Source organism: Mauremys mutica, chromosome 1 (genome assembly GCF_020497125.1).
Source record: "Mauremys mutica isolate MM-2020 ecotype Southern chromosome 1, ASM2049712v1, whole genome shotgun sequence".
NCBI lineage: Eukaryota > Metazoa > Chordata > Testudines > Geoemydidae > Mauremys > Mauremys mutica.
The window spans coordinates 142020602-142164780 of NC_059072.1; the positions used below are offsets into that span (position 1 = coordinate 142020602).

A 144179-nucleotide genomic window follows, 5' to 3' on the forward strand; every position below is an offset into this window, starting at 1 on the left:
ACTTGTTGTAGCTTTATTGTTTCAGTGGTAATCCAGACTCTGATTAACCTTCCCCTTGTCACTATTGTCTATAAAGTATTTATTATCCTAGCAATAATTATTCTTCCTTTGTATTTAATCACTAATGGGGAATTCTTTTCTCCATTTGTTTAATTTCAGGTGTGAATTACCCAGGGGGAATTTACCCATGTAATCTCCTTGGAGTCTATGAATGTTTCAAATCTGAAATTTGCTTTAGGAACAACCATGTTGCTCACTGCCAGAATGTTCTCTTGCGTGGGTGTCTCACTTTTACCACATGCCAGTGTAAACCACCCCACCCGCTTCAAATAGCTTGCCATAACACAGAGGTGGTCCACCCTTGTCTCTTGGGTTGATCATTCTCAAGCCTCCTCCCATGGAAACTGCACAAGTCATCTGGCAAGAAAAACTTTCACTGTGGGAAAGACTTTCAGAAATGATTTAATAAGAAAAAGGCACAAATTGAACCTGAAGAAATTACAGGGATAAAAAAGCAGGAAACGTCCAGCCTGGTCAATCAATGGAAGTTACACAGAGGAAATCTCTGAACGTTTTCCGCAATCACACTTGTAATTCCTGCTACGTTCACACAAACCCAAAATAAAAAAAAATAAAAAGAAACATCTGCTTTGTCTATCTACCTAGCAGGGACTGTCTCTGGGCATCAGGCCAGAGGGAGCATTTCTGAGAGAAAGAGGGAAAGCTTTTACATTATCCCAAGGTTAGTGGTCCAATTGCATTTCTCTGATACTGATTCCCACCGAGTCACCATGTCCCACATCATCATAACTTGTGTCCTTCCAGGAGGCAGGAACAGGGTTTCTTTCTCTGTCGCAGAGACACCTTCATTCCTTAGAGAGTGCAGACTCCAGCCTAAAATACAAAGAGAGACACATACAGTCAGTGGACTACATTATATGGCTACATACAAATGGTGGAGGGCACTCTCTGAGATGGGTTAGAAAATGTTCCCTCTTCGTTCTTCTCATTGGGTCCATGACTAATTTTAATCCATCATCTCTGTACATATGCTGGAAGTAAAATCCTTGGTTTCCAGACCATTTGCAGTTGCCAAGTGAGAACTTAGAGTATTCACCTGTCACCGAATGTACAAAACCCAATCACTTTCAGGAAGTAGCTCTTACTTAAAGGCATTGTATAATTCACTCTGCGCTAACACATAAGCATGTTATTCTTATCAAGTACTAAGTAATGCACATTTGATTGCAACTCTTTCTATTCCTCTGAGGTGGCTGGTGGTGTCTCTGCCTCATGACTCAATGGGGAAGGGAGGGGAAGGGAGAGGAGATGATGGCCAAGGATAATGGGCAAAAGCCTGACTTTTTATCAGGAAGTATCTCTAACTCTAACACTAACATGCACATTAGTAACAGGACTTTGGTTTATAAGAGTCATGTCCAAAAGATACACACAACAGTAAAAAAAACTGGTCGAATCCAGTAATCCAGGGTGTGGCAGCCACACAAGGATTTGAACCTAGAGATTGAGGGATTTTGCTGCGTTTCCCCATCCCACACTGCAAGCGACTGAAGCCGCTGCTTTTGAGGGAAAGAAGTAAGAGAGAAAGAGAGGTTTTTTGTTTTCCACAGGCGTTGGGTTGGCCAGGTTTGTTCCTTTGTGGTATAATGCACATTTACACCCAGCCCATTCGGTAGAGACACTGTGAAGTGCAAACTCACCTTGGGTCCCCTGTGTAAAAATCCCTGTTCCTGTCCCCCGCACAAGTGCCTTTCTCATCATTCTGCCCCAAACCAGGGTCCATCTTCAGGCTCAGACACTTCTCTGGCATCATCATAACCATCCCCTGGGAAATCTCCAGGCAGGGCAGGGCCATCTGACATGAAGATGTGAAGTAATTAAGAGAATATTCACAGTGAGGACAGAAGTAAACTACATGCTGCAGATGCACCAGCCTTACTGGACCCTGGGGAATCTCTCAGCACGTCCACCCTCAGGGTGGTAAGCCCTCTCTGGAATGCTCAGATTGAAGGGATTTTCAGATCACATTGATTTGATACATTTCAATAGTTGGTTGAGAGGAATCCTAGAGCTCCCAGATGACAAGGGGGATGGGGAGTTTGTAGAAAGATGTGACTGGATTCTAGTACTGAGGGATCGCTCCACAAGGCATTTGGTTACTATAATTACAAATGTAAATGTCTTGGAATTCTTCAGAGTTTGTTCCTGGCTTCCTAAACTTGATAATATTTTAAAATGTCTTTTCAATGCGTTCTCCTGAGAAGGTTTACCCCATAAACTGCCAGCATTCTCCAATGCACTGATACCACTGGGAGCTGAGCCAGCTAATAAGGGTCAGAAATGGGACTTTGGGTGTAAAATCTCTATGTCCCCCTCTCTTCCCCCTGTCAAAGCATGTCTTGACACAGATGTATATAAACTGCCATAGGCTGCAAGTCATAATAGGCTGGCAGGGAACATTGCTCCTATGTGAAGGTCTCTCCTTCGATATTACCTCTTTACAACTAGTGAGTAACCCTAGTGCTCATGGCATTGTGGGTCAAAGGTCAGTGATCTGAGCCAAGTACACGCGTGGGCAGCTCATGAAGCATACTGCTCCTTCAATCCCTGCAATGGGCCTCTGTCATGACCTGAGGACATCACACGCTTCCCTAGCCCCTGGAACTCCACACAGCTCTTGTAATGCACCTGGTCAGCACCCCCAGTGTTACGCCAATAGACAAGACTGGTGGGTGAACTTTTGTGGTTTTCTTAACCTACCATTATTGTTTCCTACTGGGAAATACAGTTCGTTATTTTTGTCCAAGGTGAGGTTTCGCTTCCAGGAGGCGGATTCACTTCTCACCTTGCCATCTGGAGTCCGGGGAGACGTCGTACATAGGCAGGCTCCTCCCCATTATCATAATCCAACTGGAGACCCCCCTGGGGAAGACTCCCTCTGAAACAGCAAATGCCACAGTCAGCCCCTGGCACCAGCACCTCTCTTCAGTGCAAGTGGCCCTTATAACTAGAGCTGTTTATCATGGCACGTCAGAGGAATCACAGGCCCATGTGAGAAGGACACAAGTCAGAGAACGACAGTAAAACAGAGTCCCCCAAATAACTAGGGGCCAATCCTCTCCCTGCAGAATCCCACAGCAGCTCTTGTATGTGTTTTTCAAGTGGGAGCAGGATCTGGGCTTGTGCTGAGATAACAGGTTGGGACACGGCGGCTGCCAGGCCAGAAGCCCGCCTGTGTGAATCCCAGCTGATCTCGGCAGGTTTGAATTTTCCGGTTTCCCTGGGGAGAGAGGTGGGAAAAAAAAAAAAAAAAAAAAACCTCACCTCCTGCAACGATTTAAAGCTCTCACTGGGAGGTTGCTGTTCTGATCTTTTGTGAGCTCCTCCTCTCCACTAGCCTCTCAGGCAGCCTCGGGCTCAGCTTGGGCAGCGCTCCAGCTTCTCAGCAGAACTGGCTCAGCTGCTCAGTGTCTCCTCCCCCAGCCACAGGCTAAACTCCCAAAGGGCCCAAATTCATGGACACCCTTGAGAGCAGCTGGGATAGAAAATTCACCACTGTTTATACTTAGAGATGGGCCCAGGCCAGAACGTGCAGATCCAGGGTTTTGCTTCAGCTTGTTATAGCAACAGGTGTCAGCTGCAAAACTGACATCTTGTGCTGGGGCAGACAAAAAATCGGCAAATCCCCCGTCCCCCAAAGTTCTGGTGGGTTCGGATCTGTGAGATTGGCTGAGCCCATCTGTAATTTATAACACAAGACAATCTTCCCTCGCTCTAACATAGGCCAATATTCCTCTTCTCAGGAGTGAGAGACGAGCCCTGCGCACTGCCGCCTCCTCCACCCAAAGAGACTGACCCGTCTCCTCCAGCTCCTCACACTGGAAGGGTCACTGCAAATCACTCCCAGGGGTGTGTGCTCAGAGATGGTCACATTTTCCCATCCTGAGATGCTTGCAGAAATCCTGTTCAATGGGATTAGACCCAACAGTGTAAAAATGTACTCATGTGAGGGGAAATGGCTGCAATGTGCAGAAGTGTCATAGAAATTCTGTTCTCTGCCTATATTTGGGTCTCTCGGCCTGAGTCTAACCCCTCCCTGCATTACCTTGTTCTGATCCAGGAATCATTTTCCCCCTCACTGTCCCCGGTGTAACATACTGCAGCTTCCATCACTGAGTCATCTGAGATAGGAGACTGGATAGACGAGAACCAGAAATTCATCACAGTGAGAACAGCAAAACTGTGGGACTGGAAACACACCCGGGCCAGGAGCAGGATTTCCAGTTCCAGTCTATTCCCTTCTTTTATAGGAGATGGTGACTCAACAGCGACTCTAGTGGTTCAGAGGCTGACACAGACGCGCAAGAGAAATCTCCAGGGTATTGTGGTAAATGTGACTGAGGGGATGCTACAGTCTGACCTGAAGATAGACTGGGGTGAGTGAAGGGCACATCTTTGGCTGCTGGTCCAGGGAAGTTCCACAATGGTCCTGGCCTCCTCAGCCACATAGGGGTTCTCCTCCTTCTTAAGGGTAAATACCCACCTCCCCCATGAATCCAGTCGAATCAGCACTCCATGGTGTTTCCAGATTAGGCAAAGACAGGCCCAGAGCGAAATCAGTGATTCCCTGTAACCATTTTAGCAGTGTTGCTGGGAAATGCCCTGAGCATGTTCCCTGAGCCCCACCACAGCACAGCCCTTGGGCAGGATGTTCCCATCCAGACATTGAGACAAAAATGGCACAAAGGATAACAGGGCTGTGACACAAAGTCATGAGGCTCGTCTCTGGGCTGATCCTCTGTGCTCCGCAGGACTAGCCCACAACATTTTGGCACCTGAGGCAGAGAGCTCATATGATGCCCCCATACCCCCTCGCTTGGGCCAAAACTTTGAAAGGTCTCAATTCTGCCTTCTTCCTGGTTTCTACTCCTGTCATGGTACTGGCTCTGCTACCTACCCCAATAAGAAAGAACTAACAACTTAAAATGCCTTGTTCAAATAATTTTAAGTAACACTTAACGTTCAAACGCCTAAAGCAGCAAATGTAACTTTTCTTGTCTGCATAGTAAACACTGGCATTTTTATCTGTTTGAATAATCAAAGTGGAGCTTTTCTTGTGCCCTTCGTGTTCGCAAAGATTTATGAACTGCTTCCTGCTGAAGGTCCACAGTCTTGGCCAGCTCATGCTCTATTGAGATGGTTGCAAGGCTGACCAACTCTCCTGTGTCATTGTGGAGCATAGGTGTATTTTAATTAACGTCAGCTTTGAGAAGTTTCGTTTTTCTCCACTGCAAACTGTTAACAGGAAGTGTTAGAAGTATGCGGCAGAGCAACAAAAGTATTTGGAATAGAGTGAGGCCATCTTATTTGTGCACATATAAGTCCAGAACAGCCTTTGGATTTGATTCAGCTGAACATGTATCTTGAAAGGGCTTTCAGTTTGTCACCTAAATATCTCGCATCAATATTGCGCATCGCCGTCATGTGTCAACACTGTCCTCTGGTGCTCTGCATTACTGTGGTAGGTCTTCTTCAGGCATAGTGAGGAGTTTTGGAATATCATACAACATCCCGAATATACTGCTGTGTTCCTTGAGCGGCATGAAATGTTCTTCAACCTGACAGTATTGCATAATCTAACACCTGGTTAAAAAAATTCAACTTTGAATTGTTTCTTTGGGGTCTCTTATGGATTTATCCGGTGCCTCGTAATCAAAATATCTTCTTCTTCGGTGATTCTTGTATTCTTGAATGGATGAGAAAATAGCTTCAGTGTGAAGTTCCTCTGCCAACTTCTGTGCACTCTTCAGAACATTTTGAAATCCCTCCCACCCGGGTTTGTAAATAAAACTTAGACCCCCCCCCCCCCCCCGGGGGGTTGAACCCCCACCCCACACCACCCCCACCACACAATGATGTCACTATGTAATAATGGAGGTATGACTTTGCTGTGGGCACATGGTCCATTGCTCCAGATATAGCAAGGTCAACTCCTTGGAGTCTCTTGTTTACAATATTTTTTTCAAACAGTATGGCCTGCCACAACACAAAGCCACACAGAGAATTAGAAGTTTATGTATGTTTCTGGGGATTCCAGTTCCCTCTGCCACTGTTCTCCCACAGTCCTGTCATAAGCAATTATCCTGCCATAATTGGCAACTATATGGCATCATCTATCTCTTTAAAAAGTTCTTAATTGGAGATATACCAACTCCTAAGCTGGAAGGTCCTTGAAAGGTCATCTAGTCCAGCCCCCTGCCTCACTAGCAGACAAGTTTTGCCCAGATCCCTAAGGCCTCCTCAAGGATTGAACTTACACCCTGGTTTAGCAACCAATCGCTCAAACCACGGAGCTATCCATGCCCCCCTCCTGTCCCAATTTGGTGTTTGATAGGGTTTAAAGCCTCCAGTCGCCTTTCCCATCTTGTGGTACTCAGTGGTTTCAGTGTCAGAGAGAATGTTCCCAGATGTTGCCTCAAAATTTGCAATCGATGTGTTGAGATGCAGAGAAAAATACATAGATGCTTTGAATTACATTTAAAAAATTCAGCAGCCTCACTAGAAGCGGATGCTGCATCCAATGATCACCAAGTTCAATGTATGGGACATTGAATTGTATGGTACAAAAAGAGCTTCAATGGTTTAACTCTCGGATCTGTGTACTGCACTCCTCTATTTCTTTCCTCTCATGTGGCACCCTTATCGTTAGAACCTGACCTCTCATGTCAGTTATCGGCAATTCCTGTATCTTCCAGCTTTTTAAGCAAATTTGTTATACTCGCTCCTAGTAGTATCATCAATGTCAATAATTTTTAGGTTGCATCCGTTGAAGTGGATATTCAACCCATGAAAGCTCATGCTAGCAAAACGTCTGTTAGTCTATAAGGTGCCTCAGGATTCTTTGGCTGCTTTTAATAAAATTCTAGAAAAATGTTCTCTGACAGTCACGCATTGCAGGTACATTTTCACTAGGTGCTTGTTGGTTAACAAAAAACACCATAAAGTCATTTGTTCAGTAAGGGCTGATGTCAGGTGTGCAGTCCAGAATAACAGAGCTAATATCTTTAAAAAGCGACAAACGAGGTCCTGTGGCACCCTTATAGACTAACCAGAAGTATTGGAGCATAAGTTTTCGTGGCAATACCCGTGGCGAATACCCCTTTGTCCATAGTAATATCTTGTTTGACTTCAGATGTGCCACAAATCTTATGTTTTGACTTTTTGTTGCCAGTAACTGATATGATCTCATTTTAGAATTGTTTTTCCAAGGAAGTGGTGTGTGTACAATTCTTGGGATGGTGACTCTCTTCTTAGATGCCTCCTGGTGTACAGGCATCAAACTCAGCCATCAACTGAGTCGCCCAATTTTAAGGACGTTTCCATTGTTTGGCAGCATACAACTGATCTGAAGTGGCCCACACAGTGCTAGGTTTTGGGTACAAGAATTCTCACACTGGCAATGAGCCTTTTTAGGAACCTTTTGCCAGTAAAGGAGACTCTGCTGCAAATCTTGTCTTGATGCTGATCATCTATGGTGGCCTTTAACCTTAGTCTCATCTCAAAAGCTCTTTCCACCCTCATGGAATGCTCTTCTGGTGATTTGCTGCGCTTCCCATGCATGCCACCATTTCTAGTCCAGATTTTTTCCAGTTCTTTGTTCCTGTAGAACCCAATGTGTCTGGAACATTAGACTGGAAGAGTCTGCAACAAAAACAGTATGCAGCATTCTGGGTTTTTGAGTACATAAGCCATGGCCTCTCCACTTTGTCACCATTGGGGATTTCACACCAGTAATGTGTTAGATGGAAACTTCTATTTTCATTGTCTTTGGGGAACATGAAGTTTTTCACTTGCTGGTGCCCATGCAGTACAAGGAAGTCCCTCAGACAACTGCTCAAGTCGCTCCATAGTCCTGGATCATCTAGACTTAAGGACCTAATCAGCAGCAGCTGTTTCTAGCACCTCCACCACCCTCTTCTCTGATCTACACTTTTCTTCACGAATGAGCATGGTTACATCCATTTGAGATGGAGATATGGATGCTGCAGAAGCTGCCAGGTCACCTGCACTCTGACTAACTGGAAGATCTGGCATCTCCTCACCACTCACATACTCACTGGGGCTGGAAGTCTATGTATCTCAGGAGAGCTCCTTCCTGCTTAGCTAGAAAAGCTTCCTTTGCTTTCTTTCTTTTTCTGAATGCTGCCCCAGAGGAGGCGTTTTCTTCTTTCACTCTTGACTGCTGTTTCTGTGCCAGCTAGAGTGGCTCTCAACACTCAATGGAAGGGGACAAATAAGAAGGCTGGTAGCAGGGCCTGAGTGAGGGAAGATATCAGCATCTTAAGGGCCTAACTGGCTCCTACTTCAGTTGACTGCCTGTTCTCCTCAAGTGGGTTCAGGGAAGCAGCAGGAAACAGGAAGCTCCCTGAGAAGTCCCAGCCCTGGGGGTGCTCGAGAGGTACATAAGAGGCTCCTCCTCCTTTCTCTCCCTGCAGCTCCTGCTGCTTTCATTTATTCCCTCTCACCATTTCTCCTGCCTGCCTGTTATGTCTCTTGTGCCCCCCTTCCTCCAGCACAGCACTCCACCATCTCTGTGCGTCTAGAGCAGAGAGATACATATGCACCAGCAGCAGACACAATTTTCTACACTCTGGGTCCTAGTGGCAACCCCCCATAGTCTGGCACCTGAGGTGGCCGCCTGATTTCACCTCATAGTAAGGACAACCCTGCTGCTCAGGGGGCAGGAGGGAGGGAGCTCAATAGACCAGTGACTGCGGTGGGAGGGGGGCACAGAACATCCCCTGCTCCAATGCTCCAGAGCAGTTTTCAAATGATAGTTTAGCCTGGCCCCAGACAGTCGCTTTCCTGACCCCTCACTGGTTACACTCCAAGGCTGCAGGATGGGCAGATAGGACATTAACTGTCCCTAGAATTGGGACTCACAGTGTATGTTGGGAAGGAATTCCATCTCCCTCAGTCTACAAGAGTAACTGCTGGTCTCAACACAGAACCAGCTACCAGAGCTACAGCTTGGCAAATAAATAAATAAATAAATAAATAAAAATAGATGGTTTGGTTCTCTGGCCATTGGGGAAGAAAAGCAAAATAACTCGAAGATTGTTTTGAGTTGATCCAAAAATGACTTTTTGGGGAAATTTTTGGCAAATGAAAAAGTAAAAAAAAAGTTTAATGTTGACTGAAATCATTTGGACATTAGTTAATATTTGTTTGTTTATTTGTTTTTTATAGATAAAATTAAAGGAAATTTCTAATGGAAAAGTAATTTAAAACTGAAAAAAACCAAAATGTTTTCTTTAGAAAGTGTTGAAATGAAATGAATTGTTCTGTGTGTATTTGGAACAATTGGGTGGAATTGTCAGGAATTTGTGAAATGTTTCAGTGTCTCTGAATCTGCATTTTTCACCAAAACATTTTGCAATGGAGACTTGTGCCCAGTCCCAATGACAAGCTCACAGGACTGAAGATGCAATGATATAACTCTGGGTCAGGGCCTCAGATCAGTGGCGTAGCCAGGTTCTAAGTGCAGGGGGAGGAAACATAAAAAAGGCACCCCCCCTTGGCTCCTCCTCTGGCCGCTGTGCGTCCCCCCCCATTGGCTGGCTCCTTTGGCCATGCCGCACCGCCCCCCGGCTCCTTCGGCCACGCTGTGCTGCGGCCATGCTGCGCCACCGGTCTGGTGCGCAGTGCGGCCCGGCCTGGCCGAGGAAGCTTTTAGGAGGGGAGGGCAGAAGAGGCGAGAAAGTTTCACGTGCCCCCAGGCGGGACTCACAGCTGCCGAGCGACCTCGGAGGAAGCCATGACACCGCGCTGGGCAGCCGCCACGGCAGTGGGAAGGGAGAAGCGCGCAGGAAGCTCCAGGTGGTTGGAATGTAACCAGCAGCTAGAGGGTCCATGCAGAGGTGCGGGGCCAAGCAAACGGGCGGGGAGGGGCATGGTGCAGGGGGGTGGGGTCACGGGAGCAACCTGAAGGGCGTGGATGCGCAGTAACCGCTTCACACCCCTGCCCCGGGCAATCCCCGCAGGTGGCGGCCTGGAGTCTTGGACGTGACATAAGCAGGGAGTGGATGGTCGGTCCCTACCCTACCCCCCATCCCGCACATGGGCCGCAAGCCGCTGCCGTGAGATGCTGCTGCTGTCACATTAGCAAGGGGCAGGAAGCACTCAGCCGCCGAGCCCTGAGCCACCGCAGGAGGCGGCCGCGGCGATGTTGGGGCTGCGCTGAGCATGGGGCATGATGGCCAAGGAGCTGGCCCCCTCACTCCTCCGGCTGCACCTACCACACCCCCCCCATGGCTCCTCTGGCTGTGCTGCCCCCCCTTGCCTGCAGGAGCCCAGTGCCGGCCCCGCAGGCCAAGCTTCAGAGCTGAGCATGGGCCCCGCCTCCTGGCACCATGGTAACCCCTAACTATGGCGCCGCTTTTGGAAAATGTGCTGAGGGGAAGCGGCTGCTTCCCCTGCACCCGCCCTAGCTACACTACTGCCTCAGTTCAAAAGGCAGGGCCAGCTCCAGACCCCAGCGCGCCAAGCGCGCGCTTGGGGCGGCATTTTGCCGGCAGGGCAGCAGGCGGCTCCGGAGGACCTTCCGTAGTCATGCCTGCGGGAGGTCCACCGGAGCCGCGGGACAGGTGGACCTGCCGCAGGCTGCGAAGGGTCTGCTGCTGCCGCGGCTCCGGTGGACCTCCAGCAGGCATGACTTCGGAGGGTCCGCTGGTCCCACACCTCCGGTGGACCTCTGCTCCACCAGAGGCATGGGACCAGCGGACCCTCCGCAGTCATGCCTGCTGGAGGTCCCCCGGAGCCACGGCAGCAGCGGATCCTCCGCAGCCTGCGGCAGGTCCACCTGTCCCGCGGCTCTGGTGGACCTCCCGCAGGCATGACCTCTGCTCCACCGGAGCTGCAGGACCAGCGGACCCTCCGCAGGCATGTCTGCAAGAGGTCCCCGGAGCCGCGGGACCAGCGTGATTGGGGCGGCCAAATTCCTAGAGCCGCCCCTGTCAAAAGGGCATTAGATAGCTGCTCCCTGTTAAGAGAGAGACACACAGACCTGAGCGACTGAACATCTCCTGCTTCTCTCTCATCAGGTTATAATCAATCTCCTCATACACGGCCTCAGAGAAGGGATCCAAGGGTCTTCTGGAACCTGAAAACAAAGGGCAGGGTTTGCACAGGGTCACTGAAACCAGAGATGGGAAACACTATGGGATCATTCAGTCCCTCCCCCCGGGGCCCAATGTGATCCTACAACACATTCCCAGTGCTGGAATTGAAATGAGCCAGGGGACAGGGTTTCTTTCCACAACAGCCCTTTGATAATGGTTCTCAGGGGTAGTTCGCTGTCAGGAAGCTTCCTCACATTCATCTTAAATGTCCCCTTTTTAATCTCATCCCATTATTCTGGGCTATTCCCCTTTGGAGCAGCTTAAATAATGCTTCTCCCATGATGCTGTTTATCGGCAAAATGGTGATAACACCTTTTTTTTTTAAATTGAGTTTAAGGCCAGAAGGGACCATTAAAATATCTAGTCTGACCTCCTGTATAACACAGGCCACTGCATTTCACCCAGATACCCCTAGGTTTGATCCCAAAGATGCATTTAGACTAAAGCATTTCAGTCCTCGGCAGAATAAGCTCTTGTGTGCCACAGGCAGAAAGCAGGAACGACAAAGGTACCACCAATGCCCAAGGCCCCTGCAATGGCAGGGAACTGACTAGGTGAGAGAAGCCTAGATAATCCTGGCAGGTGATCCATGCTCCATGCTTCAGAGGAAGAGGAAAATCCTCCAGGGTCCCTTTTTGCCAATCTTCCCTGGGGGGAAATTTCTTCCTGACCCCAAATCTGACAATCAGTTTGAACCTGGGCATGTGGAAAAGACACCAGCCACATATCTTAGCAAGAAGTTTCTCTGAACCACCTCAAAGGACTGGTCCAGCCCATCCAGCATCCCAGCTCCCTCTGTAGCTAATGTCTGATGCTTCAGAAGAGGGCAAGAAACAAAACAAAGCAAAACAAAGCACAAATATGGGGGCTTCCCAGAATTCTTTCCTGACCCCGGCAGGTAACTGGCTGAAGCCCTGAAGCATGAAGTCTGATTATAGTCAGAGGTGAAAGTAAGCCGGTCCAGTCCGGTGTACCAGCAAGAGCCAGTACGCTGTGCTGGACCGCACCGGCTTCTGCGGCGGAGATTTCAAGGGCTCTGGGCTCCTCGCAGAGTCCTTTAAATCTCACCCACAGCTCGGCGCCCAGGCTGTGGCTGTGATTTAAAGGGCTCAGAGCTCCTGTGGCTGTGGGGAGCTCAGAGCCCTTTTAATTCCGCCCTGCAGCTTTGGCAGCCGGGCTGGGGCTGGGATTTAAAGGGCTCAGAGCTCCCCACCGCTGCGGGGAGCCCAGAGTCCTTTAAATCCCCCCCGCAGCTCTGGCGGCTGGGCTGGGGCTGGGATTTAAAGGGTCCGGAGATCTGCGGTAGCTGGAGCCCCGGGCCCTTTAATTTGCCCCTGAGCCCCAGGGGCTCCCAGCCACCTCTGCAGCTGGGAGCCCCAGGTTGATTTAAAGGCCCTGGGGCTCCCAGCCACAGCCAGTGCCCCAGGGCCTTTAAATCTTGAGATGCCCCGCCTCTTCCAGTTGAGGCCACGCCTCTTCCAGATGAGGCCTCACACCCCTCAGGACTCCGGCAGTACCGGTAAGTCCTGTAAGTTACTTTCACCCCTGATTATAGTCATTGTCTTACTGCAAAGTTGTGAATGTTACGTGTATGTTGATGGCCACCCCGTTCTCCATTTTCTTTCCAATGAGCTGTTATCTATATGTTTGTACAGTGTTTTATAGAAGTAAAATCCCCTACAAGTGCCAGCTTTCAGTACAATACAGTATAATGCTCCTTTCCCACACATCTCCTTCCTAAGATTGTCTTTTCTACTGGATCACTCTCTTCAAAACTATTTACCACAGCTCGATTTTAAGACACGTTTTTTCCCCCGACAATATTTCCAATTTCTCTAGGTTCTTTTTCCATGATGTCTCTCCTCATGATATTCAGAACCCCTCCCTGTGACAGATACTGCAACCCCAGGTAGTATCTTTGGGAATCACTGTATTAAATCTATGAATAGTTTAAGTTCTACTGCATTTGGGAGGGTTACCACAGCTCCTTCGGGAAGAAAAAACAGGGTGGGTGAGGCGTGATTAAGGTGAATCACTGAGATTGTAAACAACTCCAGAAAGGTAACAGCCTTCAAGGTGGTTTATACAGACTGGTTCAAACTGGGTTACCAGAGTCAAGAGACAAAGAAAACTTCTGGTATGAAAGGCTGTTTAAACAGACTCAGGGCCTTCATTTTCATTTATCAAATGGGCAGGACCTTCTGACCACGGGGATCCCAACACTGAATCATTGGACGGACGGTGGTCTACCAGGCTGCTGAGAGAAAGCTGGCTCGTAACTTGTGACTGCTGGCAATGCACTGCTCAGAGCCTTTGGGGAGAATGCACAGCATTGGGGCTGGCCTGTAGGCAGACTGGTTTGTTGGGGGTATCACAGTGGAAGGCAGGGGGCTGTGCAGCATTAAAAACCCCTGGCCACAAGGAGGTGGGACAGGGGGTTCCCACCCAGAGACAGGTGATGGCTGGAGACCTGAGTAGGAACTCCTGGAGTGGATCACTGGAGGGTTGGGGGGGATAGAGATGCAGCTTCTCTGAAGCTGTCCCTAGCTAGTATCATCTCCAGATTTCATGACTGGACTGTTCAATTTCCAAACAGTTAATAAAGTAGTAAATGAGAGAGGAGTTACCAGGCACCCCGTCCACCCTACCCAGCCTGGTACCACCCCTCACCCTGACACCCTGCAGCCCCCCTGCTCTTGCAGAGGCATTTCACACAGTGACATCAATCAGCACCCACCTCTGTGCTGTGCCCTGGCACTTCGCACCTGCGCCCCCAGGATGATTAAGACCAGGCAGAGCAGGGCCCCCAGGATAATGCAGACGACCACGGGCACCGTGACTCTCCCACTGTCAGTGGGAGGACGGCGCGGGGGAGCTGGATGGAAATGAACATGCAAAAGGGAGAGATTATCGTGTGAGAGTCGGGGGCGGGGGCAGGGAGCTCCCCAGTCACTCATTGCATGGCCCAGGACAGCAGGGTAATGGGCTGAGACACAGTCTGTGAACCATGAGGGCAGCTCACAGGCTGCTGTTTAAATCATAGGCCCTGCCTGGTTAGCTGGAGCCAGCAAACAGGAACCACCCTGCTCAGCAGGGCCTGCAGCTCCCACCCGGGTGTCATTCACCCTCAGATTTCCCAGGCCATGGAAAGGAGCTCCTTCCCTCAGGCTGCAGCTTGCAGCTCCTCCTCTGTGACCCAGCACCAGGGAAAGTAACCCTTGTTGGGAGGAGGGGGATGCTTTACCTGGGGTATTTGGAGAATCTGTCCTCTCTGTCACACCTGCAAAGGGAAAGGGAAGAGAGTTGGAGCCTGGAGCAAGGGCAAGGTGACGTGTTGGTTCCTGGGGGGAACCTCACCACTGAGAGTCCCTGGTTGTCTCCAGCTGTCACCTCCACAAACTCCCTCACAGCAGCACAGGGCCTGTTTGTTAGTGATGTAGGGCCCAAGTTCCTTGTGCTCTGTGCAGCAATGAGCACTCTAGTAACAAACCAGCACACTGGGGCCTGCGATGGATGCAGGGGTTATGTGGGCTGATGCCTGAGCCAATCTGACCCCACAAAGGTCCCACCTCACAGCATCCATGATGCTCCTGCACACAGGAGATGGGAAGGCCTAGTCTGGGACCAAGGGGGGGTGGGGGGAGGGAGGGCTGATCCATCCTCTTCCCTGAAAATTACAGCATGTAGCAGAAACATCTCCTGTCACTCACCTGAGCAATTCACAGCAGCATCTTCCTTATGACCACAGTTGCTCTCACCCCAGGGCTTGGCAGGACAGTCCCAGAGAGATGACTCTGTCCCTCTGCAATTCAATGTCTCCACCCAGATGGGACCAGTCCCCTCGCCGAATGCAGCCTTGTCCGGGGCAGATAAAGCAGATCCACAGCCCAGTAGTTTACACACAACGTTAGCATCTGCCATGTCCCAGGAGTCATCACAAACTGTCCCCCAGGAACCATGGTACCAAACCTCCACTCTCCCCTCGCATCTGTCCTTTCCTCCCACGACACGTAACTTCTCCTGGTCTGGAAATGTAGAAACCTCACATGTTACTGGGGCAGCTGGGAAAGTCCTTAGGGACCAAGAGTGAGATAGTAAGAAGCAGAGATACCTGTGCAGCTTGGAGAGTTCGGGCACTCGGTGAACGGGTTTCGATTTGGTTTTGCTTTTTTTCCTATGAAGAGAAAAAGCCGAGGTAAATGCACTGGGTTGTGCGTATGACGTGGAAATAGAATTTATCTGTATTTTAACCCCCTAATTTCAGCACTGTATAAACTGAAATGTGAACTCGGGATCATTTAATACCTAATGAATTTGCTACTCAGATGCTACTGAGACACAGTGGGGGATTCCAGTCTTGAGCCAAACTGCACGGCCCGGGCCCATCTCTGATTGTTCATCCCAAAAGGATTAATAACCACAGAGCTGCCTAATGATGGTCTCTAGGGAGAGGCTTTGCTTTGCTCTCACGCTACCTTATCTCACTGTATAACACTGGTCTCTTTTATAATTAACTGATTAACTTCCATGTTTGTTGTTAATCAGAGAAATGCTTATTCATATTCTTATTCATTCATACTCCTCCCACAGTATTCTTGCCAGCAAGTTAAAGAAGTCTGGGCTGGATGAATGGATGGTAAATTGGATAGAAAACTGGCTAGATGGTTGGGCTCAACGGGTAGTGATAAATGGTTCCATGTCTAGTTGGCAGACGGTATCAAGTGGAGTGCCCCAAGGGTCGGTGCTGGGGCCGGTTTTGTTCAATATCTTCATTAACGATCTGGAGGATGGTGTGGACTGCACCCTTAGCAAGTTTGCAGATGACACTAAACTGGGAGGAGTGGTTGATACGCTGGAGGGTAGGGCTAGGATACAGAGGGACCTAGACAAATTAGAGGATTGGGCCAAAAGAAATATGATGAGGTTCAACAAGGACAAGTGCAGAGTCCTGCATTTAGGACGGAAGAATCCCATGCACTGCTATAGACTAAGGACCAAATGGCTGGGCAGCAGTTCTGCAGAAAAGGACCTAGGGGTTACGGTGGACGAAAAGCTGAATATGAGTCAACAGTGTGCCCTTGTTGCCAAGAAGGCTAATGGCATTTTGGGTTGTATAAGTAGGGGCATTTCCAGCAGATCGAGGGATGTGATCATTCCCCTCTATTCAGCACTGGTAAGGCCTCATTTGGAGTACTGTGTCCAGTTTTGGGCCCCACACTACAAGAAGGATGTGGATAAATTGGAGAGAGTCCAGCGGAGGGCAACAAAAATGATTAGGGGACTGGAGCACATGACTTATGAGGAGAGGCTGAGGGAACTGGGATTGTTTAGCCTGCAGAAGAGAAGAATGAGGGGGGATTTGATAGCTGCTTTCAACTACCTGAAAGGGGGTTCCAAAGAGGACGGATCTAGACTGTTCTCAGTGGTAGAAGATGACAGAACAAGGAGTAATGGTCTCAAGTTGCAGAGGGGGAGGTTTAGGTTGGACATTAGGAAAAACTTTTTCACTAGTAGGGTGGTGAAGCACTGGAATGGGTTACCGAGGGAGGTGGTAGAATCTCCTTCCTTAGAGGTTTTTAAGGCCAGGCTTGACAAAGCCCTGGTTGGGATGATTTAGTTGGGTTTGGTCCTGCTTTGAGCAGGGGGTTGGACAAGATGACCTCCTGAGGTCCCTTCCAACCCTGAGATTCTATGATTCTATGATTCTATATAAAAGGCTGTGAAAATATGTTTGTATCTTGTGTTAAGAATTTACATCGGCTTACACTGAGATGTGAACTACAACAAGTTCTATCCTTACACTTCAATTAATTGAGCACATTGCGTACATGTGTGTATCCACATGCACATGCAGGTAGTTTCAGAATTACCAGTGCAAGAAATATGGGTCTCTTCTGCTCGGTTTTCACACGACTTTGGATTCCAGGGCACTGATGGGCACTGCCAGAGGGAGCTGTGCTGCTCACTGCATCTAACGTTGTCCAGCCATGTGGGACCCTTTCCGTATTCTGAGACTTCTGCAATATACCCTCCGTCCCCACAGTTCAGCTGTTTGCAGACAATTGTTGCGGTGACTTCAGACATCCCATTGGAGCAAACACTGCCCCACGTCCCATTGTAGAAAACCTCCAGCCGCCCAGCACAGTCACTGTCGCTCACCAGCCTCAGATCTGTGAACTCTAGAAGGAAATGCACAAAAGGGAATTTAAATAATCTGATTCTGAAATGAACTGGAGTGTGAAGAGTGAAATCGCAGCGATTGCTAATGATCCTGCACATCATTCTGCAGGAGCAACTGCTAGAGAACCACTCAAGAATGAGAGACTCTTTTAGACACCACAGGCCCCTTAGAAATACAGTGGGCATCTCTGGAAGGCCACCAGTTGCCAGCAACTACATACAGATTGTAACAGGCCTGGAAAGATTGTGACATTGGCAGACCAGATGCCAGCTCTTGCCCAGGCTGCAGGCATTAGCTAAGACCTGACAATCTCATATCTGGAGACCAGGCCAGGTCACCTGTGTGTTACTTTTGCTCAAAACAGGTATTAGTCTTGTAAGAATATATTTAGTGTTTAGACTCTGTGAAATGGTGGTTAGTTGCTACAAGCATTAATCTCACTTGTAATGTAAAAAGGCAACTAAAATGATTAAGGGCTTGGAGAGGGTCCCATATGAGGAAATATTAAAGAGGCTAGGACTCTTCAGCTTGGAAAAGAGGAGACTAAGGGGGGATATGATAGAGGTATATAAAATCATGAGTGATGTTGAGAAAGTGGATAAGGAAAAGTTATTTACGTATTCCCATAATACAAGAACTAGGGGTCACCAAATGAAATTAATAGGCAGCAGATTTAAAACAAATAAAAGGAAGTTCTTCTTCACGCAGTGCACAGTCAACTTGTGGAACTCCTTACCTGAGGAGGTTGTGAATGCTAGGACTATAACAGCGTTTAAAAGAGAACGGGATAAATTCATGGTGGTGAAGTCCATAAATGGCTATTAGCCAGGATGGGTAAGGAATGGTGTCCCTAGTCTCTGTTTGTCAGAGGATGGAGATGGATGGCAGGAGAGAGATCACTTGATCATTACCTCTTAGGTTCACTCCCTCTGGGACACCTGACATTGGCCATTGTCGGTAGACAGATACTGGGCTAGACGGACCTTTGGTCTCACCCGGTATGGCTGTTCTAATGTCTGTGGTCCATGCTACAAGAAAATATGTAAGTTTTGCTTTATAACTGAAAATGTTGGCTCTGAACTTGTGAGCTCAGGCACGGGAATCATCTTCCTCCCCTCCTCCATGCCCAAGGACTTTCAAAATCAGATGGGCCATCAAGGATTGGTTAATGGCCTTATCACACCCAGGGAGCACCACATGCAGAAGGCCTCCTCCCATCGCTTTGAAGGCTGGAAGAAGGAGCTAAAAATAGTAGATGTGAAGATTTTTCATCCTTTTGGCTATTTGAAGTATGACAAGGCTAGAGGCACCAAACTGAAGCCAGAGACCCCAAGGGGTTACCCTTGAGTCAGGGCTGAGGGACATTTGGAATTGACTGATCACTACAACTCTGTCACTCCTAGGATTTAAATGGTAACTAATTTGTGTGTAGATGTTTGCTTGCTTTAACCTGTATTTCTTTTTTTATTCTTTTTATTTCTTTTTTCCTAGTCAATAAACCTGCATATAGTTAATTACGATTGGCTACAGGCATTGTCTTTGGTGTAAGATCTAGGTTACCAACTGACCTGGGGTAAGTGACTGGTCTCTTGGGACTGGAAACAACCTGAATGTCAAGTGATTTTTGGGGTGTAAGTCCAGTTTGTGTGTGGGTGGCCAGATAGACTGGAGAGTCTAAGGCAACTGTCTATGACTCCATGGTAAGCTTGATATAGTGATCCTGGAGTTCACATCTGTTACTGACTTGGTGAAATCTAATAGAATATACCACCAGTTTGGGGAGTTGCCCTGTTCTTCACATTTTGCCCGGAGGTGAGCACTCAGAGCTGTGAGCTACCCCAGACAGCATGGCAGGGATCAAACAGTCTGACCTTCTGTAAAACAGCTTAATAGAGCCTAATAAGTTGAGTCTGACTTAAGCAGAGCTTCTAGAAAGGCATCCATTTTAGACACCAAGACTTCAAGAGATGCAGAATGCACCATTTCCCTGGCAGTTTGTTCTGATGGTTAATCACCCTCCCTGTTAAAAACCTGCGCCTTATTTCTGAGGCAAATTTGTCTGGTTTCAGCTTCCAGCCATCGACTCTTGTTCTGCCTTTCTCCATTAGATTAAAGAGCCCTTTAGTAAGTGCTATGTTCTCCTTGTGACCGTCATCAAGTTTCCTCTTCGTCTTTCTGTTAAGCTGAACAGATTCAGCATCTTAAATCTCTCACCGTAAGGCTTTTATTCAAGCCCTCAGATCACTTTTGTGGCTCTTCTCTGCTCCCTCTCCAATTTTTGTGGACATCAGACCTGGACACAGTATTCCAGTATCTGTCTCACCAGTGCCATATACAACAGTAACATTTAGTCCTCCCTCCTACTCTCTGCTCCCCTGTGTATACATCCAAGGTTCGCATTAGCCCATTTTGATACACACAGCACTGGGAGCTCATGTTCAGTTATTTCTCCACTAGGACCCTACATCCTTTTCAGTCACTGCTTTCCATGATACAGTCTCCTTCAGACTCCTGAGATGCAGTATTCTAACATTAGGGAAATCTTCCAATAGCTCCAGTATCTCTGGGTGGGAGCTGAAGACTTTCTAATGGTGACTCTGGTAGGTAGTTACACAGGGGAAAGAGAGGCAGAGACTGTCAGGGAAAGTATCATTATCACCAATATCCTTAAACATCTGCCCCCTCCATTCAATCCCCTGGTAACACGGCTCACCAGAGCATTCCCAGAACAGACCTGAGCAGAGAACTCCGGCGTCCTCTTTGTGTCTGCAGTTGTGCTGGCCCCAGCCCCTGGAAGGACACGACCAGAGATCGGATTCATTCCCAGAGCAGTTCACGTCATCCAGCCAGATCTGCCCGGATCCTTCCCCATAATGAGCAGAGACAGTTGCACTGATGGCGTGTCCACATCCCAGTTGTTTGCAGACAACATTGGAGTCCAGTAGGTCCCAGAAATCATCACAGACTGTCCCCCAGCTGCCATTGTAATAAATCTCCACTCTCCCAGCACAGCGACCTGCCCCATTCACCAGTCTGATCCGCCTGCTTCCTGCAGGGATAGATCCCAGCTGTTAATATGTATTTTCCTACTGAACAGAGAATGCTTGTGAGATTTGGAAATGAATCACCTGAACAAACGACACCCACGTCCTCAGCAATTCCTGCCTGGGCTGTCTCAGATGTGGAGTTGTCACAGAGAGTCAGACGAGTCTCATTTCCTGCACACTGGACCCTTCTCAGCCCCACGGGGCCTGTTCCTCGCTCAGACTTAGGGGGGTTATAAGCTTTCTCAGCGACTCCACACCGGAGCTGCCAGCACACCACGCTGGCATCATTCATGTCCCACTGATCATCCAGCACTCTGCCCCACACACCATGGAGGGAAATCTCAACTCTTCCATCACACCGGCTCTCTCCATTCAGCAGTCTGAGTGATTCAGAGTGACCTGAGATCAGGAGAGAGGGGAAATACACTGAATAACACTCCCTGTTATACACTAGAAATAGTACAGAGTGTGCATGAAATTATGGACTGTTTCTCAATAAGAAGATATAAGCCAGTGATCAGAGTGTGTCACAGTGTTAAAGGGAACAGCCTCTGTCAGAAGACACTTATTCTTTTGAATCTATAAGTGGAAGGTGCTATAAGGATTGTAACACTCTGAGCTTGACAGAAGGGCTTGCTAGCAGCCTCTGTAAATGAGTGAGCGAGGGAATTCCTGCAGGATACTGATTGGGAAAATAGTCTCTGTGTGTGGTGGTAGAATGGCTGCTGAGGTTTGTAGTCACTTTATCCAGGCTTAAATGCCTGGAAACCAGTGAGTGGTGTCTGCACAAGCACTTAGCAGATGGGTCATGAATGATATAGGCAAGTTTGCCTTGAGGGAGTTTGGCCAATGGAAGAGCAGGGCTCACGGTGGTCAGGAACAGATTATTGTTGGTAAAATTCCTTATTTCCCTCTGATCTTTGCTCAGTCGGTGGCAACTTTCTTGGTTCACCTGGGTCCAGTGCAGAAGCTCCCAGTGTGAGATAGTTCCCGGCACTGGTGGTTCTGACTGGAGCTGTCCCCTGAAGTGTGGTGTCATCTCTGAGCCCAACGTGAGATTCCAGCTGATCAATTCACACCACACTAAGCAGGTTGTGTGTGGGGCGGGGAACGGGATGTTCTCTGTTGGTGAATATTGTGACTCCAACGTCAGTCTTTGCGTGTGTCTCAGAATCAGTGAGTCCTACAGCAAGGTGGTAAGTTCGGAATTACTCACCGAGTTCAGACCCAGCTGCAGCCAGGAGAGACTGACAATGGTAAAAGACAACAGCAGAGTCAGTGCAGGGCGCACTCACTGGCTGTGTCAGGTACAGCATGTACTAGTATGGCAACCTGACAGATGCAGTGTGTGTGCACTGGATCCAAACAGCTCAAGGATCTTGGTGCCAAATAACATTTCAAGGCTAAGAGTGAAATCCTGGCCCCATGGAAGGCAATGCTAAAACCGCCATTGACTTCAATGCAGCCTGGAGTTTGCCCTAAGACTGGAGCAGGAGAATGCCTGTGTGCAGCTAGTGTAGTGCAGGGGTGTAGCCATGGGTGGGCCATGGCCCATCCAGTTAGCATCCAGGCCCACCCAAATTAGGGGCAGAGCCCCCCAAATCTTATATAGGCACCTATTACCTCCCACCACCTGTCCAATTTTTTTACATTTGCTGTCTGGTTACCTAGGCACACCCTGCAGCCGGTGTGCCCCGGGCAGCCCCAGCTTTGGGTGCCTGCTGAGCGGAAAAGGCTGGCTGGAAGGGGTGGAGGGAAGAGATCCCCCCTCCTGCCCCCTCACCAGGGCACTGGATCCCTCCTGCACACTTCCCTCTACCCCTTCCATCATTGTCCACTCCCCAAAATTCAGGACCCCTGTTTGAAATGGGCCATCCTGATTATCACTACAAAAGTTTTTTTTTCTCCTGCTGATAATAGCCCACCTTAATCGATTGGTCTGTCAACCCCCATTTTTTCATGTTCTCTGTATATATCATCTATATCTATATCTCTCTTCCTACTGTATTTTCCACTCCATGCATCTAATGAAGTGGGCTTTAGCCCATGAAAGCTTATGCCCAAATAAATGTGTTAGTCTCCAAGGTGCCACAAGTATTCCTCGTTCGTTCTGCTTATACAGACTAACACGGCTACCACTCTGAAACCCGTCCTAGCTATGGTACTAGTGTAGTGTGAGGGTAGAGAGTAGATTTGGGGCTTTCCCAGGGCCAGCTTCAGGTTTTCTGCCACCCCAAGCAGTGGAAAAAAAAAAAGCCTATCGGCGGCAGCTCAGTCGTGCCACTCCATTCTTCGGCGGCAGTTTGGCGACATGTCCTTCGTTCCCTCTCTTCATCTTTGGCAGCACTTTGGAGGCAGGTCAAAGAGAAAGAGAGAGACTGAGGGACTCGCCACTGAATTCCGGCAGAAGACCCAGAGGGGCCGCGCCAATAGCGGACGGACTGCCGCCCTTTTGTATTGGCTGCCCCAAGCACCAGCTTCCTTAGCAGGTGCCTGGAGCTGGCCCTGGGCTCTCTGAGGAGCTATAACTGGGTACCAGAGCCCCTCAGGAAGGCCATGTGGGATCATGCCAGAAAGAGATCCTACGGAAGGGACCAGGTGTTTTTCCTTAGAAGGGATTCTCCTTCCAGTAGCTGTAGGGAGAAATCAGCATTTTCATGTGCTGAGGAGTTCCCTCCGAGAACCAGGGCATGGGCTGGGTAGCTAGTTAGGAGAGGCAGGGCAGGGCTGTGGGGAATTCAGTTAGGAATGCAGGTAGCAGCCTCTGTGAGAAGCAGGAGAACTGGGAGGTGATTTGCCCCCAAGGTACAAAGGTATCGGCTGTAAAGAGGAGAGTAGACGTCTGTTGTGAGTGCTGGGCAAGACCCTATAGGCTTAGTCATGGTGTGTAACAGCACCAGTGACTCTGGGCTCTGTGGGAGACAGTCCTGGAAGCTACGTGTCCATTATTAGGAAGAAGGTTGAAATCCAAGGCTTCTGCAGTAGGTTTCTCTGTAAGGACCCCAGTTCCAGCCAGGCAAGAAGCCCTGTGGAGACTTTGTACATGGCTGAGAAGATGGGGCAGAGAGGGGAGCTGCAACTTCTTAAGCAGGAGGGATCCCTTTGGTGAGGGGAGAAGCAGATGATCACAGTGGCTTCTTTGGGTCTTAAAACTCTACAAATCTATAAACCCATAAGACGGGCTCCATTTAGTCACAAGGGAACCAGATTGGCTGGCCAATAAAAATAAGTTTTCTAGTGAATTATTTTTCCTGCAGGGCTCTGGCCACTTTCAGTGCCCAGGATGGATAAATCGGGGTTGTACAGCATCAGGCTGTTGCCTGTACGACCCCTGCCTCATTCACTTTAGAAACTAGAAGGCCTGTAGAGAAGGAGCAGGGGAGCACAGGAAAAACTAGGATGATCTTGTTAAGAGCAGTGACCAGTATTCAGTAGAGCTCAGTTCTGTTCCTGCCTCTGTTGCAGACTTCACAGGTGATGCTGAGCAGGTCTCTTAAGCCAGTTTTCATGGGGTGTGATCTGCAGAAGTACTGAGCACTCACAACTGCCGCTAGGGTCAAGACAAGCTGTGGCTGCTCAGCCCTTCTGCAGTCAGGCAGTGTGGTCGGGTGGAACTAGCACAGGGCTGCAAGTCAAAATATTCAGTTTTATCCTGGTTCCACTGCTGACTCACTGGGTGGCCTTGGGCAAGTCACTTTGTTTTCTCTCTCAGTTTCACCAGCTGTAAAATGGAGCTAATAATAATACTTATCCACCTGCTTACCTGGAGTTCTGTGAGGGTTTATTAAAGTTTTTGCAGTACTTTGAACACATAAAGATCTACAGAAATGGTGAGTACACTGAAGAATCAGGCCCCGAGGGTCTCAGGTTGGTGCCCAATCATCCCAAATAAGTAGCGAGTTTGGAAGTTTGGCTTTAATCATTGTTTGTAAAAATTTTAAAAGCAACTAAATGATGTAGGAGCCTACGTGCCATTTTCAGAAATGATTTAGGCTACAAGAAGGTGAAGTCTTCAGGGTTCTTGGGCTCCTTCATTACTGGAGAAAATGGGATTAAAGTCCCTAAATCAAGTCACTTAAGCTTATTTTGTCATTTTGAAAATGTTATTCTTGGGCTTCTAAGTGCCTAAGTCACATTTGAAATAGCAGATTCTTATGATGCCTATCTCCCAGGGGTGTTTTGAAGACAAATTCATTAATGTTTGCGGTGCACTCTGATACTACTGTTATGAGCACCATAGAAAAGCCCATGAAGAAATTAATAATTCTGTATTTAGGGCAGTGTTTGTACGGTATGTAGAGTGAATAAGGCCCTAGGTCACAGGTTGAATTATGAGGATAAAAAGAAATATTCTACAGCTCCTTCAGCCCCTGATCACCATCCTCCCAGTGCACTAAAGGAGGCAGGAGCTAGTGGGATGGAGGGGAATAATAGGACATATACATGAAATTAGATTGTGTCATAATGTATATGCAGAAGGGAGGGTGGGAGGTCTGAATTAATATTGCGTGGATAACCTTAACTCTGATATTTCCTAATTCTTGCGCATTTGGCTTTGACTAATAAGACTGTTTAATTTTGTAATGTTTTTATGGAAGGTAAATATTAGAGCTGTTAACAACCCAGCATTTTTCTTGTTAAGTACTGTATGATAATGCAGTATTCAACTTTTAAACACATCAAAGAGATTGCAATGTGAAAATGGAATGAGAATTTTTGTTTCGATTCTAACTAAAATGTTGATTCATTTAAACTTTTTGAAAATGAAAAAATCTATTTTCCTTTTCATATTTGGGTTTACAAGTTTTCCCCATCTCCCCCTTTCTATTTTTTCATCTTTTCTTCCACTGTAAAAAGTTTGAAAAAATTTAAAAAAATGTAAGAAATTGCGGGGGGTGGGGGAGGAGGGAATCTTTCTGAGTTTTTTTTTTCAACTGGAAAGGTGTGAAAAAGAGTTAGAAAAAACCAAAGTGAGATAAAGTGCTACTTTCTCTGTGACGTGCTACCAAAAATATCCTCAGGAACTCAAGTGAGAGAGGGGAAATGTTTATTTTCAGCAGTTTATAATTCAAGCAAACCTGGAAGGGATTTCCCTGCACTAGGGGAAGGCACTTCCCTGGCCCCAACATTACCCTTTCCCAAATTGCAAAGGCTGCTGCAAACAGTGAAGGCATAAAAGCTTCTCAAGAAGGTGTTGAGAGTATTTTATAATAGAAAGTGTGAAGCAACCTCCATATTGGGAATTGCTAGTAGCTCCCCCTCTAATTACTATAGCAGTGATTTCAAGAAGGATGGGGATAGTGAATTGGTGACATTTATGAAACCCGAAGGACAAAGTGCTGCCTCTGCTCCATTGCCCTGCGGAAGGACAGAATTGTTAATGTTTTTACTGGAGAATCCAGGGCATTCCTGGGTCATCACTATTCTTTTTGTGATGATATTTATTTTAATTTTATTTTTAATACGTTTACCATTATTATAGTGGGTTAGGATCTAGCTCCCCCTCCCCTTGCTGTGCCCTGAGGTTCCCCTGCTTTAGAGTCTAAGGGGCAAGTGTCATTAATCCAACATTACACTTACCTGAGCAAACCACACTGGCATCATTGTCGTGGGAGCACTGAGAGGCCCCCAGGGCAGTAACAGGGCAATACCCTAAATGAGGTTCAGTTCCTTTACAGTGAAATGTGTCAGTCCGGACAGAGACAGTTCCCCTCCCAAAATACCCTCCTCCTGGGGCTGATATAGCGAGTCCACAGTCGAGCTGTCGACAGAGAACGTTGGCATCTGGTAAATCCCAGCGTGAGTCACAGAGGGTTCCCCAGGCACCAAGAACCTGGATCTCCACCCTCCCTGAGCATGTTGTGCTGCCGTTTACCAGCCGGAGCCCTGTGTGCCCTGGGGAGAAGAGAGAAGGAGTTTAGAGAGGGATCCTTGGAGCTATTTTATATCATATAGTTAAAGAAAGGAAAGTCAGGGGGGATTTGATGCAATTGTAGTTATCTTGGATCATTGTGTTTTATGAGAAGCTGGTGCCATCCTATTACCCCAGCTCTCTGCACAGTGATATCAGTATATTGCTTCACCCTAATCTAAAATTCACATCACTCAGATTTTAAAGACTTTGCACTGAATTCTTACCTGAGCATATGGCTCCAGCATCATTTGCGTGTGAGCATGTCTGACTGATGTTCGATATCCTGGGACAGAACGCATGGTGAGACTCATTCCCCACACACTGGAACGCTTCAGTCCAGATTGGTCCATGTCCTTCTCCGAAGTGAGCTCCTCCTAGGATGGACAGAGCTGTTCCACATTGTAGTTCATTACAGATAACGTTGGCAGCTTTGAGATCAAAGTGGGCATCACAGACTGTGGTCCATGTTTCTCCATCTCTTATTTCCACACGTCCCGAACAGCCACTATGCCCTCCAACCAGCCGGGGCTTAATGTGCCCTAGAAATTCAATGAAGGCAAGAATTTACAAGGGAGTCTCAGGGAGTTAGATGCTCAATGGCCATACATTTTTGGCTGAACACCAATCATGGCTCAGTGGAAAAGTGCAAGCAGCAGTTAGAAATAAAAAAAACCATATATAACAAATGGAAAACAGTAGTATTATATAACAATCAATATACATTAGATGTTAAGATGTGTAGAAAATTGATAAGGGAGGCTAATGATATTAGGGAAAAAATCATGGGTTGCTGTGCTAAGGAGACTCGTAAGGCATTTTTTAAGTATACCAGGAACAAACAAAAAATCAGTGGTGGAGTTCCACTGCAAATCAAGATGTTTAAACTGTTAATAATGATGACAAAAAGGCAGAAGTATTCAATAAACATTTCTGATTTTGTATTGAAACAGGATGTATCATATTATGTGAAAAGGATGAACTACTTATCAGTCCATTTGTAACTCAGGAGGAAATTAAACAGTCTTTACTATTTTTATATCAGCAAGCCTCAATAGCTGATAAAACCGCAGAATAAGAGAAATGTAGGGTTGGAAGGAATCTCAAGAGGTCCATCTCCAAGGGAGGTTTAAGTATACCTAGGCCACCCTGACAGATGTTTGTGTAACTTCTTGTGCAAAGTCACTGATGATGGGGATTACACAACCTCCCTATGTACCCTTTCCAGTACTTAATTATCCCTATAGTTAGAAAGTTTTTTCTAATATCTAATCTGAATCTCATTTGCTACAATCTAAAATGATTGTCTAGTCCTACCCTTGGTGGATATGGATAACAATTGACAAACTATCTTTCAGTTATTTGAAGACTGGTATCAGTTCACCTCTCAGTCTTCTCTTCTCTCAACTAAAAATGTCCAATTCTTTCAACATTTCCTCATAGATCATGATTTCGAAATCTCTTACTCTGTTGCCCTCCTCTGGACATTCTTCAATTTGTCTTTATCTTTCTTAAACAGTGATGAGCAAAACTGGACACAGTATTCCAGCTGAGGCCACACCAGTGCGAAGTAGAGTGGGACAATTACCTCCTGTGTCTTACATATAACATTCTTGTTAATACAATTCAGAATGGCATTTCCCTTTTCCACAACAGCATCACAACTTTTCAGATTGTGATCCACTATAACCCCAAGATCATTTTCTGCAGAACTGCTGCCTAGTCAGCTATTCTCAATTTTGGGGGGTTTCTTTGCATTTGATTTGTCCTTTGTAAGTCTAATGCTTTGCACTTGTCTTTATTGAATTTCACTTTACTGATTTCAGACCAATTCTCCAGTTTATCAAGATCGTTTTGAATTTTAACCCTGCCTTCCAAAGAGCTTGCGACCCCCTCAGCTTCATGTCATCCACAAATTGTGTAAGTGTATCGCTACTCCATCACCCAAGTCATTTACGAAACTATTGAATAGTACCAGCCCAGGACAGTGTTATTCTGTATTTATCCATAGGGACACAGCAATCACAGAGAAAAAAATAAAGCAACTGAAGGCCCACAGGGCTATGTCTTACCGAAAGCTCAGCTTTCCCCTCAAAATCTGGGCTGACTCAGCATATCCCAGGAACCCCTGCTTCTGGGGATTGTGTTACAGTCTCCTTCCCTGCAGACCTTGCCTCACCCACTCTGTTCATCAGGGCTCCCTTGTTAACAATTCCCAAGCTCGCATTTTAAGATTGTCCACCTCAGGGGCCCTCCCAAGGAAGGGGGCTTGTGCTCAGCTTGGCCAGATGGAAAAGTTCAAAACCCCTGACACCTGTTTTGTCAGTTACGTACCAGTAACTGGGTTCTATGAAACCACTGTCTGCCGTCCTGGCACATGTATGGAGCTCAGACGGGGGTTACCCTTTGAACCCTGGTAGGAAATGTGAAAATAGCAGTAAAAGGGACTGAAGTGCACATAATAGACACAGAAATACAGATATAGCCCATGTTCTTTGCAGGGTTATAGTAGACAAAGAACTGAACATGAGCTCCCAGTGTGATGCTGCTGCAAAAACTGCTAAGATGATCCCTGGATGTATAAATAGGGGAGCAATGAGTGCAGCTGGCTGAAACGCAGGGTTTCCAGTGTACAGGAAATTTCACTCTTTTAAAATTTCCTGTGAATTGGAAATCCAGCTAAAATTTTGTTTTGGAAACTCCAGCCCATGGTGTATCCAACATGAAATTTGCTCCCAGGAACCCCGACAGATGCGGAGTGACACTGACATCCTTGTCAGTTTCACCACTGTTAGTATCAGGACAATCATGTCAATTTCTCACAGCCACTGCTGGGGCTCTGGGGCAGCCTCATCATGTGGCCTGCCCTGGACCGGAGACCCCCGGGCTCCCAGACTCCTTGGCCAGCTGGCAGCCTAAATAGGCAAATAGCCCAGTCCGGGACATTCTGCAAGGCAGGGCTGCCCCAGAGCCACAGACCCTGGGACACCAGAACCCATCCCAGGACTTCCAGAATCCCTGATGTAGACCCTGGAGCTGAGCCTTGGTTAGAGCTGGGGCTCCCAGGGCTTCCTATCCCATGGCAAAGAGCCTGAAAGCATTGGCAGGGCTGCCCTGGACGTACAGACCCTAGAAAGCCCAGGGTCTCCAATTCTGAGGCAATCTATATGGTGAGGCTGCCTCAGAGCTGCAGATCCTAGAAGACTGGGGTACCCAGCCCTGGGACAAGCTGCATGGCAGGACTAACAGGAGCAACCAGGAACCTGGCAGGGAACCATGGACATTTCCACCAGACCCTGCTTGTGGTTTCAAGAAAGTTCTTTGAACCTGATTCATTTTCATGACAAGTACTGAATTCAACAAACTGGCATTTTCCATTTAAACTCTTGTTTGCCAAATAATTTCCAACCAGCTCTAGTAGGATGTTGATTTTTCCTGTGTGTGCAGCACTGGGGAGACAAATACTGAATCTGCTTTTAGCATCCACATTGTAAGAAGGATGTTAAAAAATTGGAAAGGGCACTGAGAAGATCCACAATAATGATTCCAGAGCTTGAAAATGTGCCCTGTAGTGAGTGATTTAAGGAGGCCAATCTGTTTAGCTTGTCAAAAAGATGACCTAGACGTGCCTCGATTTCAGTGTATAAATACCTTCCCATGGACAAAATGCTGCATATTAAAGGCCTTCTTAATCTAGTGGGGAAGGCATAACAAGAACCAATGGATGGAAGTTAAAGCCAGATAAGTTCCTATTAGAGGTAAGACAGACATAATACTGATGAAACACTGGAACAAACTACCAAGGGAAGCAGAAGATTCTCTACCTCCTGAAGTATTCAGAACAAAATTGGATGCCTTTCAGGAAGATATGCTTTAGCCAAACGCAAGTTCAGATGAAGTAGAGGAGTAATTGGTTTAAATTCTTTAATCTTTGTTACCCAGGAGGTCAGACTAGATCTAAAGCTCCCTTCTGGCCCTAAAATCTATAAAGCTATGAATCAAAAATAAATTTAAGGTTTCAAAGAGAAGCATTCAAACATTCAGAATGCCAGACTTGTACCTGCCTGTGAAACCTTCATTAGTCCCTTTGTGACTATGGGTGCAGGTTCATTGTCCAGAACATGAACCTGGAAAAAGCGTGGTTGGTGTTGAAAAACACAGACACTCATGAGAAGTGCTAGGCATTGACACGTGCATAAACACATTCCAGAAGGGTAATACCAGACCACCCTGATACAGGGTTATGGTGTAAACACACTTCCCAATGATGATACAGGGACACACTAACCCCTCCTAATGGTCAGGTCAGGATGACAAGGTGATGGATAGAGATGTTTTGATCCAACCAAAATGTACCAGGTAAAGGGTGGTAATTAACCACATCTGAGGGGCAAGACATAACTGATTCCTATCAGAGTATAAAAGACAAGTTGCAGAGGGAGTCTTCTGGCCTCGGAGTCGGGAGGTGGGGATGGAAAGTCTCACCACTCACTGAGCCAAGTTCATTGTATGAGGCATAGAGGTGCCAGTGTAACTGTAGACATTGATCCGGGGAGCTAGTACCGTGCTTTGTCAGCAATAAATCTGATGAGCGCCTTCACCACTGAACCAAGACTGTGGTCTTCTTGGGCAGTGTGATTGAGGCCTGCTGCGTTAGCTATCTGCGCAGAGCTGAAAACACACACAGAGAGAAAACACACACAGCCAACACCTGACAACACCTGGGAGGTAGGGCAGTGTTGTTATCTCCATTTTACACATGGAGAACCGAAGCCCAGAGACACTGTGGCCAAAATTATCAAAAGCATCCACTGATTTTAGGTGCTCAACTTGAGATACCCAAGTCCTGGCTTTTGAGAGTACTTCGGCTTGTGCAGCACAGCTCCCACTGACTTCAGTTTAGAGCTGTGAGTGCTCAGCACTTCTGCAAATCAGACACTCACAGTCTCAAGGGGGTGTGACAAAGTTCCTCGTCTACCTTGGTGGGTCCTGCGCTTCTTGGCGGATTTGCTCACCTCAGTGATCTTCTCCTCTGGTGGAACCCACAGTCTGGGTCAACTCCTCCTGTGTCTGATCAGGAGTTGGGAGGTTTAGGGGGAACCCAGGCCCACCCTCTACTCCGGGTTCCAGCCCAGGGCCCTGTGGATTGCAGCTGTCTATAGTGCCTCTTGTAACAGCTGCATGACAGCTACAACTCCCTGGGCTACTTCCCCATGGCCTCCTCCAAACACCTTCTTTATCCTCACCACAGGTTCTTCCTTCTGGTGTCTGATAATGCTTGTATTCCTCAATCCCCTAGCAGCACACCCTCTCACTCTCAGCTCCTTGTGCCTCTTGCTCCCAGCTCCTCACACACACACTTCTCTCCTCTGGCTCCTCCCCCCTAGACTGGAGTGAGCTCCCCTTTTTATTCCAGGTGCCTTGATTAGCCTGTCCTGATTGGCTGCAGGTGCTCCAATCAATGTAGCTCTTTCCGGTGCCTTCTAGAAAGTTCTTAATTGGCCCCAGGTGCCTTGATTAGCCTGGAGCAACTGCCATTTTGGTTCCCATGGTACTAGGGATTTGCTTAGCCTGGAGCTAACATACCTGCTCCTCAATACTTTCCTGTAGCCATCCGGCCTTGCTTCATCACAGGGGCCACCCATAAAATGAGGAACACACAATTAATGACCACCTGTGAAACATCTGGTTTCAGCGACTTGCCAAGCATCACATAGGAACTCTGTGGCAGAGGCAGGAATAGACCCTAATTCCCCAGGGACCCTAATTCCCAACTGCCTTAACAAGAGACCCTGCTTTCTCTTTCTGCAATTCCCAGCCTGATACACTGCACACTTCACAATTCCTGCAACAAATGAGGCAGGGATCCTACAGACAACCACCTCCTTCACTCCACAGCCCTGATTCAGAGCACTGTCAATTCCGTGTGCTGCATAAAGCAGGGGTCCTGTGGAGAAAATAGCAAGTTATCATGTAATGAAAGGCTGTATCTTAATGCATATGTAAAGACGGTCCAAAATAGAGTTGCAAGGTTTATTTTTTATGGCTCAACTTTGCAAATTTAATGTTCCTTAAAAGTAAAGTTTTGTGCATAATTTCCTACGTTTTTAAAAAAGCAAACTGAAAAAATAGATGTTCCAGAATGTGGAATCATGTTGCCACCCCCATGGGTCATCAGCAGCTTTTCAGCCTTTAGATTCACCACACAAACCTCTGCCACTGGAGCTAATGGAGTAACTGACAGCAGTAGTAGGTTGTCATCCTCTTTGTGGACCAGCACTAGAAGAGGATCAGAAGATTTGGCTGGAGGGTTTGACAGATATTTCCTGACAGCAGGGGAATGGCAAAACTCAGGGATACTGCGTTCCATTCCAGGCTCTAGACAGATGTGTGTTCTAGCCAGAGCTGCCCAGAGGATTCCAGGGGTCTGGGGTCTTCGGCGGCGGGGGCGGGGGGGGCTCTGCTTCGGCGGTAATTCGGCGGTGGGGGATCCTTCCACTCCGGGAGCAGCTGCCAAAGTGCCCCGAAGACCCGCAGCGGGGGCCCCCCGCCGCCGAATTACCGCCGAAGCGGGACTCGCCGCCGAAGCGCAGCCGGGTCTTCGGGACACTTCGGCAGCAGGTCCCGGAACGGAAGGACCCCCCGCCGCCGAATTACCGCCAAAGACCCGGCTGCCATCCCACTTCGGCGGTAATTCGGCAGTGGGGGGTCCTTCCGCCCCGGAGTGGAAGGACCCCCCGCCAGTGAAGACTGGGAGAGGAAGAAGCTCCAAGGGCCCTGAAAAACTCTCGTGGGGGCCCCTGCAGGGCCCCGGGGCCTGGGGCAGATAGCAGTAGAAGAGGATCAGAAGATTTGGCTGGAGGGTTTGACAGATATTTCCTGACAGCAGGGGAATGGCAAAACTCAGGGATACTGAGTTCCATTTCAGGCTCTAGAGAGATGTGGAGATGTGTGTTCTAGCCAGAGCTGCCCAGAGGATTCCAGGGGTCTGGGGTCTTCAGCGGCAGGGGGAGGGCTCTGCTTCGGCGGTAATTCGGCGGTGGGGGGTCCTTCCACTCCAGGACCAGCCGCCGAAGTGCCCTGAAGACCCGCAGTCTGGGCCCCCCGCCGCCGAATTACCGCCGAAGCGGGACCCACCGCCGAAGCGCAGCCGGGTCTTCGGGACACTTCGGCAGCAGGTCCCGGAACGGAAGGACCCCCCGCCGCCGAATTACCGCCAAAGACCCGGCTGCCATCCCACTTCTGCGGTAATTCGACAGTGGGGGGTCCTTCCGCCCCAGAGTGGAAGGACCCCCCGCCAGTGAAGACTGGGAGAGGAAGAAGCTCCAGGGGCCCTGAAAAACTCTCGTGGGGGCCCCTGCAGGGCCCCGGGGCCTGGGGCAAATTGCCCCACTTGCCCCCCCCGGGTGGCCCTGGTTCTAGCAGTCACAGACCCTTCTTCCCATGTTCCTCCTTCAGCCCCCTCCCCTCCAACCTGTCCCTGTCCCAGTTCTGTCTCTTCCCCATTCCTTGCTCTACATCCCAGTCTCATTCTCCTTGTCTACCAATTTCCAGTCTCCACTCCTCAAGCTTCTCATCCCCAGACCCAATCTCCTTGCCAAGCCAGTCCTAGAATTCACCTCTGGCTTCCCCAGCCAAGTGCTAGTTTCCCTCCCTGTTCTCTGCGCTGCCCCTCCCCTTTGGGGCCCTCATCTGATCTGTTTCTCACTCCCACACTTGCGCTGGGTTCTCCTGTCTGCCTCAGCCCCCAGTTTCCCTCCCTGGATGCCTCATCCAATCTCAAGGCTTCTCTACATGAACACGTAGTTTGTGGCTAAATTTAACCCGCACTGGGCTGCTGCACAGTGAGTGTCTGTGTGGAACCTGCTGCTGCGCACTAACATTCCCCTAGTGCTTTGAAACAGGACTAGATCTGTTCCCTAGGGAGCTGTTAGGGCTTGTCTCCCCTCCCGCGCTGTATCAGTGCCAGTGCATCGATGTAATGGTGCCGATTTAGCACGTCTGATGAAGATGCATTACATGGGTGGAAGAACGTTTTAAATCGATGTAACTTACGTTCTGGGCCGGAGGGAGTCACACCCCTGAGTGACATAATTTACATCAACTTAAGCGCTAGTGTAGACAAGGCCTCGGAGCATGGCAGCACAGTCCACACAGACACTGGGTGACTGTCAGGACAGTGCAAGGTAGATTGACACCCCAGCTTGCCACACGCTAAATGTTCGTGTGGATCTGCTCTCAGTCTCCCCCACCTCACCCTGGCTGCTTATTCCAGTCTCGTTGCCCTGTTAGTCTTAGACTCCCCCGACACCCTGGTTCCTCACCCACCTCCAGTTCCTCCCCACTGGTTCCCAGTCCCACTCTCCTCACCCAGTCAGTCCCAATCTCACCAGCTCCCAATCTCCTCGCTCAGCAAGTCACAGTCTCTCCTCACCCACTCCCTCTCCTAATCACCCTGCTTAGCCAGTCCTAGTCTCTTTCCCTCTCCTCCGAGTCCCATTCTCCTTGCTCTGCCAGTCCCCATCTCCCACTTTCTCTCCCAGTCCCAGTTTCTCTCCATCCACCAGACTCCAGGCTCAGAATATTCCCCCTGCATCCTTGTCCTCATCTACTTTCCCCTCTCACCCTGTGTTCAATTCCGGTAGCTTCCTCCCCACACTGCCTCGGTCCAATAGGTGGAAACAGTCTCCCTCATCTCAGTTATAGTGCCTGGTGCCTCGCCGACCCATAGCAGCCAGGAGTATAATTTCAGCATAATTGTATTGGTTACACATCTTGCCACTGCTGCAACCCATCACCTTGTGATGAAGGGGCTTGTGTGCTCCAATGATCCTCAGAGCTATGCTATCGGGAGCTTCGTTTTTCTTCACATTTGGTATAATGAGAAGATTCCAGAAGACTTGAGAAATGCCAACATTGTTACCATCTTTAAAAAAGGAGATAAGTTGGAGTGTGGAAATTATCGTGGCATTGCCTTACTATCTACAGCAGGGGAAACTCTCGCCCGTATCCTCTTAAACCGATTACTTCCCATTGCTGAGGAAATATTGCCAGAATCTCAGTGTGGTTTTAGACCATCTTGAGAGACAACCAACATGATCTTCGTTGCCCACCAAATCCAGGAAAAGTCTTGGGAGCAAAATCAGGACCTGTACATGGCCTTCATCTATTTGACAAAGGCCTTTGACTCTGTCAATCACAAAGCCCTGTGGAAGATGCTGCCCAGATTTGGCTGCCCTCCAAAATTTATTCAGTACAGAAAGGATGGGCGGCTTATTAATCTTTGACATTTCTGCTTTAAGTCTAAGGTCCTCAGGGCGTCCATTACTGACCTTCAGTACGCTGATGACTGTGTCATTGTCACACACAATGAGAGTGCCCCTCAGTCCACACTGCATTTTTTTGCACAAGCTTACCGACACCTATGACTCTCACTCAATATCAAGAAAACTAAACTAAAGTGCTCCATCAGCCTGATTCAGGCCTTGCACATCACCCACCAGAAATCACCATCAAGGGACAGACCTTAGAGAGAGTTGAGGACTTCTGTTACCTCAGTAGCCAACTTTCTCAAAATACAGAAATTCACAGTGAGATCCAGCACAGGATCCATTGTGCAAGTGCTTCCTTTGGGAAACTGCTCTGGAGTGGTTTCACAGCCCGTGTCCTACGGAAGGACACCAAGATCCAGGTCTATGAGACAATTGTTATTCTACACTTCTTTATAGATGCAAAACCCGGGTGACCTATCAACAGCACCTCAAGAGTCTGGAGAGGTACCACCAATGATGCCTCCAGAAGATCCTTTACACCAAGTGGGAAGATTGCTGCACTAACACCAGCATCCTCATTGAAGCCAATGCCACCAACATTGAAGCAATGATCCACACTCACCAACTCCGTTGGCCTGGACATTGTGTGCAGATGCCAGACTCTCACCTCCCAAAACAAGACCTCTACTCTTAGCTCACCCATGGTCAGAGATCCTGTGGTAGTCAGAGGAAATCCTACAAAGACACACTGAAAGTGTATCTCAAGAAAACTCATGTGGACATCACAAGCTGGGAGGAGCAAGGAACCAACTGATGTCAATGAGGCCACATTCTCCACCAGGCAGTGGCCTGCTTTGTGAAGAAGTGCCTTGCCTTTGAAGTTGAAAAGAGAGAGAGAAGAAAGGAAAGAAAAAGAACTTTCTCCCAGCAGGCAGCTGACCCGTCAGGAAACGTCTGTACCTACTGCGGGCAGATCTATGGTTCCAGAATCAGACTCTGAGTTGTCTCAGGACCCATATGTAAATTTGTGGTAGAGATTATCCTCGAATGGAGGGATCACCAATGATGGTGATGCTGCTGCTGCAACCAATGAGGCTGGGGCCTACAGACAAAAGCCTCTTTCACTGTGCATCCCTGATTCACTCCCTGGGCACCGTCCAGCCAGTGCAATGACTGAGTTGGAACCTTGGCGGAGGAGAAAGTTTTGGCGAAGTTTGGTATGAATCCAACCAGAAATGAGAAGTGAAAGCTGGACGAGAAGGGATTGAGAGAGTCAAAGTTGCTGAGGTAATATCTTTTATTGGACCAACTCCTGTTGGTGAGAGAGACAAGCTTCTGAGCTTGCACACAGCTCTTCTCTGTCAGATCAAAAGTTTGTCTCTCTCCAGCAGAAATGGGCCCAATAAAGGACATTACCTCACCCACCCTGTCTCTCTCATATCCTGGAACTAACACGGCTACAACAACACTGCATATAAGAAGGTGACTGTCACTTTTTGGAAAGTTTTCTAGTATTCTGTCAGGACAGCATCTCTCAAAAATCACTTGGTGCAGAAATATCACAGCTCCCGTATGTGTTTGTTCTCAGTGATATCTAGTGCACAGAACAGTTTGTAGATGACTGGGTGGTTATTTCTGGAATAATTCTGAATGGGCCCAATCCTGAGTCCTTTATCCTGCTTCTAACTCAGTCTGTACAAACCAAACTCACATGACAGTCAATAGCTGCCTGCCTGAGTAAGGAACCCTGGGTTTGGCCTTAGGAGCTGGCCCTGAACCTCTATCCAGGGAAGATGGGGATTAGTGACAAGAATGAACATAACTATAAGGGCCATGAAAAGACTCATCCTCCTCTCCAACCATGTGGAACTACCCTGCCAGCACTGCAGGGTTTAAAGGAGCCTTTGGGCCCAGCTAGCCCCACCCTTCTGTACCTGCAGCCAATGCCAGGCCTGGGGGTGAGAAAAGGAGAGAGCCTGGCTCAGTTGAAGGCTGACTGGCGAAGAGGCAGGAGTATCCGCCTCCCTACCTGAGGGGAAAGGTCACTAGCCTGCCAGCCGAGGCAGCCACCAGGGAATAAGTGCTGTCTCCCCAGCCAAGGGGGACTGTGGAGGAGACTAGTAGCCTCCAGCAACTGAGGTAACTGGGTCTCTAAAGCCCAGAGACATTGTGGGGTTCAGTCTCACCAAACTTACAGCTGCCCCACCTGAAGGAGGCTGGGACAAGAGGGCGCTATGGGGTACAATCCACCCAGTGAACGGTACTAGAGGGGCCATGCCCCAAACAAAAGGGACAGTGGTAGGAAGTAGCCCAGTGCAGGGGATTTAGACTCCCTGCTGGGAGGCCTCCCCTATTCAGGGGTAGATGCAGGCAGGACCCTGGTCTGGGACATGGTAGAGAGCAAGGGCCTGGGTTTCCCTACCCCACTGCCTAAAAGACTGAGGCAAATTGACCTTGAAAACAAGGGGCTGGAGGTCAGGGGAACCAATCACTAGGCAGCCCGGCCCTTCAAACGCCCTATTACAAACTCAAACTTTATTTCCACTGCAAATGTGCAGCTCCAGCTGAGATGTGGGCACAGTTTTACAGAAAGGTGCACAGAAGGGACTTTTGCTCTGATACCCCTTTGTTTGTGTGCAGCTCCCTCCTCCTGGTGAGGCTCAGAGGAGAGGGACTCCCTGCTGTGCACTTGCTAGGTGGGCAGCACAAGGCATTGCAGTTGTTATTACCACATTAGGGAATTTACATTGGCGAAGGTCGACCTGTTTTCTGCAGGGTTTCAAAGTCCTGACAATGAAGCTCATTTTTGTAAAGTTCCTGCCCAACCCATCTTTTTATTTTGTAAAAATACTAGGAAATTGCAGATAGAAGCACGGTCTGAATGAGTTCTCCCCTGACAGCTAGCTGGGAATGGGAAATACTTCAGGAGCAAACTGTATTTACATGAACACACCTCCTCTGCCTAGATATCCAGCAGATAGAGCGGGATGTAAATTACTGGGGTGTAAATTTATCTCACACTAGCCTGCTGCACACTGAGTGTCTGTGTGGACCCTGCTGCTGCACACTAACATTTTCCTAGTGCTGTAAAACAGGAGTAAATCAAAGCACACTAGGGAACTGTTAGTGCCCGCCAGCATGGACCACATGGACACTCGGTGCATGGCAGAACAGTGCAGGGTAGATTTGCACCCCAGCTTGCCACATACTAAATGTTCATGTAGATCTGCCCTCAGTCTCTCCAACCCCACCCTGACTGCTTATTCCAGTCTCGTTGCCCAGTTAGTTTTAGACTCTCCCCACACTCTGGTCCCTGATTCAGTCTGTCCTCACCCACCGCCAGATAAATTGCTTAAACAGGGCAGTTACATACCAAGGCTGGGGTTTTTCCACCTCTAAGGCAAACCAAACCAGGCAGACAAAGAGGACTTTGGTCTCACCCCATTGGTTAACCACAAGTCACACAAGCAATTACCTTAGACACTCCAGTTTCCCAGTATCACCACCAGTGCCACTCGTCCTGGGGATGAATGGTTATGAAAACCAACACCCCAATAAAAGAAAAAGGTTCTCTCGATCCCAAAGAATCAAGCCCCAGACCAAGGTCAATATATAAATCACAAATCACGCTGTTGCTAATCCTTTAGAATCTAAAATCTAAAGGTTTATTCATAAAAGGAAAAAGATATAGATGAGAGCTAGAATTGGTTAAATGGAATCAATCACATACAGTAATGGCAAAGTTCTTAGTTCAGGCTTGTAGCAGTGATGGAGTAAACTGCAGGTTCAAATCAAGGTCTCTGGAGTACATCCCCTCTGGGATGGGTCATCAGTCCTTTGTTCAGAGCTTCAGTTTGTAGCAAAGTACCTCTAAGGGTAAGAAGCAGGATTGAAGACCAGATGGAGATGAGGCATCAGCCGTTTATAATCTTTTCCAGGTGTAAGAACACCCCTTTGTCCTTACTGTGGAAAATTACAGCAAAATGGAGTCTGGAGTCACATGGGCAAGTTCCTGCATACTTTGCTGAGTTACAAGGCGTATCTGCCTTCTCTCAATGGGTCAATTGTATAGCTGATGGTCCTTAATGGGCCATCAAGCAGGCTAGGCAGAGCTAACACCAACTTGTCTGGGATGTCACCCAGAAGTAGAGCATAAGTTTGAAGTACAAACAATACAGAGCCAATATTCATAACTTCAACTAAAAAATGACACATGCATACAGACAGCATAATCATAACCAGCAACCCATAACCTGGTCTTAGACACTTATATGACCCCCTTTACATACGATTTGGTGCCACTACAGGACCTTGGTTGCAACCATGTTCTATATGGTCCCAGATTATATCAATAACGTCACAGGTGGTTATGGGTAAATGTCGTCAGTCAATCCTTCCTCCATGAAAGCAATGGCAGACAATCATTTCGCACCCTTTTCCCTGGATTGCCTGGGCAGACGCCATAGCATGGCAACCATGGAGCCCATTCAACCTTTTTTCACTGTCACCATATGTCTACTGGATGCTGCTGACAGACGCAGTACTGCAATGCTACACAGCAGCATCCCCTTTCCTTTGCAAGTTAGCAAAGACGGTTAGCAGCCCTACTGTACCGTCTGCTGCTTTGCAAGTTGACAAAGACGATTACCAGTCATACTGTACCGTCTGCTGCTCTCAGGGTGCTCCTGGCCGGCCTCGGTGAGGTCGATCAGAGGCGCCTGGACAAAAATGGAAATCACTCCCCAGGTTATTCTCTTCTTTAAGTTTTGTCTAATGGAGAGTCAATCCTGCCTAGAATATCAGGCAAGCCTACTAAAGAACCAGAGAGGCAAATGGCTGCTCTGGATCAGAGGCCCAGACATCCCGCAGAAATGATGAACTGCATGCCATTCTAGGGGATGCCCCTGCAACAACCCCACCCCTTGCTTCCCTCCTCCCACACCCCTACTGGGCTACCTTGGCAGTTATCCCCCCATTTGTGTGATGAAGTTTCTCATTCATGCATTCTTTATTACAACACTGACTTTATTGCCTCTGCAAGCAGAGATCACAGAGGGGAAGGGAGGGCGGTTGGCTTACAGCGAAGTAGAGCGAACCACCATTCTGCACTTGCTCAGCCTATAGCTGAAAATGGGAATCTGTGATAAGCAGTAGGATAGAAAAACAGGCAGGACTGAATGTCCATTTGTGTGTGGGCTTTTGGTTGACACTGGTAAAATACAAAATGTCCCAGGTTATGTATGTTGGGAGACAGTTGTAAATGGCAGCTTAATTTTTTTATTTGCAGCAAAACATAGAGGTCTAAGTATCTGATTGTGAGCCCTAGTAGCAAGGGGTAGGCTGGGGTAGGCACAACTGCACAATGCTGCTGACTGGGAGGGCAGCCTGAGGCAGAAGCCTACAACTGGCATGGTATTCCAGGCAGGACTGAATCCCTATTAGACAAAATTTAAAGAAGAGAATGACCTGGAGTCATTCCCATTTTTGCCCAGGAGCCTTTGGCAGACCTCACCGAGGCCAGCCAGGAGCACCCATGGGACGATGACGACAGATACCAGTCCTACTGTACTGTCTGCTGTCCGCAAGGCAAGGGGATGCTGCTGTGTAGCGCTGCAGCACGGCGTCTGCCAGGAGCATCCAGTAGACATATGATGACATTGAAAAAAGGTGAGAAACAATTTTTTTCCCTTTGCTTTCATGGAGGTGGGTGAGGGGCTGACGACATATACCTTGAACCACCCGCGGCAATGTTTTTGACCCTTCAGGCTTTGGGAGCTCAGCCCAGAATTCAAATGGTTTTCAGAGAGTGCGGGAACTGTGGGATAGCTACCGTCACCAGTTGCCCCTCCCACCATGAGCATCCATTTGATTCTTTGGCTTTCTGGTATACTTATCTCAGCTCCTTAAGTTTTTCGCAGCACTGTGTTGAGTCCCTGTTGTGGCTTCTGTCCATCATGGCCTTGGAGATTTTTTCAAATATTTTGGCATTTCGTCTTTTGGAATGGAGTTCTGATAGAACAGAGTCATCTCCCAATACAGAGATAAGACTCAGTATCTCCTGTACGGTCCATGCTGGAGCTCTTTTTTGATTCTGGGACTGCATGGACAACTGTGCTCATCAGCGCTCCATGCTGGGAAAACAGGAAATAAAATTCAAAAGTTCACGGGGCTTTTCTTGTCTACCTGACCAGTGCATCCAAGTTCAGATTGCTGTCCAGAGCATGGTGCACTGTGGGATAGCTCCCGGAGGTCAATAGCATCGAATTGTGGCCACACTAACCCTAATTTGAAATGGCAATGTCGATTTCAGCGCTACTCCCCTCACCAGGGAGGAGTACAGAAATCAATTTTAAGAGCCCTTTATATCGAAGTAAAGGGCTTCATTGTGTGGATGGGTACAGGGTTAATTTGATTTAACACTGCAAAATTCGAGATAAACTCGTAGTGTAGACCAGACCTAAGAGAACCAGGCAGAGGAAAAGACGGGCTAGTGAAGGAGAAATAGTGCTCAGGAACAGGTTTGCTGAGTTGGAAAATGAAGAAGGGGCACAGCAGGTTGTCGATGAAGGTGAGAGGGCAAGGAAGAAAGTCCTTGCTAATCCTATAGGAAGAGGGGAAGAGTCAATGGAGATAACAACAACAAATATGAGCCCCAGGAGGGTATGAGATGGGTTGCAGGGGATTGCAAGGGTGAATCGGAATCCTGAGGACTTGCAGCCAGAGGGAACAGGGAATAGACTGGAGAATCGCACCATCACTAGGAAAAGGCAGGTCTACGTGACTGGGGACTCCTTACTGAGAAGAATAGACAGGCCTGTAAGCAGAGCTGATCCAGAGAACAGAAGGGTGTGCTGTCTGCCGGGTGCTAAGATATGGGATGTGGACTTGAGGCTGAAGAGGATCCTATATGGGAGCGGGAAAGAATCCGCTGGTTGTCCTTCATGTGGGAACGAATGCTATGGCTAGATTCTCACTGGAACATATCAAGGGAGACTATGCCAGGCTGGGGAAGATGCTTAAGGAAATTGAGGCTCAGGTGATCTTCAGTGGGATTCTGCCTGTTCCTAGAGAAGGGCAACAAAGGTGTGACAAGAATATGATGATCAACAGATAGCTCAGGCAGTGGTGCTATAAGGAGGGCTTTGGGATGTACGGCCACTGGGAGGCATTCATGGAGAGAGGACTGTTCTCTCGCGATGGACTTCACCTGAGTAGGGAGGGAAATAGACTTCTAGGATGGAGGCTGGCACAACTGATTAAAAGAGCTCTAAACTAGGAATTGGGGGGAGATGGTTGGGAGATGTCCAGGTAATCTCCACGCTGCATTTTAATGTGGGGAGGGAAGAAAACGAAGAAAGAAAGGATACAGCCGTGGGTAGGAGAATGGACATAAGGAGGAAGGGTAGTGTAGATACCAGTCTAATAGGTGATACTGGGGGCAGAATGTCTGGGCCTAATCAGGTAAAGAATGTGAGCAAAGCCAAAGAGCAAAAATTAAGGTGTTTATACACCAATGCGAGGAGCCTAGGTAACAAAATGGAGGAATTAGAGTTACTGGTGCAGGAAGTGAAACCAGATATTACAGGGATAACAGAAACATGGTGGAATAGTAGTCATGACTGGAGTACAGGCATTGAAGGGTATGTGCAGTTTAGGAAAGACAGAAATAAAGGCAAAGGTGGTGGAGGAGCACTGTATGTCAATGATGAGGTAGACTGAAAAGAAATAAAAAGGGAAGGAATGGATAAGAAAGAGTCTGTTTGGGCAAAAATCACATTGGGGAAGAAAGCTACTAGAGCCTTCCCTGAGATAGTGCTCGGGGTGTGCTACAGACCGCCGGGATCTGATTTGGATATGGATAGAGACCTTTTTAATGTTTGTAATGAAGTAAACACTAACGGGAATTGTGTGATCATGGGAGACTTTAACTTCCCAGATATAGACTGGAGGACAAGTGCTAGTAATAATAATAGAGCTCAGATTTTCCTGGATGCAATAGCTGATGGATTCCTTCACTAAGTAGTTGCTGCACCAAAAGAGGGGATGCCATTTTTTATTTGGTTTTGGTGAGTAATGAGGACCTCATAGAAGAAATGATTGTAGGCGACAACCTTGGTTTGAGCGATCATGAGCTAATTCAGTTTAAACTAAATGGAAGGTTAAACAAAAATAGATCTGGGACTAGGGTTTTTTATTTCAAAAGGACTAACTTTAAAGAATTAAGGAAATTAGTTAGGGAAGTGGATTGGACTGAAGAACTTGTGGATCTAAAGGTGGAGGAGGCCTGGAATGACTTCAAGTCAAAGTTGCAGAAACTATCAGAAGCCTGCATCCCAAGAAAGGGGGAAAAATCATAGGCAGGAGTTGTAGACCAAGCTGGATGAGCAAGCATCTCAGAGAGGTGATTAAGAAAAAGCACAAAGCCTACAAGGAGTGGAAGATGGGAGTGATCAGCAAGGAAAGCTACCTTATTGAGATCAGAACATGTAGGGATAACGTGAGAAAGGCCAAAAGCCATTTAGAGTTGCAAAGGGAATTAAAACCAGTAGTAAAAGGTTCTATAGCCATATAAATAAGAAAAAAACAAACAAAGAGGAAGTGGGACCGCTAAACACTGAGGATGGAGTGGATGTTAAGGATAATCTAGGCATGGCCCAATATCTAAACAAATACTTTGCCTCAGTCTTTAATGAGGCTAATGAGGAGGTTAGGGATAATGGTAGGATAACAAATGGGAATATGGATATGGAGGTAGATATAACCACATCTGAGGTAGAAGCCAACTTGAACAGCTTAATGGGACTAAATCAGGAGGCCCAGATAATCTTCATCCAAGAATACTAAAGGAACTGGCACATGAAATTGCAAGCTCATTAGCAAGAATTTTTAATGAATCTGTAAACTCAGGGGTTGTACCGTACGACTGGAGAATTGCTAACATAGTTCCTATCTTTAAGAAAGGGGAAAAAAGTGATCCAGGTAACTACAGGCCTGTTAGTTTGACATCTGCAGTATGCAAGGTCTTGGAAAAAAGGTTGAAGGAGAAAGTAGTTAAGGACATTGAGGTCAACGGTAATTGGGACAAAATACAACATGGTTTTACAAAAGCTAAATCATGCCAAACCAACCTGATCTCCTCCTTCTTTGAGAAGGTAACATATTTTTTAGACAAAGGAAATGCGGTGGATCTAATTTACATCGATTTCAGTAAGGCATTTGATACGGTCCCACATGGGGAATTATTAGATAAATTGGAAAAGATGGGAATCAATATGAAAACTAAAAGGTGGAGAAGGAACTGGTTAAAGGGGAGACTACAACGGGTTGTACTGAAAGGTGAACTGTCAGGCTGGAGGGAGGTTACTAGTGGAGTTCCTCAGGGATCAGTTTTGAGAACAATCTTATTTAATATTTTTATTACTGACCTTGGCACAAAAAGTGGGAATGTGCTAATAAAGTTTGTGGATGACACAAAGCTGGGAGGTATTGCCAATACAGAAAAGGACCAGGATATCATACAGGAAGATCTGGATGACCTTGTAAACTGGAGTAATAGTACTAGGATGAAATTTAATAGTGAAAAGTGCAAGGTCATGCATTTACGGATTAATAACAAGAATTTTGGTTATAAATTGGGGACATATCAGTTGGAAGTAACAGAGGAAGAGAAGGACCTTGGAGTATTGGTTGATCACAGGATGACTATGAGCTGCCAATGTGATATGGCCGTGAAAAAAGCTAATGCAGTCTTGGGATGCATCAGGCAAGGTATTTCCAGTAGCGATAAGGAGGTGTTAGTACCATTATACAAGGCACTGATGAAACCTCATCTGGAATACTGTGTGCAGTTCTGGTCTCCCATGTTTAAAAAGGATGAATTCAAACTGGAGCAGGTACAGAGAAGGGCTATTAGGATGATCCGAGGAATGGAAAACCTGTTTTATGAAAGGGGACTCAAAGAGCTTGGCTTGTTTAGCCTAACCAAAAGAAGACTGAGGGGATAAATATAAATATATCAGAGGGATATATACCAGGGAGGGAGTGGAATTATTTGAATTCAGTACCAATGTGGACACAAGAACAAATGGATATAAACTGGCCATCAGGAAGTTAAGATTTGAAATTATATGATGATTTCTAACCATCAGAGGAGTGAAGTTCTGGAACAGCCTTCCAAAGGGAGTAGTGGGGGCAAAAGACATATCTGGCTTCATGACTAAGCTTGATAAGTTTATGGAGGGTATGGTATGATGGGATAGCCTAATTTTGGCAATTAATTGGTGTTTGACCATTAGCAGTAGATATGCTCAATGGCTGGTGATGTGATGTTAGATGGGGTGGGATCTGAGTTACCACAGAGAATTCTTTCCTGGGTGTCTGGCTGGTGAGTCTTGACCAGATGCTCAGAGTTTAGCTGATCGCCATATTTGCGGTCGGGAAGGAATTTTCCTCCAAGGCAGATTGGCAGAAGCCCTGGGGAGTTTTTGCCTTCCTCTGCAACATGGGGCACAGGTCACGGGTCTCTTGCTGGAAGATTCTCTGCACCTTGAATGACTATGATTTTTTAATCTTTAAACCATGATTTGAGGACTTCAATGACTCAGACACAGGTTTGATACAGGAGTGGGTGGGTGAGATTCTGTGGCCTGTGTTGTGCAGGAGGTCAGACTAGATGATCATAATGGTCCCTTCTGACCTTAAAGTCTATGAGTCTATGATTCTATGAAAAACGCCTGAATGACCAGGAGCCTAAGTCCCTTTTGAAAATGGAACCTAGGCAAAGAGATGCTGAAGTCTCCATGGTACTGGGCCTCCTAAATTACTTATGAAAATGGAAGTTAAGTCTGACCTGACTCTCCCTTGCTGCAGTCTAAGTGGATTACTTCTTGTCCTACTCATCGTAGAGAGAGAGCCCAAAACTGGACACAGTGCTCCAGCTGAGGCCTCACTAGTGTTGTGTACAGTGGGACAATTCCCTCCTCTGTCTTATATTTGACATTCCTGTTAATACAACCAAGAATGACATTTTCTGTTTTCAGAAGAGCATCACCCATTTCAATCTGTGATCCAGTATAACCCCAGAACATTTTCTGCAGAAATGCTGCCTAGTCAGTTATTCCCCATTTTGGATTTTTTTACATTTGATTTTTTCTTCCTAAGTCTAGTACTTTGTACTTGTCTTTATTGAATCTTAACTTATTGATTTCAAACCAATTTGCAATGTATCAAGGTCATTATGAATTCTAAAACTCTCATCCAAAGAGTTTGTGACCCCTCCCAGGTTTGTGTCATCCACATAACTGAAGGAACTGAGGGCCAACAGGGATATGTCTTACCTAATCCTCAGCATTTCCCTCAAAACCTGGGCTGGCCCAACCTATCCCAGGTACCCCTGCGTCTGGGGACTGGGTTTCAATCTCCTTCCCCGGAGACTCTGCATCTCCCTCTCTGTTCATCAGGGCTCCCTTTTGATAGTTCCCAAGCTCTTTGTTTAATTTTCCTACTTAAAGGGCCACTCCCTTCGTCCAAACTAGTGTGATTGTGCCCAGCTTGGTCAGAGGCAAAAGTTGAAAGGCCTTGACCCCTCTATTGTCTGTTAAGTACCAGTGACTGGGATCTCTGTAGCCATTGTCTGCCTTGCTGCGACATGTGGGGAGCTCCAGCAGGAGTTACTCTTTGCACTCTGGTAGGAAATGGCAGAACAGCAATAACAAAACAGAGGTAACACATAATATACATAAACCTACAGATCTCCCCCATGGTCTTCACAGGGGTCATAGTGGACAAGCAACTGAACTAGAGCTCCCAGGGAGATGCTCTGAACAGGCTGAGGTGATCCTTGGAGGGTTAAACAGGGGGGCAGTGAGAGGAGCTGGCTGAAACGCAGGATTTCCAGCTCACAGGAAATTTCGCTATTTCAAAACTTCCTGTGAACCAGAAACCCCTCAACAATTTGTTCTGGAAACACCAACACATGGAGTGTCCAACATGAAATTTGCTCCCGGAGACACCAGCAGATGCTGAGTGACACTGACATTCTTGTCAGTTTCAGCAGTGCTAAGAGAAAAACAAAAATGTCAATTTCTCTCAGCTGCTGTTGGGGCTCCCAGGGTTTGTGGCTCTTGGGCAGCCTGGCCATGCAGACTGTCTTGGACTGGGGACCCCTGGGCTTCCAGACTCCTGGGCCAGCTCGTGTCCCAAATAGCCCACTGGCCTGGGAGTCTCAAAGCTCTGGGGTCCCCAGTCTGAGGCAGTCTGCAATGCAGGGCTGTCTCACAGCTGCAGACCCTGGGAATCGGGATCCCATCCCAGGATTTCTAAATTCCCTGCTGTGGAGCTGGGAGCTGAGCCCTGGTTAAAGCTGGGACTCCCTTCTCCGTGGCAACGTTGCCCTGGAGCTGCAGACTATAGAACACCAGGGTCTCTGGTGCTGGAGCAGTCTACATGGTGCAGCTATCCCAGAGCAGCTGACCTGAGAAGACTGAGGTACCTGGCCCCAAGGCAGTCTGCATGGCAGGGCACATAGGAACTCCGTGGCAGAGGCAGGGATAGAATCCAATTCCCCAGGGCAGAATTCAACTGTGTTAACAAGAGACCCTCCTTTCTCTTTCTGCAATCCCCTTCACAGTTTCTGCAACCAATAAGGCAGGGGTCCTAGATAGAACAGCATCCCTCATGCCACAACCCTGATTCAGAGCAGTGCTGTCTAGCATAGGCGTAGTTTGACTGCTATGTTTGGGGCAGAGGGGGATAGAGAGTATGTGCGTACACACACACACACACGCATGCTGAATGGATATTTCTCCTCCTCCCTGGAGTGGTCCCTGGGCTGCCGGTGTTGGAGGGGACAGGATGGCTTAATGGGTGTGCCCCAGCTGCTGCTGTCTACTGCAACGACCTGAGTTTGGGAGTTACAGCCACTCCGGCACCAGCTGTTGCAGAAATGTTGCTGGTCTGGTGCCTCCCTGGGCTGTTGCAGCCGCCTCACTGCTGGGGCAGCTGCTGCCAAGGTGACACCACATGCTGGGCTTCTGCTCCCCCCTCTCATTTCTGGATCTCCTTCTCTTCCCCATCTCATCCCCCTTCACCTGCCCCATGCCCCTTCCCATCCCCCATCCTCTCCTCACTGTCTCCTGCCCCATCCCTGTCTCCTACTGTCCCTTGCACCCCTGCAGGCACTCACCATTCTACCGGAAATGGTCATGCATTAGGACCCAGGAAGAAGTGTCCAGCTGCAGAGGTAGCAACCCAGAGCAGCTACTCTCAGCCTCAGGAGAAGTGACTCCATCCTGCCCCTCTTCTCCCTGCACCGATCTTGCATGCCCCACTCATGCCTTGCCTCTGCCAGTGCCTCCCTGCATCCTCCCAAACTATGCCCATCCTGTCTATCCTGTGCACTGAATGAGGCAGGGGTCTCATGGAGAAAATACCTTGTTGTCATGTAATTAAAGATGGCATCTTAATGCATACATACAAGTGGGTCAAATAAAGTTGCAAAGACAACTTTAATTCTGCCATTTCCTTGTTTTTTACTGCTCAACTTTGCAAAGCTAATGTGCCTTACAAGTAAAGCTTTGTGCATAATTTCCTAGGTTTTTAAAAAAGCAAACTGAAAAAAACAGAAGATGCAGAATCATGTTGCCACCCTCCAGATGCCACCCATCTTGATTTTACCTGGACAATCCAGTCTTTGGCTTCTGTGTCCGGGTGCCATTTAGGGTTGCCAGGTGCCTGGTTTTCTACAGGAAAGTCCAGCCAAAAAGGGACCTAAATGGCACCTGGACCAAAAGTCTGGTTTCCATGGAGTGCGGGGAGGCACCAGGTCATTAATCTGTGCCAGCCCCTGCTCAGACAGGGTGGCTTCATACCTGCAGGCAGGCTCCTTGAGACGATCCAGTTAGTGACGAGGGGAGAGGAGGAGTGACTGATGGAGGCAGGGCCTTGAGAGGAAGAGGCAGAGATGGGGATGGGCCTCGAAGAAAGAAGTGGAGCAGGAGCAGGGCCTTGGTGGAAGAGGTGGAGAAGGGTGTGGCCTTGGGAGGAAGAGGCAGGGAAGGGGGTAGAGCCTCGATGATCCGATTACCAGCCATTAGAAAGATGGCAATCCTATGACACCCACATGGGTCATCAGCAGGGTTGGAACCTTTAGATCCACCACAGAAACCGCTGCCACTTGAGCTAATGGAGTAAGTGACAGTAGTAGTAGGTTGTCATCCTCTTTGTGGACCAGCTCTAGATGGGGATCCAAACATTTTGTTGGGAGGGTTGACAGATATTTGCTAACAGCAGGGGAATGGCAAAACTCGGGGATACTGGGTTCCATTCCAGGCTCTGGAGAGGTGTGTGTTCTGGTAGTGACAGACCCTTCTTCCTCTGTTCCCCCAAACCTAACCCATTCTGCCTCATCCCCTCCAAGCTGTCCCTGTCCCAGTCCTGTCTCTTCTCCATCCCTTGCTCTGTGTCGCATTCCCATTCTTCTTGTCTACCCAGTTCCCATCTCCACTCCTCAAGCGTCTCATCCCCAGTCCCAGTCTCCTTGCCAAGCCAGTCCTAGACTTCACCTCTGGCTTCCCCAGCCAAGTCCGAGTTCCCCCCTGTTCTCTGTGCTGTCCCTCCCCTCTGGGGTCCTCAGCTGATCTGTTTCTCACACTTACCTTTGCCTTGAGTTGTCCTGTCTGTCCCAAGCCCCAGTTTCCCTCCCTAGAGGCCTCATCCAGTCTCAGGGTTTCTCTCTACACACACTTAGTTTTTGGCAAACTAGGGTGTAAATTTACCTTGCAGTAGCCTTCTGCACACTGAGTGTCCGAGTGGAGCCTGCTGCTGTGCACTAACATTTCCCTAGTGCTTGGAAATGGGACATATCAAAACACACAAAGGAACTGTTAGGCTTCTCTTTGCTACCACACTAAATCAATGCCACTGTATGATGCAGTGGCGCTGAATTAACGTGTCTAGTGAAGATGCAAGACGTTGATGGGAGAGCGCTCTCCTGTCTGCATAATTAGTCATAGAATCACAGAATATTAGGGTTGGAAGAGATCTCAGGAGGTCATGTAGTTCAACCCCCTGCTCAAAGCAGGACCAACACCAACTAAATCATCCCAGCCAGGGCTTTGTCAAGCGAGGCCTTAAAAACCTCTAAAGATGGAGATTCTACCACCTCCCTAGGTAACCCATTCCAGTGCTTCACCACCCTCCTATTGAAATAGTGTTTCTTAATATCCAACCTGGACCTCCTCCACTGCAACTTGAGACCATTGCTCCTTGTTCTGTCATCTGCCACCACTGAGAACAGCCGAGCTCCATCCTCTTTGGAACCCCCATTCAGGTGAAGACACATGACGTCGATGGGAGAGAGATCTCCTGTCTACATAATTAGTCCACCTCATCGAGAGGCAGAAGCTCTGCTGGTGGGAGAGCGTCTCCCGCTGACATAGTGCGATGCAGACACTGGTTTAAGTCGATATAAGTTACATTGCTCGGAGTTGCGGGAGATGTTTTCACAGCCCTGAGCAACTTAACTTACATCAACTTAAGCAGTAGTGTAGACAAGGCCTAAGTGCGCAGCCACACTGTCCTCATGGGCACTCGGTGCCTGGCAGGACAGTGCAGGGAAGATTTACACCCCAACTCCTAATCTCCTTGCTCAGCAAATCACAATGTCTCCCCACCCACTCCCTGTCCTAATCACCCTGCCTAGCCAGTCCTAGTTTCTTTCCCCCCTCTTCTCAGTCCCAGTCTCCTTGTCCAGTCAGTCCCCATCTCCCTCTTTCTCTCCCAGTCCCAGTTTGTCTCCATCCACCAGTCTCTAGGCTCAGAATATTTCTCCTGCATCCTTATCCTGATCCACTTTCCCCTCTCACCCTGGTCTGAATTCAATTCAGGTAGCTTCCTCCCCACACTGCCCTTCCCTCATCTCAGTGCTAGTGCCTGGTACTACTCTGGCCCACAGCAGACAGGAGCATAATTTCAGCGTAATTGTACTGGTTACATGTCTTACTACTGCTGCAACCCCTCTTCTGGGACAGTCACCTTGTTGCGGTGAAGGAGCTTGTGTGCTCCAATGATCGTTAGAGCTATACTGTCGGGAGCGTCATTTTTCTTCAAATTTGGTATAATGAGAAGATTCCGGAAGACTTGAGAAACGCCAACATTGTTACCATCTTTAAGAAAGGAGATAAGTCGGAGAGTGGAAATTATTGTGGCATTGCCTTGCTATCTACAGCAGGGAAAATTCTCACCCGTATCCTCTGAAACCGATTACTTCCCCTTGCTGAGGAAATATTGCCAGAATCTCAGTGTGGTTTAAGACTGTCCCGCAGGACAACCAACATGATCTTTGTTGACCACCAAATCCAGGAAAAGTCTTGGGAGCAAAATCAGGACCTGTACATGACCTTCATCTATTTGACAAAGGCCTTCAACACTGTCAATCGTGAAGCCCTCTGGAAGGTACTGGCCAGATTTGGCTGCCCTCCAAAATTATTAAGGGCCTAAAGTTTCTTCATGATGAGATGACTACCACTGGTCTCTGTAATGACCTGGAGATGGATCCTTTTGGCATCAAAACTGGGGTTAAGCAAGGATGTGTTATTGCCACAACCCTGTTCTCCATGTATTTAGCAGTCATTTTGGTCCTCGTTAAAGACTGCTTCCCCACTGGAGTCGACATTCAATACAGAATGGATGGGCGGCTTATTAATCTTTGATGTTTCCACTGAAAATCTAAACTCCTCAGAGCGTCCATTACTGACCTTCAGTACTCTGATGACTTTGCTATCCTTGCGCACACTGAGAATGACCTTCAGTCCACACTGGAATTTTTTGCACAAATTTACCGAAGCCTATGACTCTCACTCAGTGTCAAGAAAACTAATGTGCTCCATCAGTCTGCTTCAGGCCTTCCACATGAGCCGCCACAAATCACCATTGAGGGGCAGACTTTGGAGAGTTTTGGGACTTCTGTTACCTCAGTAGCCAACTTTCTCAAAATGCAAACATTGTCACTGAGATCCAGCACAGGATCCATTGCCCAGGTGCTTCCTTTGGGAAACTGCTCTGGTGCATTTTGACAGACCGTGACCTACAGCAGGACACCAAGATCCAGGTCTATAAGGTAATTGTTATTCCTACACTCTTTTATAGATGCGAAACCTGGGTGACCTATAAACAGCACCTCAAGAGTCTGGAGCTGTATCACCAACGATGTCTCTGGAAATCCTTTCCATCAAGTGGGAAGATCACTGCACTAACGCCAGCATCCTCATTGAAGCTAATGTCACCAGCATTGAAGCAATGATCCTCACTCACCAACTCTGCTGGGCTGGACATTGTGTGCAGATTTCAGCCTCTTGCCGCCCAAAACAAGCCCTCTACTCTCAGCTCACTCTTGGTCAGCGATCCTGTGGTAGTCAGAGGAATCCCTACAAAGACACACTGAAAGTGTAACTCAAGAAAAGTCATGTAGACAGCCCAAGCTGGGAGGAGCAAGCAACCAACCGATCTCAATGATGCTTCATCCTCCATCAGGCAGTGGCCTACTTCAAAGGGAAGTGCCTTGACCTCGAAGTTGAAAAGAGAGAGAGAAGGAAAGAAAGAAAGAAAGAAAAATAACTTTCTCCCAGCAGGCAGCTGACCTGTCAGGAAACGTCTGTACCTACTATGGGCAGATCTATGGTTCCAGGATCGGACTCCTGAGTCGTCTCAGGACCCATATGTAAATCTGTAGTAGAGATCATCCTCAAATGGAGGGATCGCAGATGATGGCGATGCTGCTGCTGCAACCAATGAAGCTGTGGGCCTACAGACAGCAGCCTCTTTCACTGTGCATCCCTGATTCTTTTCCTGGCCACCATCCAGCCTGTGCACTGATTGAGGCAGGAACCTTGGCAGAGGACAATGTTTTGGCGAAGTTTGGTATTAATCCAACCAGAAATGAAATCTGAAAGCTGGACGAGAAGGGGTTGAGAGACACAAGGTGGCTGAGGTAATATCTTTTATTGGACCAACTCCTGTTGGTGAGAGAGACGAGCTTCTGAGCTTACACACAGTTTGTCTCTGTAGGATCAAAAGTTTGTCTCTCTCTAACGGAAATGGATCCAATAAAAGATATTACCTCACCCACCCTGTGTCGCTAATATCCTGGGACTAACACAGCTACAACAACATTGCAGATAAGAAGACGACTGTCAGTTTCTGGAAAGTTTTCTAGTATTCTGTCAGGATAGAGTCTCTTAAAAATTGCTTGGTGCAGAAACATCACAGCTCCTGTATAAAGAACAGGAGTACTTGTGGCACCTTAGAGACTAACAAATTTATTTGAGCATAAGCTTTCATGGGCTACAGCCCACTTCTTCGGATGCATAGAATGGAACACACAGAAAGAAGATATTTATACATACAGAGAACATGAAAAGGTGGAAATAGCCATACCAACTGTAAGAGTCCAATCAATTGAGATGAGTTATCATCTGCAGGAGAAAAAAAAACACCTTTGAAGTGATGACCCAGAGAACGTGTGAGGCCACACAAAAGTTGTAACCCACAAAAGCTTATGCTCAAATAAATTTGTTAGTCTCTAAGGACTAGTCCACACTTACCGTCCGGGTCGACGCGGTGAGTTCGACTTCTCGGAGTTCGAACTATCGCGTCTGATCTAGACGTGATAGTTCGAACTCCGGAAGCGCCGCAGTCGACTCCGGTACTCCACCACTGCAAATGGCGGTGGTGGAGTCGACGGGGGAGCCGCGGAGTTCGACCCCGCCATGTCTAGACGGGTGAGTAGTTCGAATTCCCGTAGCTGAATTTGTGTACCCTAATTCAAACCCCCTTTTTAGTGTAGACCAGGCCTAAGGTGCCACAAGTACTCCTGTTCTTTTTGCTGATACAGATTAACACGGCTGCTACTCTGAAACCTGTATGTGTTTGTTCTCAGTGATATCTAGTGCACAGGGCAGTTTGTAGATGGCTGAGTGGTTATTTCTGGAATGGGCCCAATCCTGAATCCTTTATTCTGTTTCTACTCAGTCTGTACAAACCAAACTCACATTACAGTCAATAGCTGACTGCCTGAGTAAGGCCTTGCACCTCTATCTGGGGAAGACGTGGATTAGTGACAAGAATGGACATAACTATCAGGGCCATGGAAAGACTCGTCCTCCTCTCCAACCTTCAGCACAGGCATGTGGAACTACCCTGCCAGCACTGTGGGGGTTAAAGGAGCCTTTGGGCCCAGCTTGCCCCACCCCACTATATCTTCAGCCAATGCCAGGCCTGGGGGTGAGAAAAGGAGAGAGCCTGGCTCAGTTGAGGGCTGTCTGGTGAAGAGGCAGGAGCGATCCACCTCCCTACATGAGGGAAAGGGTCACTAGCCTGCCAGCTGAGGCAGTCACCAGGGAGTAAGCACTGTCTCCCCAGCCAAGGGGTACTGTGGAGGAGACCTAGGAGCCTCCAGCAACTGAGGTAACTGGGTCCCTGAAGCTCAGAGACATTGTGGGGCTCAGCCTCACCAAACTTACAGCTGCCCTACCTGAAGGAGGGCATTATGGGATACAAGCCGCCAGTGAATGGGACTAAAGAGGTAACAAAAGGGACAGTGGTAGGAAGTAGCCCAGGGCAGGGGATTTAGATCCCTGCTGGGAGGCCTCCCCTATTCAGGGGTAGATGCAGGCAGGTCCCTGTGCTGGGACCCGGTGGAGAGGGAGGGCCTGGGTTTCCCTTCCCCACTGCCTAAAATACTGAGGCAACTTAACCTGGAAAACAAGGGGCTGGAGGTCAGACACAGCAACCAGTAGGTCACCCACTCCTTCAAGTGCCCTGTTACAAACCTGAACTATTTTCCCACTGCAAACGTGCAGCTCCAGCTGAGATGCAGCGGCAGTTTTACAGAAAGATGCACATAAAGGACTTTTGCTCTGATACCCCTTTGTTTGTGTGCAGCTCCCTCCTTCTGGTGAGGTTCAGAGGAGAGGGACTCCCTGCTGTGCACGTGCTAGGTGTGCAGCACAAGGCATTGCAGTTGTTATTACCAGGTTAGGGAATTTACATTGGTGAAGGTCAATCTGTTTTCTGCAGAATTTCAAAGTCCTGACAATGATGCTCATTTTTGTAAATTTCCTGCCCAACCCATCTTTTTATTTTGTATTAATACTAGGAAATTGCAGATGTAAGCAGTGTCTGAATGTGTTCTCCCCTGACAGCTAGCTGGGAGGGGAGACTTCAGGAGCAAACTGTATTTACACAAACACACCTACTCTGCCTAGATATCCAGCTGTGTTGCTCAAAGTGATCAGCTTGTCTGGTTTGGGGTTTCAAATCACTTTAGTACTGAATGCAGGGATAGTGAAATATTGTTATCAGTGTTGTTGTCTTTATTGTATTAGTAAAGGGGAGCAGAACTGTGCTTAGCCTGTCCCAAATGAGGGGGTCACCATCAGCGGAAAGGCATTCATAAAGCTCGCAGCTTGAATGCCAGAGCCCTGTGAGAGTAAGAAGGGTGGGGACAAGTGTTCTAGCCAGAAGGTGTGCACTCTCCCTAAGGGTTCCTGGTCTGGTTAGGAATCTTTTGTTATGTTAAGTGCTCACTAGAGCCAAGAACACTTGTGGTGAGGCAGCATTTCTGCCCAGCCTGCTTCACTGAGAACTGACAATCACTAGAAGTTGGGTGGGCTCTCAGGACACTGACATGCAGAGGTCACAGCAGAGAGGCAGGTGGCAGAAGGTGATGGCCAAGCAGAATGGCGGCTGGCAGGGCAGCCAGCTGGTGAGGAGCAGCGGCTTCTAGGGAGGCCAGAAGAGAGGAACAGTGGCTGGTGAGGCAGCCAGGCAGACCAAGTGCTCAGATGGCAGATCAAGCAAAGTGCCTTCTTCCCTGGGTAGGAGGTGAACTCACACAGATGCACCTCTGATCCCTGGGTCCTTACTGACCAAGGACAACCACTGTGAGTGGGGTGTGGTGAGGAAGCAGAGATGGGCATGGTAAAAGAACTTTTGGCTGTAGCACTCAAGAACATGAGGCAGAAGACTGCTCCACGCACACTGGGGTGGGTGCCTTACTCACAGTTTTATGATTATGAATCTTGCTTGTGGAATTTTCCCTAATTAATTTTGGGTGACTTGCCTCCTTTCATTAAAAGTTTCTTTTCTACACACAGACTCTGCTTACAAGTGGGGAAGTATTGCCTCTCAGAGGTGACCAGGGGTGTAATCTTCCCAGATTACTGGGTGGGGGCTTGAACCGGTTCTATGTCATATTGTTGAAAATTAACACCTTGCTACTAAATACGGCTCTTGTTGCTGCTGGCACCACCTGGCAGAAGGGTTACATATGCAACCCCTACCCTCTGCCCCTGCTACCCATGTGAAGAGAATGTTGAGGTTTGTCACTGAAACTTTCAAAATCCAGGAAAAGGCTAAGATTAAACACTGCCTGAGCTCCCATTGCCAGGGGGAGCTGCAAAAACTTTTGGAACTATAGGAAAATATTCTACTTACTCTTCCTTGTGCTGTGTCAGAGGAAGATATTATTCCTACTAAATGTAAGAAGAGAGAAATTTAAAATAAAGCTTATAATGTGTCGGTAGTTGTAATGTTAACTATTGAGTCACAACAAATGCCTCTTAATGGTCCAAAATGTGAGAAGTAACAGAGCAGAGGAGGGAGTGCTCTTGGCTAAATCTAGTTCTGGCCAACCTGGGAGAATCTGCCCATTCCTTGGCCACCCTATAAGGGGCTACATAAATGCCCCACCCTCTGCACCTCAGTTGTTTGGTGTCTGGGTCTGGATTTTGGCATGAGTGTAACATTTTCAAAAGTTCCTCAGAGACTTAGGAGCCTAAGTGACATTTTCCTTTTCCATTTTCTCTCCTATCTGCAATTTAGATCCATTCAAAGGGAAAGGAAAGTCGTGGCACGGAAACAATTGGAGATGAGATAATAAAAACACTCCACAGTCACACAGGGGGCTCCTCAGTGGCTGGAGACATGGACAGTAGAGCTCAGTAATAACAATAATGACAGTACTTGCTCTGTTTTTTGTTAATTTTTCATTAGGGTCACAGGCACACGATGCCCTCTGGGTTCAAGCCCTTTTGTCTCAGGGGATTTGCCTTTCGGGACTGAGCTGGCTGATTCTTACCTGAACAGGTCACTCCAGCATCCTCTCCATGACTGCAGTCACTCTTACCCCATCCCCCGTTCCTGCAGTGCCAGAGAGCAGACTCGGTACCACCACAGGCAACTTCATCCAGCCAAATTGTTCCAGAACCTGGTCCAAACAGAGCCAAGGAAGGGGCATTGACAGCAGCGCCACATCCCAACTGCTTACAAACCACCTCAGCATCTTCCATGTCCCAGTTGTCATCACACACCGTCCCCCACTGATCCTGGTGTTTAACCTCCACTCTCCCGGCACAGGGGCTACCTCCATTCACCAGCCTCAGCTCATCAGCACCTGCAAAAAGAGATACAGAGCAGGGTCAGAGCGAGCAGGGAGCCCCTTCCCCAGCGTTATCACAGCAGAGTCTGTGCTCGGCAGCAGAGGATCCGAGCCCAGAGCTGCTTTATGGCTCTACCTGATCCCGTCTCAGGACCTCACACTCGGGGCTGTCAGTGCTGCAGCTCTCGCCATTGTATCCCCACTCTGGTGGTTTGGGGTGTTTTTACCTGTCTCGTGAGAACACAATGAAAGGTGCCAACTCACGGAGTTTCCCATATTCCAAATGGCGCCATCTCCTGCCGCTGTCACTGGGGCTGATGCCAGAAAGATGCCGCCATCTTTCTACAGTCTGTCAGCATGTGGGCATGTGGCCGCCCTGAGTAAAGTTGGCATTAGGCCAATTCAACCAATTCCCCTGAACAGGGACGGCTCTAGTAATCCGGCTGCCCCAAGCAGGGCGGCATGCCACAGGGGGCGCGCTGCCGGGCGCCGGTCCCGCGGCTCCGGGGGACGTGCCTGCGGAGGGTCCGCTGGTCCCACGGCCAGCAGGGACCAGCAGACCCTCTGCAGTCATGCCTGCGGGAGGTCCGCTGGTCCGGCGGCTCCGGTGGACCTCCCGCAGGCATGACTGCGGAAGGTCCTCCGGAGCCGCCTGCCGCCCTGCCGGGAAAATGCCGCCCCACGCGCGCGCTTGGCGCGCTGGGGTCTAGAGCCGGCCCTGCCACTGAATTGGGCCCCGCCCCTAAGAGGGCCCTGCACCCAAGCCCCAATATGGCATACTGGCAAGAGCCGGTGTGCTGTACCAGGGCGGCCTGGCTTCCCCAGGGGGCAATTTAAAGGGCCTGGGGCTCCCAGCAGGGGCTGGAGCCCCAGGCCCTTTAAATTGCCACCACAGTCCCACTGCTGGAGCCCTGGGGTAGGGCTGCAGGGCTCTGGGGGCTATTTAAAAAGTCTGGGGTTCCTGTTGCTTCTACCGCCCCGGCCTCTTAAATAGCCACCGGAGCCACACCACTTCCCCAGGGCTCTTGCGGCTATTTACAGGGCCAGGGCGGTGGAAGCAGGGGAGCCCCAGGCCCTTTAAATAGCCCCCGAGCCCCAGGCTGCTGCTGCTACCCTGGTGGGGGAGGAGGGGGCACTCACCATATAGGGTGGGCTGTACCCGCAGCCAGCCCCTGCTGCACCCCTGCTCGCACCAGCCTTGCACCCCCTGCTGTACCTGGACCAGCCCCTGTCTGCAGTCAGCCCTACACCCCCTGCCCTGTCCGCACCAGCCCGTCTCCAGCCCCGCAGCCCCTGCCCGCACCAGCCCCTGCCTGCAGCCAGCCCTGCAGCCAGCCCATCTCCAGCCAGCCCCGCATGCCCTGCCCTGCCTCCAGCCCCGCACCCCCTGCCCTGTCTGCACCAGCCCGTCTCCAGCCAGCCCTGCACCCCCTGCCCTGGGACCCATACAGGTGTACACCTTAGGGTGACCAGACAGCAAGTGTAAAAAATCAGGACGGGGGTGGGGGGTAATAGGATCCTATATAAGAAAAAGACTCAAAAATCAGGACTTTGCCTATAAAATCGGGACATCTGGTCACCCTAGCAAGTTGCAGAGGGGGAAGTTTAGGTTGGACATTAGGAAAAACTTTTTCACTAGGAGGGTGGTGAAGCACTGGAATGGGTTACCTAGGGAGGTGGTGGAATCTCCTTCCTTAGAGGTTTTTAAGGTCAGGCTTGACAAAGCCCTGGCTGGGATGATTTAGTTGGGTTTGGTCCTGCTTTGAGCAGGGGGTTGGACTAGATGACCTCCTGAGGTCCCTTCCAACCCTGAGATTCTAAGATTCTATGAGTTGGCCGGAGGGAGGGGTGGGGAGGGGATTCTGGATCAAGGAGAAGAAAGAGGGTGGTGAAGGGAGAGTGTCTGTAGCAGGGGGCAGGAAGGACAGAGGGGAGGAGGGTCTGGAAAGGGCTGTAGGAAATGGAAGGAGTGAGTAGGTGGGTCTGGTTTGGGGGACAGAAAGGAGGTCGGAAGGGGAGCAGAAGAGAGAAGTGAGGAGAAGAGGGGTCTGCAGTGGAATAACAGGGAAGCAGGAGAGAGAGTAAGAAGGGAGGGGAGGGGAGGGAACAGGGATCTGAAATTGGGGCAGGAGGGAGGAGTGGAGATGGAGCACAGGATGGTCTGGACCGGGGAGCAAGGTGCATGGGGCTGGAGGGGGTTATTGAGCAGGGGACAGGAGGGAGGGGAGGAGAAGGGGGTTTAGAGAAGGGGGTCTGCATGGAGAGGTGGAGATAGGAGGGGGTCCGGAGTGGGGGACAGGAGTGAGACGTGAGGAGGGGGTGAGGAATCAGGCAGGAGGGAGAGAGGGGAAGGGGGAGGAAGTGGGGAGAGGCAGAAGGAGGTATTGGGGAGAAGAGGGGGCTCTAAAAAGGGGGAAGGAGGAGGTAGGGGTGGGGAAGGGTGATCTTATGTCGGGGCAGGAGGGAGGGGGTCTGAAGCAGGGCAGCAAGAGGGTGAGGAGGGGAGGGGTGTGGCGCAGAGGATGGGAGTGAGAGGAGGTAACCTGGAGCACAGGGAGATGGGGGAGAATGGAGGATTTGGAATGAAGTCAGGGGGTCTGATGGCGGTGGACAGGAGGTGGGGGGTTGTGGCAGGGAGACAGGAGGGAGTATTGGGGAGGGGAATGAAGTCTGGAGTAGGCAGGGGATGGGGTCAGGAGTGGGAGGGGGCAGGAGTGAAAGAGAAATGGGGAGGAGAGGGGAGGGGGCTCTACAATGGGGCCAGTGCTTCCCAGCCTCAGGCAGAGAAGCTGTGGGAGTGGGGGGGGGGGAAACCAGGGAAGTGTTGCTGTTTGCAAATGGCTAAATCAATACCTTTGCGTTTCGGTGACATTACAGTTGATGTTAATGGTTGATGTCAGTGTGAAGTTGAAGGTCCAATATCTGTAACTCACCCCTGACCAGTAACAGAAGTTCTGTGTGCGAGTGGGAACCACGCTGCATTAATTAGCTCAGTGGGTCTCAAACTATATCCCAGCCAGTCCTTCCTCTGTCAGAGAAACTGAACAAGGAGATGAGAGCGAAGGCAGTGCTGGGCAATGGACCACAGTTCCTGTTTGAGGGGTGAGGGGAGGGAAGCGCAGTCTCCAGATGAGCAGCCAGTGCAGTTTGGGTGCACTAAAGAGTGACTTTTCAGCCTGCGATTCTCACCCCCACTCTGGAGTAGAGGGAGGGTTTTAAAGTCCAAAGACAGATAGAAAAACTAGACTGGATTTTTTTTTAACCTCACAATTTTTGTTCTGTGGCACTTGGCATTACAGCCTTGTGCTTCCTTCCGGAGCTTCCTCTCCCTCCTGCCCCACACATTTCCCTCTTCCACTGGTCTCCTCCCACCCTCCTCCCCTGGGTGCTTCCCCTTCCTTTTCTCCCCTTTCTACCTGTCCTCTCTGCCCTGCATGTACAGGCTGCTCCTTCTCCAGATGAGCAGCAGACTCTGCCCCCACTCCCTGCCATTGACTTTTCTCCCAGTCGCTCTGAGTTCCACCCCCTGCCCCCAATTGTCTCTACAGCTGTTTGCATTTCTGGGGGTTGTGGAGAGGCAAAGCTGGCTGCTGGGAGGGAGGCAGTAAACAGGGACTGTGAGGATGGGCCACCTTCTGCCATGCAGTCCTGGGATATTGCCTGGGATAACTGGCCCCCAGGACAGGGTTTGAGGATCCAGGACTGTCTCTGAGACTGTGAGCAAGTATGGGCATCATTAGTATGCCTAGGAGCTACGGCTACATGCAGAGTTCCCCTGTGACCCCTGGAACAGGCTGGTTGCATCAGTGGATGGCTGAGCCGAGGACACAATGTTTAAGGAGCCTCCATGGAGCTTAGAGAACAGTGCAGTTCACACAAGTACATGGCCAGACCATCCTGCTCCTTTAATGCCAAGCAAATACAAAGTGGTCCCTTTGCTGCAATCCATAGGGAAGGTTATTTAGGTGCTACTCTGTTCAGTCCAGTCCCAAAGGAAACCCCCTGGGCCTGATCTGTACTAGGAAAAAAGGGGATTTTCTCAGCCAAGTTAACTCAGTGACATTTACTTATGGTAGGACCCAAGGCTAAGTGCCCACACAGTCCTGTTTCCCTGCACACAGTTAACCTAACAACAGCCGGCAGTTTCAATGCTCAGAAGTCCCCAGCCTGCCCCTCCAGCAAGCGCCAACAAGCTTCCTTGCTCCCTTCTAGGATCCTGGTCACAACTCCTTCTACTGGCTTCTCCCTCCAACAGACACAGTCCAACACCAATATCCTGGCCCCTGCACTGGCAACAAGGGAAACCCCTGGCTAGCTCTGCCCTGACCATGTGGCCAGTGCCTTGGGCAATAGCCTCCACTGACTGCAGATGTTTTTACTACATAAAGGATTTTGATGGTTCTGTCTATTGAGCCTAATAGAGTGTGCTTGGTCCAGCCATTGGCTTTCTTGAGGTCTGTGATTCGCTTTCAATCCAAGTCCCCGTGATGACAGCCATTACCACCTTTCAGGACAACAATCACATTTGCATACTGCACCTATTATATGCTGGTTCCACTTCTGTGGACCAACTTAGAATAATGACCCCACCCAGCACTCTGAATGTTGGGGAAATTCAGATCCAGGTCTGGGAGTGAAACCTGCAGTTTTGGTCCATCCCTGATATTTTCTCATTTGTTTGCCTGGAGCTCACATAATTGTATTATGTTTGCCTGGAGACCAAATGTTTGTTTTCCCACACAATTTAAAGAAGTCAATAATTGTGAAACGCTATTGTGACGGGTTCCCCCTGGGGTGCAACCTGGAACTGGGGTACCTCTAAGCCCTTCAGCCTGCACTTTCACCAGCATTCACACAGGTAGGGACACACCCAGCTGCAGTTACATACAGGCTCTCTAACCACCAGCTTCCCAGCCTCGGACCCCAGAGAAGTACTGTCCTGTCCTGGTCAAATCTGGCCAGAATATTGGTTTAAAACCTGGTCCACCTCTCCCTCAATGTGAAGAGAACAATGTACACTTGTAGTAACCAAGTAGAGATTTTACCCACCACTCCAGTCAAAGTTTAGATTAAAACAAAAACAAGTTTGTTAACTACAAAAGATAGATTTTAAGTGATTATAAGTGATAGCAAACAGATCAAAGCAGATTACCTAGCAAATAAACAAAAATGCAATCTAAGCTTAATATACTAGATAGATTGGATATGAATAGCAGATTTTCACCCTAACTGATGGTACAGGAAGACTTGCAGATTCTTAAGGCATAAGATACACTTGTTTTGCAGCTTGGAATCCACAGGTGTTTCATACACAGGCTAGAAATCCCTTTAGTCTGTGTCCAGAACTTCCCCCTTTCAGTCTTTGGTCCTCAGGTGTTTCCAGGAGTCTTCTTGTGTGGTGAGTGAAGACCCCAGATGAAATCACTCCATGCCTTTACATAGCTTTTGCCTATGGCAGGAACCCTTGTTTAAAAGCTTGGAACACAACTGAGCCACTTGAGCTAATGTAACTGACAGCAGTAGTAGGTTGTCATCCTCTTTGTTAACCAGCACTAGATGAGGATCAGAAGATTTTTTTGGAGGGTTTGACAAATATTTTCTGACAGCAGGGGAATGGCAAAACTCAGGGATACTGGGTTCCATTCCAGGCTCTGGAGAGGTGTGTTCTCTAGTGGTCACAGACCTGTCTTCCCCTTTTCTAACAAGCCTAACTCCTTGTGTACCCACCCCTACAACCTGTCTCTTCCCCATCCCTTGCTCTGTGTCCCAGTATCATTCTTCTTGTCTATCAAGTTCCAGTCTCCACTTCTCAAGCTTCTCATCCCCAATCCCAGTCTCCTGGACAAGGCAATTCTAGACTTCACCTCTGGGTTCCCCAGCCAAGTCCCAGATTCCCCCCTGTTCTCTGTGCTGCCCCTCCCCTCTGGGGTCCTCAGCTGATCTGCATCTCCTGCTGACAGTGTGATGCAGACACTGCTTTAAGTCAATGTAAGTTATATTGTTTGGGTGGGAGGTCTTTCCACATGCCTGAGTGACATAACTTACATCAACCTTAAGCAGTAGTGTAGACAGGGCCTCAGTGCGGAGCCACACCGTCCTCATGGACACTTGGTGCATGGCAGGACAGTGCAGGGTAGATTTAAACCCCTGCTCATAGGTGTCAACACTATGGGTGCCCCAGCTTCCCACAGACTAAATGTTCATGTAGATCTGCTCTCAGTATCCCCCACCCCACCCTGGCTGCTTATTCCAGTCTCATTGCCCAGTGAGTCTTAGACTCCCCTGATACCCCAGTTCCTGATCTGATCTGTTTTTCCTCATCCACCCCATTCCTCCCCACTGGGCTTTCCAGTCTCAGACTCCTCACCCAATCTCCTTGATCAAGTTACAGTCTCTCCCCACCCACTCCCTGTCCTAATCACCCTGCCTAGCCAATCCTAGTCTCTTTCCCCCTCCTCCAAGTCCCAGTCTCCTTGCCCAGCCAGTCCCCATCTCCCACTTTCTCTCCCAGTCCCAGTTTCTCTCCATCCACCAGCCTCCAGGCTCAGATATTCCCCCTGCATCCTTATCCTCATCTACTTTCCCTTGTCACCCCCTGCATTCAATTCAGGTGGCTTCCTCCTCATATTGTCTGGGCCCAATAGGTGGAAACAGTCACTCTCATCGCAGTTCTAGTGCCTGATGCCACATAGCAGCCAGGAGCATATTTTCAGCATAATGTTATTGTTTACAGATCTTGCCACTGCTTCAACCACTCTTTGGGGTCTGTCACCTTGTTGTGGTGAAGGGGCTTGTGTGCTCCAATATTCCTCAGAGCTATGCTCTCTGGAGCTTCATTTATCTTCAACTTTGGTATAACGAGAAGATTTCAGAAGACTTGAGAAATACTAACATTGTAACAATCTTTAAAAATGGAGATAAGTTGGAGTGTGGAAATTTTCGTGTCATTGCCTTGTTATCTACAGTAGGGGAAATTCTTGCACATATCCTCTTAAACTAATTACTTTCCTTTGCTGAGGAAATATTGCCAGAATCTCAGTGTGGTTTTAGACAATCCTGCAGGACAACCGACATGATCTTCATTGCCCACCAAATCCAGGAAAAGTCTCAGGAGCAAAATCAGGACCTGTACATGTCCTTCATCGATTTGACAAAGGCCTTCGACTCTGTCAATTGCAAAGCCCTGTGAAAGGTGCTAGCCAGATTTGGCAGCCCTCCACAATTTATTCAGGGCCTAAGGCTTCTTCATGATGACTGCCACTATTCTCTGTCATGGCCTTGAGAGGGGTCCTTTTCTCATCAAAACTGGGGTTAAGCAAGGATGTATTATTGCTGCAACCCTGTTATCCATTTATTTAGCAGTCATTTTGGTCATTCTTAAAGACTGCCTCCACACTGGAGTTGACATTCAATATAGAATGGATAGGCAGCTTATTAATCTTTGACTTTTCTGCTCAAAGTCTAAAGTCCTCAGGGCGTCCATTACTGATCTTCAGTATGCTGATGACTGTGTCATCGTCATACACACTGAGAATGACCTTCAGTCCTCACTGGATTTTTTTGCACAAGCTTACCGAAGCCTATGACTCTCACTCAAATATCAAGAAAACTAAAGTGCTCCATCAGTCTGCTTCAGGCCTTGCACATGAGCCACCACAAATCACCATAGAGGGACAGACTTTGGAGAGAGTTGAGGACTTCTGTTACCTCGGTAGCCAACTTTCTCAAAATGCAAAAACTGACAGTGAGATCCAGTACGGAATCCATTGCACAAGTCCTTCCATGAGGAATCTGCTCTGGTGCATTTTCACAGACTGTGACCTACAGCAGGACCCCAAAATCAGGTCTGTGAGATAATTGTTATTCCTACACTCCTTTATAGATGTGAAACCTGGGTGACCTATCAACAGCACCTCAAGAGTCTGGAGAGGTACCACCAAAGCTGCCTCTGAGAGATCCTTTGCATCAAGTGGGAAGATTGCTGCACTAACATCAGGATCCGCAATCACCAATTCCACTGGGCTGGATATTCTATGCTTATGCCAGACTCTCGCCTCCCAAAACAAGCCCTTTACTCTCAGCTCATCGATGGTCAGAGATCATGTGGTAGTCAGAGGAAACTCTACAAAGAAACACTGAAAGTGTATCTGAAGAAAACTCATGTGGACATCACAAGCTGGGAGGAGCAAGGAACCAACTGATCTCAATGGCACCACATACTCCACCAGGCAGTGGCCTGCTTTGAGGAGAAGTGCCTTGCTCTTGAAGTTGAAAAGAGAAAGAGAAGGAAGGAAAGAAAAAGAACTTTCTCCCAGCAGGCAGCTGACCCATCAGGAAACGTCTGTACCTACTGCGGGCAGATCTATGGTTCCAGGATTGGACTCCTGTCCCATATGTAAATCGATGATGGCAATGCTGATGCTGCAACCAATGAGGCAGTCATAGGTTTCACCCCCACTTAGAGCTGTTGGGTTCCAAAATGGGGACCTGCATGGACTCCCCTAAACTAAAATCCTAGTTTAGATCTGGTAAAAGCTGCCACCACCCAATAATGTACGTGTATTGGGACACAGTCCTTCCCCAAAATCCTTGGGGATCCCAAGAGCCCCAAATCCATGGAGTTCTTACACCTAGGAGAAAAAAACCATTCCCCCCTGCTTCCTCCCCCCTCCCTTTTCCTAGGAGAGATACCGGGATCCAGCTACAGAGGGATGCCCTCCTCCTCCCTCCTCCCCTTTCCCTGAGAATTCACCCAAGGAAAGATCAACCAAGTCCTTTACAGAAAAGATTTATTAAAGAATAAAAAGAAAGTAACTGTCTCTGTAATACCAAGATGGAACAATACACAGGGTCTAAACTTATCAATCTTTGGAGAGAATCCCCCCTCCTTTCTTTCTTAGTAAAAGCAATAACAGTACAGAATTAAAGAAATTCTATAGCAAAACACACAATTGCAAATGTAGAAATCAAATTATAAGACTAATCCGCCTTTCTAATTAATACTCACTATTGAATAGTAGGAACTACTCCAGGAGAACTTGGAGACATGTCTGGCCTCTCTTAGATCCAAAGAGAGCACAGAGCCAGCAAGGAACACAGACAAAGGCTTCCCTCCACAGAGATTTGAAATTATCCTGTCCCTTGATTGGTCCTCTGGTCAGGTGTTTCTCAGGTTACTGAGCTTGTTAACCCTTTCCAGGTAAAAGAAACCTTAACCCTGATCTGTTTATTTATGACACGCCCCCCAAATCGCAGACAGTGGGGGAACCACACTGGCGGTGATTTCCTTCTAGAACTTTAAAATAAACAGATTAACAAAACACATGCACTATTACATATACTACTAAGTATGTAAACAACAAGATATTTGACATTCAAGAACACTTTTTAACCATTTGACCGGACATACTTGGCAACGTCCTTGCCCATCCCCTCCCAGAGGAAGGACTTTCCCAAGCTGTCCTTGGTTCTGTTCACCCCAGAATGACCACTGGGATGTCATGGCCCAAGCTTAAGAGCTTGTCCCGGTACTTAGTTGGAACTGCCAACTGTTTTTGAGGATGCTGGCCTTTCTGGTGTCCACCAGAAAGAATCTTCTTATATAAAAGTCCTTGTTCTACAACAAACTGGGATTGATTAGAAGAGCTGAGAGGCAGTGGGTTGCTCCATGCCGCCGCCCAAGCTTTTTTAAGGCTGGCATCGGCTTCCTGCTCAGTCTGGAACTGTTCCCTTGAGGCTGGAGACACCAGTTCCTCCTTAGACTGTGGACTTGGGCTTGGTCCCTCTGGAAGCGATGTAGGTGATGAGGTTGTTTCCGTTGACTGTGGACCGCTCTCCGCTGGTGCACAAGGTGATATTTCAGGCTCTGGCTGAGCCTCTTGGGTAGAGTTGTCTGCTGCTTCTGCCAGTTCAGGCCCGCTGGCGCCCTCTGGCGATGAGGTTGGTGACGGGTTTGCAAGCGCTGGCGTCAGTGCTGGCAATGGTTCTGCCGCTGGTTGCTCTTCCAGTTCTGGTTCTGGGACTGGATGTACTATGGCTGCTGTAGTTGTTGGCATGAGATCCGGTTCCACCACCTTTGTCTGGGTCTCTGGTAACACAGACGGGGCCCTGGTGGACGGCTCAGGAACAGGGATGGGAGTGGAAGCTTGTTTGCCCTGACTGCGGGTGACCACTCCCCCCCTCTTGGCCAGCTTCACATGGTTGGCCAAGTCTTCCCCCAGTAGCATGGGGATGGAATAATTGTCATAGACAGGAAAAGTCCACTTTCCTGACCAGTCCTTGTACTGGTCTTCAGGGATGCTGTACCCATGGCAGGTCCTTTTAACATTTTTTAAGAAGGCCTCAGTGTCCTCACCTGCCATGTAGGTGGGAAATTTCTTGGGATGGGGAACAGTGCCTGGAGAAGGATTGTTAGGGTTGGCTGGAACATTTGGGTTAGCTCCTGCTAATTCCAGGGCTTGCTGGTGGGCCTCCCTCTGGAGCTCCAACGCCCTCCTGTGGTCAGCCTCTTGCTTCTTCATTTCTCTCCTGTGGTCAGCCTCTGCCCTGGCCATTTCTGCCTTAAGTAGCTTCATCTGTTTTTGATGTGCTTTCTCCTTTCCATCTGCTTGCGCCTGGCCAGTTGCAGTTTAACTGTTTTACTGGTACTCATGTTTGTGCTTTCTGGTGCTGGCCACACCCCTCTGCAGTCAGTGAATTTTTTGTGTGGCTTGCTGGTGTTGCTTTCTGGTGCTGGCCACACCCCTCTGCAGTCAGTGAACTGGTTCCCCCAATTCCTACCCCTTTCTATTCCCGGATAGACTGAATAGAAAAGAAACAAAAACTCTGTATTTGCATTTGGTGTTATGCTGATGTAGCTGGTTCACAGCTACCAACTGTGCTTTAGACTGAGAAAGAGAAAAAAAATGTCCCCCTCCTCCTCACAGCACTAAACAAACCGGTTTTGCAACTGTCTCTTGCAAATTGCTAAGTACCCTCTCAGTAGGTGTCCCTTCTAACAAAAGCCTTGTTAGAAAACCCTACACCTCCTTTTCCTCAAGCTGCCTGTCCAAGCAACCAGAAAGAAAAACTGCTTTAAACCCCCTTTGGTAGAAAAGCCTTGCCTCTGTATGTCTCTCAGGTTTGTCACCGCTGCCAACCATGTCATAGGTTACACCCCCACTTAGAACTGTTGGGTTCCAAAATGGGGACCTGCATGGACTCCCCTAAACTAAAATCCTAGTTTAGATCTGGTAAAAGCTGCCACCACCCAATAATGTACGTGTATTGGGACACAGTCCTTCCCCAAAATCCTTGGGGATCCCAAGAGCCCCAAATCCATGGAGTTCTTACACCTTGGAGAAATAAACCATTCCCCCCTGCTTCCTTCCCCCTCCCTTTTCCTAGGAGAGATACCGGGATCCAACTACAGAGGGATGCCCTCCTCCTCCCTCCTCCCCTTTCCCTGAGAATTCACCCAAGGAAAGATCAACCAAGTCCTTAACAGAAAAGATTTATTAAAGAATAAAAAGAAAGTAACTGTCTCTGTAATACCAAGATGAAACAATACACAGGGTCTAAACTTATCAATCTTGGGAGAGAATCCCCCCTCCTTTCTTTCTTAGTAAAAGCAATAACAGTACAGAATTAAAGAAATTCTATAGCAAAACACACAATTGCAAATGTAGAAATCAAATTATAAGACTAATCCGCCTTTCTAATTAATACTCACTATTGAATAGTAGGAACTACTCCAGGAGAACTTGGAGACATGTCTGGCCTCTCTTAGATCCAAAGAGAGCACAGAGCCAACAAGGAACACAGACAAAGGCTTCCCTCCACAGAGATTTGAAATTATCCTGTCCCTTGATTGGTCCTCTGGTCAGGTGTTTCTCAGGTTACTGAGCTTGTTAACCCTTTCCAGGTAAAAGAGACCTTAACCCTGATCTGTTTATTTATGACAGAGGCTGTGGGTCTACATACAACAGGCTCTTTCACTGTGCATCCCTGATTCACTCCCAGGGCACCGTCCAGCCTGTGCACTGACTGAGGCAGAGATCTTGGTAGAGGAGAATGTTTTGGCAAAGTCTGGTATTAATCCAACCAGAAATGAGAAGTGAAAGCTGGACGAGAAGAGGTTGAGAGCGTCAAAGTTGCTGAGGTAATGTCTTTTATTGGACCAACTCTTGTTGGTGAAAGAGACAAGCTTCTGAGCTTACACATAGCTCGTCTCTGTAGGATCAAAAGTTTGTCTCTCTCCAACAGAAATGAGTCCAATAGAAGATATTACCTATCTGCCTCCCTACCTGAGGGGAAGGGTCACTAGCTTGCCAGCCAAGGCAGCCACCAGGGAGTAAGTGCTGGCTCCCTGGCCAAGGGGGACTGTGGAGGAGACCTAGGAGCCTCCTGCAATGAGGTAACTGGGTCCCTGAAGCTCAGAGACATTGTGGGGTTCAGTATCACCAAACTTGCAGCTGCCCCATGTGAAGGAGCCAGGGACCGCAGCACGAGGCCACCCAAGATCCACGAGAGGGTGCTATGGGGTACAAGCCACCAGTGAATGGGACTAGAGGGGCCATGCCCCAAACAAAAGGGACAGTGGTAGGAAGTAGCCCAGGGCAGGGGATTTAGATCCCTGCTGGGAGGCCTCCCCTATTCAGGGGTAGATGCATGCAGGACCCTGGGCTGGGACCTGGTAGAGAGGGAGGGCCTGGGTTTTCCTACCCCACTGCCTAAAAGACTGAGGCAACTTAACCTGGAAAACAAGGGGCTGGAGGTCAGATGCATCAACCAGTAGGTTGCCCGCCCCTTCAAGCGCCCTGTTACAAACCCAAACTTTATTCCCACTGCAAATGTGCAGCTCCCTCTGAGATGCAGGCGCAACATTACAGAAAGGTGTACAGAAGGGACTTTTGCTCTGATACCCTTTGATTCTTGTGCAGCTCCCTCCTCCTGGTGAGGTTCAGAGGAGAGAGACTCTCTGCTGTGCACTTGCTAGGTGTGCAGCACAAGGCATTGCAATTGTTATTACCAGGTTGGGGAATTTACATTGGTGAAGGTCAATCTGTTTTCTGCAGAGCTTCAAACTCCTGGCAATTAATTTCTGTAAAGTTAACACCCATCCCGGCTTTTTTATTTAAAAAAAAATACTAAGAAATTGCATAAAACCCCTGTCTCCCCTCACCCCCCGCCCCCCGATTGTGAAGAGTGTATCCATGTTTGTCATTGAAACATTCAAAATCCAGGAAAGACTTGAGATTAAACACTTCCCTGAGCTCCCATTGCCAGGGGGAGCAGCTAAAACTTTTGGAACTAAGGGAAAATATTCTACTCTTCCTTGTGCTATACTTACCGGAAGATATTATTCCTACCAAATGTTAAGAAGAGAGAAGTTAAAAATAAAACGTGTAATGGGTCTGTAGCTGTAATGTTAACTACTGAGTCACAACAAATGCCTCCATAATATGATATTCCTGTGCTGTGTAGGGTTGAGGTATATTTTTGGCTGAGCTCTCTGTGCTATGCCAGATCCACAGGGTATCAGAGGTTTTGAAATTTTCTATTACTGGTTAGTCCAAAATGTGAGAAGTAACAGAGCAGACCAGGGAGTGCTCTCAGCTAAATCTAATTCTGGCCAGTCTGGGAGAATCTGCCCATTCGTCAGTCACTTTATGAGGATGGCAAAGGGGCTACATAAATACCCCACCCTCTGTACCTCTGTGGTTGGGTGTTTGGGCCTGTTTTTTGGCAGGAGTGTAACATTTTCAAAAGTGCCTCAGTGACTTAGGATCCTAAGTGACATTTTCCTTTTCCATTTTCTCTCGTATCTGCATTTTTAGACCCATTCAGAGGAGAAGGGAAAGGGAAAATGTGGCACTGAAACAACTGGAGATGAGATAATGAAAACGCTTCACAGTCACACAGGGGGCTCCTAAGTGGCCAGAGACATGAACAGTAATAAGTACAGCTCAGTAATAGCAATAATGACAGGACTTGCTCTGGTTTTTGTTCATTTCTCATTAGGGTCACAGGCACAACATGGTGCAATCTGGGTTCAAGCCCTTTTGTCTCAGGGAATTTGCCTTTCAGGACTGAGCTGGCTGATTCTTACCTGAACAAGTCACTCCAGCATCCTCTCCATGACCACAGTCACTCTGATCCCATCCCCTGTTCCTGCAGTGCCAGAGCGCAGACTCGGTACCATCACAGGCAACGTCATCCAGCCAAATTGGTCCAGGTCCTGCTCCAAAATGAGCACTAAGATGGACACTGACAGCAGCTCCACATCCCAACTGCTTACAGACAACTCCAGCATCTGCCATGTCCCAGCCATCATCACACACCGTCCCCCACTGATCCTGGTGCTTAACCTCCACTCTTCCGGCACAGGGGCTGCCTCCATCCACCAACCTCAGCTCCTCAGCACCTGCAAAGAGAGACACAGAGAAGGGTCAGAGCGAGCAGGGAGCCCCCTCTCCAGTGTTATCACAGCAGAGTTTGCACCTGGCAGCAGAGGATCCGCGCCCAGAGCCAGGAGAATGGGACATGCCCAGAGCTACCTCATGACGCCACCTTCTCACATCTCAGGGCCTCACACTTGGGGCTGTCAGTGCTGCAGCTCTCACCATTTTATCCCCACTCTGGCAATTTTTGGTGTTTTTACCTGTCTCATGAGAACACGATGAAAGACACCAACTCACTGACTTTCCCTTATTCCAAATGGTGCCATCTCCTGTCACTGTCACTGGGGCTGAAGCCAGTGAGATGCCGCCATCTCCCTACAGTCTGTCGCCATGTGAAGCCGCCTTGAGTAAAGCTGGCTGCTATCTACCACTAAAGCCCACAGGGAACAGGGCTGTCTCTGTGTGGCTGAGGGGGCTGGGGAGGACCCAGGGACCATGATGTGCAGCAGAGACCCTGTGAAAGGAGTATGGGGAGAGTGAGGGGAGCAGGGTACTGGGGGGACAGGAGGCAGATTCAAGGGTTGCAAGGGAATGGGGTAAAGATGATGAGTCATCCAGAGGGAGGGGTGGGGAGGGGGTTCTGGAGCAATGGGAGGAAAGAGGGTGGGGAAGGGAGAGAGAGTTTGTAGCAGGGGGGAGGAGGGTCTGGAAAGGGGGGTTGGAAGAGGCAGGAGTGAGGAGGTGGGTCTGGAGTGGGGGTAGGAAGGAGGTCAGAAAATGGGGGCAGGAGGGAGAAGTGGGGAGAGGAGGGTGTCTGCAATGGGGGTTAACAGGGAAGCAGATAAGAAGGTCAGAAGGGAGGGGAGGGGACAGGGATCTGAAATTGAGGCAGGAGGGAGGAGTGGAGATGGAGCACAGGGTGGTCTGGAGAGAGAGCAGGAAGCATGGGACTGGAGGGAGTTACTGAGCAGGGGGTAGGAGGGAGGGGAGGTGATAGGAGTTTGAAGAAGGGGGTCTGCATGGAGAAGTGGAAAGAGGAGGTGGTCTGGAGTGGGGGAGAGGAGTGAGAAGTGAGGAGGGGGTGAGGAATCGGGCAGGAGGGAGAGGGGGAAAGGAGAGAGCGGGGGGCAGAAGGAGGCATGGGGAGAAGAGGGGGCTCTAAAATGGGGGAAGGAGGAGGTGGGGGGAAGGGTGATCATGTGTAGAGTGAGGAGGGAGGGGGTCTGAAACAGGGCAGCAAGAGGTTGAGGAGGGGAGGGGTGTGGAGCAGAGGATGGGAGGGAGGGGAAGTAGCCTGGAACAGGGGCACATGAGGGAGCATTGGGCAGGATGGTGGAGTCAGGATGGAGTGGGGGGGATGGTCTGGTGCCGGTGGACAGGAGGTAGGGGAGCGGTTCTGGAACAGAGGATAGGAGGGAGTATTGGGGAGGGGAATGGAGTCTGGAGTAGGCAGGGGATGGGGGCAGGAGTGGGAGGGAGAAAGAGCAAAGGAGAGATGCAGATGACAGGGAGGGGGCTCTACAATGGGGGCAGTGCTTCCCAGTCCCAGGCAGAGAAGTTGCGGGGCTGGGGTGGGGGGAGCCTGGGAAGTGTTGCTATCTGCAAATGGCTAAATTAATCCCGTCGTGTTCCGGTGACATTATAGCTGATGTGAATGGTTGATGTCAGTGTGAAGGTCTCCATTATCTGTAACTCCCCCCGAACAGTAATAGAAGTTCTGTGTGTCAGTGTGAACCTCATAATTATTGTTCTGTGGAGCTTGGCATTACAGCTTGTGCTTCCCACAGGAGCTTCCTGTCCCCACCTGCCCCACACATTTCCCTCCTCCCCTGGGCTCTTCCCCCTCCTCTTCTCCCCTTTCTACCTGGCTTCTCTGCCCTGCATGTACAGGCTGCTCCTTCCCCAGATGAGCAGCAAACTCTGCCCCCACTCCCTGCCGTTGGCTTTTCTCCCAGTAGCTCTGAGTTCCACCCTCTGCCCCCAGTTGTCTCTAGAGTTTTTTGTATCTCTGGGGGTTGTGGAGAGGCAAAGCTGGCTGCTGGGAGGAAGACAGTTAACAGGGAATGTGAGGAGAGGCCACTGCCTGCCACACAGTCCTGGGATATTGGCTGGGAGAACTGGTCCGCATGACAGGGTGTGAAGACACAGGACTGTCCCTGGTTCTAGGAGCAAGTACAGTACTGGCATCATTACAATGCCCATGAGTTATGGCTACATGCAGAGTGCCACTGTGACCACAGGAACATACGGGCTGCAGCAGTGGCATCCTGCTCCTTTAATGCCAAGCAAATACAAAATGCTCACTTTGCTGCAATCCACAGGGGCGTTTATTCAGGTATGAATCCACAGCGGGACTGCGCTGGTGAGTATCTGAGTGTCTGTTGGGGGGGGGGCAGTTTGGCAGTTTGACTGTGTGCTTGATTGTTTGATTGCTTGTTTGACCAGTGTGATCTGGGAGTGCTTTGTTCCAGCTGGGTCTGACTGTTATAAAAAGGCAGTCAGCTGCAAATCAGCTGAGCAGCGAACAGCAGAGAGGCAAACAGAAGGAGTTTGCCTGGGAGTTCGCCCGGAGAGAGCCTACTGAGGCCCCCCCTCGCAGGTGTCTCTGAGTAGCTTCTGCCACAAGTAAGGAAGCTCTTAGAAGGAAGAGACTATGGATACTGAGCGATCCGCTGTTGTGACCTGCACAGGATGCGCCATGTTCGTCTTCCTTCCACAGGATAGAAGCAACTTTGTCTGTACAAAGTGCAAGCTGATCTCCATGTTGGAAGAGAAGATTCAAGGTCTGGAGAAACGAATATCAACCCTGCATTCCATAAAAGAAAATGAGGATTTCCTGGATAGACGTCAGGATCAGCTTCAGCAGGCACAATGTTCTGAAGATTCAGAGCAGGCTACGCAGTGGGGACAGAAGGCCAGCGAGGATAATTGGCGGCATGTGACTTCCAGAAAAGGAAAGAGTACCAGAAATGTCCATGTACCAGAAACACAGATGCAGGTGAGCAACCGTTTCATGTTCTCTCCGCAGGTACTAGTGCAGAGAGTGGAGTGGATGATACATCTTAGGGAACAGAGCAGAAGGAGACTCCACAGATTGGAAGGCATGAGATGCACCGTCCTAGGGATGGGGGTTCCATGACCACCACTCCCAACAGGAGGAGGAGGAGGGTGGTGGTGGTCGGGGACTCTCTCCTCAGGGGGACTGAGTCATCTATCTGCCGCCCTGACTGGGAAAACAGACAGGTGTGCTGCTTGCCAGGGGCTAGGATTCATGATGTGACGGAGAGACTGCCGAGACTCATCAAGCCCTCGGATCGCTACCTCTTCCTTCTTCTCCATGTGGGCACCAATGATACTGCCAAGAATGACCTTGAGCATATCATTGCAGACTACATGGCTCTGGGAAGAAGGATAAAGGAGTTTGAGGCGCAAGTGGTGTTCTCGTCTATCCTCCCTGTGGCAAGAAAAGGCCAGGGTAGAGACCGTCGAATCGTGGAAATCAACGAATGGCTACGCAGATGGTGTCGGAGAAAAGGGTTTGGATTCTTTGACCATAGGATGGTCTTCCAAGAAGAAGGATTGTTAGGCAGAGACGGGCTCCACCTCACGAAGAGAGGGAAGAGCATCTTTGCAAGCAGGCTGGCTAACCTAGTGAGGAGGGCTTTAAACTAGGTTCACCGGGGGAAGGAGACCAAAGCCCCGAGGTAAGTGGGGAAGTGGGATATCGGGAGAAAGCACAAGTAGGTGAGTGCAAGAGGGGAGGGCTCCTGACCCATACTGGGACAGCAGGACGATCAGTGAGTTATCTTACATGCCTATTGTGATGGAGCAAGGACGGATGGCTACAGGAAAGTACTCAGGAACAGGTATGTTAGCCCCAGGCTAAGCAAATCCCTAGTACCATGGGAACCAAAATGGCAGTTGCTCCAGGGTAATTAAGGCACCTGGGGCCAATTAAAAACTTTCTAGAAGGCACCGGAGAGAGCTACATTGATTGGAGCACCTGCAGCCAATCAGGGCAGGCTAATCAGGGCACCTGGTATAAAAAGGGGAGCTCACTCCAGTCAAGGGGGAGGAGCCAGAGGAAGGAATGGCGTATGAGGAGCTGGGAGCCAGAGACACAAGGAACTAAGAACTGAGAGGGTGTACTACTGGAGGATTGAGGAAAACACCATACAATCAAGCAGTATCAGATACCAGGAGGATCCTATGGTGAGGATAAGAAAGGTGTTTGAAGGAGGCTATGGGGAAGTAGCCCAGGGAGCTGTAGCGGTCAAGCAGCGGTTACAAGTAGCACTATAGAGACTGCTGCAATTCACAGGGCCCTGGGCTGGAACCCGGAGTAGAGGGCGGGCCCGGGTTCCCCCCAAGCCTCGCTACTCCTAATCAGACATAGGAGGAGGTAATCCAGACTGTGGGTTTCATCCAAGGGGAAGACCACTGAGGGGAGGAAATCCGCCAATAAGCGCAGGACCTACTAGAGGAGAGGAGGAACTTTGCCACACTATACACAAATGCAAGAAGCCTGGGGAACAAGCAGGGAGAACTAGAAGTCCTGGCACAGTCAAGGAATTATGATGTAATTGGAATAACAGAGACTTGGTGGGATGACTCACATGATTGGAGTACTGTCATGGATGGATATAAACTGTTCAGGATGGATAGGCAGGGCAGAAAAGGTGGGGAAGTTGCGTTATATGTAAGAGAGCAGTATGACTGCTCAGGGCTCCAGTATGAAACTGCAGAAAAACCTGAGAGTCTCTGGATTAAATTTAGAAGTATGACCAACAAGGGTAATGTCGTGGTGGGAGTCTGCTACAGACCACCAGACCAGGGGGATGAGGTGGACGAGGCTTTCTTCCAGCAACTAACAGAAGTTGCTAGATCACAGGCCCTAGTTCTCATGGGTGACTTTAATCACCCCGATATCTGCTGAGAGAGCAATACAGCGGTGCACAGACAATCCAGGAAGTTTCTGGAAAGTGTAGGGGACAATTTCCTGGTGCAAGTGCTGGAGGAACCAACTAGGGGAAAAGCTCTTCTTGACCTGCTGCTCACAAACAGGGAAGAAATAGCAGAAGAAGCAATAGTGGATGGGAACCTGGGAGGCAGTGACCATGAGATGGTCGAGTTCAGGATCCTGACACAAGGAAAAAAGGAAAGCAGTAGAACAGAGACCTTGGACTTCAGAAAAGCAGACTTCGACTCCCTCAGGGAACTGATGGGCAAGGTCCCCTGGGAGAATAACATGGCAAGGAAAGGAGTCGAGGAAAGCTGGCTGTATTTTAAAGAAACTTTATTGAGGTTGCAGGAACAAACCATCCCGATGTGTAGGACGAAAAGTAAATATGGCAGGCGACCAGCTTGGCTTAACAGTGAAATCCTTACTTATCTTAAACACAAAAAAAACACTTACAAGAAGTGGAAGATTGGACAAATAACCAGGGAGGAATATAAAAGTATTGTTCAGGCATGCAGGAGTGAAATTAGGAAGGCCAAATCACACTTGGAGTTGCAGCTAGCCGGAGATGTTAGGAGTAAGAAGAAGGGTTTCTTCAGGTATGTTAGCAACAAGAAGAAAGTCAAGGAAAGTGTGGGCCCCTTGCTGAATGAGGGAGGGAACCTAGTGACAGAGGATGTGGAGAAAGCTAGTGTACTCAATGCTTTTTTTGCCTCTGTCTTCACAGACAAGGTCAGCTCCCAGACAGCTGCACTCTGCAGCACGGTATGGGGAGGTGGTGACCAGCTCTCTGTGGAGGAAGAAGTAGTTCGGGACTATTTAGAAAAGCTGGACGAGCACAAGTCCATGGAGCCGGATGCGCTGCATCCGAGGGTGCTAAAGGAGTTGGCTGATGAGATTGCAGAGCCATTGGCCATTATCTTTGAAAAATCATGGCGATTGGGAGAGGTCCCGGATGACTGGAAAAAAGCTAATGAAGTGCCCATCTTTAAAAAAGGGAAGAAGGAAGATCCAGGGAGCTACAGGCCAGTCAGTCTCACCTCAGTCCCTGGAAAAATCATGGAACAGGTCCTCAAGGAATCAATTCTGAACCACTTAAAGGAGGGAAAAGTGATCAGGAACAGTCAGCATGGATTCACCAAGGGCAAATGATGCCTGACTAACCTAATTGCCTTCTATGATGAGATAACTGGCTCTGTGGATGAGGGGAAAGCAGTGGATGTGCTATTTCTGGACTTTAGCAAAGCTTTTGATACAGTCTCCCACAGTATTCTTGCCAGCAAGTTAAAGAAGTCTGGGCTGGATGAATGGACGGTAAGGTGGATAGAAAACTGGCTACATGGTCGGGCTCAACGGGTAGTGATCAATGGTTCCATGTCTAGTTGGCAGCCAGTATCAAATGGAGTGCCCCAAGGGTCGGTGCTGGGGCCGGTTTTGTTTAATATCTTCATTAAAGATCTGGAGGATCATAGAATCATAGAATCTCAGGGTTGGAAGGGACCCCAGGAGGTCATCCAGTCCAACCCCCTGCTCAAAGCAGGACCAAACCCAACTAAATGTGTGGACTGCACCCTTAGCAAGTTTGCAGATGACACTAAACTGGGAGGAGTGGTTGATACGCTGGAGGGTAGGGATAGGATACAGAGGGACCTAGACAAATTAGAGGATTGGGCCAAAAGAAATATGATGAGATTCAACAAGGACAAGTGCAGAGTCCTGCACTTAGGACGGAAGAATCCCATGCACTGCTATAGACTAGGGACCGAATGGCTGGGCAGCAGTTCTGCAGAAAAGGACCTAGGGGTTACGGTGGACGAAAAGCTGAATATGAGTCAACAGTGTGCCCTTGTTGCCAAGAAGGCTAATGGCATTTTGGGTTGTATAAATAGGGGCATTTCCAGCAGATCGAGGGATGTGATCATTCCCCTCTACTCAGCACTGGGGAGGCCTCATTTGGAGTACTGTGTCCAGTTTTGGGCCCCACACTACAAGAAGGATGTGGATAAATTGGAGAGAGTCCAGCGGAGGGCAACAAAAATGATTAGGGGACTGGAGCACATGACTTATGAGGAGAGGCTGAGGGAACTGGGATTGTTTAGCCTGCAAAAGAGAAGAATGAGGGGGGATTTGATAGCTGCTTTCAACTACCTGAAAGCGGGTTCCAAAGAGGACGGATCTAGACTGTTCTCAGTGGTGGCAGATGACAGAACAAGGAGTAATGGTCTCAAGTTGCAGAGGGAGAGGTTTAGGTTGGACATTAGGAAAAAAATTTTCACTAGTAGGGTGGTGAAGCACTGGAATGGGTTACCTAGGGAGGTGGTGGAATCTCCTTCCTTAGAGGTTTTTAAGGTCAGGCTTGACAAAGCCCTGGCTGGGATGATTTAGTTGGGTTTGGTCCTGCTTTGAGCAGGGGGTTGGACTAGATGACCTCCTGAGGTCCCTTCGAACCCTGAGATTCTATGATTCTATGACTCACTTCAGTGCAGTCCCGCAGGAAACCCATGGGGCCTGATCTGCACTAAGGAAAAAGGGGCTTTTTTTCAATAGAGTTAACTCAGCGATGTTCACTTGTGGCAGGACCCAAGGCTGTAACACTGCTCTAGCTAAGTGCACACACAGTTCTGTTTCCCTGCACACAGTAGAAACTAAGAACAGCCTGCAGTTTCCTTGGTCAGAAATCCCCCAACCTGCCCCTCCAGAGAGCGCCAACAGGCTTTGTTTCTTTGCTCCCTTCCAGGAGCCTGGTCACAGCTCCTTCTACTGGCTTCTCCCTCCAACAGACACAATCTGATGCCAGTATCCTTGCCCCTGCACTGGCAACAAGGGAAACCCCTGGCTTAGCTCTGCCCTGACCATGTGCCAAGTGCCTTTGGCAATAGCTCCCACTGTCTGCAGCTGTTTTCACTATATAAAGGATCTTGATTGCTCCATCTCTTGAGCCTATGTCTCTATCAAATCCTGGCTCCACTTCTGTGGCCCAACTTGTAATAATGACCCCACCCAGCACTCTGAATGTTGGAGAAGTTCAGATCTGGGTCTGGGAGTGAAACCTGCGGGTTTGGTTCATCACTGATATTTTTTCATTTGTTTGCCTGGACCACACATCATTTTACATATTTGTTTTCTTGCACAAGGTAAATAGATCAATGATTTTGAAACACGATCTTCTGGCAAAGACTGACCTGGCCTCTACTCAGGGCTCAGGGAGGAGAATTGGAGCACTGAGGGAAAGGGAAAAGTAGCTACATGGGGTGATTTCCCCTATATTGTAAACTCCCCCATGTCACTGTGCCAGCGTCATGTAAATCAAACTCAAATTTCCCATAGAAAATACAAAATATCAAAGGGATGATGCACATTTCCTCATCATCCCAACAAAAATACATTGAGCTGAGTATGTGCTTGGCATCACTATATGACACTATCCCACAAATAACTGGAGAGTATTTTATGCTCCCCCATGTCACTGTGTCTGCATCATGTGAAGCAGTCAAATTTCCCATAGAAAATAAAAAATATTCAGGGGATGAAAAACATTTTCTCATAAATCCAACAAAAATACACTGAGCTGAACATGTGCTTGGCATCGCTATATGAAACTATCTCACAATTGTGCAGTAATTTATCCCTCACCCGGTAATAATTGTCCATCCCCTGCAATGTCAGTCTGATCACCAGGAATCATCACAGAATTCCCTGCTTTTCAGTCATGCAAAGCTGTGTAATGGGGTCACATTATATATGAACTTCTTGGAAATTTGAAATATAAACTCCAAGTAACCTGCTAGACGGTTTGGTTTGCTCAGGATTTTCTGTGTACCAACCCCCTAATCACTGCACAGTCACCGAGCTGTCTGTAAAATATACATTAGGGCAGGTTTTTCTCTAAGACAATAATTTAGACTGACATTTCTGATTACCAACTTCAGAGTCAGTTTCTCAGGCTGGGGCAGCAGCACATCAGGGTCCCATGAAGAAGCTACTGCTATGGAGTTCACTGCCCTGCCAATCACGTGGATCATTCTTGTGCTGTTAACACCAACCCAAGAGGTTCCAATCACTGTATTATTTGAACTGTATCTGGGTCCCACATTCGATTTTAATCCTATTGCTAATCAGTTTTGGAATCTTTGGGCCAGTTTCACTTCCTAAAATGCACCAGCACATGTTGATGTACCCCATGGTCTGCCTCTCCTCCCCACCCCACACCACTGCTGTTAAGTCTGCCTGGAGCTGGGACACTGCATGGCAAGGAGCCTGCAGCCCCCTCTGTGCTGGAGGAATGAGAGCAGCTCTGAAACTGGGCAGGGGCAGCCTTGAGGGTATGAAACCAGTGTGGCCATGAGAGGCACTGATATAGCACCTCTTTCATGCAGAGTTTGGGCTTCTCTAGCCTACAACTAGGATTCAGAGCTTTTCTGCTCCAGCAGAAACCTTGCGGGAGGGAGGCAGGGCTCATGCAGGATAAATCTTCCTGCTGGCAGAGCTTCCGGTATCCTCATGGGCACAGGGCATTGCACACTGCATCCCAACACATGCACACACCCTTTCTGTGGGAGGAATCAGCTCTGGGTTTATTTGGATGAATCCTGCTCACTTCAAAATTACAAAACCTCTACTGGCTTCAGTGAGTGAATGGGGGAGTGAGGAGCCAGGACTTGGCTCTTGGAGCCATTGGATTCTGGACCAAAAAGACATTTCTGTTGGATCCCAAATTACTGACATATTTATTGGGATTTAAAACACTAAAGCAATGCCCAGCCAAGACTGTTGGCACCCGGATGGCATTGATAACACACTCAAATCCCTGCAGCATGAAGTGACCATTTCAACAGGAACTCAGCCAGCCACCTACAGAAACTCCTTCCCCCCCATTTCTCATTATATGATGCACCACCTGGGTCGTTCCCACTGCCAAACAAGTGTCTTTTGCAGTGTGCCCAGAAGATCACCAAATTTGGGCTATTTTGGCCCAAAACGGACAAGAAGTTTCAGAGTCCCAGGGGCCTCACAGAGAACACCCTGACAGCCAACCCCTCCTTTGTAAAAAGGGGGAACCAGCTCAGGTGCCCCTGCTGACCACAGCTGTGGCAGTACGACCCGGGGAGAGAGGTGATCCCTCAGGGAGGCCAGTCCAAGGCCATTTAGGTCTTTATAAATCCTACCCGACACCTTAACCTCCACCCAGAGCTGGGCAGTCAGTGCAGATCCTGCAGCACGGCTGTAACATGCTTCCAGCAAGATGCGCTGCTCAGTGAGTCACTGCCATTTGTACCAACTTCGTTCTCCAAATGGTTCTAAGGTGCAGCCCCACGTTAGGGTCATTTGAATACTCCAATCTTAAGGTAACAGAAGCCTCCGTAACAGTGGCAAGGTCCAATTCCGAAAGGAAAAGCGACAACTTCCAAGCCAGACGTGGATAATAAAAAGCTGACTGTAGAAGTTACCACCCTAGTTCCAGTTAACCCAGCTCCCCTGGTGAAACACAGAGGAGACTTACCTGCTATGTCCTGAATTGCGAGGAGAAGAAGCCACAGGACCAGAGTGGAGAGATGTCCCTTCATTGCCAGCCTGACTTGCTGTCCCCCCTCTCTCACTGCACTGGCTGCACCTAAACACCTGCCAGGGCTCCTCTGTGTCTGACAAGTGATAACAAAGCAGTGGAAGGGAAATATATAGATTCAGAGGCTGGCATCAGCTGCGGGAAGGAACCAATAGCAAACCCATCTGCCTTTTTAGTTATTATCAGTGGTTTTATCTGTGACTTTATGCAGCTAAAACATCCAATAAAACTTGAAAGCAACTAACATCACCATATATGAGTGATGAGCCCCCTCCTGATGTCAGGTTTACCACAGCCTCAGATCATCTCATAACCCCCAATCCCCAGAGCCGGAAGGAAAAGTTCTGTACAAACTGTATCCGTGCTGTTTCTCACCCTGATAGATTCTATATCATATTAAACATGAATTGGGAGGTATTAGAAGCTGGTTATTTTATAAACTATGAAATAAATCCCCTGTGCCAAAGGTGATTATTACAAGACAAACTCCCAGTATAGGACATGCCCAATTGTAGACAAGGACAACTAACTAGACCCAGGTTGTGTCACTCAGATCAGCTTTATAGAAGAAGAATCATGCAGCAGCATCTGAAATATTGACAGTTCTTCTACTAATAGACCTTGGGGCAGGGGTGAAAGTGGGCCGGTACGACGTACTGGTAAAAAGTGGCTGCCGATACCAGCCTGTATGCAGCCGATGTTAAAGCGCTTCCATGGCAGCACTTTAACATCATTGCTCCTTTACCTCCACCCCCGCAGGTCACCCACATGGGGTGGGGGGCAAAAGGGGCAGCTGCCCTGGGGCTGGTGATTTAAAATTTAAAATTAAATGGCCACCGGAGCCCTGGGCGGCGCAGGCCAGGCAGCGCAGATGGGCTGGCTGGGAGAGGCTGACCCCCAGCCCCGCCCCTTCCGCCCAAGGCCCCGCCCCTTCCAGGGGCCCAGAGTCGGGCCCCTGTACCGGTAAGTGCTTAATGTTACTTTCACTCCGGGCTTGGGGTTTCCTGCCTAGACCATGATTCTTCGTAGTAGAGGCAGAGCTCAGGGCTTCCTGAGTAGGCCATGACCCTCTCTTGCAGTAGCAGGATGCCCTGCACACACCATGCCCATCAGTGCTGTCAGCAGGAGGAGGGCTCATGGGAAACAAGTTTACTTGATTCATGGGACACAGACAATTCAAGGAACAAGCACAAGGCAAGGGGCATATAGCACAGAACAATGACTGGCTGGCACCATACCTACCTCCTGCTCTTCCTCAAGAGAACTGTTACAAATACTTGGATTAAGTCTTTAACTCTTCACCTTTGCATTTTCTCCCATGCTGCCCTTTCTGCATGGAGAAAACTCCCGGAGAAAATCTGTGCAACCAACACCTGATCCTCCTTCAAATCCCTCCTTGAGACTCTGTTCTGTTGTGATTCTGGAAAAACACTTGACAGTGAGTGACTAGCTTGGCAGGGGAGGAGGTGTGGCTGTGCCTCTTCCCCTTCCTTCCCTCTCCTTATTTATACCAAACTCCCCACCCCAATCCTGCCATTCCCCCTCACTCTCCCCTCCCACTACTTAAACAAACAGTAATGACAAAACAGGAAATTGCACCAAAATAGTGTAAGGCATCTACTGTCAATCAAACGTTAGCCCCGCTCCTTTGCCCCTGCCCACCTGTCAAGTGAAGTCCCGCCCCAGGGTTAAGCTGGACACATGACCAGAGGCAAGGTGTGTCATGTGACCCCTCTAAGAACTCCTCCCACTGACCTCTACTAATCCATATGGGTTTTGCCCCCTTAGGACCACCCTGAGACGCGGTTTGACCAATAGGAGGGAGTTCCGGGGGGGAGGGTAAGCCATCTAGATGTGGGTCATGTGACCCCTCTTAGAACTCCTAGCACCACCTTCTACGAATCAGGAGGGGTTTCAGCTGCTGGGGACCACTGCCAAGAGGATATTTGACCAATCGGGGGATTTCTGGGGTGGGGTGACCCATCTGAAAGTGGTTCGTGTGACCCCTCTAAGAACTCACCCCAATGCCCTCTACCAACTGGGATGGGTTTCGGCCACAGAGGACTGCCCTGAGCAGAGATTTGACCAAAATAGAGCAGATTCTCAGGTGGGATGAACCTCCCAAAGAGGGTCATGTGGCCTCTCTAAGAACTCCTCCCACCACCCTCTCCCAATTAGAGCACAGCACCACTACCCCATAAGTCCCAGCTCCATGCAGAAGAGGCCATCTCTTACCAAGAATGCATGTTTTAGAACTCATGGAAATGCTGAGACGAAACGTAGACTCCTTCACCACCCCTGTGAAAACTTCACACGTTGTTTTAGCCCAGAGGGCCTTCAACCATCCCCAGAGAAAGCTCTACATCAGTGACAGTTCTGAGGATGTTCATGAGACACCCCAATGAGTGTGCTGGCCTCTCATCGTCCACCCCTGTAGAGGAGGAAGGAGAATGCAGAGCGGAGGAGTCACCAGCGGACAAAATGAACAGAAAAGAGGTCGCTCAGGTAAATGGACAATTTAGAAGTAACATTAAATGTGTGTGTGTGTGTGTGTGTGATGCCTTACTAGTGGACCCAGAGGCCCTGGATATTATTGCATCAAACAGTGAAGACGAACAGTGCCTGCCTTGTTTTTGCTCAATGCTGATACAAATTGTTGAAGAGGACTCCAAGGATGACGGGATGAGGAGTTTAGGAGGAGGTTTGGCATGTAACTAACTGAGCCAGTGCCGCACTGTGAGCATAAAAAAGTCATGCAGACGATTGTACGCGTTGCTGTTTATGCTGTCCTTAAACACTGTCCTAGGGAAAAGCTTTTTGAAGATTGTGAGAGCTGTGTCATATATGCACCAGGCCAGTGGCACCATGACTGTGTGACTTAGACTTCAGTGGATCATCTGGGTTTGTTTTCAATGAGCTGTATTTCTTTTAAATAAAAAAAAATAGTTTGTGAGAACCTCACTCTTGTGTCTTTGTGTAAAAGAGACCCATTTACAGCAAAAAGCTGAAATGTATCTTGTAGAATCTTGGGTGAGTGGAAATCCTAAAAATGTGTTTACAACTTTAAAAAAAACAACACGGATGGTTCAAACATGTGTTTGAGTACATTAGAACTGACCCACCCTGTTGAACTGAATAGTTTTAACCACACCCCCACTGAATAGCCAGGGTGACTGAGATTACCCACCCTTGTTGCCATCAGGGTTAATCGTATTCATGATTAGTAATTAAATTTGACGGTTGTACACCCACAGTAAGGGAGGTGGGTGGGTGAGGATGGTGAGCTCCGGTTAACATGAAATGAAATAAAACCTCAGGAGTTCACAGACACTATTGGACAGTTTAAATATAATCCAGGAGTTGGTTGAACGCTATGGGTCACTCTATCTAGCAACTCAAAGTCATTAAAATAATATAGTTACAAAAATAAACAAGGGTCTAACCCAAAACTGAAATGTTTTAAGGATTCACAAACCTCCACCATACTTTAGAACAAGCATTTGCTCTAAAGACAATCAAAAATTTAAAAGCTCTGGGTATTTGTAGGGTGCTTACTATGGTTGTGACACACCCATTTTATTTCAAAACCAACCCCCATACTTTAAGCATGAAAGAAACATGTTTAAAAAACAAACAAACATGCCCTAAGACATTCATTGATATCTGCAAGGGGCCCCCCACTTGAGAATGGGGGTACAGGAACATTAAGGATTCCCCCATCCCAGCTCACAAAAGGCAATGTTAGGGGAGAGGTGCCTAAAGTCCTTAAGTATCTATTCATTCAGAGTTGTGGTGATTGAATCAACCAGCTAACTACAGACTTCTGAAGTCTGTTTGAAACTCAGGTTACGTCTACACTTCCAAAGTTGCAGCTTGAAACAAAGAGTTAGGATGGTATAAAAGCCTCAGGTTTTTGGACACAATCCACTTTCAAGAGAAACTATCTTGAATTGAATTGCTGCTGGACTGCAAAAGGAGATATGCTCCCTGTTTTTGACTCTGAAAATACGTATTATATAATGTCACTCTTTGGCCATGCTGTCCTTACTAAATAATGTTACCTCTCTTCCTTGCAGTGTGATCTATTTAGCATGGAACCAGTAACTTAAAGCTGCATTTCACCACCAGGCCAAGTTAAAAACTGAAACCCTTTTTTAACTATAGTTCTGCTTAATAGTCTTACAATAAAAAAAAAAGTCAGATATTACACAGATGCATTTAGAGAATAATACCAACTAATTTTTTTTGCTTGTTCTTGAACCCAAAGGCCCAAACACACATGGGGAGACAGAACAGCCATGTGCTAGCAACCCTTTATCCCAGGCCTGCACAACTCGTAAAGCGCAAGGGCCACATTACTCCAAAGAAAACAGCTGAGGGACGAAATCCCCCGGCCCCGCGGAACCGCCCCCCGCCCCCGGTCCCGCGAAAACACCCCGCTCCAGCACCGCCCAGCCCTGCAGAAACAAACCCTCCTTCCCCAGCGCCGCCCCACCAAAACACCTGTGGGCCAAAAAGGAAGGTTGGGGGTGGGGAGGTGATACCTGATTTTAAATCAACCAGGGGCTCCCAGCTGAAGAGGTAGCTGGGAGCCCTCAGAGGCAAATTAAAGGGCCCGGGGCTCCAGTGGCTGGGGCAACCTGGAGCTTTCCGGGGCTGGGGCAGGGATTTAAAGGGCCCAAAGCTCCTGCCGCTGAGGGGAGCCTGAGCCCTTTAAATCCCAGCCCCAGCCCATCCACTGGAGCCGCGGCCGGGATTCAAAGGGCTCTGGGTTGCCCGCAGCGGCGGGGAGCCCTGAGCCCTTTAAATCTCAGCCGCGGCCGGGAATCTCTGTGGGCAGCCCAGAGCCCTTTGAATCCCGGCCGCCAGGGCCGGCTTTAGGTCAATTCAACCAATTCCGCTGAATCGGGCCCCGCCCCTAAGAGGGCCCAAGCCCCAATACGGTGTACTGGCAAGAGCCGGTGCGCTGTACCGGGGTGGCCCGGCTTCCCTGGGGGCAATTTAAAGGGCCTGAGGATCCCAACAGGGACTGGAGCCCCAGGCCCTTTAAATTGTCACCAGAGCCACAGTGCTGGAGCCCTGGGGTAGGGCTGCAGGGCTCTGGGGCTATTTTAAAAGGCCGGGGCTCCCGTTGCTTCTACCGCCCCGGCCCTTTAAATAGACACCAAAGCCACACCGCTTCCCCAGGGCTCCTGCGGCTACTTAAAGGACCGGGGCAGTAGAAGCAGGGGAGCCCCAGGCCCTTTAAATAGCCCCCGAGCCCCAGGCTGCTGCTGTTACCCTGGTGGGGAAGGGAGGAGGAGGGGTCACTCACTGTACAGGGTGGGCTGTACCCCCTGTACCTTCACCCCCTGCCCGCAGCCAGCCCCTGCTGCACCCCCTGCCCTCACCAGCCCCGCACTCCTTGCCTTGCCTGCACCAGCTCCTGTCTGCAGCCAGCCCCGCACCCCCTGCTCACAGCCAGCCGGTCTCCAGCCAGCCCCTGCCACACCCCCTGTCCTGCCTGCACAAGCCCCGCACCCCCTGCCCTGTCTCCAGCCAACCCCTGCCGCACCCCCCTGCCTGAAGCCAGCCAGTCCCGCACTCCTCTGTCTCCAGCCCTGCCAACCCCTGCCACACACCCCTGAGGCCCTGCCTGAAGCCAGCCAGCCCACTCCACACACCCCTGTCTCCAGCCAGCACCACACCCCTTGCCCTGCCTGCAGCCAGACCCTACCTCCAGTCAGCCCCTGCCCTGCCTCCAGCCAGCCCCATGTCCACTGGTGCCCTGCAGTTTCCAGGGCAGTAACTCTGCACACTTGCTTCAATGAGAGGGGCAGAGAGCAGCTGGGACCCACACATGTGCACACCGTAGGGTGACCAGACAGCAAATGTGAAAAATCGGGACAGGGGCTGGGGGATAATAGGTGCCTATATAAGAAAAAGACCCAAAAATCGGGACTGGCCCTATAAAATCGGGACATCTGGTCATCCTAGCACACCCCCAGGGAGTGGCGGGGACCCACACATGTGAAACAGAGCTCATTTCTAGTTCAGGCCCATCTTTTTGAAAAAGAACTTTAGGTAGAGTTAACATATATTTGTATTTTCCCGGACATGTCAGGCTTTTTGGTTCTTAAATTGCCATCCGGGAAGAAAATACGGACGTATGGTAACCCTATTGGTACAAAAAATACATACCGTGGTACATCCCTTAAATCAGAACTTTTTAATAGGGAACCAGTTGCTAAGAAATGAAAGGCTTTTTTTTTACATGGTGTTTTTTTTTTTTACTCATCTCTGCCGGGCCCTGCCAAAAATGTTTGAATTGGGCCCGCACTTCTTAAAGCTGGCCCTACTGGCCGCGGCTGAGATTTAAAGGGCTCAGGGCTCCCCGCGGCTGCGGGCAGCGCAGAGCCCTTTGATTCCCGGCCGCGGCTGCGATTTAAACGGGTCTGGGCTCCCTGCCACTGCGGGCAGCCCAGAGCCCTTTGATTCCTGGCCGCGGCTGAGATTTAAAGGGCTCTGGGCTCCTCACCGCTGTGGGCTGAGATTTAAAGGGCTCCCCGCTGCTGCGGGCAGCCCAGAGCCCTTTGATTCCCGGCCATGGCCAGGACTCAAAGGGCTCTGGGCTGCCTGCAGAGAGCCGTGTGGGGGGGATTTAGAATCCCCCGGCGAGCCACACACTGAGGCCGTATGTTGTGCAGGCCTGCCATAGAGTTTAAGGCCAGAAGGGACCATTAGAACATCTCGTCTGACCTCCTGTATAACATGGGCCACTGCATTTCACCCAGATACCCCTAGGCTTGAGCCCAAAGATGCACTTAGACTAAAGCATTTCAGTCCTCAGCAGAATAAACTATTGTGTCCAACAGGTGGAAAGAAGGAGCGACTAAGGTACCACCAATGTCCCAGGCCCCTGCAGTGACAGGGAACTGACTAGGTCAGAGATGCCTAGATAATCCTGGCAGGTGATTCATGCTCCATGGTTCAGAGGAAGAGGAAAATCCTCCAGGTTCCCTTTTTGCCAATCTGACCTGGGGGAAAATTCCTTCCTGACCCCAGATCTGACAATTGGTTTGACCTTGACCATGTGGAAAAGACAAACCAGCCAGATGTCTTAGAAAGCGGAATCTCTGTACCACGTCAGAGGACTGGTCCAGCCCATCTAGTGTCACATCTCCATCTGTAGCTAATGTCTGATGCTTCAGAAGAGGGCAAGAAACGAAACAAGGCAAAACAAAACACAAATATGGGGGCTTCTCAGAATTCCTTCCTGACCCCTGCGGGCAACTGGCTGAAGCCCTGAACCATGAGATCTGATTATAGTCATTGTCTTACTGCAAAGTTGTGAATGTTACCCGTATGTTGTATAATGCTCCTTTCCCGCACTTCTTCTTAAGATCGTCTTTTCTACTGGATCACTCTCTTCACAACTATGTACCACAGCTCTATTTTTATACACCTTTTTTCCCCTGACAATATTTCCAATTTCTCTAGGTCCCTTTTCCATGATGTGTCTCCTCGTGATATTCAAAACCACTCCTTGTGACAGATACTGCAACCCCAGGCAGTATCACTGGGAATCACAATATTAAATCTGTGAATGGTTTATGTTATACTGCATGTGGGAGGGTGGAGGGTTACCACAGCTCCTTCAGGAAGAAAAAGCAGTGTGAGTGTGTGTGTATGTGTGTGGGTGATTAAGGTGAAACACTGAGATTGTAAACAACTCCAGAAAGGTAACAGCCTTCAGGGTGGTTTACACAGACTGGTTCAAACTGGGTTATCAGAGATCAAGAGACAAAGAAAGATTTCTGATATCAAAGGCTGAGTTTAAACAGACTCGGGGCCTTCATTTTGATTCAGCAAATGGGCAGGACCATCTGTCCACGGGGATCCCAACACTGAATCGTTACAGGGACGTTGGTCTACCTGGCTGCCCATGAGGAAAATGGGTGATTTCTGACATGTTCAACAAGTGTGGAGGAATTTTTATTGTTTTTAATGTTTTCATTTTGATGCTTTTATCCTACTAACAAGGTGCAGTCTGCTGAGAGAGAGCTGGGTGGTGACTTGTGACTGCTGGCAATTCACTGCTCATAGCCCTTGGGGAGAACGCACAGCATGGGGGCTGGCCTGTAGGCAGACTGGTTTGCTGTGGGTATCACAATGGAAGGCTGTGGGCTGTGCAACATTAAAAATCCCTGGCCACAAGGAGGTGGGACAGGGGGTTCCTACCCAGAGACAGGTGACGGCTAGAGGCCTAAGTAAGTGTAACAGGATCAAACCTGGGACCTCTGGAGCTTAGTGCATGAGCCTCTACGGCATGAGATAAAAGCCAACTGGCTGTTAGCTAAGGCTGTAGAGCAGACTCAATTAACTCTCTCTCTCTAAGTGGTCTCGGTTCTACTAGATGGGACAGAACACCACACCCAGGGCGTGTGTGGGTTACATAGGCACTCCTGTAGTGGACACTGGAGGGGGGGATACAGATGCAGCTTATCTGAAACTGTAAAGTTCCCTAGCTAGTATCATCTCCAGATTCCATGGCTGGGCTGTTCCACTGCCGGATAGTTAAGAAATATTAAACGAGAGAGGAGTTACCAGGCACCCGTGGCCACCCCACCCAGCCCAGTATCGCCCCTCACCCTGACATCTTGCAGCCCACTGCTATTGCAGAAGCATTTCACACAGTGACACCAATCAGCACCCACCTCTGCGCTGTGCCCTGGCACTTTGTACCTGAGCCCCCAGGACGATTAAGACCAGGCAGAGCAGGGCCCCCAGGATAATGCAGACGACCACGGGCACTGTGATTCTCCCACTGTCGGTCGGAGGGCGTTGTGGGGGAGCTGGATGGAAATGAACATGCGACAGGGAGAGATTAATCTGTGACAGTCGGGGGAACCCTAGGGAGCTCCCCAGTCACTCATTGCACGGCCCAGAACAGCAGAGTAACGGGCTGGGACACAGTCTGTGTGCCACGGGGGCAGGTCACAGGCGGCTGTTTAAATCATGGGCCCTGCCCTGTCAGATGGAGCCAGAAGACAGGAATTGTCTTGCTCAGTAAGGCATGCAGCTCCCACCCAGGTGTCATTCGCCCCTAGATTTCACAGGCCATGGAACAGAGCTCCTTCCCTCAGGCTGCAGCTTGCAGCTCGTCCGTTGTGACCCAGCACCAGGGAAATTTAACCCTTGATGGGAGGAGAGGGATGCTTTACCTGAAGTATTCAGAGAATCTGTCCTCTCTGCCAGTCCTGCAAAGGGAAAGGGAGGAGAGTTGGAGCTTGGGGCAAGGGGGAGGTGATGTGTTTGTTCCCAGGGGGAACCTCACCACTGAGAGTCCCTGGTTGTCTCCAGCTGTCACCTCCACAAACTCCCTCACAGCAGCACAGGGCCTGTTTGTTAGCGATTTAGGGCCCAAGTCTCGTCTGCTCTGTGCAGCAATGAGGACTCTAGTAACAAACCAGCACACTGGGTCCTGTGATGGATGCAGGGGCTGTGTGGGCTGATGCCTGAGCCAATCTGTCCCCACAAATGTCCCTCCCAACAGCATCCATGATGCTACTTCACACAGGAGATGGGAGGGCCTGGTCTGTGACCAAATGGGGGTGGGCATTCAGCAAACGGGGTCTGAGGTGATTTTGCTTTTTTTCCTATACAGAGACAATGTTGAGGTGAATGCACTGCGCTGTGTGTGCGATGTGGGAGTAGAATTTATCTGTATCTTGACCCAGAATTGTGGGGGATTCCAGTCTTGACCCAAACTGCACAGCCTGGGCCCATCTCTGATTGTTCATCCCAAAAGCAGTAAAGAATCCTGTGGCACCTTATAGACTAACAGACGTTTTGGAGCATGAGCTTTCATGGGTGAATACCCACTTCGTTGGATGCATCCCAAAAGGTTAATAACCACAGAGCTGCCTAATGACAGTCTCTAGGGAGAGGCTTTTCTTCCCTCTCACACTGCCTTATCGCACTATGTAACACTGATCTCTTTTATAATTAATTGATTAACTTGCATATTTACTGTTAATCAGACAAATGCTTATACCTATAAAACAGCATGAAAATACTATTATATCTTGTGTTGAGAATTTACATCTGCCTACGCTGAGTTGTGAACAACAACAAGTTCTATCCTAACCTTTCAATTAATTGAACACATCACGTACATGTGTGTGTGCACGCGTGAATGCAGGTAGTTTCAGAATTACCAGTGCAAAAAATATGGGTCTCTTCTGCTCAATTATCACATGACTTTGGATCCCAGGGCTTTGATGGGCGCTGCCAGATGGAGCTGTGCTGCTCACTGCATGCAACGTGGTCCAGCCACGTGGACCAGAACCTGCTCCATATTCAAAGTCTCTTGCAATCTGCCCTCCATCCCCACAGTTCAGCTGTTTGCAGACAATTGCTGCGGTGACTCCAGACATCTGATTGGAGAAAACACTGCCCCATGTCCCATTGTAGAAAACCTCCAGCCGCCCAGCACAGTCACTGTAGCTCACCAGCCTCAGATCTGTGAATTCTAGAAGGAAATGCACAAAAAGGGAATTTAAATCGTCTGATTCTGAAATAAACTGGGGTGTGAAGAGTGAAATCCCAGCGATTGCTAACGATCCTGTGCATCATTCTGCAGGAGCAACCGCTAGAGAACCACTCCAAGAATGAGAGACTCTTTTAGACACCACAGGCCCCTTAGAAATACAGTGGACATCTCTGGAAGGCCACAATTTACAAGCAACTACCTACAGACTGCAATAGATTAAGACCGAAAAGGATTGTGACATTAGCAGGCCATATGCCAGCTCTTGCCCAGGCTGTAGGCATTAGCTAAGAACTGAGGATCTCATAGCTGGAGACCAGGCCAGGTCACCTGTGTGTTAGTTTTGCTCAAAACAGGTATTAGCCTTGCAAAAATGTATTTAATGTTTAGACTCTATGAAATGGTTGTTAGTTGCTGCAGGCATTAATCTCGCTTGTAATGTCTGTGGTCCATGCTACCAGAAAATATGTAAGTTTTGCTTTGTAACTGAAAATGTTTGCTCTGAACTTGTGAACTCAGGCACAGGAATCATCACTCATCTCCATCCCCAAGAACTATCAAAATCAGATGGGCCATCAAGGATCATCATAATATACAGGATTGGTTAATGGCCTTATCACACCCATGGAGCAGCACATGCAGAAGGCCTCATCCAATCGCTTTGAAGGCTGGAGGAGGGAAATAAAAATCGTAGATGTGAAGATTTTTCATCTTTTTGGCTATTTGAACTACGATAGGACTAGAGACACCAAACTGAAGCCAGAGACCCCAAGGGGTTACCCCTGAGTCAGCGCTGAAGGACATTTGGAATTGACAGATCACTACAATTCTGTCCCTCCTAGGATATAAATGGTAACTCATTTGTGTGTAGATGATTGCTTGCTTTAACCTGTAAAATAACCCTTTTATTTCTTTTTCCTAGCTAATAAACCCGTGTACAGTTTACTCCAACTCTCTGCCCTAGCCCTGAGCCCCCTCCTATACCCTGAGCCCCTCATCTCTGGCCCCACCCCAGAGCCCACACTCCCAGCCAGAGCCCTCACCCCATGCACTGCCACCCTCTGCCCCAGCCCTGAGCTGCCTCCCACACTCCAAACCCCTCAGCCCCAACCCCACCACACATCACCTCTATAGTTTGTTCAAGCTCTCAGATCACATTTGTGGCTCTTCTCTGCTCCCTCTCCAATTTTTCTGGACATCAGAACTGAACAAAGTATTCCAGTATCTGTCTCACCAGGGCCATATACAACAGTAAAATTGAGTCCCCACTCCTACTCACTACTCTCCTCTTCATATTTCCAAGGTTCGCATTAGCCCGTTTTGCCACAACATGGCACTGGGAGCTCATGTCCAGTTATTTCTTCACTGGGACCCTACGTCCTCTTCAGTCACTGGTTTCCATGATACAGTCTCCTTCAGACACCTGAGATGCAGCATTCTAACATTAGGGAAATCTTGCAATATCTCCAATATCTCTGGGTGGGAGCTGAAGACTTTCTAATGGTCACCCTGGTAGGTAGTTACACAAGGGAAAGGGAGGCAGAGACAGTCAGGGAAAGTATAATTCTCAGCAAGCTCCTTAAACATCTGCCCCCTCTATTAAATCCCCTGGTAACACAGCTCACAAGAGCATTCCCAGAACAGACCTGAGCAGAGAACTCCAGCGTCCTCTTTGTGTCTGCAGTTGTGCTGGCCCCAGCCCCTGGAAGGACATGCTCAGATATCGGATTCATTCCCAGAGCAGTTCACATCATCCAGCCAGATCTGCCCAGATCCTTGCCCATAATGAGCAGAGACAGTTGCATTGATGGCGTGTCCACATCCCAGTTGTTTGCAAATGACACTGGAGTCTGACAGATCCCAGGAAGCATCACAGACTGTCCCCCAGCTGCCATGGTAATAAATCTCCACTCTCCCAGCACAGCGACCTGCCCCATTCACCAGTCTGATCCGCCTGCTCCCTGCAGGGATAGATCTCAGCTGTTAACACGTATTTTCCTACTGAACAGAAAATGTTTTTTGAGATTTGGAAATGAATCACCTGAACAAACGACACCGACATCCTCAGCAATTCCTGTCTGGGTTGTCTCAGACGTGGAGTTGTCACAGTGAGTCAGATGAGTCTCATTTCCTGCACACTGGACACTTCTCAGCCCCACGGGGCCTATTTGTTGCTCAGACTTAGGGGGGTTATAAGCTTTCTCAGCGACTCCGCACTGGAGCTGCCTGCACACCACACTGGCATCGTTCATGTCCCACTGGTCATCCAGCACTCTGCTCCACACACCATGGAGGGAAATCTCGACTCTCCCATCACACCAGCTCTCTGCATTCAGCAGTCTGAGTGATTCAGAGAGACCTGGGATCAGGAGAGATGGGAAATACTCTGAATAACACTCCTTGTTATGCACTAGAAATAATACAGAGTGTGCATGAAATTATGGACTGTTTCTCAATAAGAAGGTATAAGCCAGTGATCAGAGTGTGTCACAGTGTTAAAAGGAACAGCCTTTGTCAGAAGACACTTATTCTTTTGAATCTATAAGTGGAAGGTGCTATAAGGATTGTAACACTCTGAGATTGACAGAAAGGCTTGCTAGCAGCCCCTGTAAATGAGTGAGTAAGGGAATTCTTGCAGGTTACTGATTGGGAAAATAGTCTCTGTTTGAGGGGGTGGAATGGCTGCTGAGGTTTGTAGTCACTTTATCCAGGCTTAAATGCCTGGAGCCAATGAATGGTGTCTGCAAAAGCACTTAGCAGGTGGGTCGTGAATGATTTAGGCAAGTTTGCCTTGAGGGAGTTTGGCCAATGGAAGAGCAGGGCTCATGGTGGGCAGGAACAGGTTATTGTTAGTAAATTCCCTTAGTTCCCTATGATCTTTGCTCAATAGGTTGCAACTTTTTTGACTCACTTTGCTCCAGTGCAGGAGCTCCTAGTGTGAGATAGTTCCCGGCACTGATGGTTCTGACTGGAGCTGTCCCCTGAAGTGTGGTGTCATCTCTGAGTCCAACGTAAGATTCCAGCTGATCAATTCACACCACACTAAGCAGGTTGTTTGTGGGGCAGGTAAGGGGACGTGCTCTGTTGGTGAATATTGTGACTTCCTTGGGATGTGAATCTCAGTCTTTGCATGTGTCTCAGAATCAGTGAGTCCTACAGCAAGGTGGTAAGTTCGGAATTACTCACTGAGTTCAGACACAGGTGGAGCCAGAAGAGACTGACAATGTTAAAAGAAAAGCAGCACAGTCAGTGCAGGGGACACCCACTATCTGTGTCAGGTACAGTATGTGCTAATATTGCAACCTGACGGGTGCAGTGTGTGTGCACTGGTAGCCAAAAAACATTTCAAGGCTAAGAGTGAAATCTTGGCCCCACTGAAGTCAATGGTAAAACTTCCATTGACTTCAACAGATCCAGGAGTTTGCCCTAAGACTGGAACAGGAGAATGCCTGCATGCAGCTACTGTAGTGCAGGGGTATAGCCACAGGTGGGCCGTGGCCCACCCAGTTAGCATCCAGGGCCACGCAAACCAGGGCCAAAGCCTTCAAAATCCACAGGCTGGGACTCCCAACCCCGGCTTGGTGTCTGTTAGCCTGGCCGCATCTCTCTCCTCCCTGCACCGTGCGCTGCTTCCCTCATCTCTGACCCAAATGCTAGCCCCGTGGGGGGGTGTGCCTTGTGGGAGCAGAGTTGGTTGAAATCCAAGGCTAGTACTGGGGCTGGAGACCAGGGCAGCAGCTCCTGCCGTATGCAAGAAAGGGACGTGGCTGGGCTGACAGACACCGAGTCAGGGTCGGGAAGGGTGGGTGGAGCTCGAGCCCCAGCAGGACCTCCCTTCTCCAAAAGGGTGCACTTAGGGTGACCAGATGTCCTGATCTTATAGGGATAGTCCTTATACTTGGGGCTTTTTCTTATATAGGTGCCTATTACCTCCCACAATCTGTACAATATTTTACATTTGCTATCTGGTTACCCTAGGCATGTCCCGCAGCCTGTGTACCCTGGGCAGCTTCAGCTTTGGGTGCCTGGTGAGTGGTAAGAGCTGGCTGGAAGGAGTGGAGGGAGGCAATCTGCCCTCCCTCCTGCTCCCTCCCCAAGGCACTGGATCTCTCCTGCACCCTGCCCTCTGCCCCTCCCATCACTACCCACCCTCCGAAAGTTGAGGCCCACCCAAGTTTCCTGTCCTAGCTATGGCACTAGTGTAGTGTGAGGGTACAGAGTAGATTTGGGGTTTTCTGAGGAGGCTCAAGGATATAATTGGGTACCACAGCCCCTCAGGAAGGCCAGATGGGATCACAGCAGATGGAGCTCGTGTGGAAGGGACCAGGAGTTTTTCCTTAGAAGGGATTCTCCTTCCAGCAACTGTACGGAGAAATCAGCATCCCCATGTGCTGAGGAGTTCCCTCAGAGAACCAGGGTATGGGCTGGGTAGGTAATTAGGAGAGGCCGGGCAGGGCTGCAGGGAAATCAGTTAGGAATGCAGGTAGCAGCCTCTGTGAGAAGCAGGAGAACTGGGAGGTGAATTGCCCCCAAGGTACAAAGGTATCAGCTGTAAAGAGGAGAGTAGAGGTCTGTTGTGAGTGCTGGGCAGGGCCCTATAGGCTTAGTCATGGTGTGTAATGGCACCAGTGACTCTGGGCTCTGTGGGAGACAGTCCTGGAAGCTACGTGTCCATTATTAGGAAGAAGGTTGAAATCCAGGGCTTCTGCAGTAGGTTTCTCTGTAAGGACCCCAGTTCCAGCCAGGCAATAAGCCCTGTGGAGACTCTGTACATGGATGAGAAGATGGGGCAGAGAGGGGAGCTGCAACTTCATTCAGCAGGAGGGGTCCTTTGGTGAGGGGAGAAGCAGATGATCCCAATGGCCTCTTTGGGTCTTAAAACTCTGCAGATCTATAGAGCCAGAAGACAGGCTCCATTTGGTCACAAGGGAACCAGATTGTCTGGCCACTAAAATTAAGTTTTCTAGGGAATTATTTTTCCCACTGGGTCCTGGCCATTTTCAGTGCCCAGGCTGGATAAATTGGGTTGTGCAGCCTCAGGCTGTTTCCTGTACGACCTCTGCCTCATTCACTTTAGACACTGGAAGGCCTGTAGAGAAGGAGCAGGGGAGCACAGGAAGAACTAGGATGATCTTGTTAAGAGCAGTGACCCTCATTCAGTAGAGCTCAGTTCTGTTCCTGCCTCTGCTGCAGACTTCACAGGTGATGCTGAACAGGTCTCTGTAGGCAATTTTTATGGGGTCTGATTAGCAGAAGTACTGAGCACTCACAACTGTCGCTAGGGTGAAGACAAGATGTGGCTGCTCAGATCTTCTGCAGTCAGGCAGTGTGGTCAGGGGGAACCAGCACAGGGCTGCAAGTGAAAACACTTTGTTTTATCCTGTCTCTGCTGCTGACTCACTGGGTGGCCTTGGGCAAGTCACTTTGCTTTTCTCTCTCAGTTTCACCATCTGTAAAATGGAGCTAATAATAATACATGTAATGTACTTACCCACCTGCTTCCCTGGAGTTTGGTGAGGGTTTATTAATGTCTGGACAGTACTTTGAACACACAAAGCTCTGCAGAAACGGTGAGTACTCTGAAGAATCAGGCCCTGAGAGTCTCAGGTTGCTGCCCACTCAATCCAAATTTGGAATTTTGGCTTTAATCATTGCATGTAAAATTTTGAAAAGCAGCTAAATGATGTAGGAACCTATGTGCCATTTTCAGAAGTGACTTAGGCAGCAAGAGGGAGAAATCTGCATGCTTCTTGGGCGACTACGTTGTTGGAGAAAATGGGATTTAAGTCTCTAAGTCACTTAGGCACTTTTGAAAATGTTATTCTTGGGCTTCTAAGTGCCTAAGAGTCACTTTTGAAATGGGCATCATAACAGTCTGCTATCTCTTGGAGTGTAATGAAGACAAATTCATTAATGTTTGTGATGATTCTCATACTATGGTGATGAGCACCATAGAAAAGCCCATGAGGAAATTAATAATTCTGTATTTAGGGCAGTGTCTGTATGGTATGTAGAATGAATAAGGCCCTGGATCACATGTTGAATGATAAGGATAAAAAGACATATTCAACAGCTCCTCCATCCCCTGGGCACCATCCTCCCAGAGCACTGAAGGACGCAGGAGTTGGGGGTAGGTGAGAATAATAGTATGTGTGTATGCAATTAGAGTGTATCATAATGTATATGCAGAAGGAAGGGTGAGGGGCCGAATTAACATCACATAGGTAACCTTAGCTCTGGTATTTTCTAATTCTTGTGCCTTTGGCTTTGACTAAATAAACTAAATAATGCGGTTTAATATTTTATTTTTTTAAATAAAATGTAAATATTAGAGCGGGTCAAGAACACAATTTTTTTCCTGTAATGTATATCAAATGCAGTATTTCAGTTTTTAAACACATCTGTGATTCTGGAAAATGAAACATTCATTTCCCTTTCCAGTTTTTGGATTTACAGGTTTGCCACTTACTCTTTGCTTCTATTTTTTCATCTTTTCTTCCACTGTAAAAAGATAAAAAAAAAGTAAGAATGCAGGGAGGAAAAGTCTTTTGAGTTTTTTCAATTGGAAAGGCATGGAAAAAGTAAAAAAAAAAAAAAAGCTTAGTGAGTGAAAGCACTACTTTCTCTGTGGTGTGCTACCAAAAATACCTGCAGGAACTCACATGAGAAAAAGGAAATGGTGATTTTCAGCAGTTTATAATCAGCCACATCTGGAAGGAATCTCACTGCACTAAAAGAGGGCACCTCCCTGGCCCCAGCACTGACCCCTTCCCAAATTGCAAAGGCTGCAGCAATCAAGGAAGGTGCTAGAGCTTCTCAAGAAGGTGCAGAGAATATTTTATAATAGAAAGTGTGAAGCAACCTCCATATTGGGAGTCACTACCAGCTCCCCCTCTAATTACTATTGGAGAAGGCTGAGGACAATCAGTTGGTGACATTTATGTAACCCAAAGGTACCAATCACTGTATTATTTGGAATCTTTGGGCCAGATTCACTCCCTAAGATGCACCAGCACATGCTGATGTACCCCATGGTCCGCCCCCCCCCAAAATTGCTGTTAAGTCTGCCTGGAGCTGGGACAGTGCATGGCAAGGAGCCTGCAGCCCCCTCTGTGCTGGAGGAATAAGAACAGCCCTGAAACTGGGCAGCGGGGGCCTTGTGGGAATGAAACCAGTGTGGCCATGAGAGGCACTGATACAGCACCGCTGCCATGCATCTTATGCTGGTCGGGCTTCTCTGTGCACCAATTAGTTTTCAAAGCTTCTCTGCTCCAGCAGAAACCCTGGGGGAGGGCGGCAGGGCTCCTGCAGGATAAATCTTCCTGCTGGCAGAGCTTTCAGTACCTCCATGGGCACAGAGCATTGCACACTGCACCCTAACACATGCACACACCCCTTCTCTGCGAGGAATCAGCTCTGGGTTTATTTGGATAAATCCTGCTCACTTCAAACTTGCAAAACTTCTACAGGCTTCAGTGACTGAATGGGGGAGTGAGGAGCCAGGACTTGGCCCTTTTTGGAGCTATTGGATTCTGGACCAAACAGACATTTTTGTTAGATCCCAAATTTAAAATACTAAAACGATGCCCAGCCAAGACTGTTGGCACCCGGATGACATTAATAAAACACTGAAATCCCTGCAGCATGAAGTGACCATTTCAACAGGAACTCAGCCAGCCAGACACATACGGAAACTACTTCCCACCCATTTCTCATTATGTGATGCATGGCCTGGGTCCTTCTGACCCCTAACCCCACCCCCAAACAAGTGTCTTTTGCAGTGTGCCCAGAAGGTCAGGAAATTCGGGCTATTTTGGCCCAAACCGGACAACAAGTTCCAAAGTCCTGGAGCCCTCACAGAGAGCACCCTGCCAGCCACCCCTCTCCTTTATAAAAGGGGGAACCAGCTCAGTTGTCCCTGCTAACCATAGCTGTGACAGTACGGCACAGGGAGAGCGGTGATCCCTCAGGGAGTCCAGTCCCAAGGCATTCTGGACATAATTAATCATTACTGACACCTTAACCTCCATCCAGAGCTGGGCAGCCAGTGCAGATCCTGCAGCACGGCTGTAACATGCTGCCAGCAAGATGCGCTGCTCAGTGAGTTGCTACCGTTTGCAACAGCTTCGTTCTCTGAATGGTTCTAAGGTGCTGCCCTACATTAGAATCATTTGAATAGACCAATCTCAAGGTAACAAAAACCTCAATAACAGTGGCAAGGCCCAATCCCGGAAGGAAAAGTCACAACCTCCTAGCCAGGCACTGATGGTAAAAAGCTGATTGTAAAAGTTATCACTCTGGTTCCAGTTAACCCAACGAAGAGGAGACTTACCTGCAATGTCCTGAATTGTGAGGAGAAGCAGCCACAGCACCGGAGTGGAGCGATGTCCCTTCATTTCCAGCCTGACTTGCTGTCCCCTCCTCTCACTGCACTGGCTGCACCTAAGCACCTGCCAGGCCTCCTTTGTGTCTGACAAGTGACAACAAAGCAGTGGAAGGGAAATATATAGATTTTGCATGAGCTGCGAGAAGGAACCAATAGCAAACCCACCTGCCTTTTTAGTTATTATCGGTGGTTTTATCTGTGAATTTATGCAGCTAAAACATCCAATAAAACTCGAAAGCAACAAACATCACCATATATGAGTGATGAGCCTCCTCCTGACGTCAGGTTTACCACAGCCTCAGATCATCAGGTAACCCCTAATCTCTGGAGCCGGAAGGAAAAGTTCTGTACAAACTATATTCGTGCTGTTTCTCGCCCCAATAGATTCTATATCAGATTGAACATGAATTGGGAGACATTAGAGGCTGGTTATTTTATAAACTAGGAAATAAATCCCTTGTGCCAAAGGTGATCATTACAAGACCAATTCCCAGTATAGGACCTGCCCAATTGTAGACAAGGACAACTCACTAGAACCAGGTTGTGTCACTCAGATCAGCTTTATAGAAGAATTACTCAGCAGCATCTGAAATATTAACAGTTCTTCTACTAATAGACCTTGGGGCAGGGGTGAAAATGGGCCGGTACGATGTACTGGTAAAAAGTGGCCACCAGTATCAGCCCATACGCAGCCGACATTAAAGTGCTGTCGGTAACATCATTGCCCCTTCCCCCACCCCTGCCCAGGCTGCTAATGGCAGGGAGGGGAGGGCAAAAGGGGCAGCTGCCCCAGGGCTGGCGATTTAAATTTTAAATCACTGCCTGAGCCCCGGGCGGCACAGGCCAGGGAGCTTGGATGGGCTGGCTAGGGGAGGCTGACCCCCAGTCCCACCCATTCTGCCCAAGACACCGCCCCTTCCAGGGGCCCAGAGCCAGGACCCCATACCAGTAAATGCTTAATGTTACTTTTGCCCCAGCCTTGAGGTTTCCTGTCTAGACCATTCTTCTTAGTGGTAGAGACAGAGCTTAGGGCTTCCTGAGTAGGTCATGACCCTCTTTTGCAAGATGTCCTGCACACACCATGCCCATCAGTGCTGTCAGCAGGAGGAGGGCTCCTTGGAAACAAGTTTACTTGATTCGTGGGACAGAGACAATTCAAGGAACAAGCACAAGGCACAGGGCATATAGCACAGAATAATGACTGGCTGGCACCACACATACCTCCTGCTCTTGCTCAAGGGAACTGTTACAAATACTTGGATTAAGGGAAATGTCTTTAACTCTTCACCTTTGCATTTTCTCCCATGCTGCCCTTTCTGCATGGAGAAAACTCCCTGACAAAATCTGTGAAACCAGTACCTGATCCCCCTTCAAATCCCTCCTTGAGACTCTGCTCTGTTGTGGCTCCAGAAAAACACTTGACAGTGAGTGACTAGCTTGTCAAGGGAAGAGGTGTGGCTGTGCCTCTTCCCTCTCCTTATTTTTACCAATCTCCCTGCCCCAATCCTGTCATTCATCCTCACTCTGCCCTCCCACTACTTAAACAAACAGTAATGACAAAACAGGAATTTGCACCAAAGTAGTATAAGGACCCCACTGTCAATCAAACGTTAACCCCATCCCTTTACCCCTTAATCTCCGCCCACCTGTCACCAAAAGTCCCACCCATGGGGGTATGACTTGCGGGGTTAAACCGGACACATGTGAAGCAAGGTGTGTCATGTGACCCCTCTAAGAACTCCTACCACCTCCCTCTACCAATCAGTATAGGTTTCTCCCCCGTAGGACCACCCTGAGAGGCAATTTGACCAATCGGGGGGAGTTCCAGGGCAGATTGACCCATCCAGAAGTGGGTCGTGTGGCCCCTCTAACAACTCCTCCCACCACTCTCTACCAATCAGGAGGGGGTTTAGATGCTGGGAACTACCCTCGAGAGGATATTTGACCAATCAGGGGAGTTCTGGGGTGGGGTGACCCATCCGGAAGTGGTTAGTGTGACCCCTCTAGGACCTCCCCCGACCACCCTCTACCAGTTGGGATGGGTTTTGGCCACAGAGGATCACCCCTAGAACAGATTTGACCAAAATAGGGCAGTTTCTGGGGTGGGATGAACCGCCCAAAGAGTGTCATGTGACCCCTCTAAGAACTTCTCCCACCACCCTCTGCCAATCATAGCACAGCACCACCACCCCATAAGTCTCAGTGCCGGGCAGAAGAGGCCATCTCTTACAAAAAAATTGTGGAAATGCTGAGAGGAAACATGGACTCCTTCAACAGCCCTGTGAAAACTTTGTACTCTGTTTTAGCCCCGAGGGACTTCAACCATCTGCAGAGAAAGTGCTACACCAGCGACAGTTCTGAGGAGGAGGAGGGAGTGGCTGAGGGGAGCCCTTGGCCCAGTCGTTGATGGATACGCCAGATCCCAACCCCAAAACTCAACTGCTTGCGAGATACCCCGATGCATGCTGGCCTGTCATCGTCCACCCCTCTGGAGGAGGAAGGCGAACGCAGCTCGGGGGAGTAACCGGTGGACAAGCTGAACAGAAAAGATGTTGCGCAGGTAAATGAACAATTTAGAAGTAACGTTAGAGGATTTGTGTGTGTGTGTGTGTGTGTGTGTGTGTAATGGGGTTAGGAACCAGGGTTGTGTAAATCTAAAAACAAGCAGTGGGGAGCTTACACTGTTTCTTTTCTGAAAATTTCTCGAAAGCTCAACAATGCCTTTCTAGAGGACCCGGAGGCCCTCGACAGCATTGCATCAAACAGTGGAGACGAACCTGGCCCACCTTGGTTTTGCGCAACGCTGATACAAATTGTTGTAGAGGACTCAGAGGATGATGGCTATGAGGAGTTTAGGAGGAGGCTTGGAATGGAACGAACTTCGTCAGCATAAAAAAGTCATGTGTCTATGACTCTACAGTGTGCCCTTGTTGCCAAGAAGGCTAATGGCATTTTGGGTTGTATAAGTAGGGGCATTTCCAGCAGATCGAGGGATGTGATCATTCCCCTCTACTCAGCACTGGGGAGGCCTCATTTGGAGTACTGTGTCCAGTTTTGGGCCCCACACTACGAGAAGGATGTGGATAAATTGGAGAGAGTCCAGCGGAGGGCAACAAAAATGATTAGGGGGCTGGAACACATGACTTATGAGGAGAGGCTGAGGGAACTGGGATTGTTTAGCCTGCAGAAGAGAAGAATGAGGGGGGATTTGATAGTTGCTTTCAACTACCTGAAAGGGGGTTCCAAAGAGGATGGATCTAGACTGTTCTCAGTGGTAGAAGATGACAGAACAAGGAGTAATGGTCTCAAGTTGCAGAGGGGGAGGTTTAGGTTGGATATTAGGAAAAACTTTTTCACTAGTAGGGTGGTGAAGAACTGGAATGGGTTACCTAGGGAGGTGGTGAAATCTCCTTCCTTAGAGGTTTTTAAGGTCAGGCTTGACAAAGCCCTGGCTGGGATAATTTAGTTGGGTTTGGTCCTGCTTTGAGCAGGGGGTTGGACTAGATGACCTCCTGAGGTCCCTTCCAACCCTGAGATTCTATGATTCTATGATTCTATGTGGCCTATTGTATACATTGCTGTTTATGCTGTCCTTAATCATTGTCTTGGGGAAAGTTTTTCAAAGATTGTGAGGGCTGTGTCATAGATGCACCAGGCCAGCAGCACCATGACTGTGTGGCTTGGACTTCAATGCATATAAACTGCAAGCTCTGGGTCTTGTGTGCTGAGCTGTGTTTGGAAAGCTTATTAAACACTGTTATTGCCATAGGTGGTGCTATGTAATGTCTGTGCTTAACTCAAGAACATTTAGCGCAAGGGGTGACCTTGATAAATGCTGTGCAATTCAGTGGAGACTCTGACTGGTTTTAAAGAAAATGACCAAACCGGAAGTTGCTGCTTACAGCATTATATTGACCATCTGGTCCAGACAAAAAGTTACAGAACCCTGTTTAAGAAAAAGTCTATTTGTAAGAAATCTAATAGGATAAAGTTAGAGAATGGTGAGGGGACAAACGTGATATAAAACTTGGTAGCTGTAAATAATAAAAACAACTACTGAAAAGGGCTTTGTAACTATCTGTGTTTCTGTTAGAAGGTCTCTGTGGCCCTTAAGTGAGCTAATAGTTTTAATGGAGCATCTTGGTTTGTTTTCAAGGAGCTGTATGTCTTTTAAATTAAAAAAAATAGTTTGTGAGAACCTAGCTTCTTTGTCTTTGTGTAAAAGAGACCCATTTACAGCAGGGCAGGACCCAGCAAACAGAGCTGTAAACAGTTCTGTTGGAGGAGCAGGTTTTTGTATTTTGTGTATTGTATTTTGTATGTGTGGAGGCTGGTAGGGGCAGTGTGCTGGGAGAGAAGCTGAACCCTGATTAGGGGGCGGGGCTTCTCTGCTTATGGGTCCTATAAAGGTAGCCAGCCAGTCAGGCAGCAGTATAGACAGCAGCAGCGGCACAGGAGCCAGCAAAGCAAACAGAGCTGTAAACAGAGGAGTTTCAGTGGGAATTTACAGGGGGAGTTTGTGGGTGAGACTTAGAGACCTAGGCAGAGGAACTGACAGGCTAGTGAAAGGAGTGGGTGGTGTCAGTGGCGTAGCCAGGTTCTAAGAACAGGGGGAGCAAACATTAAAAAGGCACCCCCACTTGGTTCCTCCTCTGGCCGCTCTGTGCCCCCCCCCTTGGCTGGCTCCTCCAGCTGTGCCGCCCCCGCATCCCCCCCCATGGCTTGTCTCCTAGCCTGTCCGTTGCTTTCCCCCTGCGCAGGGAGCTGGGCTGGGGCAGCGGCAGTGGCCACTACCGGGTAGGAGCTGCAGGTGATTCCCCATGTTGTTGTCAGGCTCTCTGCCTCCTTCCTCGGCAGCCATCGCTGTTTACCCGGACAGGAGCCTGGGAAGCCACTGGGTGGGAGAAGGAGCCGCAGGAGAATCGCTCTGACCCGCAACCACGGCACAGCGACCCCCTAGCACCCAGTGGGGCGGGAGCTGCCGGGAGAGCCATAGGCCGGGTCAGGTGCCCCGCACCATGTCACGTCCCGCCCCCTCGTGCTACCAGCAGTGGCGGGAGGCCAGCACGTGGATGCCGCTCAGAGCGCGGGGCCACCAGTGCCACTTCCCGACAGCCGGGCGGGAGACGGGAAGGCTAATGGCGCCCCTCGGCCAGCACAGCCCAGGGCCAGTAGAGGCCACTCATGGTGGTGAAGCGGCCTGCCCGGGTGCGCTGCAGGCAGCAGCTGATCGCTCCCCCCAGGGCTGCAGGTTCCCTGTGACTCCTTCGTCACCCCACATCAGCCTGGACTTGGGAAGAGAGACTGATGGAGGCAGCCACAGGCAGCCTGCAGCGAGTGCAAGCCACTGCAGCTGGCGCCGCTGCTTTTGGCTTCAACTGGTTCCTATACTTTCCACTCTGGAGATATTTGCTTCAACCCCAGCCAGCCCTTGCCCTCAGTCTCATTATCATGGCTTCCCCTTGCTCCTCCGGCCGTGCCGCCTACCCTCCCCCATGGCTCCTCCAGCCGCGCTGCGGGCTGCCATGCTGCGCCCTCCCTCGGTCCTCTGGCCGCGCTGCGCCGCGCCCCACCCCCGGCTCCTCCGGCTGTGCTGCCCCCCCTTACCTGCAGGAGTCCTGCCCTGGCCCAGCAGGCCAAGCTTGAGAGCGGAGCATGAGCCCCTCCCGCTGGTGCCATGGTAACCCCGCCTAAGGCACCGCTTTTGGAAAATGTGGTGAGGGGAAGCAGCTGCTTCCTCTGCACTCCCCCAGCTACGCTTCTGAGTGGTGTTCTGCTGGTGTTCTGGTGCCTGTTGGGGGTTTGTTTTGGTTTGTGTTTCCTGGACTAACAGGTTTTAGGTGGGAAGGCTATAACTGATACAGAGGCAGACACAATGAGGATGACTGGATGTGAAAGCTGCAGCATGTACATGATCCTAGAGGGGGTACCTGAAAAGAGTTTCATCTGCATGAAGTGCCGACTGATAGAGCTGATGGAAAAAAAGATCCGAGGACTGGAGGTGCAGGTGGAAACTCTGGTAGAGTTTAGAAGGGGGTCCGAGAAGATGATGGAGCAAAGATATGAGGAGGCTGAAGAGAAAAGCTGAGACTTGCAGATGGAAGCAGAACCAAAGAATTCTGAGGGGAGACTGCTAGGTGAGGAAAGTGGACAGTGGAAACATGTGACTAAGAGAACCAGGCAGAGGAAAGGACGGGCCAGTAAAGGAGAAATAGAGCTCAGAAACAGATTTCTGAAGTTGGAAAATGAAGAAGAGGCACAGCAGGTGGTCGCTGAAGGTGAGAGGGCAAGGAAGAAGAGAAGAGCTAGTCCTATAGGAAGAGGGGAAGAGTCAATGGAGACAACACCAAATATGAGCCCCAGGAGGATACGAGATGGGTTGCGGAGGATTGCAAAGGGCAATAGAAATCAAGAGGACTTGCATCCAGAGGGAGCAGGGGATAGACCAGAGAATCACACTGTCACCAGGAAAAGGCAGGTCTATGTGATTGGGGACTCCTTACTGAGAAGAATAGACAGGCCTATAACTAGAGCTGATCTGGAGAACAGAAGGGTGTGCTGTCTGCTGGGTGCTAAGATACGAGATGTGGACCTGAGGCTGAAAAGGATCCTAATGGGAGCAGGAAAGAATCCGCTGATTGTCCTTCATGTGGGAACAAATGATATGGCTAGATTCTCACTGGAATGTATCAAGGAAGACTATGCCAGATTGGGGAAGACACTTAAGGAAATTGAGGCTCAGGTGATCTTCAGTGGGATTCTGTCTATTCCTAGAGAAGGGCAACAAAGGTGTGACAAGATTATGGCGATCAACAGATGGCTCAGGCAGTGGTGCTATAAAGAGGGCTTTGGGATGTACGGCCACTGGGAAGCATTCATGGACAGAGGACTGTTCTCCCGTGATGGACTTCCCCTGAGTAAGGAGGGAAATAGACTTCTAGGATGGAGGCTGGCACAACTGATTAAGAGAGTGTCGAAGAAAAACTAAGTTCTTGCTTTTTGTTTGGGTGCAGCAAAATCAAAATACTTTATTAATTTCTCTAGTGAACACAAGAGGGAGAGAGTGTCATAGGGACTGGGTTGCCCCTAGTCCTGGACGGATCTCTCTCAATTAGTAAGCAATTCATAACAATCATTTATACCTTTGTAACAGACAATGGTTAGTAATCTTGGAGACATTGAAGATAAACATTTGCATTTGTTTATACATAAGCCTATTCACTATCTTATTTGTCTGCAATACTAGAACAGAAAACAAGACTGCAATTCACAAGGTCGTAACGACTCTTCACACAATTCTCTCTGTACCACATATCTTACAGCATGCAGGGTCACATCTTAACTTCTGCTATATTAGCTAACATACATTAAGATCCCTTCAAACCTTTATTAATTAATTCTTGGCCTCCACACTCCCCCCTTTTGTACTTCTAGTACAACAAATACCTCAAATCTCAATTTGCATTAAACCATGGATTTCAGAGTCTACAGGAGACATGTCAACCTTAGGGGTTTTCATGGGATGTAATGACAATGCATGATTAGCATGAACATGAAAAGTAGTATTACTATCAGTACGTCCTTTACAACAACAACAACAATAACATAATCCCACACCAACTAACAACACTACAAACAATAACATCCCCATAGGAATAAAATAATGGGGTTGTCGTACAGTTTTGGTAACAAAGCACAATACATCAAACTTAGTACATAAAGTAGACACTCTATAAGCTGTATGAAAGGCATTCTGTTCAGCATGATATATATTCTGAAGCATGTGAATTTGTCCTTGCAACTCAGAGATTCTGCGAACCTCTGGCTACAATGAAAGCAAATTCTGAAACCGATCAGGAACTATTCTAGTCCAATTAAAATATACCTGAAATCTAAGAGCTACATGTAACAGTCTATCTGCAGGCCAGTAAATGATATGATTGCCTGCAGCAGTAGTAAGATTAATATGTATATCTTGTAATGTGGTGGTATTAACGTACACACAGCTATCAGTAGCCTGAAAAAGTGGGTGTCCTGTAAGGGTAGTCCCTTGACCTCTACCCTCCCAGCAAATATTGTCATAAACAGTGACAACTTCCCCAGGCTTCAGTTTCCGTATACACTGAAGCTGTGGTGGTTCCAACGGCCAAAATGTCCATAAATTCCCTAACCCCATCCAAATATCAGCTGTAATCCCAGGAGCACTAACTAAAAATCGATTAGGAGAATCAGGTGGCCTGACCTCCCAGATATCTCGGTGAATCACCCAATCCCACATGCATCCTCCCCATGGACCCGGCAGGATTCGGTATGTGGGAGCCCACACCCCCTTAACCGGTCCATATGCTTGGAAGGAGCACTGTGAACGTCCACACTTCCATCCAGAAAGTCTCCAAGTATGTCTCCATGGCCACAGATTAGATGGTACTCCTGACGTGTCTGTAAGGGCAGTGGGCCAAGCTTGGTGCACCAGATCATTCCGAATGGCCATCAGCTGGTCATTCAGGAAATCCTGAATTTCTGAACATGCTAGATCCCACTGCAATGCCTTCCCAGCCTCAGTGATATTCAGTACCATCTCTCTCAATAAATTCTGGGTCATAGAACTAAGGGCAGCAATGACATGTAACTCACCCACTCCGGTTTGCACTTGTGTCAGCTGTGCCCCAGAAATCAGGCCGGTGGCCTTCTCTAATTGGCCCAATTTCTCATCATGTTCCTGGGTCTTAAAAATATTCCAAACAGCAGCCGCAGAATTGGCCCCATCCCACAAGGATCCGGCTAGATCCCTCTTCTTTCTAGAGGAAATAACCCAGGCCCTCAGTTGTGCTAATCTAATGGCAGCCCCTTGTGAACAATTTGGATATGTAGAGGTGATCTGAAAACTAGATAAAGGCAATGTAAACTTCACAGTCCCTAGTGTAGCGTTAAGTACAGTCCACCGATATTCTGGCACATTTCCCCTCAGCGTAGGTCTATACCACATCTGTTGGTTGTAGACCTTCATATATTTCTGAGAGGCATTAATATCAATAGCATAAGAGGGAGTGTATTGCAATAAAGTACAGGTCACATTATCAGTCACTGGAATGGTCTCAATACAGGTAAAATTGCCAGTAGCAGAACAAACTCTTTGGGTAGTCGTTTGATTATTCACTAATTGGGTAACCAAATAACAATAAGGGCCTCTTTCAGGTAATATAGCACAAATTCCAGGAATAACCATCATATCTACTTCACTATGGAACCCATTAATTTCATTTATAAATTCTCGGGGCTGATGTGCAGTAATATTATGGATCCCTATTTCCACTGATCCATTTGTTTTCCACTCAATGGTTCTCTCATATGAATTCTGTTGAACTTTAAAAAATAGGTTGTCTGAGCAATATTCTAATAAATCACTAAGATGGGAAGGTCTGGGCCAATGAATTTCATTAGAATATACAATTTCATTTACATCTGGATAAATTACAGAAGTAATGGCCAGGGTTGAGGGGCTAGTGGGGGTAACCTTTGTGGCAGCAAGACGCTTTTGGTAGTCATCATCTGAAAGCCAATTAGGGAGGGCAGTACATCCCCAGGGTACTTGTCCATAAGCACAGAGCCCTGCCCCTGGAAGAAATCCAAGCCACCATTCAACCCCACATGCCCAAGCACGCTCCCCACAGTTCCCTCCTTGCCAATAAATGATGCTTCGTTTCTTCCACCAAGGCCAGTTCATAATGTCTTTTTTAGTCAGGAATCCCTGGACTCCGGAGGAGTTTGCAGAACGAATGTATCTTATTTTCTGCCCCAAAAACAATCGTGGTCTAGCATGATAAAGGGAAGAGGGTTGTAATGTGGGAATCCCATTAGAAAAATCTAAAGGCACAGTAGGTCTGTCAGAGGACAAGGGAGAGGTCACCAGTACGTCACCTTGTCCTCTTCTTCCGCTGTCCAGCAGGTACAGCAGGGCTAGAAGAAGGAGTACATTGATCATCAGTAGGTGTGTCCTCCCGAGGTGGAGGGGTCTTTTTGCAGTGTGATGCATGGGTCCAGGCAGGTAGTCCTTGACACTTCACAGCAGTGTTGGTAGTCAACAGGACTTGGAAAGGGCCTTTCCAGCGTGGAGCCAGGGCAGTCTTTCGTTGATGGACCTTTATGTAGACCCAGTCTCCTGGTTCCAACGAATGGCAAGGTTGCACAGGATCCTTCGGTAAGGCTTCCTTCACCTGTGTATAAAAAGACTTAACACATTTCATTAGTGCCTGACAATACTTAAGCATTATGTCATCCATCAAATGAATGTCCATCTGAGCTAAGGTCAGTGGGGGTGCAGTTGGTAGTCGCATTGGGCGTCCTGTCAAAATCTCATGAGGGCTGAGGCCAGTCTTTCGATTGGGAATGGCTCTCATACTCATCAGTGCCAATGGAAGGGCATCTGGCCACTTTAAGTTTGTTTCAGCACAAATCTTGGCCAGTTTATTTTTTAAAATCCCGTTCTGGCGTTCCACTGTCTCTGCAGATTGTGGGTGATGAGGGCAGTGAAGGTTGTGTTGGATCTGCAAAGCTGCACATATCTCCTTTACAATCTGTCCAGTAAAGTGAGTTCCACGATCACTGTTGATACTCACAGGGATGCCAAAACGAGGTACAAAATCCTTAAGCAGAAGTTTCACAACAGTCCTGGCATCTGCTTTCCTGCAGGGAAAAGCTTCAACCCAATTGGTAAATACATCAACTAAAACTAATACATATTCATAACCACAACATTGAGACATTTGAATAAAATCAATCTGAATATTTACAAAAGGTCCCCAAGGAGGAGGGTGGGCTGCCTGCTTAGCTTTAACAGCTTTACCAATGTTGTGTTGTTGACAAATCACACAGTGTTGACAGTAGGAATGTGCGACAGAAGGGAAAATGGGTGCAAACCAATCTCGGGTAACTGCAGCAACCATCCCCCCTTTGCTCACGTGTGCCATTCCATGGTATATGCGAGCAAGATAGGGCAATAACATCTTCGGTGCCACCAGGCGACCATCCGGGGCACGCCAAAGATGATCAGAATGTAAAATGCAGCCAGCAGCACTCCAAGAGTGCTTCTCAGTTCTTGAGGCTGCCTCCTGGATCTTAGCCAGATCGTCAAGGGAGGCCAGTGAAGGCTGCTCTATCAGTACACAGGAATGTGCAGCCTGAGGTGCAGAAAGAGCCGCTGCTTTAGCTGCAGAGTCAGCTAGAGCATTTCCACGGGTAACTTCATCATGAGGGGTCTTGTGAGCAGTACATTTAACAACAGCTATAGCTTTAGGCAACAAAAGAGCATTCAAAAGAGCAGATACATAAAAACCATTCTTAATAGGAGAACCAGTGGATGTAAGGAAGCCCCTATATTTCCAAAGCAATCCGAAATCATGAACTACTCCAAAAGCATAACGAGAATCCGTATAGATAGTGACCGTTTGATCTCGAGCCAGAACACAAGCTCGAGTCAAAGCCACAAGTTCAGCTACTTGAGAGGAAAACACTGAAGAAAGGAAAGCACTTTCAACAACAGCACAGGTAGTGCAGACAGCATAACCAGCAACTAATTTACCCTTAGAATCTCGCAAACACGAGCCATCCACAAAGTAAAGGAGATCAGGATTTTGCAAAGGCACATCCAGTAAATCATCCCTAGGACGAGTAAGAACAGACGTTACAAATACACAATCATGTGGGTCTCCATCTTCAGGCCCAGGCAACAAAGAGGCTGGATTAAGAACAGGGCAACGAGCCAAAGTAATATGAGAGGAAGAAAGCAAAACTAGCTCATATTTGATAAGACGAGAAGCGGATAAATGCTGTGTCTTAGATTTCAACAACAGCGCAGCTACAGCATGTGGAACACACACAATCAAAGGAGAGCCTAATACCAGAGATTCAGATACCTGAACAGAAAGGGCCGCGGCCGCCACAGCCCGTAAACAAGGGGGAAATCCTACCGCCACAGAGTCCAGGGCAGTACTGTAGTAAGCAATTGGACGGTGTTTGTCTCCGTGCTTTTGCGTTAGTACAGCCAAAGCAAACCCATTATGCTCATGACAGAAAAGAGTAAATGGTTTAGTATAATCAGGAAGTCCCAGGGCCGGAGCAGTAGATAGTCTCTGTTTAATAGCAACAAAAGCGCTCTCAGCCTCTGGGGGCCAAGGAAGAGGTTCAGGGGTACCAGACTTAGTCAGATCCTGTAAGGGTTTAATCACTGTTGCATAACCTAAAATCCACTGTCTGCAATATCCAGTCATGCCCAGAAAAGTACGCATTTGAGAAATAGTACCAGGCCTAGGCATATTTAAAATAGCTGAAATACGAGAGTCTGATAAATGACGCTTGCCATGAGAAATATCATGACCAAGATAACGAACCTTGGGTTGACACAGTTGGAGTTTCTCCTGGGATGCTTTGTGACCTTTGGCAGCTAAAGCAGTTAAAAGTGTCAGAGTAGCAGTTTTACAAGAGTCAAAAGAGAAAGACGCCAGCAAAAGGTCATCCACATACTGTATAAGTACTGATTTCCCAGGGAAAACCACATCATCCAGATCCTTCTTCAGGATCTGAGAAAACAGGGATGGAGACTCAGTATACCCTTGGGGTAACCTGGTCCAGGTATACTGACATCCTTTATAAGTAAAGGCAAACAAATACTGACTATCCGGGTGAATTGGAATAGAAAAAAAAGCTGAACACAAATCCACAACAGTAAATTAAGTGGCTGACGGTGGAATACAAGGAAGAATGGTAGCTGGATTTGGAACCACTGGAAAAGAAGGCAAAACCACAGCATTAATAGCGCGGAGGTCTTGAACAAACCGATAGGTGTTCCTTCCTGGCTTCTTTACAGGAAAGATAGGAGTATTACAAGAACTAATAGTGGGAACAATAATACCTTGTTGTAATAAAGATTCTATAACTGGAGCTATGCCTGCCACTGCTTCAGGACGCAGTGGGTATTGTGGAATCCTTGGCAAAATCTTAGCAGGGTCCACATGAATTTTAACCAGTTCGGCAGTTCTAATCTGTCCCACCTCATTTGCATGACGAGACCAGAGATGGGGGGGCACTTGTGACAATAAATGCACAAGGTCAGGGCTGAGAGGTGCCTCCGACGCAGCTGGCTCTGATATATGGAGTGTGGCCAACACCAGGTTTGTATTCTCATCAGGAACCTGTAAGAATACGTCATCTGGTGTACAGTAAATGGTACAACCTAATTTACACAACAGATCTCTTCCCAGCAAATTCACAGGAGAAGAAGGACTGAGTAGAAAGGAATGCTTATCTTCTAGAGGGCCAAGAAAAACTTCGAGGGGTACTGTGACAGGATGCGAAACAGGACAGTTTGAAATGCCCACAGCATTAACAGACAAAGTGGACAAAGGAACAGAGGGAAACTCTGAGGATCTCAGAGCAGACCTGCTGGCCCCCGTGTCCACAAGACAAGTAACAGATTTTCCAGCAATATTACAATCAACAAATGGGCCTTCTTGATTAATAGGAATTAAAGGATTCATGATGCAGTTACGTTCCCTCAGGCTGTCCTAGTAAGGGGTTCCTTGTGGGGAAAAAACAGGCGCTTCAGGATTTGGGAACTGAGTAGGATTTTGAGCTAATCGATTTGGACACTCATTCCTCCAGTGTCCCTCCTGACCACAAAAGTGGCATGCAGTGCTCCCAGTCGGGGCAGGATTCTGGGCAGGATATGAGGAACCCCTTCCCATACCTCTCCCACGACCTCATCCCCGTCCTCTTCTCATTCCCCCACGACCCCTGTTCTGATAAGTTTGTAACTGTAAAGCCATAAGTTTTGTTTCACTACTTTCTTTCTTCTGGTCTATGCAAGCTGTACAATGATTGGCAACTGTCACCAATTCGGAAAGGGGTTTAGTTTGCCAGCCAATACAAATAGTTCTTAATGGTTGCTGAACTTTTGGCAAGAGTCCCTGAACAAAAGCAGCTCCTACCGCTTCCCTGGCATTATCAGCTGGGTCAGTAATTCCCGAATGCTGTTCAAAGACCTTTGTTAGTCGATCAAGATAATCAGCAGGGGATTCTCCCTTGTTCTGTTTACAATTTGCAATTTTAGTCCAATCTGTTTTCTTAGGACAAACTTCTGAAATAGAGGTCAAGAGACGATTCCTAGCCTCTGTCAAATCATTCCCAATACCAGGGTCGGCATCAGGCCAAGCTGCCTGTCTGTTAAGCCGTTGCTGAACTTCAGCTGGCAGTACAGCTCGTAAAAGTTGATTAATATCTGCCCAAGATGGATTATAGCACTGAATCACTGTCTGGAGCTCTTCTCTAAACTTTATTGGCTCCTCCCTGATTTTAGGAAATTCTTTCACCAAGTTTCTAAGATCTCCAGGTGTCCAAGGGGCATGTACCTTAACTAACCCCCCTACAGCTCCAGCTCCAGGCAAGTCTCTTAAAGGAGCCTGGAGTGCCTGTGTCATGCTTCTAAGAAAGTAGCCGACATTATTATCAGCAGAGGCAGGGTTAACCGGACTACTGGTGTCAGTCAGTAGGGAAGAAGATAATTCTTCCGAAGAAGGAGAATGAACAACTTGTGCAGTTGATACTTGCGGCGGTGATATAACCACTGCCTGCACAGTCCGAGAAGGGGGGGCCGTGGGAGGAACCGGCTGCGGCTGTGGAATGCTGCTAAAAAAATCCACTATGTCTTCTGCAGTCTCCTCCTCACTTTCAGGCTTAACTAATGGAGGATAAAGAGAAGCAGAGGGCTGCACTGGAGCAGGAAGACATTTGGATGTCTTACATTTAAGTTTTAAATCTTGTACTTCAGTTTTTAATTTCTCCTGGGAGTCCTTCAGACTCCGCACCCGAGACTCATGGAGTCTCTTTGTTGCTTCCTCCCACCAAGACAGAAACTGCTCGCACTGCGCAGCAGAGGCGTGTGATTTAAGGGTTTCTCTGAGGTATGTAAGTTTATCTAACTCAAAGGTACCTTCTAATGGGCATTGTTTAAATGAATTTTCACGCGTGTACAGATTCCAATCATTTAAATACCTGCAGGTTTTAGGACCATAATGTACGTACATGTAATATGCTGGGGTACCCTTAGGGGGTAAAGTGGAAAGTTTAGACTGTTCCCCCCCCATTGTCCAGTCACACCAACTGAGGGGGTCCCTGTCCGCGCTAGCGGATCAGAATCTAAGAATCCCTCCCTACAGGGTACTCACATACAGGAGAGACTCACAAGAAAGACTACGACCCTCTTACACCTCCTTTCAGCAAAGAGCGTTGGCTAGTCTCTGGGAGATAAAGCCGCGTACTCTAATTGCTTCCAGGGAGACGATCAGATTGTCAGTAGCCCACACAGAAGGGAAAGGGGAGGGAGGACGGGTTCACACACTCCTAGACCCAGGCAGCTTTCTCGCCGGACTATGCCAAGCTGAGTCAGCCCACCGTGGGTCGGATCTCCTAAAGATCCACTAGTTACCGGGCTTGCCTTAGAGCAGTCCTGATCATTAGCTTCCGCTTCACAGGGCAGTCTGGGCATCTTCCGATAATGATCACTCACACTGGTGTACACACACACACACACCAAGGCCTCTTTTCCTCTATTTAACCCTTTTTTAACGTTTTTATCTCTTTTAAAAAAAATTTTTTTTTTTTTAACCAAGATGCATCGTTACCTGGTCCGGACCAATACTATGAGGCGGTATGACAACCCCTCTTGAGGCGGTAAAAACCCCTCAGCACCGGTGCATTCTAATGCATTACCTATGCATTACCTTTTGGCCAACTCAGCAGTTCCCAGTACTGCTATAAACTAACCTTATTGGGGCCTCTCCCCAATACCACTCTGCATTTGATCCTGCTGCACAGTCAATAAGTTCAGATGGCGTGAGCCCAGCAGAAACAGACGTCCCCCACAGACAGTCCTCCTCCGATACCCCAATAGAGATTTCAAAAGGTCTCTTACCTCTATTGTGGCGCCATGGGGTTCGAAGGGGAACGATCCGTAGCAGCCGTCTGTGTGTCCGTGGGCGTTGCCATCCCGGACGAGCCCCCAAATTGTCAAAGAAAAACTAAGTTCTCGCTTTTTGTTTGGGTGCAGCAAAATCAAAATACTTTATTAATTTCTCTAGTGAACACAAGAGGGAGAGAGTGTCATAGGGACTGGGTTGCCCCTAGTCCTGGACGGATCTCTCTCAATTAGTAAGCAATTCATAACAATCATTTATACCTTTGTAACAGACAATGGTTAGTAATCTTGGAGACATTGAAGATAAACATTTGCATTTGTTTATACATAAGCCTATTCGCTATCTTATTTGTCTGCAATACTAGAACAGAAAACAAGACTGCAATTCACAAGGTCGTAACGACTCTTCACACAATTCTCTCTGTACCACATATCTTACAGCATGCAGGGTCACATCTTAACTTCTGCTATATTAGCTAACATACATTAAGATCCCTTCAAACCTTTATTAATTAATTCTTGGCCTCCACAAGAGCTTTAAACTAGGAATTTGGGGGAGATGGTTGGGAGATGTCCAGGTAATCTCCATGCCGGAATTTAACATTGAGAGGGAAGAAAACAAAGTAAGAAAGGATACAGACATGGGCAGGAGAATGGACATAAGGAGGAAGAGTAGTGTAGATACCAGTCTAATTGGTGACACTGGTGGTAGAATGTCTGTGCCTAACTTGGTAAAGAATGTCCGTGAAGCCAAACGGCAAAAATTAAGATGTTTATACACTAATGCAAGGAGCCTAAGTAACAAAATGGAGGAACTAGAGCTACTGGTGCAGGAAGTGAAACTGGATATTACAGAGATAACAGAAACATGGTGGGATAGTAGTCATGACTGGAGTACAGGTATTGAAGGCTATGTGCTGTTTAGGAAAGACAGAAATAAAGGCAAAGGTGGTGGAGCAGCATTGTATATCAATGATGAGGTTAATTGTAAAGAAATAAGAAGTGATGGAATGGATAAGACAGAGTCTGTCTGGACAAAAATCACATTGGGAAAGAAAGCTACTAGCGTCTCCCCTGAGATAGTGCTTGGGGTGTGCTACAGACCACCAGGATCTGATTTGGATATGGATAGAGACCTCTTTAATGTTTTTAAGGAAGTAAACAGTAATGGGAATTGTGTGATCATGGGAGACTTTGACTTCCGAGATATAGACTTGAGGACAAGTGCTAGTAATAATAATAAGCCTCCGATTTTTCTGGATGTGATAGCTGATGGATTTCTTCAACAAGTAGTTGAAGAACCAACAAGAGGGGATGCCATTTTAGATTTGCTTTTGGTGAGTAGTGAGGACCTCATAGAAGAAATGGTTGTAGGGGACAACCTTGGTTCGAGTGGTCATGAGCTAATTCAGTTCAAACTAGATGGAAGGAAAAACAAAAATAGATCTGGGACTAGGGTTTTTTATTTCAAAAGGGCTAACTTTAAAGAATTAAGGAAATTAGTTAGGCAAGTGGATTGGACTGAAGAACTTGTGGATCTAAAAGCAGAGGAGGCCTGGAATTACTTCAAGTCAAAGTTGCAGAAACTATCAGAAGCCTGCTTCCCAAGAAAGGGGGAAAAATCATAGGCAGGAATTGTAGACCAAGCTGGATGAACAAGCATCTCAGAGAGGTGATTAAGAAAAAGCAGAAAGCCTACAAGGAGTGGAAGATGGGAGGGATTAGCAAGGAAAGCTACCTTATAGAGGTCAGAACATGTAGGGATAAAGTGAGAAAGGCCAAAAGCCATGTAGAGTTGGACCTTGCAAAGAGAATTAAAACCAATAGTAAAAGGTTCTATAGCCATATAAATAAGAAGAAAACAAAGAAAGAAGAAGTGGGACCACTAAACGCTGAGGATGGAGTGGAGGTTAAGGGTAATCTAGGCATGGCTCAATATCTAAACAAATACTTTGCCTCAGTCTTTAATGAGGCTAATGAAGAGCTTAGGGATAATGGTAGGATGACAAATGGGAATGATGATATGGAGGTAGATATTTCCACATCCAAGGTAGAAGCCAAACTCGAATAGCTTAATGGGACAAAATCAGAGGGCCCAGATAATCTTCATCCAAGAATATTAAAGGAACTGGCATATGAAATTGCAATCCCGTTAACAAGAATTTTTAATGAATCAGTAAAGTCAGGGGTTGTACCGTATGACTGGAAAATTGCTAACATAGTTCCTATTTTTAAGAAAGGGAAAAAAGGTGATCCGAGTAACTATAGGCCTGTTAGTTTGACATCTGTAGTATGTAAGGTCTTGGAAAAATTTTTGAAAGAGAAAATAGTTAAGGACATTGAGGTCAATCGTAACTGGGAAAAAATACAACATGGTTTTACAAAATATAGATCATGCCAAACCAACCTGATCTCCTTCTTTGAGAAGGTAACAGATTTTTCAGACAAAGGAAACGCAGTGGATCTAATTTACATCAATTTCAGTAAGGCATTTGATACGGTTCCACATGGGGAATTATTAGTTAAATTGGAAAAGATGGGGATCAATATGAAAATTGAAAGGTGGATAAGGAACTGGTTAAAGGGGAGACTACAATGGGTCGTACTGAAAGGTGAACTGTCAGGCTGGAAAGAGGTTATTAGTGGAGTTCCTCAGGGATCAGTTTTGGGACCAATCTTATTTAATCTTTTTATTACTGACCTTGGCACAAAAAGTGGGAATGTGCTAATAAACTTTGTGGATGACACAAAGCTGAGAGGTATTGCTAACACAGAGAAGGACTGGGATATCATACAGGAAGATCTGGATGACCTTGTAAACTGGACTAATAGTAATAGGATGAAATTTAATAGTGAAAACTGCAAGGTCACGCATTTAGGGATTAATAACAAGAATTTTAGTTATAAATTAGGGACACATCAGTTGGAAGTAACAGAGGAGGAGAAGGACCTTGGAGTATTGGTTGATCACAGGATGACTATAAGCCGCCAATGTGATATGGCCGTTAAAAAAGCTAATGCGGTTTTAGGATGCATCAGGCGAGGTATTTCCAGCAAAGATAAGGAGGTGTTAGTACCATTATACAAGGCACTGGTGAGACCTCATCTGGAATACTGTGTGCAGTTCTGGTCTCCCATGTTTTAGAAGGATGAATTCCAACTGGAACAGTTACAGAGAAGGGCTACTAGGATGATCCGAGGAATGGAAAACCTATCTTATGAAAGGAGACTCAAAGAGCTTGGCTTCTTTAGCCTAACCAAGAGAAGGTTGAGAAGGGATATGATTGCTCTTTATAAATATATCAGAGGGATAAATATTAGGGAGGGAGAGGAATTATTTAAGCTTAGTGCCAATGTGGACACAAGAACAAATGGATATAAACTGGACACTAGGAAGTTTAGACTTGAAATTAGATGAAGGTTTCTAACCATTAGAGGAGTGAAGTTCTGGAACAGCCTTCCAAGGGGAGTAGTGGAGGCAAAAGACATATCTAGCTTTAAGACTAAGCTTGATAAGTTTATGTAGGGGATGGTATGATGGGATAGCCTAATTTTGGCCATTGATCTTTGATTATCAGCAGGTAAGTATGCCCAGTGGTCTGTGATGGGATGTTAGATGGGGTGGGATCTGAGTTACTACAGAGAGTTCTTTCCTGGGTGCTGGCTGGTGAGTCTTGCCCACATACTCAGGGTTTAAGTGATTGCCATATTTGAGGTCAGGAAGGAATTTTCCTCCAGGCCAGATTGGCAGAGGCCCTGGAGGTTTTTCGCCTTCCTCTGCAGCATGGGACATGGGTAACTTGCTGGAGGATTCTCTGTAGCTTGAGGTCTTCAAACCACAATGTGAGGACTTGAATAACTCAGACATAGGTTAGGGGGTTGTTACAGGAATGGATGGGTATGATTCTGTGGCCTGAATTGTGCAGGAGGTCAGACTATCATAATGGTCCTTTCTGACCTTAAAGTCTTTAAAAAGCTGAAAAGTATGTTGTAGAATCTTGGGTGGGGGAAAATCCTAAAAATGTGTTTACAATTAAAAAAAACAGAGATGGTTCAGACACGTGTTTGAGTACAATGGAGCTGACCCACAGTGTTGAACTGAATGGTTTTAACCACAACCCCACTGAATAACCAGGGTGACTGAGATTACCCACCCTTGTTGCCATTAGGGTTAATTGTATTAGTGATCAGTAATTAAATTTGATGGGTGTACGCCCACAGTAAGGAAGGTGGGTGGGTGAAGATGATGAGCTCTGATTACTATGAAATGAAATAAAACCTCAGGAGTTCATAGACAGTTTAAATATAACCCCAGGAATTGGTAGAACTCTATTGGACAGTTTAAATATAAGCCAGGAGTTGGTTGAACGCTATTGGTCACTCTTTCTAGCAACTCAACGTCATTAAAATAATATATTCACAAAAATAAACAAGGGTCTAACCCAAAACTGAAATGTTTTAGGGGTTCACAAACCTCCACCATACTTTAGAACAAGCTTTTGTTCTAAAGACAATCAAAAATTTGAAAGCTCTTGGTATTTTTAGTGTGCCTACTATGGTTGTGATACAGCCATTTTATTTCAAAAACAGCCCCCAAATTTTAAGCATGAAAGAAACATGTTTAAAAAACAAACAAACATGCCCCAACACATTCATTGATATCTGCAAGGGGCCCCCACTTGGGAATGGGGATACAGGAACATTAAGGATTGTTGTGTATTGTGATTTACTGTTTTTGCATTGGAACAGAAAAATGTATTTTAACTAAAAGGAAAAAAAAATTAGCCAAAAGCAGCCCAGTTGTGCAGACAACTTAATTCCCCCATCCCAGCTCACAAAAGGCAATGTTAGGGGAAAGGTGCCTAAAGTCCTTAACTATCTATTCATTCAGAGTTGTGGTGATTGAATCAACTGGCTAACTACAGACTTCTGAAGTCTGTTTGAAACTGAGGTTACATTTACACTTCCAAAGTTACAGCATCTTTTTAAGTCTGCTTGAAACAAAGAGTTAGGATGGTATAAAAACCTCAGTTTTTTGGACACAATCCTCTTTCAAGAGAAACTATCTTGAATTGAATTGCTGCTGGACTGCAAGAGGAGATATGCTCCCTGTTTTTAACTCTGAAAATATATATTATATAATGTCACTCTTTAGCCATGCTGTCCTTACTAAACAATGGTACCTCTCTTCCTTGCAGTGTGATCTATTTAGCATGGAACCAGTACTTTAAGCTGCATTTCACCTCCAGGCCAAGTTAAAAACCAAAACCCATTTTTAACTGTAGTTGTTCTTAACACTGTTAAAATAAAAAAAAGTCAGATGTTACACAGATTGTATAGGGGTTTGATGCATTAGGGAATTATACTAACTAAATGTTTTGCTTGTTTTTTAACCCAAATGCCAAAACACACATGGGGGGGAAACAGATTAGCCATGTGCTAGCAACCCTATATCCTGTGGTAGAAGTTAACTTTCTGCAATTGGCTTTTAAATGCTTTCAGGTTTATTGAAAAGTATTTTGTTGCAAACTGCTAGTTTTAAACTGCTGGGGTTTTATGGCTGCAAACTGATGGCATGATGTGTTTCAAACTAACAGTGTTTTTCTGTACAAAATGGTTTTTAAAAGTTGTTTTTTAAAAGCAGTTTGGTTTTTATTCTGCAAGAAAAAATGAGATTTTTTTTTAAATCGGGTTGTTTGTCCTCTTAAAAGAGTTGGCTTTAATGTTTAAATTGTTAGTGATTCAGGAGCCTAAGCTAGAGATAAGTGTGGGTGTTTAAAACAGTATTTTGTTGCAAAATGTTGGTTTGGTGTTTTAAACTGCTGGCGTGTGTGTGTGTGTCTGAGTTTGTGCAAAACATAGGTTTTTTTTTTTAAGAATATGGCTGCAAACTATTGGTTTGGTGTGTTTCAAACTAACAGGGGTTTCTGTGCAAAATGTGTTTTAAAATGGATTTTAAAAGTTATTTTTTAAAGCAGTTTGGTTTTTACTCTGCAAAATGAGATGTGTTTTTAATAATGTTTGTGGATGCTTGTTGTTGTTGTTTTGTTTTTAAAGTGGTAGAAATAAATTCAAAACCTGTGTTTGTTGTACAGCCAGAAATGGATTATTTTGTTTTAAAGCTATGACTTGTTAAATAGAATATTACTCTGAGTATTTTATTTTTTGAGTTTACAAGACAGTTTTATGTGTTTTTATAATAATGTTGTCTGCTCCACAGTGCGGTCAAAACATGAGAGATCCTTAGACCACAGGGCAAACAAGCTCAATAGAAAAAGGAAAGAGACAGCTGAAAAGGAAAATTCACCAGTATTAGTGATGGATAGATGAAGCCCCGTAAATTATATTTTGCTTATTGGTTCGGTTGTTTTATGAGGTTTTGTATTTTAAATAAATACATAGGTGTGGGTGAGAGAGATGGTAAAGTTAAGTTTTGTAAAATGCTTTCCCCCCTAATCAGGCATGTGCATCTGTCCTGAAAATGCTGTAGTCAGAGCTACAGGGACATCTCCACCAGAACTGCCAAAGAACCAGGAATCTGCTTTGAGACTTTTAACAACGCCAACACAAAACAGCACAAGAGTGCAGATGAAACATCAGGGCAGTCCAAACCTCATATACGTCAAACCCAAGGACAAAACAAAAGAATCTGGTAAAAACCAACCATGCAAACACAACTCCAGTTTCTCAGCAGCCACCACCACACCAAGCCCTGAGAAAACTGTGAGCGAAAACGCCCCCATTCACAAACCCAGAACACGCGATCTAGGGGTTGTGAATTAAAAACCAAGGACTGAGAAACCATTCTCCCAACACCATAAGCTCGTCACAGCTTCCCCATATTCTAGTATTTGAGAAAAGTAGGATGCTTCATTCAGAAAACTGATGGACGCTATATGGTCAGGGGTCCTAAAAGAACAGTATTCTAAAAAGGTTTGGGGAAAATATGACGCCATGTTCAGAATATTGGTGGATGCTGTATCCTCAGGGGTTCTAAAAGAAAGGAGGGCTGGAAACTCCATAAAAATGCATAAGGTCTTATGGGTAACTTTTTAAAAAATACTTCAATTTTTCCAAAGGGTGGCTCTGAGCAGGCTTGAATATTCGTGGAAAGGGGCCTGGGTAAAAGGGGCACCCTCAAGTATACACATCAGCTAAAGTGTAAACAAAATGGGGACAGAGCTTCGGGGATAAACAGATGGCTGCCAAAAAGTTCCAGGCCAGGGTCGCTGTAATTTTTTTTTAAAAGGCTAAAGAGATAAGGAGTGGGGGAGGGGAAAAGAGATGCTCCCTACTGGAGGCAATCAGACTGGCTCATCTGAAAATGGGGAGGCAGAATCTGACCTGTGGGGTGGTGGTGACTCTCATGCAGAGTCTGATTTAGAAAATTTCCCAGAAGGCTCTCTAGATGGGTCCTTGTCTACTCCTGATGACCCTCCTGGAGGCCCCTCGGAGTCTGACTCTTAAATAGCATCTGATGTAGAAGATGCCGCTGATGGTCCCATAGAGAAACCCCCAATTAACCCTGAAAATGCAGAGGTGTATATGGAGAGAGTGAGAAGCTTGCAATGTAAATTACCTAGATTTGGGGGATTGGTGTATTGTGAAGAATTTTGTTTTGTCAATCTTGAGCGAATATATTCAGCTCAGCAGGTTGTTGAAGCCATACACAGGGGGAAACAATTAGTTCTCGATGACATTAATGGTAGGTTAAGCCCTGATGATTATGTTCCATTACGTTTAGAGAGCAATTTAACTAACACTTTGTTTTTGGTCAGAAGAACTAGGGATGAGTTGTCTGCTCAGGATTTCTTAAATCAGACTTCAAAGATGCTACAGAGCAATAGAGATGGGACGTTGCACCTCGTTGTGACAATTGTAAAAACAGGGGTGGAGGTGGTCGTAGAGTTTTAAATTCTATCCTCAGTAGTCAAATCGTCCATAAAAAGAGACAATGTTTAGTAGACCTGGCTTACACCAGTTCCAATCTGTGTTTTATGGGCGGGCTCTTGGCTGTCATGTCCGACCGTAAACCTAAGGCCGCAGAATTGTTAGTGGGGGTGAGAAAGTTGCATGAGAAACTGACGTGGTCAGATCAAAAGAAAGGTTCTGCTCAGTGATGTAGCAATGTTTGAACAGCATTTAGGAGTCAACATACAGGTGGTGATTTATGCAGCAAAAGGCGGATGAGGCTTTTTTTAAATGGGGGGCCCGGTGTGCTCCAAGACTTTTTTCATTTAGATGCACGATGAGCATTACTATGGGGTTCTGGATGTGAAAAAGTTGTTCAGTGCAAATAATTATTGTGAGTTTTGTCACACGGTGTAAAGTCACAACCACTCTTAAAGGTATTCTTGCTGCCTCTGCTTGAGCGTAACATGCTCAGACAGCGAGGGCGTGCGGCTGAGGTGTCCTAGCTGTAGACTGTATTGTTTATCCAAAGAGTGTTTAGACAGACATGTCGACTGTGCATCAAAAACACAAGTCAAGCCTGTCTAAAACTTTGTGTGATAAGTGTCAGTCTTATCTGGACAAGCGGCACAGGTGTAAAGGGAGGCATTGTAAGCAGTGTCAGGGTTTGATCACCAGTATTATAGACAGCCACCTGTGTTTTGTGGACAGCATTAGAAAGCCCAAATCATCAGAAACTATTTATTTTTTTACCATTTCGAATGCACGCAGGAGACAGGGTTGCATGTGCCCAATTACATTTTTGATATGTCCCTGAATCCAGAAAAATCCTAGGAATTTAAGGGCTGTGAGTGTCTTTCTAACTTTAAGACCTTTTTTGGCAGAGTTCCAGGACTACACGTTCCTAGCGCATACTTCATCATTGGACAGTTACTGAAGAAAAGATGTGCATAGAACTCATCACTCTGGGTAGTAAACTAATGTGTGTGGAAGTTAAGGCCCTGGGCATTCATTTTATAGACTCTTTAAACTTCTTGCCCATGAAGCTTAGCAAGCTCCTGCGAGCGATGGGGTTTGAAGGGTGCAAAGGGGATTTTCCACATTTTTTTAACACTTTAGAAAATCTAAATTATGTGGGGCCTATTCCTGTTGTAGAGCACTGTGGTGTAGAAAGCATGATGCCCAGGGAGAAAGCAGAGTTTCTCAACTGGTATCGAGACCATAAGTATGAGACATTTGACTTGCAGAAAGAGCCGGCGTATTACTGTCACCAGGATGTCAAAATTTTGAGACAGGCCTGTGTCCTATACAGAAAAGAGATTATGAAAATGACGGAGATGGGAGATGCCCTGGTAAATTCACCGAGAGAAAACTATATAGATCCTTTCCGGTACATAACGCTGGCATCTGTCTGCATGGCTATGTACAGGTTTATGTTTTTGGACCCTAACATGGTAGCTCTTCTCCTTCCAGACAACTACCACAGGCAGAAAAAGAGATATTTGATCCCATCTATTCAGTGGCTGTTGTATACCTCTCACAAAGAAAATATATAGATATGGCACGCTTTACATGGTGGGGAACTACAGGTAGGCCCCTACTTTTTAGACTGTTATGCCAATGTTGATGGGGTACACACAACCTTTGAGTTTAACTGGTGTTTTTTCCACGGCTGTATCACCTGTTCTTGTGAAAAAAGCAAAGAACCCTATGATGGGGACAACTTTTGGGTTTCTTTATTATAAGACACAGCTCAAGACTGACAATCTGAAAAGCCTTGGTTTTGTAGTGAGGACTCTCTGGGAGCACAAGTGGGAAGTGATGAAAGAGACAGACAGGGAGCTTGCAGGTTTTTAAACCAAAGTTGTCCCAGCCTCTTGTGCCTAAAGATGCTCTTTTTGAGGGGAGGACAAATGCTATCCACCTGTATTACAAACCTAATCCCAGGGAAGAAATCCACTATTAGGATTTTACCAACCTGTACCCTTTCGTAAACAAAACCAAAGAATACCCTATTGGAGACCCCAATGTAGTTTATGACAAATTTGGACCCCTTGCAAATTATTTTGGAATTCATAGAATCATAGAATCATAGAATTCAAGATCAGAAGGGACCATTATGATCATCTAGTCTGACCTCCTGCAAGATGCAGGCCACATAAGCCAATCCACCCACTCCTTAAACAAGCGACCCCTGCCCCATGCTTCGGAGGAAGGCGAGAAACCTCCAGGGCCACTGCCAATCTACCCTGGAGGAAAATTCCTTCCCGACCCCAAATATGGCGGTCAGCTGAACCCCGAGCATGCGGGCAAGACTCTCCAGCTATACCCTCTGGAAAAAGGCTAACAATATCCTATCATTGACCCATTGTACTAATTACCAATGTGGCACTTAATTGACCTATTGACTAAGCCCGTTATCCTATCATACCATCCCCTCCATAAACTTATCCAGCTTAATCTTAAAGTCATGGAGGTCCTTCGCCCCCACTGTTTCCCTCGGTAGGCTGTTCCAGAATTGCACTCCTCTGATGGTTAGAAACCTTCGTCTAATTTCAAGCCTAAATTTCCTGACTGACAATTTGTATCCATTTGTCCTCGTGTCCACATTAGCACTGAGCTGAAATAATTCCTCTCCTTCCCTGGTATTTATCCCTCTGATATATTTAAAGAGTGCAATCATATCTCCTCTTATCCTTAGTTAGTGTACCCCCCACGATGCCTCTTCTTCCTATTGTTACCTGTCAAAGTGGGCGGCAAGTTTATGTTCTCACTATGCCGAACCTGTGCAGAAACTGAGCATGCACCCGGGAGACATGCACCGATACTGAAGAGGAGAGGGCCATCCTGGGGACTTGGTGCACGCTGGATTGAACGCGGCCATAGCAAAGGGTTACACGGCGGCTAAAATATATGAAATCTGACATTTTAATGAAAAATCTGACAAAACCTTTTCATTGTACATAAAATTACACCGCTGCCAGAAACAAGAGACTTCAGGGTATCCCAGCAGGTGCACAGAGGAAGAAAAACAAAATAAGTACGTTAACAATTTCTACCAGAAAGAAGGCGGGCTTTTACGCCAACAGATCAGGTTGAACTCCACTAAACGCCAAATCGCGAAACTGTTTTTAAATTCTCTGTGGGGTAAGTTTGGCCAAAGAACAAACCTACCCAATACCAGCATTGTGAGAGACCCTGACAAACTCTTTCGGTACCTGTTTTCCCCCTAGTTATGAGGTTTCATCCTGCGAGATTATCAACAATGAAACAGCGTGCGTCTTGGAAGCACACAAAAGACTGATACTCAATCTCTGGCAATACCAACGTCTTCATAGCTTCTTACGCCCGCTTAGAACTAGATAACCTTCTAGACAGGCTGCAAGAGCGGTGCCTGTACCATGACACTGACTCGGTGATATGTGTGAAAAGGGAGGGTGAATGGAATCCCCTCAGGATCGGCTCTAGGCACCAGCAAAACAAGCACGTGCTTGGGGCGGCACATTTCCAGGGGCGGCATTCTGGCCATCCTCTTCCCAGGAGTTGAGGATTTCAGTTGTTGGAAGGAAAAGAGCACCGGCCCGTGGGCTTACTTGAGATTCACAGGGTTTACTGTACAATTGCCCGCTAGAAAAGAGAAGCTGGGAACATGGAAAGCTAGAAGGAGCTCAGGTGCTGGGAAGAGAACCCGGGGCTGGACCAGACAAAACATCTGCAGGGTCTAGTTCTCTTTAAATCTTGCCATCCTTACTCATGGGACTTACCCCACTGGCTCCCGTGGAACAATTTGTGGGGTAAGGATTACTTAGGCTATGAAAGGTTTGCAGGGCCACTCTCAAAATCCCCAAGAACCTCTCTGAGCACAGACCTCATTGTTTCCAATCAGGGTTGCCTCTCTGGGCTCGAATCCATGTAGGGTTTAAACAGAAATTGGTACCATTTCCAAGCTAACCAGTTTGCATCAAACTCTGAAGCCCTCAATCCTGAATTTCAGGGGTGTGCAAGGGGCCAACACATCTGGGAAGAGGAGAGCACATAGGGACTAGCACAGAGGTGTCAGCCAATGCAGGATCCCTTCACTGGTATGTCTTGTAACCACAGTGGTTTATAATGTAAGAACGCAGTAAAGCACAGTAAGGGGAGAGATCAAACAGCTGGTTTATGGATCTCCATAGTGAAGTTCAGCCTGACAACTAGATCCCACGTGCATCGACCCTATCCTCTAAGCGAACATGGACTGGAACTTGGCACGGCTAACACAGAGTTCAGGAGATTTCACACTCGTGTGTCTGGTTGGAGAGAGAGATTCCAGACCGGGTGCTCCTAGGGAAACCTAGGGGGCCTGTCTGTACAAATAGGCAGTGGACACAGGGGATCAGGCTGATGCACCCAGCCCCATTTCCGCCCCACCATCACTGCTGGAGCCCAATTCCCCTAATCGCGCTGTATGGCTGCAGCAGCTGCCCTAGCCAAAGGCACCTGATCTGACAGAGCAGTGTCAAAAGAAGACCTCACTCTAAAGAAACAATGACTGGTCAGAGAGACACGGCATAAGGATATGCATCCGAAGAAGTGGGTATTCACCCACGAAAGCTCATGCTGCAAAACGTCTGTTAGTCTATAAGGTGCCACAGGATTCTTTGCTGCTTTGGCATAAGGATACTTTTCCAGGAGAGGCAATCTCCTCTCTCTGGGCCTCTGTATTTCTGCAGCACCCTGATGCTTCCACCCAGGCAGCTTTGGGAGAGAGAAAGACTCCCATGAACGTAACTGTCAGACTCAAACACACTCCTAACAATGGTGACACCAGACGCCATCCCGGGCTCATTCCACGCTACTCTGGACATGATGAGGTGAGTCAGGGCCAGGCTAACTCCCTCCACGTGTTCTTTGCTTGTCTGAGAACCAAGCCCTTTCCTGAGCTGCTGCCCATGGTGCTGGCTTGCACCCACAGACTCACACGTGCTCCCCCCTGAACACAGCCCCTCTGCCAAGCAGGGGCCCAGAGAGACGGGCAGGTGCTGCCCAGATCACAGGAAAGACGCGAGGTCCTGGGTTGCCTGACAATTGGCTTCTCTCCCTCTCCTGTGTGGGCACATCCACACGAATACAACATCTGCCAGGGGCACGTGCTTTGCAGGGCTGCATGGAAAGGTGCAGGGCTGGACCCTACCCCCACCTCCCCGGCAGTCAATGGAAGTTTTGCCCCAGGAAGGGTTGGAGAGTGAGGTCTCCACCATCCCATTTCCAGCCTTGCTCCTTCGCCGAGCTCACAACGGGCGGTGAGACCCCACACAACACGAGCCCTGGGAGGGTGTAGCTGACAGTGTCAGGGTGTAGCTGACAGTGGGGGGCACAACAGATGTATAGATCCTGTCCAGACATTCTTATAAACTCCTGGGGAAGGAATCGACACTGGATTGGTGGGGATCTGGATCCAGATCAGTTCAGTACCAGGACAGGGTCCTTGCTGATAATGTTCCTCCAGAGCTAGCACTTGTCTGCTCATGGAGGGGATTCAAGCTCAGGAATAGGCCTGTAGCTCCGCTCAGTGCTTCAGTGGCCACTGGGCTGTTGCATTTCGTAGCCACGTCTTCATTGCGGGTGCTCAGTCAGGGGAGAGAGAGGAAACCAACCCCGCTAATGTAGGGTTTTGTCCTGCCCTGTCCATCCAGCAGGGCAGAGTCTAGGGAAGGCAGATTGTGTAGTTGGATATGGTCTATAGATTCATAGATTCATTCACTCTAGGACTGGAAGGGACCTCGAGAGGTCATCGAGTCCAGTCCCCTGCCCTCATGGCAGGACCAAATACTGTCTAGACCATCCCTGATAGACATTTATCTAACCTACTCTTAAATATTTCCAAAAATGGAGATTCCACAACCTCCCTAGGCAATTTATTCCAATGTTTAACCAGCCTGACAGTTAGGAACTTTTTCCTAATATCCAACCTAAATCTCCCTTGCTGCAGTTTAAGCCCATTGCTTCTTGTTCTATCATTAGAGGCTAAGGTGAACAAGTTTTCTCCCTCCTCCTGATGACTCTCTTTTAGATACCTGAAAACTGCAACCATGTCCCCTCTCAATCTTCTCTTTTCCAAACTAAACAAACCTCAGACCATTTCTCCAATTTGTCCAGATCATTTTGAATTATGACCCTATCCTCCAAAGCAGTTGCAATCCCTCCCAGTTTGGTATCATCTGCAAACTTAATAAGCGTACTTTCTTTGCCAACCTCTAAGTCGTTGATGAAGATATTGAACAGAGCCAGTCCCAAAACAGACCCCTGCGAAACCCCACTTGTTATACCTTTCCAGCAGGATTGGGAACCATTAATAACTACTCTCTGAGTACGGTTATCCGGCCAGTTATGCACCCACCTTATAGTAGCCCCATCTAAACTGTATTTTCCTAGTTTATCAATAAGAATATCATGCGAGACCATAACAAATGCCTTACTAAAGTCTAGGTATACCACATCCACCGCTTATCCCTTATCCACAAGACTTGTTATCCTATCAAAGAAAGCTATCAGATTGGTTTGACATGACTTATTCTTTACAAATCCATGCTGGCTATTCCCTATCACCTTACCACCTTCCAAGTGTTTGCAGATGATTTCCTTAATTACTTGCTCCATTATCTTCCCTGGCACAGAAGTTAAACTAACTGGTCTGTAGTTTCCTGGGTTATTTTATTTCCCTTTTTATAGATGGGCACTACATTTGCCCTTTTCTAGTCTTCTGGAATCTCTCCCGTCTCCCATGATTTTCCAAAGATAATTGCTAGAGGCTCAGATACCTCCTCTGTTAGCTCCTTGAGTATTCTAGGATGCATTTCATCAGGCCCTGGTGACTTGCAGGCATCTAACTTTTCTACGTGATTTTTTACTTGTTCTTTTTTTATTTTATCTTCTAAACCTACCCCCTTCCCATAAGCATTCACTATGTTAGGCATTCCTTCAGACTTCTCAGTGAAGACTGAAACAAAGAAGTCATTAAGCATCTCTGCCATTTCCAAGTTTCCTGTTACTGTTTCTCCCTCCTCACTGAGCAGTGGGCCTACCCTGTCCTTGGTCTTCCTCTTGCTTCTAATATATTGATAAAAAGTCTTCTTGTTTCCTTTTATTCCCATAGCTAGTTTGAGCTCATTTTGTGCCTTTGCCTTTCTAATCTTGCCCCTGCATTCCTGTTTTGTTTGCCTATATTAATCCTTTGTAATCTGTCCTAGTTTCCATTTTTTATATGACTCCTTTTTATTTTTTAGATCATGCAAGATCTCGTGGTTAAGCCAAGGTGGTCTTTTGCCACATTTTCTATCTTTCCTACCCAGCGGAATAGCTTGCTTTTGGGCCCTTAATAGTGTCCTTTTGAAAAACTGCCAACTCTCCTCAGTTGTTTTTCCCCTCAGTCTTGATTCCCATGGGACCTTACCTATCAGCAATCTGAGTTTACCAAAATCCGCCTTCCTGAAATCCATTGTCTCTATTTTGCTGTACTCCCTTCTACCCTTCCTTAGAATTGCAAACTCTATGATTTCATGATCACTTTCACCCAAGCTGCCTTCTACTTTCAAATTCTCAATGAGTTCCTCCCTATTTGTTAAAATCAAGTCTAGAACAGCTTCCCTACTAGTAGCTTTTTCAACCTTCTGAAATAAAAAGCTGTCTGCAATGCAGTCCAAGAACTTATTGGATAGTCCATGCCCCACAGTGTTATTTTCCCAACATCACCACCAAATCTTGGGCTTTGGATGATTTTGTTAGTTGTTTAAAAAAAGCCTCATCCACCTCTTCCACCAGGTTAGGTGGCCTGTAGTAGACTCCTAACATGACATCACCCTTGTTTTTTAACCCCTTTTAGCCTAACCAAGAGACTCTCAACACTTCCGTCTTCTATGTCCATCTTCACCTCAGTCCAAGTGTGTACATATTTAATATATAAGGGAACACCTCCTCCCTTTTTCCCCTGTCTATCCTTCCTAAGCAAGCTGTACCCATCCACACCAACATTCCAATTGTGTATTATCCCACCAAGTTTCAGTGATGCCAATGATGTAATAGTTGTATTTATTTATTAGCACTTCCAGTTCTTCCTGCTTATTACCCATACTTCTCGCATTTGTATACAGGCATCTAAGATACGGGTTTGATCTTGCCTCCCAGTTTTGCCCTGACCCTCCTTTCTCTCTGCCATTATAGCCCATGCTCCCTCTTGTTTCCGACCCATCTCCCAGGTCTCCATGTTCCCCACTTACCTGTGGGCTTTGCTTACCTGTCCCCGTTGAACCTAGTTTAAAGCCCTCCTCACTAGGTTAGCCAATCTGTGTGCAAATAGGGTCTTTCCCCTCCTCAAAAGGTGAATGCCATCTCTGCCTAGCAGTCCTTCCTCGAATAGCATCCCGTGGTCGAGGAAGCCAAAGCCTTCCTGGTGACACCATCTTCACAGCCAGGCATTCACCTCCATGATGCATCTGTCTCTGCCCGGGCCCCTACCTTTGACAGGAAGAATCGAAGAGAATACCACCTGCGCTCCAAACTCCTTCACCCGTACTCCCAGAGCCCTGTAGTCACTCTTGATCCGCTCAGTGTCACATCTCGCAGTATCATTTGTGCCCACATGGATGAGTAGCATGGGGTAGTAGTCAGAGGGCTGGATAATCCTCGACAATGCCTCTGTAACATCTCGGATACGGGCCCCCGGCAGGCAGCATACCTCCTGAGATGATATGTCAGGGTGACAGATGGGCGCCTCCATCCCCTTCAGCAGAGAGTCTCCGACCACCACTACCCTACATTTCCTATTCGCAGTGGTGGCAGCAGACCTCCCAGCCTTAGGGGTACGAGGCTTCTCCTCCTTTACTGTATGGGGATTTTAAGAGCGGGTCACTTGGTCCTGCAAATAATCACCCTGTTCACCGCTATGGAAGCGGTGTGCGAAGCAACCGCAGCTCACCCAGCGGGGATTTCACCATGTGGAAGAGCCCATTGCATGTCAAAGGAGAGAAAACTCAGTCTTGGCCTGGGGCAGGCTGCTGTTTATACCTGTTGGGGATCCCCCGGCCAGTCAGGCATGCTCAGGAACCCAATCCAACAGTGTCATGCAGGGATCAACAAAGATCTGTGCTGACTTCGCTCTCATGAGAGCAGGATCCAGGCCTTGGGTGGCAGAGAGAGTCCTGGACCCATGTCACACGTGCTAGGTGTAGCTGAGAAATACCTTTGGGGGCAGCTTCTCTGATAGTGGGAAAGGTCAGAGCTGAAGTCAATGTCAATTCCCACCAGCTGAGGATCGGCTGCTGCTTTCCTCTGGTCTTTTTGCAGAGCGATCCGAACCGCAAACAAGCTTCCAGTAACTTGTGCGGATTATTGTCTAGCTGCGGTAAAACAACAAACAAAAAACCAGCACCAGCAGTAAGTGTGATTCACAGCTGCTTGGATGCAAACTCCGCTAGTGTTGGGGAAGAGGAGAGAGGGATTTAGGAGCTGAACTGTCCAGGTAAGGTTTTTCATGGCTCTGGGACACACTGAGTGGCGCCCCCAAACCCTGTTGTCCTAATTCCTCCCCCCACCACTTCCCTTTTGATTTGTAGGATATTTCCCGACCCTAGACATGTGAGGCATTTCCTACAGGAGCAGGTCACTGGAAGGAGGGTGGTGATGGGAAAGCGGGGACCGGGGTGTCAGGGGACATTCCTTCCAATTAAGGTGAAAGGGAGAGACACCAGGAGCCTTTTACTGAAAGGAGAAGTAGGGGAAAGAAACACTGGTGGTTTTTAGACTTTAAGGAGTGAAACTCTCTGATCTCGCTTCAAGTCTGGGTGGGAAGTGAAGTTGGAGGGGCATGCGCTGAAAGAAGAGCAAATGCAAAAGAGAGTCTCCTTTAATAAGTTGCCCCCAAGAAATCAAGTGACGAATACAAGCCCCATCTTTCTTTTGAATCTAAGAGATGCCTTTGGAATGAGGTTAAAGAGCCATCATCAGCCATTGCTGAGCAGAGTGGAAAACAATGCAAATTATGTGCTGTGTAAACATGTGTAAAAGCCCCCCCACACACACACACAAAAAACGGGGGGAGGGAGGCGGCCAAATATTTTTTTGCTTGGGGCAGCAAAAAACCTAGAGCCAGCCCTGAATCCCCTCTGCGGAATTATTTAGGGGACCTCACGAGTGAGATCCCACCAGATCAACACATCACCAAGTTTGTGGTAGCAGGCCCGAAAACATACGTGTATAAGCTGTCATGAAGAAAGGCTTGTCTGAAAGTCAAAGGGATTACCCTGAATATAGCAAACTGTGAAAAGATCAACTTTGACAGTTTGAAAGACCTAGTCCTGGACTATTGCACGGGCCTGCGAGAAAACGCCTCAATAAAGATAGCGGTGCAGCAGCCCTTTATCGTAAGGAACATAAATCAGTGGCAAATAAAGAAAAAAATCCTTAAGAAAATGGAGAAAGTCATTTACAATGAGAGGGTCCTAGGAGAAGGGTTCAAAACCCTGCCCTACTGCTTCTGAAAATGGATACGAGGTGGAAACACCCCTTTTCTGCAATTCTTGTGGGGCTGAGCAACTGCAGGAAAAGTTACTTTATAAAAAATGTGTTGGATAATATTGAACAAATGTTTTCTTTTATGCCTGAGAATATTGTGTGGTGTTACGGTTGTTGGCAACCTCTGTATAAAGAAGTGCTCTGTAAATATCCCTTTATCAATTTTGTGGTGGTGCTGCCCGATGTTTTTGATGATGACTGTTTGTTTCCTACCAATAAAGTAAATATGATTCTAGTAGATGACCTGATGAACTCTGCTTGTGAAAGTGATGAAATCGAGAAAGCCTTTACCAAGTACGTGCATCGCAGAAACCTGAGCCTTATGTATATAGTTCAGAACCTGTTTTGTCAGGGAAAAAAGAATCGCACGATTAACCTAAATACAAAGTACAGCAACAGAGAGTCCTGTGGCACCTTATAGACTAACAGATGTATTGGAACATAAGCTTTCGTGGGTGAATACCCACTTCGTCAGATACATGTGACGAAAGTACATGGTTCTGTTCAAAACCCCCAGGGATAAATCACAGATCGCTATGCTAGCTGAGCAATTTCATACAATGCATTCCATGTAAGATATCATATGAAAGGTTATGATCTGCTGAAACCCATTGTTCTGTCAAAATACATATATAATTAATGCGTATGAAGTTATGAGATTCTCCATTGTTAGTTACCCAGTGACAACAAAGGAAGTGATCCACTCCCAGAAGGATGTTAAACAGCCACTAATCAGCAGGGAAGTGGTAAACAAGGGATTTACAATGCTGTAAGAGGGCTGTACAAGCATCACACAGTGGGAGATTGCACAACTCTGTGACTCAGACAAGACTCCCAGGACATGTCTGGGCTAGTGTTTTCCAGGCACATGGACTGAGGATATAAAATAGAGGACAATGGCATCATGCTTTTACCTTTCTCCTCCCCCATCTACGCTGGAAGCAGCAAGGATGCTGGGAAGACAAGGACTTGAACTGAGGAGACTAGTCCCAGGCTTAAAGGGGAAACCTGTGTAATAAAAATGGTAACCTACTTGCAACATCCAGTGGAGTGACAAAAACTACTTCATCCAAATACTCCCTGGTCTAATAAGGTTTAAGAGTTAGACTTTTGCACTTACCTTTTCTTTTCTTGGTTAACTCTCTCTGACCTTTGTGCTTAGCACTTATAATTCCTTAAAATCTCTCTTTCTGCAGTTAATAAACCTGTTTTATATTTTTACCTAAACCGCTGTGTTTTTGTTGAAGTGCTTGGGGAATCTCAGCTCAGTTTACAAAGACTTATGTGTATCCTCTCCACATCAAGGGAGGGGCAGACTAGGTAATAGACTTACACTGGTCAGGCTTCTGACCAGGGCAAGATGGTATATTCCAGGGATGCAAGGCTGGGGGCTTGGGAGATTTGCTCGTGCCTTTCTCTGTGTAATTCTTGAGTGACTCAGGGAGCACTGACGCAATTTGATTGGCGGGGGGGAGGGGCGCTCCACATACTGTTTTGCTGAGTGATAACAGTGCCTGATGGGGTTTGCTGCTTGTCACTAGCAGAGCATTGTAAGAGACAGCTCAGGCTAGAGAGTTAAGGGGGCACAGCGGTACCCCATTTTCATGTTGTACCCCACGGATCCCTTCTCAGGAGTTGTCCATGCTTTATCTCCATTCAATTTGACATGAACAGGGTCACCAGATTCTAGACATGGCTGTACTCAGACTGAATTACATCTGTTGTATAAATGTTTATGAGCTTTTAGTCTTTTTATCCAGTTTGGCTCCCTTCTTCATGACTGGCCACTTTGGAGATAGATTCTTGTCCAAAGTTGGAACAGAAATTCTGGGTTCTCTTTCCATCGGGAGTTGTGCTGACCTAGACCCAGTAGCTGCTACTGGTATAGATCTGTAACTCAGAAGAGCAAGGAATGGATCTTCCTGCTGTAGGATTTTCTTGGCAACCTGTACAATTTTCTCAGCCTCTCTCTTTGCTTGTAGGTAATGTGGGCCACTAATAATATGATCAAAATCATATTTCATTCAGAATAACAAATTCTGCTGCAGTGAACTGTGGTCTGTTGTCTATCTCTACTTCTTCTGAAATACCAAAGTGAGCAAAAGTGAACTTCAGTTTCTCAATAATACTGTGGCATGTTATGTCTTTCAAGTACATTCTTTCTATAGAGCTGGAAAAATAGTTCATAATGCCTGTGATGTCCTCTGAATTTGCATAAAACTGCAGCTACTATTTTCCAATGTCTCTCAGGTAGAGTGTTGTTATTAAAGGGTCTTTGTGTTGGGTTGATCTGTTAGTTCTGCAGTGTTCACATGCAGATAATTTAGTCTTTATTCTTTCTGTCCACACTGACTGGTTGGCATGTCTGTCAAGATTGCTGTTTGTAGTTGGGGTTGTCTTTTATCTAACACTGGTCTGTATGTAACCACAGCACCCATGTGTATGCCTTTATGTCATCTTCAAGCTCACAGGTAACTGAGTGTCATTCCAGGGTCTGTGACAGAGTGTCTGCTACTACCAGATTTTCCCAGGAACATATTTATCAATTGGGTTAAACTGCACTAACCTTATCAAAAGACTTTAGCATCTCAAGTATCAGAGGGGTAGCCGTGTTAGTCTGGTTCTGTAGAAGCAGCAAAGAATCCTGTGGCACCTTATAGACTAACAGACGTTTTGCAGCATGAGCTTTCGTGGGTGAATACCCACTTCTTTGGATGCAAGCAGCATCTCAGCGGCACTTGATCCAGGTCTTTCCCACTGATAAGGATTACAAGCAGTTTATGATCTGTTATCAGTTTAAATGAATCCAATCCACACTGATTTCTGTAAAAGTTCTCACATGCCCATACATGTCCCAGGCACTCCTCTTCAATCTGTGCACATGTTTTTCTGTATCTATAAGGGTGCAAGAGCAAAATGCAACTGGCTTCCACTCAAGAGCCATGTTGTTGCATCAATACACCGCCCAGGCCAGAGCTGCTTGCATCTGCATGGACCACTGTGGGTTTGTTCACATCATAGTACTTGAGAACTGGAGCCATTGAGATAATTTATTTTATCCTTTTCAAGGCAATTTTTTTATTTGGCCCCCATAGCCAAGATGTGTTGGACTTTAACAGTGGTAATTCAGTGGTTTTGTCATTGCAGAAAGCTCTTGTAGGTATCCACCATGGTAGTTTACCATCCCCAGGACATGTCTTAGTTCGGTTACATGTGTTGGTGCATTCAATTCTCAAATTGCTTTTACTGTCTCAGGGCTAGGACTGATTCCATCTTTGTTAAATGTCTGTCCCCAAAACTTGATTTGGCATAGGCAGAAAATGCATTTTTCCTTGTTTAGCTTCAGTCAAGACTGAGTGATTAGGCTTTGGACTTCACTGAGGATTTTGTTGTTCCCTCATAACTGTTTCATTACATTTTTTAAGATCACACAGGTTCGTATTTTCCATTTTGTCTACTATCACTGGGGAACACCATGCTGTTGGCTCAGAGATCTTCTTGGTTATGTCAATCGGATCCATTCTCTTTAACTCACTTTCCACTTTATGAAGTAAGTGGATATGAATCCTACAAGGTGTAAATACACTTATACATGTTCAGTACTGTTTTATAAGTTTATTTGTACTGGATCTCCTTTCAAAAGTCTGATATCACCAAATATTCCCACAAGTTCTTCCACCTTTCTCACTAGGCCCATCATGGCTGCCATGCTGGGGCTGAGAAGGCTGTTGGTCTGTGTTCCTTTCATAATATCTGAATTCACAACTTTGTTGTCTACAGTAAAAAAATAGATTGACTTAAGTTAGGTCAACCTACAGCCACCGCAGTAATTAAATTGGCTGTTGGTGTCTACGCTACCCTCCTTTTGCCAGTGATGTGTGTCCTCACCTGAAGCACTTGCATTGAGTGAAGTGGGGCAGTGTGGGGCACTGACAGCCGCAGTATGGGGTACTGACAGCCACACAGAGCTCACAGATGGAGTCCCCCCCTGCACTGTCCTTAGGCTGACAGTCCAAGCTGTGAGCCAAGCACAAGGTTCAATTTCACAGCAGGGAGCCTACCAGCAGTTAAACTGACATTCTTGTCAGTTTCATGGCTGCTATTACTTCACATTTCTTCTCCAGCTCCAGTTGTCATGCCCTGTGGGGTTCAAAGCTGGAGCCTCCTCCTTGGCCCAGGGCTGACAGACAGAGCTGTCAGCCCAGTGCAGTGTTCAGAGATGGAGGTCGGGGAACTCACCTCACAGACATGAGGCTCAGGTTCTAGCCCCGACTCTATGTGATGTGGAGAAGATATTTGAATTCAGATCTCCTGCACTACAGATGAGTGTGCTGGTGTTAATTTTTCTCACTTTGAAGCTGGCAGAGATAGAACACACCCTAGAACCAATTACTGGGGTTTCACAGTTCTATTTACAGTTGTATGTTTTTATGAGTGCAAAGGTGTGATTTTCAGCTGCTATCATCTCTTATGAGGATGTTTTATGTAAGAGATGGACCTAATAGCAGAGTTTACACAGAGGGGAGGAAGGAGCGGGACCAGCAGACCTCCCACAGGCATGTCGCCAAAGGCGGCCTGACTGCTGTGCTTGGGGCGGCAAAATACATAGAGCTGTCCCTGGTTGGGACCCTTTTTTTCAACACATACCTGAGACAAATATTTCTCTCTCAGTCAGGGTGGGTGTTTGCGCGTGCATGTGTGTGCACTTTCCTGTATGCATCAAAAGAGTCTCTTACAAAAGCTTCCTCTGCTAGGAAGAAATATACTAACTCCTGCAAGAGACAAGCAAAGCAATGGAGAGCTGATCGAATAGTTTTAAAATAAAGAAATATTCATCATAATTGCTGTTTTGAAGACAGCAAATTTCAAAAAAATTTCCTTTTTGTGAAACAATTAAAAAAAATGGCTTTTTAATTTTTCATTTTCAAATATTTGATTTTTTTAATTTCACATACTAATTAATAGGCAGCAGGTTTAAAACCAAAAGTAAATACTTCTTCACCCCATTCAAAGTCAACCTGTGGAACATGTTGCCAGGGAGTGTTGTGAAGGCCAAAATTATGATGGGGTTCAAAAAAGAATTAGATAAGTTCCTGGAGGATATGTCCATCAATGGCTATTAGCCAAGATGGTCAGGGATGGAATCATAGAAGATTAGGCTTGGAAGAGACCTCAAGAGGTCATCTAGTCCAACCCCCTGCTCAAAGGAGGACCCACCCAAACTAAATCATCCCAGCCAGAGCTTTTTCAAGCCAGGCTTTAAAAACCTCTAAGGATGGAGATTCCACCACCTCCCTAGGTAACCCATTCCAGTGCTTCCACCCTCCTAGTGAAACAGTTTTTCCCTATATCCAACCTGGACTTCCCCCATTGCAACTTGAGACCATTGCTCCTTGTTCTGTCATCTACCACCACTGAGAACAGGCTAGCTCCATCCTCTTTGGAAGCCCCTTCAGGTAGTTAAAGGCTGCTATCAAATCCCCCCTCACTCTTCTCTTCTGCAAACTAAATAAACCCAGTTCCCTCAGCCTCTCCTCATAAGCTATGTGCCCCAGCTTCCTAATCATTTTTGTTGCCCTCTGCTGGACTCTCTCCAATTTGTTCACAACCTTTCTGTAGTGGAGGGACCAAAATTGGACACAATACTCCTGATGTGGCCTCACCAGTGCCGAATAGAGGGGAATAATCACTTCCCTCAATCTGCTGACAATGCTCTTACTAATGCAACCCAATATGCCATTAACCATCTTGGCAATAAGAGCACCCTGTTGACTCATATCTAGCTTCTCATCCACTGTAATCCCCAGTTCCCTTTCTGCAGAACTGCCGCTTAAGCAGTCAATCTCCATCCTGTAGCGGTGCATGGGATTCTTCCGTCCCAAGTGCAGGACTCTGCACTTGTCTTTGTTGAACATCATCAGATTTCTTTTGGACCAACCCCACAATTTGAGCTACATGAACCAGTGGTCTGGCCTAGTATGTTAATGTCCTCAGCCCCAAAGACAAACATCTAGGAGGCCCCTACTGGGATGCTCCTGGCAGGGGGGCTCCCAGTAGGCATGGGAGATTGAATTAGCCCTGCCCCATGAAATCCAATCTAGCCAAGAAAGGCACAGCAAGAACCAATGGTTGTCAGCTGAAGCCAGAGAAATTCAAATGAGATGTAAGGCACATCTTTTTTTTTTAAAGTGAGAGAGACTAGCCACTGGAACAAATTACCCAGAGAAGAGGTGGATTCTCTGTTTCCAGGTGTCTTCACATCACAACTGGTTGTCATTCTGGATAGGTGCCTTTTAGTGAGTTACAAGCAATTGGGCTTAATATGGTGCTAAGTGCATGAAACTTCATAGCCCGTGAAATAGAGGAGATCAAATTGTTTCACAACTGATGCCCCTATGAAAAACTCAGTGTGAGTTGAGGAACAGGCTCTGCTGTTTTTCTGGGTAGCCTGCTTGCTCCCCAGAATAAATAATGAACAAGTGGGGAGATCTGGGGATGCAGCTCAAACATCCAACTGGGCTGGCTGGGGCAGACATCAGGCCTGCAAGGGAAAGGTGAGTGTGGCAGTGACTTCACAAAGGCCTTTGGCAGGAACTCAGCCTATTGGACAAAGACGATGAGGCAACTGTGACCTCACAGAGCTCTCTTGACAACAGCCAGGCAGGACAGGGATGCGGGGCAGGGGAACCTCAGAGACCCCTGTAGCCTTGCTGCAGCAAGCCTCCATCTTGCGGTCTCTCTGTGAGGACCAAGAGAGGATTGGTGTGGAGGAGATTCTTTGTGGGTTTTTCATTTCTGTGTGGATTTTGTCAAAAGTCATCTGTGTAGAATGTAAGAAAAAATATAGGCCCTATGTACAAAAATATAGGCTCTATCCTGGGAAGCAGCGACCCTGAAAAAGACTTTGAGTCATGGGGGATAATGAGCTGACCATGAGCTCCCAGTGGGATGCTATGGCCAAAGGGGCAACTGTGACCCGTGGAGCCGTACCTAGCAGAATCTCAGGTAGAAACAGAAGTTCCATATTTGTGTACCGGGCACTGGTGCAACCACTCCTGGAATATTGTGTCCACTTCTGGTGTCCACAATTGGAGACAGATGCTGATAAATTGGACAGGGTTCACATGAATGATGAAAGGATTAGAAAACATTCCTTGAGCTGACAGACTACAGGAGCTCAATCAAAGAGCAGGTTAAGCGGTGAGCCTAAGGGAACAAATATTTACTAATGGGCTCTTCGCTTTAGCAGATAAAGGTTATGAGCAGACAATGGCTGCAAGCTGATGCCTAGACCAATTCACACTGGAAATAAGAAGAGAAGCATTTTTAACAGTCAGGGTTTAAAGTAATTCACTGAGGGTTCTGCTGGATCCTCCACAACTGGCCTTTTTCAAAATCAAGATTGGGTGGTTTTCTAAAAAATCTCCTCCAGTTCCGTTGGAAATTATTTTGAGGGACATTTTATGGCTGATGTGAAACAAAGTCAGACCAGAGTGGTTCCTTCTGGGCTTGGAATTTATGAATCTGTGACTGGCTGGGGGCATTTGAAATTTGTCCCTTTTCACTTCCCTCTTGTCTCATCTTCTCTTTTTTCCCATTTCTTTCTTCCTGTTACCACCCAAGCCTCCATAATCCAAGGAACACCTGATGGCTGCAGGAGACAGAGGGGTGCTGGGAAGGTCTAACTCATGATTGCCAACACAGAGATGTGTTTTTTGGCTTTGGATGGGGGACAAGTAGCAAATCTGTCAGTCACTACAACAGGTCAGGAAGACTAGGAATAAAGTCCCACTGGCACTTCCCAGCTCTGGAAGGGAGTGTTCCTCTAGTGGTTAGTGTGGGAGCCTGGACAAAGGACTCCTGGGCTCCATCCCTGGCTCTATCC

The 144179-nt window shown here is 47.6% G+C and overlaps 1 protein-coding gene and 1 pseudogene across 1 annotated transcript; both read right to left on the reverse strand.

The window, feature by feature from the left end:
* Positions 1-866: 866 nt before the first annotated feature.
* LOC123347352 (scavenger receptor cysteine-rich type 1 protein M130-like) lies at positions 867-72820 on the reverse strand. Its single transcript, XM_044984799.1, has 15 exons — positions 72808-72820; positions 72137-72451; positions 57748-58062; positions 26568-26882; positions 26010-26324; positions 20511-20828; positions 20117-20431; positions 17072-17380; positions 14912-15226; positions 14446-14481; positions 13939-14076; positions 11087-11182; positions 2798-2874; positions 1722-1876; positions 867-894 (listed from the first exon to the last, which is right to left on the reverse strand). The coding sequence occupies exons 1-15, from the start codon at positions 72818-72820 to the stop codon at positions 867-869; spliced, it is 3060 nt and encodes a 1019-aa protein (XP_044840734.1).
* Positions 72821-91023: 18203 nt separating this feature from the next.
* On the reverse strand, positions 91024-106729 carry LOC123347452 (annotated as a pseudogene).
* Positions 106730-144179: the final 37450 nt, after the last annotated feature.

Bases quoted from the DNA above. Each gene is read 5' to 3' on its own strand.
- LOC123347352 (XM_044984799.1), bottom strand. The intron at 58,063-72,136 runs GTAAGAATCAGC...CTCTTTTTGCAG, and splicing joins TGCTGGAGTGACTTGTTCAG to GTGCTGATGAGCTGAGGCTG. The intron at 14,077-14,445 runs GTAAAGCATCCC...ATTTCCATCCAG, and splicing joins AGATTCTCCAAATACCCCAG to CTCCCCCGCGCCGTCCTCCC.